This window comes from Pseudopipra pipra, chromosome 1, assembly GCF_036250125.1.
Source record: "Pseudopipra pipra isolate bDixPip1 chromosome 1, bDixPip1.hap1, whole genome shotgun sequence".
Lineage (NCBI taxonomy): Eukaryota > Metazoa > Chordata > Aves > Passeriformes > Pipridae > Pseudopipra > Pseudopipra pipra.
In genome coordinates, this window is record NC_087549.1 from 39211628 (window position 1) to 39350059 (window position 138432).

The 138432-nt window shown below is 39.9% G+C and overlaps 5 protein-coding genes and 1 non-coding gene across 12 annotated transcripts in view; 5 read left to right on the plus strand and 1 right to left on the minus strand.

Moving 5' to 3' along the window:
• PLAG1 (PLAG1 zinc finger) overlaps positions 1 to 5120 on the plus strand; it is an 11818-nt gene extending 6698 nt beyond the window's left edge. The window contains exons 4-5 of one of the 3 annotated variants that reach the window (XR_010430159.1): positions 4623 to 4731; positions 4844 to 5120. The gene's annotated coding sequence lies outside the window, so the exon portion shown is untranslated. Of the gene's footprint in view, positions 4408 to 4622 lie in introns of those variants that run through there. The other 2 variants (XR_010430158.1, XM_064652719.1) reach the window with 2 other exon arrangements.
• Positions 5121 to 8811: 3691 nt separating this feature from the next.
• MOS (MOS proto-oncogene, serine/threonine kinase) lies at positions 8812 to 14337 on the plus strand. The gene has a single exon (XM_064652740.1). The coding sequence runs from the start codon at positions 12795 to 12797 to the stop codon at positions 13842 to 13844; it is 1050 nt and encodes a 349-aa protein (XP_064508810.1). The 5' UTR covers positions 8812 to 12794; the 3' UTR covers positions 13845 to 14337.
• Positions 14338 to 28274: 13937 nt separating this feature from the next.
• Positions 28275 to 31311, plus strand: RPS20 (ribosomal protein S20). The gene is made up of 4 exons (XM_064652775.1): positions 28275 to 28430; positions 29763 to 29862; positions 30584 to 30657; positions 31088 to 31311. The coding sequence occupies exons 1-4, from the start codon at positions 28428 to 28430 to the stop codon at positions 31268 to 31270; spliced, it is 360 nt and encodes a 119-aa protein (XP_064508845.1). The 5' UTR covers positions 28275 to 28427; the 3' UTR covers positions 31271 to 31311.
• Positions 30443 to 30507, plus strand: LOC135406100 (small nucleolar RNA U54). The gene has a single exon (XR_010426135.1). It is a non-coding gene; the product is annotated as a small nucleolar RNA U54 (small nucleolar RNA).
• Positions 31312 to 33753: 2442 nt separating the features above from the next.
• LOC135413311 (kinesin-like protein KIF20A) lies at positions 33754 to 58880 on the plus strand. Of its 2 annotated transcripts, none has more exons than XM_064652870.1 (18): positions 33754 to 34165; positions 35381 to 35455; positions 38655 to 38774; positions 39645 to 39783; positions 39870 to 40054; positions 43399 to 43495; positions 43970 to 44155; positions 44250 to 44361; positions 45828 to 45899; positions 47867 to 48013; positions 48633 to 48798; positions 50467 to 50637; positions 51348 to 51487; positions 52945 to 53110; positions 54760 to 54877; positions 54960 to 55027; positions 56661 to 56780; positions 57979 to 58880. In XM_064652870.1, the coding sequence occupies exons 1-18, from the start codon at positions 34034 to 34036 to the stop codon at positions 58252 to 58254; spliced, it is 2490 nt and encodes an 829-aa protein (XP_064508940.1). In that variant the 5' UTR covers positions 33754 to 34033; the 3' UTR covers positions 58255 to 58880. The 2 variants fall into 2 exon arrangements, with proteins under 2 accessions (XP_064508940.1, XP_064508948.1); XM_064652878.1 differs by having other exon boundaries at positions 33755 to 34165; positions 43973 to 44155.
• Positions 58881 to 60184: 1304 nt separating this feature from the next.
• Positions 60185 to 111934, minus strand: LYN (LYN proto-oncogene, Src family tyrosine kinase). Of its 4 annotated transcripts, none has more exons than XM_064652914.1 (13): positions 111768 to 111934; positions 89866 to 90002; positions 88612 to 88660; positions 88414 to 88519; positions 87843 to 87941; positions 87634 to 87737; positions 86058 to 86207; positions 84623 to 84775; positions 77810 to 77992; positions 76823 to 76899; positions 68737 to 68890; positions 66849 to 66980; positions 60185 to 61817 (listed from the first exon to the last, which is right to left on the minus strand). In XM_064652914.1, exons 2-13 carry the CDS (start codon positions 89995 to 89997, stop codon positions 61615 to 61617), a joined length of 1542 nt encoding a protein of 513 aa, XP_064508984.1. In that variant the 5' UTR covers positions 89998 to 90002; positions 111768 to 111934; the 3' UTR covers positions 60185 to 61614. The 4 variants fall into 4 exon arrangements, with proteins under 4 accessions (XP_064508984.1, XP_064508968.1, XP_064508976.1 ...); XM_064652898.1 differs by having other exon boundaries at positions 89929 to 90002; positions 111768 to 111907; XM_064652906.1 differs by lacking the exon at positions 111768 to 111934 and adding an exon at positions 111558 to 111680.
• Positions 111935 to 138432: the final 26498 nt, after the last annotated feature.

A 138432-nucleotide genomic window follows, 5' to 3' on the forward strand; every position in this document is an offset into this window, starting at 1 on the left:
GATTTTTCTGAAAACTTGTGTGTGTATATATAGAAGTCCGTATATACACATGTACATTTATACAGCATTTTGACTTGTATCGAAGTCATTATAAAAGTTGTTAAGAATTTTGCCATTTTCTGGCTTAAATTTTTGTGGCCTGTTATGGATAACAGAAAAAAAAAATTTACTTCTCTAAAATTATGGCTGAATAGAATTTCAACAGAGAATCTCTGCTTGCCTAGTTGACAAATGTTTCAAGTTGAATTTGGAACTGTGTTGTTGTGCTTTTATGACTCTGGTATAAGGAAACAGGCAAAATTAATGGCTGATCTTGAAATATAAAAGTGTTGTAATGTAGTAATGCAGAATATTTTGTCGCAGTTTTTGTTTTAATTCTTAACTTGCTGTTTTTTCTCTTTAGTAGCATAGAAAGAGTACTGCATAGGAATCTTCCAGTAGTGTATTCACATTTGTAGGCATCAGTCTTCTCCCAGCTGCCACCACCAAAGGGTGGATCAAGTCCAGCCAGAAAGTGTGTATCTATTTTCAGTTCAAAACTAGTGTGCAGTCAGAGAGTGAATGTAAATTTGCAACTACCAGGTTTTTGTTTTGGATTTTTTTTTTTTTTATTGGAATGATCTTTTCAGTTGTGTTACATGGTGTGTTATGTCCTCCTAAGCAACAAGTTAGATGTTAATCACACTTTCTACACCTGGGTACTTGGTTAGGGACTTTTTGCCCGTTGCCAAGATTTAAAGACAGGACTCTTAGGAGTGAAGTAAAAGCATATTGCTTACACCACTTTTACCTAATGCAATATATTCTATTCCCCAACCCCTAATAACCAAAAGAGGAAAAAAAAAAACTAAAAAAACAACCAACCCTGTGATGCATAAGAGCAAACTAGATTTGCTGTAATTCAACAATAACATTATTTTCCTTGTCATTTTTGTACAAGGAATTAAAAAATAGAAATCAAGTACATTAATATCTCTCAAACAATAATGAAGATTCGTACAAGGTTTTAAGTGGTTAAACTAAATATACTTCACAGAAACAAAAGTTGCTCCCATTTAAGGAGCTCATGCTCCAGATGTTTTATCAGTAGCTCCTACTGTTTTTTTTAATTCTAGGAGCAATATGCAGGTGTAGTTTTACTATTTTATACATATGTGTATTTAAATTTTATTACCGAAAGATAACATTTTTATAAATGTGTTTGTGTTCCAAAGGCATTAAAATAAGGATGTATTAATAAGGAAAATACCTTTTGAAATTCTGCAAACTACTCCTAGATTTTGGGGTTAGGAGCATATTATCTCGGTGGGCTTTTAGCTCTGCTTCACAACTGCTTCCTCTGGTTTCTGTGAAACAGATTGCTCACTTACTTACATCTTTAGTTGAATGATTTGTTCAATATTGCTTTTTTTCCCTTCACCTTTCTAAAGGAAAGAAAAAAACAGATGAACAGAGCACAAAGTGAATGCAACCGAATGTAACTTTAGTCTAAATGAGCAACTATAATGCATCTAGAAAAAACTCGGGTTTATTCTCAATCTTTTTAATCAATCTGAGATGAAGATAAATGGACTTAATTCCTCCAGTGGGTTATGTCCCATGTGGAGCCAAGCATCTGCAACTCTCCCTGCAGCAGAGGAAAGCTGCAAGTGCTTATCATCCTGCAGCTGGCCCAGCAGTGTGACCAGGCAGCACTGCCCATCCTGGGTAGCCTCTGGCTCACAAATTTCCAATCTGTAGCCACTGTTTGTCTCAGTTGCCAAAAGACTTCTTTAGAAAACAAAACCCGACAGACACTTTGCCAACACCTGTTTCTTAGTGTGTAGCCAGAACCCTTATTACTACTTCATTTGTGCCTTAGCTTCCTGAAAAGGGATTGACATTTCCCTTTGGAGTTAGATGTACATTTCACTTGAGAAATAGGGACCTCAGACAAGATATTGAACCTCATTCAGTCAGGGTTTCAGTGGGTGGATGCACCCGGCATGTTTGCGGCTGAACTAGGATGTAGGGTAATGTGGAAGCAGACTGACCCTGTAAGAAATACCACCGCCACCGGAGTGCTTTTGAGCATCACTTAGGCAGAGTCAATATTGGCCACTACTAAACCATCAGTTTTTAAACTCCGTTTTTTTGATTTCAGATGGATTCTTGGTGGGAGGGGGGAGGGCTGGCTGATCATGCACCACTCTTTGTGCAACTTCTAAACTTCTAGTAAGGTTGTTTTGGTTTTTGTTTTTTTTTTTGGTTTTGTTTTTTTTTTTTTAAATATATATATTTTTGTGTACTTGTTGCTTGTGCTTTATTTAGTAGTAAATTGTGGAATAGAGTGATTTATTGTTAATTTGGCAGTAGCGGTTTTTAAAAACCATATACTGACTGAAACATGAGCCAGAGCTGATTGCTTTATTAAGCTAATAATGAATGTTAAGAGTACATATTTTCAGGATCATTTGCCTAGTGAGCTAAACTTGTATTATAGGCCAATATTTTTTAAAATAAAGCTTGGTCAACCTCTATGTTACACATATTACAAGATATAGCACTTTCAAAAAGAAAACCTAAACCTTTTAAGAAAATTTCTTACAGGTTATGCTTTTTATTATAAAACCTTTTATTATAATTTGTTTCAAGTGCCATTAGATTACATATATGTAGGCCTTTGGTATAATGCTTTGTGTACAAAATGGTAGACATTGTAATTTTAAACAGGTACATTTTTACAGTGTTTTCTTATCAATTTGCTATATTGCACAGAACCAGTGTGTCTTTCTTAAGGGTTTTACAATGGTTTTTACTAGGTTTACATGTTTCAAACTACACTGTCTTCTACTGCCATTTTGAATACCAGTCAAAAACAAATAGGAGTTTGTCCTCTCCGTTTGCAAACTGTGTCCTCTGGAGTTCTGGATGGTAAACTATGTCAAAAATGTTTAACATGCAGTATTTGATACAGATTTTTTTTATCATATCCTATCATTGCTATGCTGCTGTCTGAAGTTAACTTAGGGCCTGATCCTGCATCCGTAAACGTCAAGGGCAGCAGGATTGCATCCTTTGTTATGTCTGTCTCATACACTGGTTTAGCAGCTTCTCCTGTATTCTTCTCAGTCTATAGATAAGCCTCTGAAATATATGTACTTCTCTGGTATGTAGTAAACTGTATAGGCTTAGCTGCCCATCCTGCATCCTCCCAGTGTACAGTTAAAACCACAGCTTACTTAGCATCATGCTCAACTTACAAGTAATGCCACAGTAGTTCAAAATGTGTTTGGGTAGTCCCAAAGCTTTTATGCAATAAGGGTGTCTTACTTTTGTTGGAAGGCAGTGTCTTTTGATAACAGTTATCTAGCCCTGGAAGTGACACAGAACTATTGCTAATCATATGTAAACACTTTTCAGTATAAGCTTCAGTGGTACAGTTGAACCAGAGTGAATGTTTATCTCCTCAGAAACACTCCTGCAATATTGTTATATTGGATCATGCTGCTAATGTAACTTGGGATACAACTCCTCTCATGGTGCTACAAACCTCCCTGTCTCATTCAGATGTATTTTTACCCATAGAAAAAGAGGACTATACTAGACCTATAGTTGTATGATATATTTTTATACTGTGACTTAATTTGTCATTAATGAACTTTGTGCAACACCGCAATGTATTCATATGCACTTGCAAAAGTAAAATTTTGGACATGCAAATTTAAACGCTGACAAGCCTAGCTCTTGTTCACAAAAATAGGTGACTGCTAGTTAATGTTAAATGCGGGCTTTTTATATGGTGTGGAGTGAAGAACATGCTATATATTATTAAAAGCCTTTGGATTTAGACAAAAACTGGGAAAAGTATATTGGGGAATGATGACACACACCCTAACCTGAGTCGGATTGCTGAAATTATATTTTTAGCTAGTGGAAAAATTGTTTGGACTTGTTTGCTAAAATGTTTTTAATGATAAAAATTTTGAGTCAAAAAATAGAGAAAAAAAAAAAAGAACACAGAAAACCCTGCATTCCAGACTGAATTTGTATATGTTTCTTGCATTTAAAATTTGCTATCCTGTGATATGGGAAATTGAGTTGCTTATCATGTATATGTACTTTAAAATGTATTCACAAACTACTGTTGTATTTGTATAAAATATAGACAAAAAGATTGCATATATATTTTTGTGTATAAGCTCTGTAAAATAGCAATCACATTATGAAGCTGCAGCAGAACTTCATTTTAAACATTCACATCCAAAGAAACAGACTATTTATTGTCCACATACCCTGATTATAAAATATACCTTGCTGCTATTAAACAATAGTGCTGCAGCTTCTTGTGGCCTACAGTGTTATGTTTGCTGTACAAAAATATGTGAACTCCACAAAATATATCAATAAAATTACAGAATGGTTTTAGTTAATGAATAACTTATGCCTGGCATTTCAATAGTTAATCTTGATCTGCGTGTTTGGGATTACAGTAAGTAATTACAGAATACATCCAGTTTTGCTGGGTGTAGTTATTCTAAGTTTGCAAAAGCATAACTGTCTTTCCAATTTATGACTGGTAAAATGTCAGTTTTTCAGAAAATATTAAAGCACAAATATCCATGTTTCATGATTTCACCAAGGAACAAATGGGATGATGCTACTGTGTCTGTGACAAGACAGATCTGAACTGAAGGAAGCAATTGAACTTGCCATCAAATTGCACTTTGAAATGCTGTGAGACACTGGAAGGTGAGTGTGGGGTTTCTGTAGTGGGACCACTCATTTGGGAGACATAGGTGAGTGATTCTCTTATCGTTTCAGATTAATGCAAATCATTTACATCAATTGTTATGGTTTACAGGACAGACTTTAAGGGTGTGGCATGTGCTAAGCATGCCAGGGGGTTTCTCTCTGCAGTATTTCCAGGAGAAACTCCATTGCTTTGATCCCATAGTTCTCCCATCTGCCCATGACAGTGCCGAAGAAGTCAGACTGTAATGCGTGGGGGAAGAGGTGCCTCACAGCCAGACAAGCAGCCTGCACACAACTGCAGAAGGTTGCCTCTGCTCATTCCGTGCAGTTGTTCCCTACCGTAGACTGTCTGACAGGAAAGTAAAAGACTAGCATTTCACATTTCATTGCTTTTTGGAACATATTTTGTTAACATCTTCAGCATTGTCTGTGTTTCCCTGCTTTTGAGTTCCCCTCTTTTTTAAGTCTTGACTTTTTAGATTTGTTGCTGTAACCCAGTATGAGAGAAATGATTGTAGAGAGAGTTGTTGGCTTTTACCTTCTCCATATGCAGACATCTTTCCTTTCTTGTAATCCCTACCTACCCCTTTCCTCTGAGCTGACTTATCACTTCTGTACCACAGGTTTCTAACTTGTTTGAGAGGGTTGGCCTTGTTATATTGAGGGTCAAGAGCTCTACAGATGCTCTATGATAATAAATGCTCTGCAAAACCATTTATAGCCACCCACAAACACACACACCCTCGCCCACAACCCCTCGAGAGAAAACCATCCCATCATAGCTGGTCTCACCCACCGTTACTATTTAACCTGTCCTCCTTCCAAATGGACAGCCTCTGGAAACCCTCTAGAAACTCTGTCAGCCCCTGTAGTAAGTGGAGTGTGATTGCACAGATGATATCTGTGTTATATCCAGAGATCTCTTGCTGCAGTCTTTCCAGAGTTTCTTTGTTAAATTCAGAGCCACAGGCGTCTTCCCTTCTCTCTTTTGTGTAACCTCCCCTTTCCAAAACTTGCATAAGAAAGTACAGAACAATAGTCCTTCAGTATCCTCTATACCTGTCTCACTGTCCTTCAGGAGTGGAAGAGTAAGACTATGCTAGTTTTCCCCTTCACCCTCCCTCACTTTTCATGCCTTCTTTTCCTTCCCACAGATAAGCATGCCCTAGGATAAAGACTGTTTTTTGACAGAGAAATCAAAAACTGTGATGCAGAGCTACTGCTGAACTAGCAAGAACTAAGCAGCTACATGCTGTTGGTCTCCCCGCTTTGCAAATCAAAACATTGTATTAAATCGGATAGAAAGTAAGTTTTACAGAGTGGCAGCTGCCGTAGCTGGCACAACAAGGGTTGGTGATCACAAACAGGCAGCAAGTAGCACAGCAAGATAAGCTCTATTGCAAAATTTAGTCTGAACTTAATAGTTTGAGAAATGTATTGAAAGATTAACTGCTGCATGAGGTTTCAAGTTCCTGCTTATGTGCTATATCCCAGGTAATTCAGTATAAACTTTCTCTACTCCCAATAAAGGTGTAACATCTTGCCTGGTATTTTTATCTTTATATAATTCTCTTTATTTGTTGTAATGACCTGTGTGTCCTTAGGAAATTAACATATTCAGAGGAGTAAGTATTTGTAAAAAATACAATGAGCGGTTCTTCAGTGTCATCATTGCACAACCTTGTCTTGTTCGGATATACTTGTATCATGAAACCTTCAGCTATAAAGCTAGTTTGCCTCAGATAGAGCTGAAGAGACATCAGCTATTGGCTGAGCAGTCTGAAAACAGGACTGTGGTAATGCAGTCTATGGCTGAGCTGGAAATCATTTGAATTGATCCCTTGATAGTTTACCCGTGGGACTGATTCTTACTGTTGCACCGAAGTGCAATGTAAAGAGAAGAATAACTTAGTGTAATTTTCATATAAATCAGTCAGATCTCTGCTTGATGTGTGTTAAGTAATGCAGAGAACCTGAATAGTCATAGCCTCTCAAAATCAGTACACTGCTTCAACTTTTGCGTATGTATATATATATATATCTCTACATTTGTGTGTACATGTAGATATGTATGTATGTATGCATGGGAAAGTATCAATGTAAGATGAAAAACTTGATAAATTATTTCATTTTGGTTTACTTCAAAATGTTTAAAGTGTTTGTGTTTTACAAGTCCAAAGTGAATCCTGCTGTTTGTTTAAGTATCCCCTAGTTAACACAGTGTGTGGTTTCCCATGCAAGCTGGAAGAGTTTCTTCCAAATACTTGATTAATCTATGAGAGACAGCAATTTATCTAAGGGGTGCACAGACTCCCGCGAGGAAGGTGTTTGTCAGCTGTCCTTGTGTAGTACTAGATACAATTTCAGCAGAAAAGTTCTGTAGGCTGTGCCTCTGAAATTAAACTCAACTGGCTTACTGGCTTTTGTATTAAACTGTTTCACACATGGTCATGGATAAATCCTTAAGTTCCCTCACAAGTACTTACATTGAAAATAAAAATAAAATACAGGCTCTGTATGATTAAGGGGCATGCCATAAGTGAGCAGTGTCTGAGATGTAACATAGGAATATCAAATATCAAACATTCATGACAAATAAATACAGACTAAACTCGCAAACTTTCTGAAGTCTGTCCTCGCCTGAAAATTGTCTCCTCTTATTTCGTCACTGTCTGGCTCTTTATGCCAATAAAGTATTACAGGGTTGTCCCATAGTTTATGTGCTCTCTTCTCTTCAGCTTAGGCATATTTTTCTTCAGCAGTATTTTTACAAGAAGCTTCTGCTTACTCACTGATGAAAATTTATGAATTGCAACAATGTACTTGAACTGTATAACCCATTTTAATCAGTCAGGTTTAAAACCCTTTAACTTACAGCAGCCTCTGAGAATTTGCTATGGCCCACCAGAGTAGCCAGGCCATCATTTCAGAGCCACCAAATTTGGCTGATCCTCTTGCCCTTTCCCCTCTACAACTCTGCAAAGAGGTGGTATTTGCAGGAAGCCACCACATTTGCTATGGCAGTGTATTTAATATACAGTCACAGGGCTGAGCATGATCTGTGTTAATGGGATTGTGCAAGCTACTGGGAGAGACTGACCCCTTTATGCATCAGTCCTAGACATCAGCATTAGATCTATGTACCTGGGAAGGCAGCAGCCTCCCAGCACTAGACTAGCACTAACGTTACCTCCTTGGGCCCTTTGCTGTATGTGATTAATTTTTCTCATTAAGCACTGAAGCTGTTTTCTAGTCCTTAAGCTACAAGTCCCATATTCTACCACTATATTTGGCATCTCCCTGTGACCCGGTGAAGTCAGCTTTGCTCCAGGGGCAAGACTGCAAAACCCATCTTGGACCATTTGGCTGAAAATACTGAAATTGCCTGCCACATGACAACAGACAACTTGCCAGGATTGGTGTCTGTCTTTGCATGGCCAGAAAATATTGCTATGGGTGAGAGCCTGTATGTCACATTTCATTGTCTTTATCCCTAAGTTTAGATTCTCTTAGCTTCTTGCAAGGTACTCTTTTGAAACTGTGATATTAATCTAGAGCAGCAGATCCCAGATTGTTATCCCTGATCCACCTTGGTCACTGAGGCCCCAGTAAATCATCTCTGAAACCTCACCTGCCTTGCCAGTGTCTCCAGTTAAAACCTGTGTGTTCAGGTAAGGAGAGCCTTTGCTTCATGTTCTTGAATGCATGGAGTAACCTTTCTGTGAAGGAAAAAAAGCATCAAGCAGCTGTTTGGCAATGTGTGTTTGAAACTTGATCTTATTATTTATAAACCAGGGTTTAACCTTTTAAAATATTTATTATTATTATGTCTCAGCAGTAAAATAACATCACAGTTCTTGCAGATGTATTTTTTCTTTGCATTTGGGTTTACCTCTCACTGCTTTAAAGAAAACCTGCTTATATTTGCTGTTCCAAGGTGTCATTTGTCTCACCAAAACAGCCAAACTCTGAAACACGAACTCGATTTTTTCCTGGTTTGTGCTTTTAGTGTTAAAAAAAAAAAAAAAAAAGTAGTTAATCAGTGGCCTATCTTCAGAGAAAGCCTTGTAGGGACTGGCTTCAGTAGGACTGAAAGCCTTGTAGGACTGTATCACTTACACCTGTGCAATTGATAATATCAGAACTCCTTTCAGGCAACTCTGAATATCATTTGAGATCTATGAGTTGTGACTGGAAACAAGGCTTGGACCATGAAACACTATGTGTGTAAGGAGAATGTAGGTTCATCATCAAATCCCAAACTGAGATCACAGGGACTGACAGTAAATGGAGGAAAAAGAAAACTTTTATTTGAAACAGAGAAGAAAACCTCTCAGAAGTCATGAAGGAACAGGCAAAGGAACTGTCTTGCTTTGAGTAGGACTGTAGTTTAAGTCCTGAAGAGCTACATTTGGCTCCTTTAGCAAGATTACAAAGTACCTTATTAGAAACACAATGTATTGTAAAGCAGGTCTTAGGAGCCTCTGGACAGCCAAGCCTTCAAGGGTTTGTTATATGGTACACCAACCAAATGTACAAAGAAATAAAGTAATGATTATGGAGAAGGATATATACTCTTAAACTCTCTGAAAACAGTTCCAATTCCCAGGTCTCTCCTTCGCCTGTTTTAGACAAAACTTTGGCTGTTAACCACAAGAGTAATGCACCTCGATCAAAATGAAACTCTGATTTTTGGTATGTGTCCTGTGTTACATCCATATCAGCCCTTTAAAAAGGGCCCTTGGTGTTGGGCCTGACTTCTCCCGTCCAATGACCAGACAAACAGCAGTAGTAACTAACGACAGCAAACAAAGAGTTTCTATATTCCTGATAAACAAGTGAAATATAAATGGAGGAACTGAGCTAGACTGATTCTGTATACCTTCCCAGCCAGAAGCACAGATTAGGCTGGGCAGCTATTGCAACACTGGATGCACAGGTATGTTTTACTTGCAGAAATACACAAGCTTGGAACAAAATCATTGCTGCTGCAGGTTGTTGTAGCTGCGACATATTGCAGGCCACAGGACACAGACTGTGTGTTTCCCTCTTGTCACTTGTAAAAGTTCCTGTTGCATTTTCTGCTGATGACTTCCAGTTCCTACAGCTTCCTTTTTCCTTGTGGAAATAGGTGCAGTGGGAACGGTGTGGTTGGAGGTTGCTGTGGGTTCCCTGGGGAAGAGCAGCTGGTAGGGAAGGGGCAGCTTGTCCCCAGCAGCTGGTCCCTAGGCCTCGCTGTGTTTCCCTACTCCAGCCTGTGGTAATGCTGGAGCTAAACGAGGCTGTGAAGTATGGCAAGGATGTCATACAGCAGTTGTGTCTCCTGTGATGTCACTAGGCCAAGTCATTAATGGATTAGAAGAAAATAATTTTTATTCTTAATAAAAGCCTCCTTGCATTTTAATCTGATTTGTGTTCACATTGAAAGACACTGGATGTTCCCTTGCTTTGGTCCACAGCAATAAGTCTGAGACAAGACAGTAAGTTACATTAAGACAGTTCCTGTTCAAAAATTCAGTGTATTCCCCGAGAACAATACAACATGTCTGCCATGACAGGGGCAAAACAGAAAGGTTTCTAGCAGAAAAGGGTAACAGGAAAATTATCAACAAAGGGACAACTGAAAGAAGTGGACATAAAGTTTGGAAATAGTAATATGGAAGGTCTAGTATACCCTTCTGAATGACATTTCAATCAAAGAAATTTGGAAACAACCCTAATTCTAACCCTCTGTTTTATGAACATAGATTTTACTGCTGTGTTCTGTAGCATTCTGAATCATCAGATATGCTGCTATAGTTGTCAGCTTAACAGGTCTTTTCATCCATGCATCCTTCTACCTGTGCCTCTCCCACAACCAACTTGCCCTTTGAACTTCACTGCCAGCTTAACCTCATGAAAACAGGCTTAAGTTCTTGGAGAATTCAGAGCAGAAATGTCTTTCTGGTGCTTTTATATGCTATTTGGCAGAGAAGCCCATTGAAGAATTGGAGCCCTAATAGTACTCAGAAAACAGGCATAAAAATCTTTCCTGTCTTCCATATAGTTTCATCAGCTTTCTGCAGCTTTATGTTTCCATCACAGCTCACCTGCATAGAAAACATTCTCTGCAAAGATTGGAAGTGAAGACTTTTATTTACAAGTATAACATCACAGTGCTGCTCAGAAAAGGAAAGTAAATACACTAAAGATCCTCTGGTCCTCCCCCCACCCCCAAACAACCCTGTGTAACTGATGTTGAGCAGTGCTTCAAACCAGAGAGCTGCTCCAAGGAGCAGGCAGCAACAGGGTATTACCTGACTGGCTTGTACTGTACAAAGAAAGCTCACAGGGTTTGATAGCACCTGAGGGGTCCAGGGGCCTCTTGAACTGTTAGAGTCTCTTCTGGGAGGGACCAGGAAAGAAGAGCCTTGTGCTGTCAACCAGTCTCATCTGCAGGAACTGTCATACCCAGGGCCACTGAGAGGCCTTTTGCCATGCTTAAGTCTTTGCACTCTCCCTTGGTAACAACTCCTGTTAGCACCTGTTTATAAGTTCTTTCACTGCCTGTCTGTCTCACACACTGCCAGGTGATAACCCAAATTTCCCATTTACACTCATCTCTGTTCCAAGCTTGCTTCCCTGTGAATTGCTGTGACAAATTTCTCCTGATAGTCTCAGTACTGGGGAAGATCTCCATCACTGATTTACTACAGAATGAATTCACCCTCTAGAGTTCAAGTAGGATCAGAAGATGCCTTTTGGACATCAGGTTTGCCTGTTGAGGTGAGCAACTGAATCCATCTCAAAGTGGAGAACACTCCAGTTCTGCTTGAACATGTTCTGAGTACCCCTGAAACCTCCCGAGGTGACCTGTGCTGCATCTTATCCAGAGAAGCAAAAGAAAGAGAACAGAAAATACCAGAAAGACTCTGCAGGAACTGCCTGCAGAGCCAGTACTGCCCAGAGGTAAACTCTGGAGAAACAGGCACTGCTAATCTTTGAGATCCCATGGCATGATCCACACCAACAAAGCTGACATCCAGAGGAAGGTTCTGAAGGGTGAGGAGGTGGGAAATGAGGCCCAATCTTTCCAAGATGCTTGTCAACATGTACAGAAAGTTACTTACTGGAATATTCAAAAGCCCTTAGCTGTATAGGTTCCATAAGTGTGCTCTGATACCTAGGCAGTACAGCAGGTACTGAACACTATGGCAGTTAGAATGACCACTGTGAATATGTGAAAGCAGGGTCAAAATTCCAAAAGCCCCTGTGAAGAAACACCAAGGCGAAATTACATTTTTTTTTTTTTATTTCTGCCAGAACAGCTCTGTAAATTCAGCAGTAAGTTTTCAAAGGAGGATCCAGAAATAAAATACACTCCTCTAGTAACTGCATGGAGTGTGATGGGAAGATTACCAAGTACTTATATATAATTCTAGTTACTATATCCAAAGGATGATATGGAGCAATCATTTGTATTTATGCTGCTATTAAGGTTGCTGTCCTGCATGGGCAGAACTGAGCAGCCAAAGCAGTCCCTTTGTCCCAGTCATGTTGAAGTGGTAGGTTTCTACAAACGCACTTTTATATTTAGTTATGCCTGCTGTAGCCTCATCAAACGTTAGCACTCACCATTTCAGTTACTTCCACTGATGAAGACTTTGAGCTGTTTAATGCACCTGATGCTGATCATTACTGCCTGGAGTCATGGTGAAATGCATTCACTAGTCACTGCTTTATTAACTCCTGAGGCATTTTACTAGAGGCATTCAATGGGCAGAACATCTTTCTTTTTGAGATTAGAAATGATGTGAAATACTTACGAGTTATTAACTTTTTAGCTTTAAATCCGTTTGCTTTGACTTTCTAGAGATTTGCTTCAGGGTTGGAGAAGAATGTTTCCAGGTGAGACTGATTTGGTTCAGCTAGTTGAGACAGATGCAGCTCATTTGGGGGTGGGAGGGAGAATGGTGAAGGGAGGATAAAAGGCTTTGGAAGGCACTGTAGAGTCCTTTCTGTTGGGGAAATTTTTCTAGTCTTCTGTCTTATTAACTGCCTCTGGTTTTCTCCATCTTATTATGCCATCACCTATTCCTCTTAATTGTTTCCTTTCTTTTGAGTATTCCCCATCTGCAGATTTGCGCCCCTGCAGCAGCCCTTTAGTTATCCCTGGCAAAGACAGCAAAAGCTTTTTGGGGGGAACTCCTTCAGTCAGGACTCGCCGCTTGCCTCCACGCCTGGCCTGGTGCTCCATTGACTGGGAGCAACTCTGCCTCCTGCAGCCCATAGGCTCTGGGGGCTTTGGTTCTGTCTACAAAGCTACCTACCATGGTACAACCGTGGCTGTAAAGCAGGTGAAGAAAAGCAGCAAAAACCGGCTGGCATCGCGACAGAGCTTCTGGGCTGAGCTGAACGTAGCCTGGCTACAGCATGATAATGTGGTACGTGTGGTGGCTGCCAGCACATGTGCCCCAGCCAGTGAGAACAGCCTGGGCACCATCATTATGGAGTATGTGGGCAGCATCACCCTGCACCATGTGATTTATGGCAGTGGTGATACGTGGAGACAGGGTGATGATGATGAAGGAGGATGTGGAAGGAAGGCCCTGAGCATGGAAGAGACTGTGTGCTATTCTTGTGACATCATGACTGGCTTAGCCTTTCTCCACTCACAGGACATTGTGCACTTGGACCTGAAGCCTGCAAACGTCTTTATCACTGAGCAGGGAGTGTGCAAGATTGGAGACTTTGGGTGCTCCCAGAAACTGGAGGAGGGCTTGTCCCACAGCCCCCATGTTTGCCAGCAAGGGGGCACATACACACACCGTGCCCCTGAGCTCCTCAAGGGGGAGAGGGTCACTGCCAAAGCAGACATCTACTCGTTTGCCATCACGCTCTGGCAAATTGTCATGCGGGAGCAGCCCTACCTGGGAGAGCGGCAGCACGTGCTCTATGCTGTGGTAGCCTACAACTTACGCCCTTCACTGGCTGCTGCTATTTTCCACGAGTCACCACTGGGCCAGAAACTCCAAAGTATTATTAGCTGCTGCTGGAAGGCCAATGTAGAGGAGCGCCTGAGTGCAGCCCAGCTGCTTCCCAGCCTCAGGGCCCTCAAACAGAGTCTCTAGGAAAACTCAGGACACTGTAAATTTATTTTGTCAACTTTTCCTTAACCCTTTCTCTGAACATAATTAATTTAGCCCCTGTGTGTTCTAAAGGTTTTGTTGCTGGTTTTTTGTACTAAAAAAAAAAACTACCAAACTGTTTTGATATTAGAAGACTATAAATAAAGAGATTTAATAAAACTGTTGGCTCTTACCTTGGGAGGGAATAGACACAAGGATCAAGACACTGGCAGATACAACTTCTGCAGGCTGATCTGTTGTGTGCTGTCTTGCTCAGGGAGAAACTGGGGAATGTGATGTGCAAAAAAAATAGTTGGTTTTAAGTAAGTGAAGTACAAAAAAAGGGGCTAAGGAGCTGCTTTTGGAAGGTTCTTTATACCTAATACCTTTCAGTATTTTCAAAATGTCAGATAAGAGTAGTTCTTCACTAGCTTAGGTTGTGCATTTGAGCTTTTCCTCTCCATTTACCAAGGAATGAGTATGTATCGCAAATCAGTGAATGCAGAAAAATAAATACAGAGTGTCAGTGGGGTTTTTTTCCCTTGTTCTTGGATGTACTTAATTCCAGTAAGTATGCTGCTTTTGATATGGAAAATGGGAACTGATGATATACATCTTGAAATAAGGAAACTTTTTGCCAGTCTAAGGCTATTAAGAGTAAGAAGATACGTTAACAACCTGTACTTTTATAAGACCTCCCTGCTACGAGGGAGGTGTTAGTTGCAACTTGCTAGCTGGAACACTGCAAACTTTAATATCTGAAGCATTATAAGAGCATCTTGTGCAGAGCAGAAAGTTACCAAGTTTTTGAGGTACAGGGTAAGTTAGAAAAATAAAAAAATCAGGGAAAAAATTATTGGTAAAAGGAGGATTATTTGTGCTTCATAATGCATGGGTCAGTATTAGACAAGATACTGGAAATACTGTAAAGAAAGTTTGCTTAAAGCAGTAATAATGATACTCTGCTGGTATTCAAAGTGTTTGCCATTGAACTATCCTCTGCACTGCTTATGTCTTATCTACTATCTTTCCTAATCTGGCTGTAATGTGTCTGGGAAAGGAAGTGCTGTAGGCAATGCAGATGACAAAGAGCTCTGATCCATGATTTATCAGAACTGATAATTGTACATCTGAGCCCTTATCAGAGGCCAACTGCTGTAGCTGATATTGCCATTCTGCTCAAAGACTCTGCTTCTTTTTAAGACAGGAGAAAGAGTGATGTTTCAGTCAAATTGTTTTTCTTCTTTACCCTTCCTCCCCCTTGCTTCCATTCTGGAAAAAAAAAATCCCCAAGGAACTGAGCCAGTTTCCTGATTTCTGACACACATCTGTTCTTAGCCCCGTGAAATCCTGGAAATGAGCAACTATGTGAATTTGAGATGATTCTGTAGGTCTTTATGGTATTTGGGTTGGTAATTGAAATTAATGGTTTATAAAGCATATCTAAGCTTAACTATTTCTTGGTCTTCCGTCCCCCTTAAGCGGAACTGTAAAATGCTGGCTGGAATCAAAAAACCTAAGGTGAATCCTGGAAAATATTTTCCATGTTTTCTCTGTCAAAATAATTATACTATAGAACCAGAATTTTTTTCTGTGTGTAGCATAACTTACTTTAATAAAGAAGATATCTTAAAGAAGTTATTATGATAAGTCAGTTACCTTTTGAAATGATTAGCTGAGGGCATCTAAGATAAAATATTAGATAAAGCCAATTGACATGCCTTATCTTAACATCAAGCCTTAAATAAAAGTGCTTCTCCAGTTTTCAAAAGTATATAATAAAAAATGGAATTGAAGTTTGTTAGTAGTTCCTAGATGCTTATGCGTTGTATTTATTTTGCCAATCTAGGTAGCTGGTTGCTTATACTGCTAGAAAACTGCTATTTTTTTCCTTAATGATCCTTCAGCATCAACAAGTGCTACTTGAGTCTCTGTGAAAAATCAAGCACCCTTCAAATTCTCTGTTGTACTTGACAGAATGATACTGGATGGCCAAGACCTACTCTTGAAGTATAATCAGCTCTGCAGATGTCTGTCAATTTTTCAGGGTTCTCTTTTGATAGCGAGTGAGAGAGAACTCTGCACAGCATTCAAGATGTAGGCACATCATACTCTGCTGTAATAATGATGGTCTCTAGTTTTTAGTAACTTCTAAGGTTTGATTTGTTTTGAGGGTTTTTTGATTGCTATTGAGCTCTGAGTTAATACCAATCAAGAAACATCTCAACCCTAATAGCTCAGAATCCCTGGTTCTATGTGATGAGGATAATTTTGCCTGCTTGCTTCACTTTATATGCATATACCTTGAATTTCTTTCTGCCAGTTTGTAGTTGGCCCTTGTAATTAACATCCAAAATAACTCCACCATCAACAAATTTGTTTATCTTATGGGTCACTCTCTTGCACTTCATTTATGGATGTGCTGTGCAGCACAGGATCCCCTGAAACACCAGTGGACACTTTCTCTAGCTGAGAGAACTGACACTTTACTTTTTACCCTTGTGCCTATCTTTTGACTTATCCAGTGCAGGATTTTCTCTCCTAAATGTGGCTGCTTAAATACCTTTCAAAAGTTTGCAGTGAAGGATTTTTCAAATACCTTTGGAAACCCTAAGGGAACATATCAATCAGTGCTTTATCTGCATGCTGTCAGCGCTCCTAAAGAATTCTAATACAATCCTACACAATTGTGAAGTGCAACTCCTTCCAGCCAAAGCAATATTGGCTCCTTCTAAACAAATCAAGTCTATGTGTCTGTTATTTCCTTTAATATAGGATCTGCTAATGTATCTTATACAGATGTCAATCATGTAATCAGAAAACTTATTTTTTAAAGACTTCTTTGGGATATGATCCTGAAGAGGAGGGGCCAAGGACAGCTGGTTGGTTTTAAAAGATTGCCTTTTACAAACTCAAGATTCAGTCCTCATAAACAGGAAATCAGGCAAAGGTGGCAGGATGCCCCCAGGGATAAAAAAGGAGCTCCTGATTAAACTCAAATGTAAATAATAAATATGCAAGAGTTGAGAGACCAGTGGGGAGTCTGAAGCAAGGAAGACTTACTGTTGGTAAAGAAGGATGAGGTTAGGGAACATTTAAACAAGACTTACAGAAGTTCAGAGGACCTGATGGGATGCACTCACAAATGCTGACAGAGCTTGCCAGTGTCACTGTGGGGCAACTCTTTGACTACCTTTGAAAGGTCATGTGGTCAGGAGAGATTCCTGAGGTCTGGAAGAAAACAAATCTAACTCATGTCTGCAAGATGGCCAAAAAGGAGGATGTAGAAAATTACAAGCCAGTCAGCCTCACCTAAATCCCTGGGAAACTGGTGGAATGCACCATTCTGGAAATCATTGCCAAATAAATGAAGGACAAAACGGTGTTTGGGGGATCATAGGGGATTTGTCAAGAGGAAATCATGTTTGATCAACTTAGGAGCCTTCTGCAGTGAGATTACTGGCTGCTGGAGAGCAGTGGTTGTTGCTTATCTTGACTTCAGTGGTGGTTTTGATGCTGTTTCCCATTACATTCTCATAAAGAAACTGATGAAGCACTGACTACATAGTGGAAAGTGAAAATTAGCTGAGCCGCTGGGCTCAGAGTGTTGTGATCAATGGCATGAAGTCCAGTGGGAGACCAGTCACTAGTGGTGTATCCCAGAGATCAATACTGGACACAGTGCAGGTTAACACCTCCATTAAAGCCTTGGATGATGGGCTGGTGCACCCTCTGCAAGTTTGCAGTTGATACAGAATTGGATGGAGCAGTCAATACCTTGGATGGTTGTGCTGGTGTTCAGAGAGCTCTTACCAAGCTGGAGAAATCAGCTGATGGGAACCGATGCAGGGGGCTGGGGGCCAACTGCTTGGAAAGAAGCTTTGCAGGGACCTGGAGCTGCTGGCAGACACCAGGTTGAACATGAGCAAGCAATGCGCCCTTGTGGCAAAGGCGGCCAACAGCATCTGTGGTGCATTCCAAAGGGTGGTGCCAGCTCTTCTGGAGCGCTGCTACAAGAGGTTATTCCCCGCTGTTCACTCAGCCCTGGTGAGACACGTGGAGCTCTCTGGTCAGCTCAGGACTCTGCCAGAACAAGAAAGTCATGGCTGTACTGGACCAGGAGTGCAGCAAAGGGCCATTAAGTTGATTACAGGAATTTTATCTTCTGTCTTAATCTTCATGCTCTTACTTAAGGTTTAGTGTCTTTGGTTCCCAAATAGAAATATCAACAGACATTTCAAAATAGGTTTTGAAAAAAGAAGCATAAGCTACTTTTGATGCTTCTGATAGCTACTCTCTTTATTTGGAGGTGGGGTGGAGTATTGCAGGTAAACATATTTGATAATTAAGTGGGGAACCTTTATCTGTTTCTCTTTTACAGAGCTTCTGGCTTCCCATCAACCAGAAGCTTCTGTAACCCTGGTCCTGGCTTGTTCTGTTGTTTGTTCCTCTTTCCTTGGAGGCTTCTTTTTTTTTTTTTTTTTCAGTATTAAGCTTTATCTCAACCCAGAAAGCAAGCAGTAACAACATCACTATCTTCAAATAATAAAAATACTATATGACTTGGAGGTGAGCAGGTCCTGAATACAGAATTAGGACGGGAAGCACAAAAACATAAGTGTGAAGATGTATGGGTTGCCTCCGTATTCTGTGGTAAGATATACTGCAGCAAAGAAAACAAAGACTGTTTTACACAATATAACACAAATATTTGTAAATGCAATGGGAGTCACGTGGATGCTTATTATTTGACTTGTATATCAACTTTTGCAGCATTAGCATTTGTGTTCATGAATTCATCCACTAGAACAAAGATGAAAACAGGGACAGAAAATGAATGGTTATTTTTAAAATTAACTGTATGTGGAAAATTTTATGTATTGTTTATTTTAGCCATTTATCTGCTGCAAATACCTTCATAAAGCACTCAAAGAGCCTCTTTCTATGCTTCAGTTAACCCAGCTGCCAAATATTTGTCTGCCTGTCAAATGAAAAGCCTTAAAACCAGTTAAAGAAGGAAAATGGAACAAAAAAGTCTACTGGCATCTATCCCAGTCTGCCATCAGCTAAGGATGCCATAGGACAGTTTGGCAGTAGAGGAACCACCATCCGCCCCTGGACTTCTCCAAGCGTGAGGCTGAGTTTTGCTCTCAACCCAGCCTGAAGTTCAATAGCTCAAGTGTTCAGCAGAGCAGGGAGGTGATTGCATTTGCCTTTGCAGGGCACCTGGGATAATAGGGTAATTCATAACTTAATAAATATTCTACTGCACATGTGCCAGGCTACAAAGAGCAAAGTAGGCTGCAAATTGGAAACGTAAATGTCTAGCTCTTTTCAAGTTACTCCCCCCACAAGGGAGGAAGGAAAATCAGTTTTATTTTCAAGCCATGTATTTTTCTCAACCACTTACTATGAAAATGGGGAAAGGATTTTGATTCAGATATGGCACAAATGAAGCTGGTCCCAGAGACAAGTAAAGAAAGTTGCACCTGAACAGAGATTGTAAAAAAGATAAATGTAAATAAGGGAACTGATAGGCTGGGGAAGCTGTTTTTTTTTTTTTTTTAATAACAGTTAATTCTATACATGATATAATACAAGAAGTTTAGGGAGATATATACTTTTTCCACATCCTTGTTTTTCTCTTATCTAACAGTTCTAATAAAATGTTTTACGGATAACACAAAAGCCACATGCAAAACTTTTGAAGGAATGTATTGTTGCACTGACATGCCAGTAGATGAATGTCACCCAGATTTCTCTTTGTTAAGGAAGTGACAGAACTCCAGACTTCCCTTAAAGTTATCAATCCTTGTATAGCTTTTGAGACTGAAATGATTGCTAGTAGATGTTTTCTGATTTAAAGGGGAAGAAAGGATATTCTTAAAGTTTAATTAATCTTTTTTGCCAAAAGCTGACTTTCAGAGGAAATAAATGTTAGTTTTTTTAAAAAATGTTTTCATGCTTGCAGAGTTTGTTTAAAAAGTTGTATACTGAATTGCAAACAGCATTTGAAAAAGTGTCCTGATCATAAAAATTAGCATTACCTGACCAATCATAGAAAAAGGGCCATTTGCACAGGGCAACAAGGGAGGTGGCTGGACAAGGAAAGGAGTCAAGCCAGAAACAGGGAGAGGGGAGACACCCCAAATCCCAAACCTGTTTGCTACAAGCCTGTGAATCAGTGAAGCTCTCACTGAAAAATAAATTTATTCTGGCACATGACTTTGTGTGATGTATGCTAGAGATACCTGCCCACTGGGCTGTCAGAACCCTGTATGACTTAAACTAAGGTCTTGAACTAGTGCTTAAAATTAGCTGAGGCCACTGATTCAGTTCAGAGTGGTCACCCATTACCACCAGGTCATAGTAGTCCCATTTAGTTAAAAGAAGCATAACCTTCCACTCTTAGCCCCAGCCCTCCCAAAACCCAAGTGCTCTTGAAAAACTGTCTAAATTAAATGTTCTGCAAACCATTACCTGTCCCCAAACCGCCTGAGAGTGCTACACTTTAATAGCACCAATGACTTAGCAAAGTAGATTTCTTCGCTGGAAAAGAAATTTCCTTTATATACAGAAGATTTTAAGAGTAAAAAGCTACACTTCCTTTATCAAAGGTGTATTGTTGGTTTGGTTTGGTTTGTTTGTGTTTAGGAAAGATGAGAATCAATCCCTAGGTATTAGCATAAGCATTTGTGACTGCCAGAACAAAGTTATTGGCTCTACCTTACACCAGGAACAAGAGTGTATGAGAATCAGTTGTTCCTCTGAATACATAAGGGAATCTCAAAAAGGAAATATACCTGCTCTGATGTGGTAAGGGGTTATTGATAGGATGAAGTACCTGCTGGGTGCTCTCAGAAACATCTTTGAACAGTCATTCACATAATGAAAGAATATTTTTTTAACATGTGTGTTTTGTATTTAAAAGAAAAACATGAGGCCATAATACTGAAAAAAATTACAAGTATTGATATTTCTGGAATTTTTTCAAAAGGCATGGCTACCATACTCAAACCTACATTCTGTGTATACCACGATACTTATTTTTATTTGCCTAAAAACTGAATGCTTGAACATAACCCTCTTAAATGCTAATACTATTTTTTCCTTGGTTTTAAGCCTGTGGACAATACTGCTTCCCTTGGTCTGTATCTGGAAAACCTGTTGCTAGGGTTTTCACTGTGCACAGAGGTAGGAGTGTTAGAAGTGCAATTGTGTGCATTTACATATAATTGCTGTTACATCATTTAAGTGACTGTGGCAAGGGAAAAAGACTTCTGTTTTATATAATTTCCAAAACCTATTCCCCATTTACAATGATAGTCTGGTGTGATAGGACATGTACGAGCCCAGTTTTCATTACCAGTAGGAACTTCTGACATATATTTAGGTGAAAGACAAGTTTAATAGACTTGCTGTACTCTCCTAGTAAGTTGTTCTCTTAAATAAAACTTCTGGGTCTTCCATGAGATGACATTACAGACTCTAGTGTTGTTGCTCCTGCCTCCCTACCACAACCTCAGAACTCCTATGTAGTAAGCCACAGCTGCCACTTTGCCATGTTAGCCTTTTAGAGAAGTTAGCAAACCCTTTGAAACCAAAACTTCTTCATATTTGATGCCTCTTGGATCATTTTCATGTTACAGTGTGGATCTGACCAGCTGTTCTGAGCAATCACAGTGTAACAATTTCCTCAGTGGCTAACTCCTGTTTCTAAAGCACATCTTTAACACCACAGTATCTCCTTTAGTTCCAGGTCCTAAGTTCTATGTTGTTATTCCTGTTTCTGTCAGGCTTTGAGTAATTTAACTTGCCTGGGTCATAGAGGGTCAGATCACAACAGAAGCATTACTGAATTGGCTTTAATCTTTCTTTACTGATGCCAGGGTTGGGAAGGGCACCTTTTCACAAGTCCCACAGAAGTCCAACACCTGGATGTAATCTAGATAAAATTGTGACTTGCAACTAATATCTTGCTCTAATTGTACTGTAACATGAAGATGGTGATCAACTCTTGCTTTAAGTCTCATCACCATCTGTGGCAAGCATTTGCTAACTTTTGTGCTTGCAAACTTTCATCATCTGAAAACCAGTTGGATCAGGAAATGGACACTAATCTTAAAAAGATGAGGAAAAACTTCTCAGGAACAAAAAACCTACACATGATGCAGTGATGCATTCCACATCAAGAGAAATTTTTCCTCTAGTCATAAGGCAGTGTGAGGTTAGGACCATTCCTCAAATTATCCCTGCTCCGTGATAGAGAAGCAGCACAAGCACCATGAAACAATTCCCTACTACTCTGTCTCGCCAAAGAATTAGATTATATTAAACTGGTCTTTGGATGCAAAAAGCATGATCAGTGACTTCATGACTGGGCTCTACAACAGCAGACAGAGGGCACGGGCAAACATATATGTGGGCTACATATACTGGTAAACAGAATTGCTGTAAAGTTAAACAACATTTTCTTCCTCAAGGACAAACATCCAAACATGCTAATATCCAGCTGCTGGCAGCTTCCCACAAAGTCTTTGCAGTAGGCAGACATAAGGAAAAAAGACAACTCCAAAGTTTTTATTGGCACAGTGCTGTGAGAGTTTGTATGCACCAGCATACACCACTAGTTCCTAAACACTGCGAATACAAAGCATCTATAAAGAAGCCAATGAGGTAAGAATAGCTAACAAACCTGTGTCCTGGAAGCCATTTCCAATTCTGTTGTTAACACAGCTTGCTATGTTCAACAAGTCTCATGGATATTATCTGAGTAGCAGCAAGTCTTCAACATATTCTACAGACTATTGCAGTTTTCCTGAACTGTCTGTTTTTTCAAAGTAAAAGAGATTACAACAAACAGTGCCAAGCAGTGCTGCCTCAAGTGGACAAATCTGGAGAGAATTGTGTAGTTTAGAGTTCATTTTTTATACTTGATTAACCTTTCCACACATGAAGTCTGCTGAATTGATTTCCAAAATGAAAACTGGATGCAAAAACACAGTTCTATTTGCATGTCCACTGGTTTTGCTTTCGCTGGGCTGATGCTGGGGCTTTTTTGTACTGGAATTGCATGCCCCCTTTTGGTAACCTGGCCTGGATAACAACAGATGACATGGTAGGAATGCAAGTGTAAACAGTGTGTGTGAACAGAGTACCCAAAATTGGCATGTCTTGAGAGGATGTTTGCCCAAAATCCGATAACACTGAGGAAATTAGCAGTAACAAAGCTTGCTTAAGACAATGAGCACCCAGATTAAACAGTAACCAGAGAATTAGATAACTGAGAGCCTTTTGAGAGAAAAAAAAAAAAAAAAGGAAAAGTTAGCTTGAAAAGCAGCACAAGAATCTGTGGTTAGTGGCAGAAACCTTGGGGTGGGAGAGCAGTACCAGAGCAGCAGGTGTGAACACTTCTAAGATCCTCCCCATTGGACACGGTATCTGCCATGCCACTCCCAGTACAGGCTGGGGGGCTGACAGGATGAGGCAGAGCAGTGGGGACCCACCTTTCAGGAGTGCATATGGAAACTCATAGAGTATGCTTTTGCTGCCATGTGGAGTAGCTGCACAGGCTCCCCAGAGTGGGAGTGTGCATTTGTAACCCACACTTCTTGCATGGAAGTGCATATAGAAATGTGTGCATATGTAAGTGGGGTCAGTTGTAGGAGGATAGGTAAGAAATTTGTAGGTGTTTACTAATAGTTTGTAAGCCTCTAGTAATGTGATTTCTGTTGCATTGCTGATACTGATCCACCATGCATAGTTCACTGATTACCAGCAAATTACATGTTGCTAATCAATAAACGACCTTGGTTGCTGTCAAGACTACGTGAGTTGCACAGTGATTCTCTGCAAAAAGATTTTTCATTATTACAAATTTGACAGAAGCATCACATCTGCAGAGCAAGGAGTGGAGAGGAAACAAACATTCTTCCAGACAAGGAGAGAAGACATAAATCATCAATTTGAAAAAAAAAATAAAAATCTTAAGACTGAACCAGAGCAAGACAAATTCAAAAAATTTCCTCCTGGAAGCAGCACAGATGGACAATCCTGTTTCAGTCTCAAGGGTTTGAAGACATATTGTAGTGATGTATCACAGATTTGGTGACACTAGAATGCTGTAGCATATCAGCAGCTATGTATGTTTGCCACTCTGATTTGTGTCAGAAGAACAAGGCAAAACAGGCTGACAAAGGAGAAGTTTTGCTCTAACCACATCAATGATATTAGAAGCCACATGTATTATCTGTCAGGCATAAAGTACATATTTAGAAGGAAAGAGCTTGTGATTATAACTATGAAGTTCAAGTTGGCCACTTGAAAAAAAAGACTCCTAATGATCTATATTTTCAGCAACATTTGTCAACAGTAAAGAACTCCATCAAAGCACAATTGCTCTTTTTCCAAGTCATGGTCCTAGTTCATGTTTTCCATGCTTACATGGGAAACTTTTAAGGTAAAGAGAGCCTAGTATTTCAAGGGCGGGCTGCATTTTTATATGCTGAGCTTTATGCCAGAATTGGCATGAAAATTTAGAAAATGTAAAATGGACAGGCTAAGTGCAATATGAGAACTCCAGCTGCAGACTGGTGCTCATGCACTGTGCACTCCATCCACCTGCTACCTGCAAAGACTACTGCCAATTAGCAACCCATCTACACAAATCAGTCTTTTAAAAGGGAGTATTTTTAGTTCAGTGGGTTTTATGAAGTTCCAATAGGCTTTATCTATAGATAAAGCTAACTGCTCAGCAAAGAACTTGGAGCAGAGTTCTGTGACATGATACAACTGAATAACTTAACACAAGATAATCAGCAGATACCTACAATTGAGACCAAGCAAATACTGTAGCCTTTTTTAAAAGGTTTGAAAATAGCTTTCATTGGATTTCTCCTGACTGGTTTAGACACTGCACCATCTACTGATGATTTCCTGAGAAGCCTCAGGTATGGTATTACTTCACAGGTGTTTTATGACCAGAAGCTCAAACAGAACCCTTAAAAGTGTGTTCAGATCCCCAAAACCTTGGAAAAGCAAGTGATTTACAAGTAAATAGGAATACTTGGCAATATGTTAATCACTACTGGAAGCTAAGACTAGAGGTATTAAACTGGCATAACAAAGACAGCTTCCAGGGAGCTGCCCACATCAGATAACCACTATGAAAAACGACAAAGCAGATTTAAGGAAGCTAATGTGAGCCCCACCAAAACCATTCACGGGCTACCTATTTGAAATAAGTACAATAAATCTACTCAAAAGAATAAATGGTGTTCACAACCCAAGTGGCAAAGCCTGAGGAATACACCTGTCCTTTGACCCAGCCAAAGATGCATCAGTTCAACATTCACCAGAAGACAACACAAGCCTTCATGTCACTAAGTTATTACAATACTTTAGAAGATGCTGAGTGACAATAGGCACATGTTCCCTCAGGTAACTCTTCTGTCACATAGATAGGTTCATCCCAGGATCTGGTCTTCTGAAGGACAAACTAGTCAAAAGAAGGGAGAAAAAAAGCCCCAGTAATCTGTAGAACCCAAAATAAAAGTCAGAATGTATAATGAATGCACATGGAACGATAATCTGCATGATAAAATTAAATTAGGTATTAAATTGTTTCTCCTACAGACTACTAAATCATGTTAAAAGCATGTCTTGCTTCTTAATCTTTTATCCTCTTAATTACTTGACACGAGGGAAACACTCCTGGAAGCTTCATCTAAAAAGCACAGGCCAACAGGATAAGTCACAGAATCACAATCTCATTACTAAAGTTATCATTGGCTGGGGAGAAAACCCGACATTAAAACCAGAATGTAACCAAGGGAAAACCAGGCATAATACAAAATATGAATCAGAAGCTAAGAATGGCAAAATACTCAGAAGATAAGCAAAAAGTTGTATTTAGAATGGCTATTTACTCATGTGAATAGCATGAAGGAGCACATATTTCAGAGAAAACAGGATGTTCAGATAAATTTCTGTTCTACATTTGTGGAGAAAAACAACATATATCAGAAAAGTCTAACAATAGCCATGGAAAGCCTTAAACACAGGAATAGAAGTAAGGCGGTTTTTAAATCAGCAGCTCTATATAGCTTGCATCCAAGAATTTTAAGAGCTGGCAAAGGAGACTTGTGTGCTGTTAATGTGGATTTTCCATAAGCTCTGAGAAATCTGGGGAAGCTCAGGAAAAAAGAAAAATCTCAAAGCAAGCTGAGGTTGTGCCAATACTAGAAAAATAAGTAAGAAAGGAACAAATTCAGGAACTTACGGTCAACCTCGCCTTAATTCCAGAAAAAAAAATTCCAAACAATAAACCAACTTCTTGATCCAGGAACAAGAAATAAATGAGCAAATTTTACTTAAATTACACAGCTTAAATGTATGGAAAATGTATCTTTTTGGCATGATTTTTTTGTCCTCATGCAATTACAGCATACATTTGGTAAATAACAGAAAAGTGTTGATGTAACACATTTGCACATTGACTTGTTCAGTAGAACACAGGGAAACTAGCACAGTTGTGGACATATAGCTTGTAGTAAGCAAATTAAAACTAAAGTTACAGGTCTGTGTCACCAGTGAGGACACAGTCAGACATATTTCTAATTGAATCCCACAGGAATTAGTTCTTGGCAGCAACCTACTCAGTATTTTATCTGGAAATAAAGTTTACTAAGAACATTCATAAAAGCTCTAAGTAAATAGTGTAGCAAGACTGCTGGTTGGGAACCATCTAGATTGCTGGAAAATTAAGTGTTTCAGCATGATCAGTGTGAGGTCGTGTATTTAAGAGTGATGGATATAAAACACTTATAGATGGAAAACTTCCTCAGGAAGTAGCTGGAATGGCTGGTAACAGAGTAAACATGGGTTCCTTATGCATGAGTTCAAAAATAGTATATACATTATTGTTAAATGGCTCAGAAAACAAACCACCAGAACCAAATGCTGTTTTCATTGTGGGGAGGAAGAGACTAAAGAAACGTGACTATCATCAAAACATTTTTCAAGTACCGATCTCCATTGGCAAAAGATATCGCTCCATTTCAGAAAGCAGCAACAGGATGACAACTTCTGTATCCATGTTTATTGGAACTGCTTTATCAGAATATAGCCTCTAGTCCTTTCAAAGAAGCTATTAGTTAACTAGAGATTTCAAAGAGCAAGTACAAACAATCCAAGTGCAAGCAAGCCTAAAAATTGAGCATCACAATGGAATAGCTGGCATATAAAAGTTAACTCCATCACCTGAGGTTTAAGGACAATATGAAGACCTATAATGCATTTGCTAGGGGAAAAATATATATTAAGAACAGTGTGATCACTGAAAGTAAGTTCATATTAAAACACCAGCAAGTTTTTTTGAATAACTCTAGTAATCACTGAGCTTCCAGAGGTGGCAGTAGTTTTGCTTACATTACCCATGTCTATGATTCCTGGACTAAATCCCAAACTAGAATTAAAGTATTAATTTTAAAAGATAATCACAGTGACCACTGACCTTACTATAGGCCATAATTTCATAATATCTGTTTCTCCGGTTCACCAGTGATGTAACTAGAAAGAGACATATTATCAGCAAAACACTTGGTTTGGGACTGACAGTTACCACTGTCCAGGCCAAATCAGTGACTCTGCTCAGTAAAAAAACGTCCCTCCAACGCCCAATCTCAATAAATAATGGAACTTTCATAAATAAATTTATTTAAGTCCTTAAATGTAAGCATGAATAAAACCATCACTTTTACTTAAAGCTTCTGTTCTCACAGCTCCACTTTACCGAGTCACTGAATCATAGAATCAACTGGATTGGAAAACGCCTCCAAGATCACTGACTCCAACCTATGACCAAACACCATCATGTCAACTAGACCATGGCACTGAGTGCCACGTCCAGTCTCTTCTTAAATACCTCCAGGGACGGTGATTCTACCACCTCCCAGGGCAGTCCATTCCAATGTCTAGTCATCCTTTCTATGAAGAAATTCCTGCTGTCTAACCTAAACCTCCCCTGGCGCTGCTTAAGACTGTGTCCTCTCGTGCTGTCGCTCTCAGTAATGAACGAAAATAACGAGACCCAAAGGCTCAGACGGGAGCGTGCTCGCTCTCCCCGGAAGCGATAAGGCCTCGCTTGTGCGTCAACTCCCGGTGCTCCCCCCAGCAGAACGCCGAGATCCACTGTAAAAGGCAGGAGCGCAAGATGCTCACGGGGCCCGAGCGGGGAGGGCGCTGTGCCCCGCTGGGCGCGGCCGAGCCCAGTGTGGGGGGCACTGCAGCCGCCGGGCCCCTCTCCCTCTCGACGCGCCATCAGCCGAGACCACGGCGCGACCATCGGCGCAGGAAGCCGAGCCATTCCAGTCTCCCCGCCCCGGCGCTTCCGTGCCCAGCGGGCGGGTGAAAGGTCCCGCGGCGCCCGGATGGAGGCGGCGCCGCTCCGCTATATAAGCGCCCGCCGCCGCAGCGCCCGCCTCTCACCGCGCCGCCCGCCGCCGCCTCCTGGCTCACCGCTGTTCGCTGGGCCCCGCGCCGCCCCGAGCCCGGGAATAAGTCGGTCAGGAAGGCTCCGCTGCCGCCATGGTGAGGCGGAGGAGCGTCGGGGACAGGGGGAAGGAGAAGGAGAGGAAGAGGGGCCGCCGCTCCGGCAGCGCCGCGCGGCCGCCGCGCCCGCCCGGGCCGTGCCGGCCCTCGGGCCGGGGAAAGAGCTGCGCGTCGCGGCGCTGCGCCTGAAGGGCCCCGGCTGCTGGGGCGGCTCCCGGAGCCCACCCCACGCCGGCATGCAGGGAGGGCGGCCTGAGAGCCCGAGAGTGCCTTTCGCTTCGGGAGCTGCCACGTGAACTCCTGTCGGGAGCGGCACCCCGGGGAGGCGGCGGGAGCGGAGCTGACACGGCCTCGTGTCTGTGCCCTCAGAGTCAGCTCATGTTTAAGGGGGTGTGCGTCAGTAATGCGGCAGGTCGTGCCTCTTCATCGGTGTGTGACATCCATATTTCAGACTCGGTCAGGTTGGAAGGGACCACAGTGGGACATCAGGTCCAACCTTCCTGCTTAAGCAGGGTCGTCCTAGAGCACATTGTACAGGTTTGCATCCTGACGGGTGTTGAGTATCTCCAGTGAGGGAGTCTCCGCAACCTCTCTGGGCAGTCTGTTCCAGTGCACGGTCACCCGCACAGTAAAGTTTCTTCCTCATATTCAGATGGAACTTCCTATGCATCAGTTTCTGCCCGTTGTCTCTTATTGGTTGGCACCACCGAGAAGAGCCAGACTCCATCTCTGGGCAACCCCCCTTTAGCTATTCATATTTGTAGTTTTACATATATTTATCTGTATATCATCCGTGTTTTTTCAAGATCTTTCTTCCTCCATATTTTTATTTCTATTTTCATCAGCTCACTTAGCCTGCATTAATGCCCAGTTATTTGCAAGCGCTTAATTGCATAAGCTTCCCAAATCAGTTTCCTGAGTGGCTGAATTAGTCTTTCTGGCCAGGTGCCCCTTTTTGTTCTTGCAGTGTGAGTTGCAGTTTTGTTGATCAAGTCTTTGCTACTTAATTCGTGGTGAGGTTAAATGGTAAGATACATGAAGCCTCAAATGTATTTTTGAGGACAAGGAGTGTTTGTGCTAGCTGTATATAGGCAAACCAGGGAGGGATTTGCTTGCAGCTTCCTACCGTGAGATGCAGTTAGTCACTAAAAAATAGCTTTTCCTTAGAGTTACAACTTTGCTCTTTCGTTCTCTTCCCACCACCATTCTTCTTCCATGCCACCGTACCCTTCAGATATCTCTTCTACTGAGTAGAACAATGTAGTCCCATAGCAAAATTGTTCTTTACACTCTTGAAGTCTGTTTTTAAGAGGCTGTAGATAGTGTTGGTGTTCACTGTAGTGTCTGATATTTGTAACTTCAATGTTTTAGGCGTTTAAAGATACTGGCAAAGCACCTGTGGAACAAGAGGTAGCAATTCATCGTATTAGAATTACTTTGACAAGTCGCAATGTAAAATCACTGGAGAAGGGTGAGTAGTACTTTTTTTGTTTACTTGGGTGGCTTGTCAAGTAATGAATATGTCACATAACGCATTGCAAAATAAATGTATTGAAAACAGTTGTAATTAAAGACGTTAGCATTTGCCTGCTTGGCTCACTGAGTCAACCCAGAGCGCTTACTGACAAGTAAATTCGGATTTAATTATTAATGAAAGCTAGTGTTTTGGGGGGTTTTATCCTGCTGAAAACTTATGTCATAATGACTAATGTTAGAGAGTGCAGCTTCTTTGCTTTAGTTCTCATGGGGGATTTTCAAATAGTTGTTATTCTTTGAATTTATAAGAACTGAAAGGCACCAGTTTCTCGATATTTTGTCACTCATGTTATGAAGAGTTTAGTATAACATTCTTTTAAGAAATTATTTATTCTTGTTTAGGAACTGGCTTTGCCAATGTTTAATCATATAATGTAAATGTTGTAGAATCACTGTTTGCAGGATCTTCAGGCTGATAACAGCTTAAATACAGTTTAAACTTGTAGTAATGGCTTTTGCCTACTGTTGTAACCTGATTTTGCTCACCCAGGCATAACACTTCCACGTGTATGTGTTGGCTATGAGGATAATGCTTAAAATGAATGGCAGTGATCACTTAATACGCTATTCTGAGCCAGCATCTTGTTTGAAATACTCACTTAAGGAAACAAGCAAGTAAAATAGTCACAAACCTGAGCTATTTTGTCTTTTTTCAGTCTGTGCTGACTTGATCAGAGGTGCTAAGGAAAAAAACCTTAAGGTGAAGGGACCTGTTCGCATGCCCACCAAGGTACTTAACATTTTTCTTGTGTTAAAAGTTGGGTTTTTTCCTGCAACTATGCAGAAACATCTTTTTCCAAAAAAAAAAAAAAAAGGTGAGATGAAAAGCAGTACTACTAAACTGAGTGTTGACCCAGTGTGAACAGGTAGCGATTTCACAAGTTGCTTTGATGCTTAAGGGTGACTGCTTAGTGCAAAACATGTTTAATGTGGAAGGGGCTTTTCTGTTCAATTTATTTTCATCATGAATTTTTTTTTTAAATGAAATTATATACGTGGGGAAGGAGTGCTAACATCAGGTAACTATAACTTAAGAGGTAACTTTCTAAAGTCATAGATACCATACAGTATTTTTAGATGATTCAGGTGATCGTATTTTATGTGATTCTAGATTACTCCTCTCTCTGCATCAGCTCAATACCTCATGTTTGACTTTTCAGACCCTGCGGATCACTACCAGGAAGACACCTTGTGGTGAAGGTTCCAAGACCTGGGATCGTTTCCAAATGCGCATCCATAAGCGGCTCATTGATTTACACAGCCCTTCTGAGATCGTGAAGCAGATCACTTCCATCAGCATTGAACCAGGTGTAGAAGTTGAAGTTACTATCGCCGATGCCTAAATGATCATCGTTGTTGAATAAAATTGATTTACAAATTTTCATCAGTGTTTGCTTTCATATGTGTGTAGAAAAGTAGCTCTGGGATTTTCACGAAGGATAACAGAGATCATAATCAAAATGCTGTGTGATATTTAAAGAAGAATATGGTATCTGTAAACATCAGGAAAATGAAACATGGGCATCATGGTTTCATGGAGGTTGGTGACTGTATGGTCATGCAGCACATTAAAAATATATTTTTCATGAAGGGTTTAACTTTGGCTGAAATCTAAGTCTATACCCAAACAAGCCAGTAGCATTAAAATTGATGTTTAGGTAAATTACTAAGTTTTCAATTCTTGGTTCTTGCTGTGCAAGACAGAACTAACACTAAGCTTACTTGGCTTTGTTTTTTTCCAAGCATGTCACAGTTGAAGGATCCTGAGGACACTACTCATAAAACTTCATCATTTATGGTGAATACATTGAATTTAGCAAGTTCATTCTTTAGACTTGCATGTAGAGTCACAAAACTAAGCTGTGAAACTCTCTAGTTGTCTTTTCAGGTTTAGATTTCCATAGGTATGATTATTAATGTTACAGGTAAGGTTTATATGTAAAGCAGCAAAACAGCCATTTTCAGTGCTGCTGCCTAGGGCTCTCAAGTAAAGGAAGTATGATTAATTCTTAAACCAACAAGGCAAAGAAATCCCAGAGTCGAATAAAAGAGAACAGTTTCATTTAATCCATTTAAGATATGATTGCTGTTTCTGCTTCCAAGCATAGGAAAGAATTTGAATTCAAGTGAATTTAGTGGAAATGTGTAGTTTCAGCTCCTATTTACATTTTCTAAGACCTAAAACAGTGGCCAAAGCTTGAACTTCCTTACTCAAGGGATTCAGGTCCTTCGATTTCATTAAATGTAAAGCCTCGGAAAGATTCTAACTATCTAGTTAGCAGGCTTGAGAGCTTTGGTAGTAGGAAGAGGTGAGAAACTGAGTTAATGTGTACAGATTACATCAAGCCTGCTTCCTTGGGAAACATCCTGAAGAACTGCATGAGCAGAGGGGAAAAAAAAAAAATCCAAACCACCTGTGTTTTCCTAGAAGTCCATTTCTGGTAATACACTACAAATACGAGTTTCCTGACAAATACTTCTAGCTGTAGTTTTAAAGTTATCCGTGTTTATATGGAGTCCTCTATGGGGATAAATGAGCAAACAAGTAGCAGATGAGAAGTGTTACTGCTGAAGTCCACTGACCTTTGTGTACAATTAGCTGCTAACTTTCACCTAAGTAGTCTTCCCTCTGCTTAACTTGAGCCCTCTGAAGGCACTTCAGTGGATCTAGGGAGAGCTGGCAGGCTTTAACATCAGTTCTGTCTTTGGTCTTTCCCGTTGGTCAAAACCTTTTGTATGAAATAGCTTTCTATTGGGTTACAGCCCGCTGTACCTCTGACTTGGGTGGTGCCTCTTAAACATACCTAAATGACCTAAAGCCCCATCTATGTTCTTTGAGCAGCTATGGCACTTCAAAGACCACAGTTTTCTGCGTATCTTTCTTTTCACCTGTCTCCAACTTAAACACAAATGCAACTTCACCTTTGCATCTGGGGCTTGTGCCGTGCAGAGGTACTGCTGCCTGCCTACTGTATGAAGGGACAGGCTTTCCACGGGTTACCGGGAAAGCAGACCGCTTGCCTGTGGAAGGTGATGGTTCCTTCAGCGGGGAGCAGGTCCCGTCCCGGAGCGCGGCTCATCTCTCGCTCCCTGCGGCACGCAGTTCCTGACCTGTCCCACTTACGGCTTCTGCGTGACCCGAACGCTTCGGGATTTATTTGTTTTCTGCTTGACTTACGACAACACCGCGGGAGTGTCGAAACGTTTTACGTAACACCCACAATAAGTTTATGTAACTCGTTTGGATGGAAACATTTTGGTACCCGCGTCTCCCCCCTCAACCCTCGGCACGGTTTTGTCGGGCAGTACAATCCCCGTTCCTCGCTGGAACGGCCGCTGTCCGTTCAAACCTCTTCTTTACCGCGCTGCCTCATTAAGGACGATATACAAACGCCGCATCACGAGCACGAGCAGCTCCGTCCCGCTCCGCTCCGTCCCCGCCCTCCCTCCCGGGCCGGCGGCAGCTCCCACAGCTCCCACAGCTCCCACAGCTCCCACAGCTCCCACAGCTCCCACAGCTCCGGCCGCGCCGTGGCCCTTGCGCTGTGAAGCAGCGCCCCCTGCCGGGCAGAGGGGGTGGTGCCCGTGCCCGCGCGCGGCCTGTCCGTCACCGCCCGCCCCGCCCCCCCCGCTTGCGCTCGGCCAATCAGCGCCCGCCTCCCCCAGCCCAAAACGCTCCCCCTGCGCGCGCTGGGCTCGCGGGTTCCCGCGCGCGCCAAGGTAGCGGCGCTGCCCGGGCGCTCCCTGAGGAGGGGCCCGGGAGCCTCGGGGAGTGGGGATGGGTCGGACCCTGGGGAGTGGGGAGTGCTGAGCCTTGCGGGATGGGGGTGGCAACACTTCCCGCTGGATGAGAGCAGTGCCCAGTGAGGCTGTTAGCTTGTTTGCCCTTGTGTGCTTCTTTCCTATGATAACCTGCCAGTTGTTTTTTTAAGGTTCCTTCATACTCCCAAACTTCTCCAGGTGGCCTTATCTTCCTCAGAAGTGCTTGTTTATATACAAGCTGCCCTCATCTTTGTTTTGTTCCGCCTGTATTTTTGTCTGTTCTCTGAGAAAATGATGGGTTTTTTTTTCTCTTTTTTTCCTTGCAAGTTCCTTTACGCGGAACAATGGATGATGAGGGGGAAAACTATGTTTCTGCAGAAGTATCTGATGTGTTGGAATCAATTTCTTTTCTGAATGTTGAGGGTAAACCTTCACCCTTGGAGTCAACAGTATTGCCTAATATGGAGGAACAGCAGGTGTGGATTGGTTTTACGAGATGTCTTCTGGTGATGCTGGGGGTTTTTTTGTTTGTCTGGGGTTTTGTTTTGGGGTTTTGTGTATTTTTTTTGTTATTGTTTGGTTGTTGTTTTTTTTTTAAAAAAAGCTTTAGTTCTGACAAATATTTCTTTCATAAGAACTGCTCTGCTTCTCTACCCCTAAGATGTGTTTGACTCTTCTGCTTATTTCTCATTGCTTACACACAGGTCATAGCCAGTATCAAATACACGTGGTCAATGCTATGTCATGTGCTAAGCTTTTGAAAAAAAAAAATAAGGGACTTCAGTAATTACACTTTGAATGTAATGAGACTGTGCTGTTCTTTTTAGTAAGACAAAAAAGCATACGAACCTGTGTTTAAAACTTGTTAGGTGCTTGGAAATAAAATCTGTAATGCTGTGCTCTGCACTTGAGGTGAAGATAGTATAGCAATCTCTCCTTTTTGGAGTGGTAAGTTTCCTGGCTGACTTTTCCTCAGGTGATCTAATTTTGGATGATTAGTGGAGTGCTGGTCATGGGACAGCTGGAGTAAATCCATCTGCTGAATGAAAAGTTGCCTAAGTAAAGACTTTGAAGCTCTGTGAGAAAGGAAGAAATGCTAGAATCCCTCTGAAAAGCTCCCTACTATTATTGCTTTACCTGTGTGGGGAGACCATTGTATAACGGTTGGGGGATGGAAAAGCCCTTCTTAGCAGCTGAGAACTGTTTCATGGGTGTTTCTGTGAGGAAGATGAGTGGCTGGTGCCTGGATGATGGTAAGGAAGTGGTTTCTTGAGGCTAAGCATGTGTCAATCTATTAATTGAACATGCTCCATACAAAATGGAAGTGCAGTACTGTTTAGCAGGTGTTAGAAAACACAGCTTGAATTCAATACAGAGGGAGACCAGAAGGTGGAAGCAGTGCAGTTTATGCCTGGGATAGTGTGCTCTTTTAAAATCAAAGTACTAGCTTTGTCATGAAAGAATGCTAAGAAGGGGTGGCACACAAAAAAGGTGTTACTTAAGGACAGTAAAAGATAAAGAAGCAAATGGAAGGTTAGAGTCTGAACTTCACAGAGAAGGAAAAAGTGAGGCATTAAGATCAAATAGGAAATACTGCATCAGATATGTATGCTGATATGAGTGATTTGGGGCTGTTCTGCTTTAAAAGTGGCAATTGTAACTGTGTTTTGTGCCTTTTTTTAATTGAATAGGTATACCAACCTCTGAAAGTCTTCTTGAGAGTGAGGCCCTTTTCTATAGCAGACCTTGAAAGCCATGAATCTCAGGTTAGTTTTGTAGAATTAAGAAATAAGTTTTTCTTCTCTCCCAAAGAACATGCACTATTGTAAGGTGGAACTTTTTTACATATGCCAGGTACTGCTTTCAAATAGAATTACTGGACACCTAGATAAATGTGTTTTTTGTTTTTTGGGGTTTTTTTTGTTTTGTTTTGGTTTTTTTTTGTTTTGTTTTGTTTTGTTTTTTTTTTTTGTTTTGTTTTGTTTTTTAATTTTTTTAAACCACAGTTTTTAATGATTTGTGGGGTACAGACATGCACACCTGTAGCTCTGCAAAGTTCCACTGGGTATGCTGTTTAAAAATTGGTGTGACTCTTAACTCTGTACAGTGCTCAAGAAACAAAGGGATTTCATAAGAAGAGATTATGCAATTCTAGGAGTAATTTGGATATCTGACCCTCGAGCTTCTTTGAAATGCTTGAGTAGTTTCCTACCTCATCCTGGTTACCTACTGCTCATCCTGTCAAAATGTTCTATAACCTGTACCATTTATACTGTCAGATTCAGATGTTTCTGTGTTTTACACACAAGTGCACACACAAACATGCAGAAATACTCCCCTCCATCGTGATCACTGATGCAAAGAATTCCTTTAGCTGTCTTTGGAGGACAAGGTCCCTGCAGTGTATCTCTCAGCCCTTGTCTTTGCAGGGTCTCTGATAGACCTCTAGTTCCTGACTTGTTCAAAGGATTTAATATTAGTTCTGATCTATGTTTTTTAAATTGGTTTTAAAAAATGCATTCTTGCCTTTGATCTACAAGAGCTGGAACCCTTTGTATTGTTTTTATTTGGATTATCCTCACACACCAGCCCCCTCCTTGCCCTCAACTTCCATTCACCTTTCCTTAGGCAGCTCTTATTGAATAGTGTGTACTGCCCCCGTGCTTCCAATATGGTAAATTCCACAGTCTGAACTGGCTCTAAGTGTAAATTCATTTGCAAAATCAGACTGGTTTATGAGTTGTTTGTCTCATTGCTCTTTGGGGTTTGACATTTCTGACCTCCTGACCATTAGAGAAACTATTTATTCTTAGAAACAGGGAGGAAAAGTGATCATTGAAGTTCGTACTAGATTTTTCTAAAGCTCTTGTCTTCATGTAGTTCATGCTAAAATAGTTGAACTTCCAACATATTAGCTGTATAACCTGTTTTGCATGGGATTAAGACTTTTTTTTCTCAGTGTCCAAAAATGGAGTGATTGAAAGATCTTCAACATCTTCAGTGTTTTCTATTTTCTTTACTATCACCTGAATCCAAGAGGAGAATGCTTGGTGACAAATGAAAAAAAACCACCCCACAAAACAATCAAGTAATCCCCCCTTCCTACCTCTTTAATCAATCAGATTAATTTTATTTTTACCTCTTTTTTTTTTCCTCCCTGCCATGCATAATTTTCAGGAAAGCATCTTTGTTCCAAATATGTGGCAAGAAAAGACAGAAGTAGAACCCAAAACCTATTTTTTATAGCTGCAGGCTGATGCTTTAAAAAGACAATCAACAGATTAACTCATCTGTTGTTGCTTATAGCGACAACAGATTTCTGAAAGTAAAGCTTAACACCTCTGGAAGAAATGCTGTACTCTTGATACAATCAGTGATTCTCCAGAGTCACTTGCAGGAGAGCAGGAAGTTTTGGGGTTTGGATATAAACAATGTGCATAGTGCCAGAAGTGGCCTAGCTCCTGCCACTTTAGCTGTGGGATTAGCTGGAGGTGACAAGCAGAGTGACATGCTACCAACTGGCTTCTGTATTTGCAGATCTGACTACTTCAGGGCCTCTATTCACAAATTTCTATGAGGCCAGTGGCAGCTGATGGCACATGCTGCAGATATTGGATTATTCGGTAGCTCCCTAGGGTTTGGTACATCTGACCTGCATTCCTGTTCCCGGTGGTGTGGAAAGAATGTTAAAGACTATGTTTAGAGCCTGGCACAGTGAGCAAGTGGTTGATCAAAGTTCAGAAAGCAGCTTCTTAGATCTTCTCAGAATCAGAATATTCTCAGTTAGAAGGGACTGACAAGGCTCGTCAAAATCCAGCTCCTGGCCCTGCGCAGAACAACCCCAAGAGTCACACCACGTGCCTGAGAGCATTGTCCAAATGCTTCTTGAACTCTGACAGGCTTGGTGCTCTGACCACTTCCCTGGGAGGACAACCTGGGAGGCACAACCACCCTCTGAGCGAAGACCCTTTTTGTAATATCCAACCTAAACCTCCCTTGATACAGCTTCCTGCCATTCCCTCAGGTCCTGTCAGTGGTCACCTGAGAGAAAAGATCGGTGCCTGCCCCTCTTCCCCAATGAGCAAGTTGTAGACAGCTATGAGGTCTATAGCAGCTAATAAACATACTTGTTGATTGAGGCTCCTAGGAAGAGCAGTACTTCCTATGTACATGCTACATATGGGTTATTAGTCTTAACAGCTCTGGCCAGTGTCTGAATATAAATGTCAGATTTAGCTACAATCAATCCTTGCAGCTGATGCATCAAGACATTGTTAAGATATACTGGTAGTTCAGTTTGCATTTTTGGTAGCCAGTCTGGTGTAAAATAAATTTTCCTTTGACACTGCATCCTACATTTATCTAGTTAGTGAGTTCTGGGTAATTGTATTTCATCTTTATTTAATTGAGAAATGGCAATCAAATTACTTGAAACTAATTCAATTTCCTTCATTACTGGTAAGACCATCTATCAATCAAAGGATAATGATTTAGACTTATTTTACTTTATTAATATGCTCATAGTCTGTTTCACATTGAATATGATTGATGTGGAAAACCAGTAGATTTCAGTATAGCTTTGTTTCTGTAAGTCACTGTCAAAAAATACCAGCCTTTAGAAAGTGTTTCCAAGAAAAAAAAATGTTGCTGGAAGAAACACTAGAAAAAGTTTTTACCTCTTAGAAAACCCCAGAGGATCACCTTAACTTTTTCTACACTCTGGCTCTCATGTGAAGTGGATATCTTTTGTAGTTATGTGCCTCAAGATGATATATGCAAATTGGGCAACTCTTTATAGGCCTAGTAAATAGGTGAAGCCAATAGGCTTTTTGGCTATTTGTTTGGGATTTTTTGGGGGGGGGTGTTGAGTTTGTTGTTTGGTTTTTGTTTTGTTCAGATAACTTTGTTCCTGAATAATTTTGTGTGGTGTTTTGGTTTACCTTGTCTTATTGTTTTTTTTTTTAGGGTTGTGTAACTATTGAAGATTCCCAGACAGTAATTCTTAATGCACCCAAAGAGTCTTCTGCAATGAAAAACAGTGAAAGAGGGATTGGTCATGCTGTGCACAGGTTCACATTTTCTCAGGTAGGCAAACTTGTTTCAAATTTTTGGTTTTGTTTTTTTTTCACTGTAATGAAAGCTGTATTTTGTACCATATCATGCAGTTTAATTTTTCTTTTAATTACATGTGGTGCTACTTGCCTTTAAAAAAAAGACTGCTTGTTAATTACTAATAAGCTGTCAAGAAAGCTGTGTTACAGTGGAGATGCCTATTAGATGAGACAAGGAAGCTTCTTTGGCAGTTCTGTGGTTTTCTTTGATTAGATGCTACAGAAGCTTCTTGTAGGCACAAACTTACGCTGCTGTTCCTGCACATGCTCTCATCTGGGAAGTGGTACAGGAAATCTTAAGTTTGTAAGCATGTATTTATGAACTTACTTTTGAAAGAATAGCAGCCTGACTATTTAAGGCTTCTATACTGAAGGTAAATTTCTTAACTCTGCCTACTGCAAGAAATCCTATTCTTACCGTATCAAAAGATAAACAGCTCCAGGGATTGAATCATTTAGACTGTTGTAATGCTGATTTTTCTCATCAGTTGTGGGTAACTGGCGCTGAGTGAGAAGGGAGCTTTACATCACCAGCAGAGCTCTTGAAAATATCCACAGCATGTGCTCAGTAGCATTCTGAGCAGTTTATATTAGGAGTAGGAAAATATTCAAAAATGAGTGCAAGCCTGAGTGCCTCTCAGAATTAAGCAGGCATCCTGTGAGAACCCAACAGAAAACGTTGAATCAGAAGAGGTTCAGGCAAGACAGAAAACTAAGCTGGTATCTCCTACCCAGCTTGCTCTGAAAAACTAGTCACTGTTAATGAACACTCAATATTTTGATTTATTAAACTTCTTTGTGCCATTTGTCACTCCTTTTTTTCCTTTCTCCCCTTCTCTCCAAGGTTTTTGGACCAGAAACTACTCAGAGTGAATTTTTTGAAAGCTCAATGAAAGAAATAGTAAGAGCATATGTTAATGGAGTGAATGGACTCGTGTTTACTTATGGGGTTACAAATGCAGGCAAGACATTCACTATCCAAGGTATAAAATATTTGCATGTAGAAAAGTACACCTATAAAAACCAAGCTTATATGAATGTCTACACTTAATCTTTTAATATTTTTAAGGGACTTCAAAAGATCTTGGTATTTTACCTCGCTCACTTGATGTGATTTTTAACCACATAAAGGAAAGACAATATCTGAAGATGAACTTCAAACCATATTTGAGCAATGATGTTAAGAAACTAGAAGATGCACAAGTTAAACAAGAAGAAGCCTTAAAAACTGCTATTCTTGCATCACTGAAAGAGGTCAGTGACCAAATACTTCCTTGTTACTGAATGAAGCTCCCTAAAGCTGTTCTGTAAGACAGGAAGTTTTTAAAATTTCTATTCCACTATTGATTCTTTAGATTTATATAAATCTACAGTATGGATACTTGTTGAACCTTTGTATAAGAGAACTGGCTGTTTTTGGAGCTCAGGGTAAACTGGAAGAATTTCTGCAGCACACAGTTCAGACCAAAAACCATTGCAAAGCCAAATCTGAATTTCTATAGAAAAAGTTTCCTCTATAGAAGAGCAGTTCTGACACTGTGGTGACACTTGCCCGTGAAAAGTCTGAGAGTTATAGGACCTACCTAAAACCTGCTTTTTGTTAAGTGATTTTTCTTGTAGGTCAGGTTCCCAGGCTGGACCTTGGTGCAGTCATTCAAGTGACATTACTAGCTCAGGAGAGATGATGGCAAGAAGAATCCCTTTTGGTGGAAGACAGTCTTAAGGCAGATTAAAAAGTTTATAAACCTGTGTTTTATGTACCTTCATTATAAAAGTTTCTGATTCAGCAAGATTCCAGTCTGCTTTAAGGGATAGTATGTTGTCTTTTAACTTTGGTCTTTGAAGATTGTAGGTAGAATAGAGAAGTCTTTATTGTAGCAGCCTCCTGTTCTTATTATATAGTAATTTCTGTTTCCAGTGTAAGAAACCAGTCTCAGCAGAAAATGGGCATCCTCGTGTGGCTATTCTACACTTCTAAGCCCAGTTGCAACTTGTCACAAGATGTCTGGCTTGTTTCCTTTTGTTCAGAACATTTTTAACCTGAACTGTGATTTTGTGAATTTAATCCCAGAAAACTCAGCTGATTAATGTTCAAGGCAGCTCTGAATGAATTCTGGGAATTATAGAAGTAATGACTGACTGGATTTTCTTTTTTCTGTGGTCTTTAATACTAACATTGTTAAAGTACTCCAGTTAACCCTGAAAGAATATCCTTCTATGAATCAAATTCATATGTAAAGTTCCACTCTAAATTCTGTTGCTTAATTTAAGCTCTGCAAACCAAAACTTTGTTTAGTCTGAGTCTGGTTAACTCTTAAGGAAATAGCTTGGACAAAAAACCTAAAAGATGCTAAAGATTGCATATTTATTTTGAAAGTGTCTGTATGTGCATGTACAGGGATGAGGATCTTAAAGAAAAATTGACATGATCAGGAGGATAGTAGGTAAATATCTTTCAAAACTTTATGGAAACTACAGCTTTGGAAAAAGGAAGAAGCAGGAGCTCAACGTCTGGAACAGGAAGTCAAATATCTTATTTTGAAGATTACTCTGTACAAATATTCCCTTCTGTTAAATCAGTCTGACTTATTAATGGCTTAGTTACTGAATGTTGCAGTAGGTGATCTAGATGCTGATGCAAGCAACCCTCCACTCTCAGGAAGGAAAGGTAAAAATGCATCAGGAAGCTATTACGTGGCAAGACCTTGTTTGTGTGGTACAGTGCTTCGTAGTTGATAACTCAGCAATCCCCAGTTCTGAAGCTGTGCTTCTTGATAGTTTGTGAATGAATAGCATCACTGTTTGGATGCTCACTCAAGCTTGTAATCTGAGAAGAGATATGGTTTAGTGGGCTTGGTTTTAGTTTACATGGATTTCTGTAGGCTCATTTCCCAGGCTCAGTTTACACGTCATGCAGAAAGAGCTTGCTGTTCCTTTCATTCTCTGTTTTAACTGCCTGGAGTTACTGCAGTGCTTACTGGTCTGCTGTTTGTGTTCCATATACAGTACTGTTGCAAAAGCTCTTGCTTAGCATGGTTCACACCCTCTCTTTCCTTCCCTTTCTTGGTTCCATTCATGGGATTAAATACTGTTTTTTACTGGATTAAAAGTCATTTGTGTTCCTATTCCCACCTGTCCTTGTATTTTCTATTAATGTCATCTTCTCTCGTTAGCAATGTCAGTTCCTGTTCCCACTTGTTTTCAGGCATTTTCGTACTCTTTTCTGCATTTGGTGTTATGATTTGAAGAACAGTATAGCAGTGTAGCTAATTCACTCACTTTTGTTGCAATACCTTTAAAAGATCTTACCATGCACACAAGCACTGTGGTCACTGAGTTTCCTACTGTTACATTTTTGACATGCATAGATGGGATACCATCTGTATCAGTCCCATACCCTGCTTTAGAGTTCTGCTTTGTACTTCACAAACAATGAATAGAATCCATGCTGCGCTTATAATTCTAACTACTCAAGAAACACAATCATATAGACAGTACAGTCTGCAAAATGATCACTTGTATGATTTTGTTGTAATTTATTTTATGCTATTTATCTTTAAAATAGAAGATCTGACAGTATGGCTTCATGCTTCTCTGTTTGTAAGAAATCTAGTTTGGACATGCCAAGTGGGTAACGCTGGTGTCAGTAGTCAATCCATAACCAACTTAGTGCTGCATTTGAATAGCTAAGACATAAAGGTTTGCTTCTCTCAATCTGTTCCCTTCTACTGTAGGATGACCCTCTATCAGTAGTGCGTTTTGGGAAATTAGAGTGAATGTCCTGAATTATGTGGGGCTATAAAATACAGGGAGGTAGTATGTAAAGATGTTGGAATCTCTAAATAGTGGGAGTTGCTACTTTGATACACTAGTTTTTCCAGAGGTAATTTGAAGCCTGTGCTTTAGTGAATCTGCGCAGGTTCTAAATAACTTTGCTCATGTGAAGAAATTTAGCAAATGTGTGTGCTTAAAGAAACTATGCTTTTATCTATTTTTAATGGTCTTTTAATTCAATCTGAATTAAACCAACCTAGACTGTTGGTTTTTCAGATCTTTAAGTCCTTTAGGAAGCTATTATTCCACTCTTAAAGTAAGTTTGACTCATACTTTCACAGACCTGGCACAAGCCACTGATTTGCAACAAGCAGACAAATTAGTAATCTCTGTTTTGGTTTGTCCATTGTCTACCACCCTGTCAATTACTCCTAGGGGAAACCTACTTCTCCAGTTCTTTTGGTTGACTGAAGCACTGTTCAGATTTGTCCAGTAGGTCATAAAGGCAGTCTGGGCTGCTGCAGTCTGACAGAATCTTGTTTCTCTCAGGACTGGGAAGTTAAGTCTCTGATGTTAGCAGCAACTGGCCACCAAAACAGGTTGCTGGAACTAGCAGTGAGCAATAATTCTTGTGAAGGAAAGAGTGTTTATTGATGATAGTTCATTGTTGTTAAAAATATTTCACCTGAAGCCAGGTAAGGGTGGTATAGCACTTAAAACTACTTCAATATTTAAATCTTAAATACTGGAATTACTATAATTTTTAACTTCTGCTGTCCTCATAGTCTGTCCATGTGGATATAATGGTCTCTTATTTTCTCAAGGAGACAGAGAACATCTTAAATACTATGACAAATATCTGTGATGTGAAGTCAGAGCCTTCCAGCTGTACTTCAAACAGTCATCCTTCTAATTCACTAGGTAAAGCGGAAAACTTTTGTGTGTGGGGAAAGAATAATAGAAACTAAGAAATATAAGAGGGGAACTATTGGTGGATTAAAAAAATCTCTATATTATACTACAAAGTAGATATATATACTTTTTGACCAAATTTTAATGTCTCAGCTCTGAAGAAGAAGCAACTGTAAAAATATTTCAATAGTTTTGGTCCTTTTGGGGAAGAGGCAGACTTAGTTCTGCAAAGATAATGTATAAACTGCTGGAAGCTTGTGGTAAAGTGGGGGCAATAGCTTAGAACTTTGGGCATATTCTGGGTACAAATGACTACTGAGAAGTTTGAACATTCTTGGGTAAAGTCCAAGTTACACAGTGCTGTTTATGTAATTGTATAACACAGGTGTATCCAAGCCTTCTCCTCTTAGAAGGTTCTATATACTGAATGAAGATTTATTAATGAGTTGGATGGTCTTTGAACTTTTTTCTGTTTTGGGTTAGCAGAGAAGAACTTTGTTCCACTTGACATTCATATGCACCAAAGAACACAAGCATCTGTGTGGATTTCCTTTTGTGAAATTTATAATGAATATGTGTATGACCTATTAAATGTGTTATCTACGAAGTCTCAAAGGCGCAGAGTTTTAAGAATTTGTGAGGATCAAGAAGGAAATTCTTATATTAAAGGTAATAATGCTGTTTTATGACCTAGGCAGTTTCACAGAATTTCTCTAATGATCAGAAGTGTATGTAAAAGGTCTCTTTTTTTTTTTCCCCACAGATTTAAAGTGGATTAATGTTCAGAGCACTGAAGAAGCCTGCAAAATACTAAAAATAGGAAACAAGAACCGAAGCTTTGCTTGTACTAGAATGAATGAGCAATCAAGTAGAAGGTTTGTTCCTCTAATTATAAGCATATTCTAAAGGAGGAGGGGAAAGAGGGGACTTTAGAATATGTTTGAAATGAACCACCCTCCAATAGTAGTTTAATATTTTCCTTGACTATTATAGTTTTGTTATGAAATTCTCTCTGAAAGAAAACTAGGAGAGACTCTGACTTTATTAATAGCTGGACTTGGTTTGCTATTTGTATCTTTGTACAACCAAAAATATCAAATCACACTAATTTTTGAGTGCCAACAGGGTATACATCTTGGCAAATGCTAATGGGTGCTGAGTGAGAATGGCTGTGTGAGGATGTTGAAGGAAAAGCTGATTAATTCTTCATTACTAGCAGTATAATTCTTGTAAACCTTGAGCCTGTCACTAGGGGATGTAGGAAGGAGCAAGTCATGCAGTATCTTGCAGTGCTGCTAGATTATCTAGATGCTTTTAGATTGCTGTGTTCAGGATGAGCTTACTTGCTACCTTAAGAACTGAACTCCTCGCTTTTACCCAGCTCTGGAGAGGGACCAGGGAGAGCCTGGCTTTTGATGGAGTGGGAGAAAATAGAGAAGGTGGAATAATTTCTATTGAAAATGTTGCCTTTCTTGATTTTAATGACCTCTTACTAATTTGTCCTTTAAATGTGGAAGGGCCATCTTGTATTTTTAGCTTATATAGTCATAGTGTTAGTAAGCCTGCTTTTTCTTGGCTAAAAAGCAAGAGTTATATTATTTTGTATTAGCCAAAGACAGTTGCTGTTAAATTTCATGCTTTTCTGAAAGAGTTTTGTGTTTAGAATGCCTGCTGCTTTAGGCATATACTGGAGAAGTTTGTCTTTTGTGTTTCCTGACTTATCAGATAAACTGGGAACAGGGCACTTCTGCTTCTGTGACTTTTCTGTTTGGTTTCAGACAGCACGTCCACTGCTTTTCTAGCTTGATGACAAAATGAGAGTAACTGCATTTTGAGTGTTACAAATTCAACCTTTCTAGAAAACAGAATTATTTCAAAACTGAAGAAATAACTGTGCATATTGAAGTAGGCAAAATTATAGAACTGTTTAACTTTAACTTAGTCCCTTCCCTCCACCATTTATTTTTAAGTTGATTCCTCAGATATACTGAGTTTAGATACTGCCTAAAATTCCTATACAAAGTGGCTACCTGAGTACTCTTCTTTTGAAGAGCAGACTTAAGTGAAATGCCTTGTTTTTTCTCCAAGACAGTTTGTAGGCTTCATGTGATATTTTTCCTTTTCCTGTATGTAAAGAAATAGAAAGTCACAAAATACAGCTTTTGTTGCTGCTTTTTGCTACTGAATGAATGCATTGCAGAGGTAACTAATGTAAAGTAATTAATTAATTCTTGCTCTTTCTTGAGCACTGAGCCTTCTGTAGCACACAAATTTTACTTTGCTTCAGTGACTGCTTAATTTTCATAACTGTGATTATTAAAAGGACTTTGTTCCATTCCAGTCACAGTATATTTTCCATCAGGCTGCTAAAGCTGACTGACGAGCAACAGCCCCGTGTTCTTGGAGTTTCAGAGTAAGTGAATGCTTCACATGATTACCAGAATGTAAATATTTTTGAAAAGTTGATAAGGTGTAAGCATGGTAAACTGGTGAACTTTCTGTTAATAAATAAATTCTCTGAGAGCTGAGACAGAAATCAGGACTGGCCACATAAAACTTACTGGAAGCTCAAAGGGGACAGGTGTAGAAGTGTCTTCCTGTCTCTTATTCTGTTAAGGTTTGGCTGGAGGTAACCTGTTAAAACTGTCAGTAGTACATAAATTGAGGGAAATATGGATATTGTCTTACATAATGGGGAGGTGGTGACAGAGTAGTACTATATAACACACCACTATATGTTCTGGTAAGCAGAATTCAGGTGGCTGGCTGATAGAAGCTGATCTCTAAAGCTGGGGTGCAGCAGTTAGTGCTGAAGACCCAAGGTGCAAACTATGCCAGTATATAATCTTTCTACTTTGGGACCAGATTAAAGTTTATCAGTTGAACGTTTGTGGCAACATATTTGATGTGTTCCTAGAATTCAAATTAAAGTCTATCATCCAAAAAGAATGCAGGTGACATGCTCTGAGACTGCTCCACGGCCCACTCTACAGTAGGAGGGGAATCATCAAGTGATTTACTTAAACCATTCTTCTAATCTAAAATGCTAATGTAGGTGCACACTGAGAGCAGTGTTAAGTCCTTATGCTTAAGTCTGTTTTTTTGTGATTTAGAGGAAGCAGACTAATCTTTTGTCTTGAAGCCATTAAGAGAGCTTTTTTTGGGTGGTGTTTTTTTTTTTCCTTCTGATTAATTGTCCATTTAACTTTATATGGAAACATGAAGACAGGCTGTACCAGAATGTTTTAGTTCAGTCCTAGATCCTACTGATTTCTCTCTTTTTCTCTGCTAAGCAGAGATGGTAATAAATATACCTCACTGTGAGTTAACACCTTCTAATGTCAGATGCTACAGTGATGAATACTCTTAAGAAAAGATAACTTGAGAAAATGACTGCATCTGTGCTTTTTGCTGTATTACCTTGGCAAAGCTTGTAGCAGCTGTTAGGTGAATGACAGAGTTTGTATATTGCTTAAGGAAGAAAAAAATCTTTTCATCTTATACTGAAACAGGTAAAGAACATAAGACCATACCCTTTCACACAGTTGAAATATGTGCCTTAATAATATATACAGAACTCACTTCAGCTGTGTGAAAGGTTATGGTCTTTACAGAGGCATTATTTTATTTAAATAGATTTATGGATAAGTGAGTAATGGTTTGGTCACATAAATTATACAACTTCCAGAGCTTCCTGTATTTCAAGGACTGTCCTAATATGAAGTAAAGTTGATTAAATTCCTTGGCTATCAGAGACAGTTCAGCGGTCTGAATTTAGTAGCACACATTGCTATAGCCAAGCAAACCAGCTCTAAGGTGAGCTGGGAAGGACTTCTGGCCTGTTTGCAAAAGGGAACAGGTGGTTCTGTATCCAAAACAGGCAGACTGCAGTGCACTGAAGCTCACTACTATCCTGCAGTCCTCTCAGCACATGAATTGGTTAAGGTGATTGCTAAAGAGCCTCACTGTGCAAAACTGTTTCAGAAATTCATCTCATCCTGTCTGAGAGTACTTACTTTAGAATTACAACAAAATATGGGCTTCTAAACTGAATTCTGTGTTAGAATGCCTACCAAGTTTTAGATGAATGCTACAAGCAGACTACTTTGTGCTTAGTAGACTATCCTTAGGATCAGCAATTTTGTTTAAGGATCTTTATATACAATGGGAAGATAGATAAGTTAGTGCTGAATACTGTGTGTAGTGCCTTCTGGACAACAGCTCGACATTGAAGTACAACTAATTCTGTGATCTAGGCAGGCTGAAAAAAAATCACTCATTTGTGCTTCAGACTCACTAAAAAATAAGAAGTTGTGATGTTCTATTTTCATACTACTTAGAAATAAGTTCATATGCATGTTCTGGATAACTTTTGTGCAGGTTGTCTTTCTGTGACTTGGCTGGATCAGAGAGGTGTAATAAAACACATGTCTTTGGAGATAGACTAAAAGAAGCAGGAAATATTAACAATTCTCTTCATATCCTTGGAAAATGCATTGCAGCATTGAAGCAAAATCAAAATCCAAAGTAAGTGTCAAGTTGTTTACAACATGCCAAGTTTTAGGTTGAAACCCTAAGTATCCCTTTACGTTTCTGCAAGTAGTTTGCAGAGTCAGAAAAATGGAAATCTAGAAAATTTTGTAAGCCTTCTTTATTACAGATGTCACTGGAGCACCTGAAAAGAACATTCTTGCCCTAAAACTGTTGTTTGTGGAGAACTAAAAAAGGCAATTTGCAGAGAACTACTATGATTTTTTTGTGTGTGTTTGTGTGTATAAACAATGTACTTTGTGTACGGAACTCTCATTTTGTCCTCTTCCCTTCCACCTCCAACTTATACAGGTAGATTCATCAGGCAGCTGACAGATGTCCTGTATTTAGCTTTTGGCTTGTTCCACTATCTGCTTTGTAACAGTAGGGAACTGCAATGCAGACACTAGATTACTTTTAAATAGTTCAGCTTGTTGGAGAGCTTATGAGATCCAGCAAAGACCTTGCTCTTTGATGTGAAATAGCTTAGGCTTAAATATGAGCATGCTACAGGATCTCTTTCCTGAGAGAGAGAAACAGAACTGAGGTAAGCTACAATATCCCACAGTTTTAAAAATTTCGTTTCACAATTTTATTTTTTTTTTTTCTCCATGAGGATGAAACCAAGCTATATTCCATTCAGAGAAAGCAAACTGACTCGTCTGTTTCAGCCATTTTTTTGTGGGAAAGGCAAAGCTTGTATGATTGTAAACATCAATCAGCATGCTTCCACATATGATGAAACATTACAAGTAATGAAATTTTCAGCTATAGCCAGACAGGTAAGAGTGCATCTACTTTCTCTGCTATACTGCATTTTTTTAATCACTACTGGTTTGTGAAATGATCAAGTTGTATGGATTTGAGTGTGATTCTGACTTCTGATGCATCATATCAATTCTTCTGCATGTGGCTCCCCTCTAAAAGGCTTCTAGTAGTCTTGCCCATCCTCAAAACTATTTTGGTGGTAAGAAATTAAAGTAACTGTAGTTGGATGGCTGTTCAGTTTTATACCACCCATGTTCTGTGTTAAAAAAAAAAAGTAGGCAGGGCACTTTCAGATATGACTGATTATACTATATATCTGAACAGATTCAAGCTTTCAGTTCAAACTTTTGATGAATTATTTAACTTGTGTGCAGTTAAACATCTGTTGCACAAGATGACAGTTATTCACAACTTCTTGGACAGTTGGTAGTAAAAGGAGTAACTGCTTTCTTATCTGCTGCCTGAGATCTTTTGCACTTGCACTTCTCCTGTTTAGCTAAGTGCATGTAATTAATAACAAAGCAGCTTAACAAGCCCTTCCTCCAGGTCCCTGGGTGCCCTTGAGTGGATCCCATCTGGCCCCACAGACTTGCATGTGTCTAAGTGTTGTAGCAGGTCACTGACCATTTCCTCCTGGTTTATGGGGGCTTCATTCTGCTCCCTGTCTCTGTCTTCCAGCTCAGAGGGCTGAGTACCCAGAGGACAACTATTAAAGACTGAGGCAAAGAAGCCATTAAGTACCTCAGCCTTTTTGTCGTCCTTTGTCACTATATATTTCCATCTGCATCCAATAAAGGATGGTGATTATTCTTAGCCCTCCTTTTATTGCTGATGTGTTTGTAAAAAACGTTTTTTGTTGTCTTTCATGACAGGAGCCAGATTTAATTCTAGTTGGGTTTATATTCCATTTTTTTCCTGCTTAACCTCATGATATCCTTGTCCTCTTGACTTGCCTGCCCTCTTTTTTTCTGCTACCTCTGTTTGTCAATCTCCCATTAAATTCAGGACTTGGCGTTGATGTTTGGCCTTAATTTCATTCAGGTTCCCTGGAAGCTGCTCTTTGCAGGGAGTGGGCCTCTATGGATAGTGGGCTATGCTGTATTTCATGACAGAAATAATAATTTTCTAGTCTGAGGCCATTGATTAGTTCTGACATGTTACAAGTCTGTAATAGCATGTCTAATATGATCTCAGAGAGGATGATTTTTCTAATTTTCTTCAGCTGCAACTTTCATCATGAGTGTGCACTGTAGAGACAAACTTCTCTGGTATGTTGTCCTAAAACATAGATGGTTAAAATCTTCATGTAACTACCATGAGTTGCTGAATTCTGGTCATGGTATTTCAGGAAGAGCAAATGTTTTACGGATTTGCTGCTTTTCATTACCTTTGCAGGAAACTATACTAAAACCCTTTTATTTTAGAGGGAGAGAAACTGCCTTTCTAGACAAGCATACTAAGTTTACTGGTAGATGATCTTTCCATTTTTCTTTTTTTTTTTTTGAGTATTAAAGTCTTATATTCATATTGATTTATTTTTTTTCTGTTAAAAGACATATAAAAATTCATTAATGTTCTTGTAATCATTAAATATTGTGTAAATAAAACAATGCACTCGTGCCACTTCTTCCTGGTATTCTGCAATACCAACAGCATCGATAAATCAACTCTGGATTTTCCAGGTTATCCAGACAATCCTACCCAAAAGTTTTGGTTATTTTTCACCCGAGCTCGTTGAAGGTGATGGCAAACCTATCATGCACTTTGATGCTAACACATCTGTAGATGACTTTCCTGACAGTACTGAAACCTCTGCAGAAGAGGAAGTGGACATCACCATTCTGAGTCATGAGGTAGATATACATCTACTTAAAACTGAACCCAAGAAAGCAATTGCTATTAGTTATAATATCTAATATAATCTATATTAGATAATTATCTAATTATCTAATTATCTAATTAGATAATTATCTAATATAATCTTTTACCATAGGATTTGTGCTGGGAGCTGCATCAAATGGGAAGTTTAAGCTTATGCTTAGTGTCAGACAGACCTAGACTTCAAAGTGGCCTAGTTCAGTGTAGTTGTGGAAGGATGCCTGTGGCTTTCTAGTTAGATCAAGTGCTAAATTTGGAATTCAACCGATTGCTCAACGAGAAGAGTAAGGAAGCAGCATGTATGTTTAAAATAACATTATTTAGTTGCTTGTGCTTTCTTGGAGACAGCAGGAATGAGTTAAGATGCAACATTTTAAAAGCAAAGCAACACAATCTAATAGTAATAAACTGTAAAACTCAAGTGGGCTTTATGCTAAACCGTTGTAGAAATTAGTACTTAAATTCCAAAACAGCAGTGAAGCTTTTGATAGCAGAAACCATGAAGAAGGACAAAGGTTGTCTTTGCAGTAGAAATTCATGTTTGAAAATACTTAACCTTTGGTGCAGTCACCTTGAAAACACACACTTGTAAACGTACCCTCTGTGGCCTGTATGAATATTTTGTTTGACATGCATATCAATGTGTTTCTAGCTTGTTTTCTGAACTGAAATATGTTAAATTTAGGACCTCTTGAAAACTACAGAGAACTTAAAGGAGAAGCTAGTTGCAGAAAGGCAAAGTAAGCTCCTTCTGGAGGTGAAGATACGTAAAGAGATGGCAGAAGCAATGTTTCGACAGCTGTTGGAAACAGAAGAAGCCTGGAGGCAAGTCGTGTTTCAGTCTTCTCTGAGACTGAAAGGATTCCACATATGTAAATGCATGCATATTTACGTATATACATATATATGTATATGCATACTCACGTTACTTAGAGAAGTTAGGGCTGGACAGTTTCAAAATCTCTGATGGAAAGGGAAGAAAGAATATTAAACTTGTACAGATCAGACTCTTCCCATGTACAATGAAAAAGTAATGGCTGCGTTCTGTTGAACTTTTCTCTGTTTCATTTGTAATTACTGGAGCTTGTCCTGACATGTTATTACTATTTAGCAGATGTGCAGGATTTTTACAGGTACCCCACTGAGGCTTATGATTGTGCCAAAACATACACATGCATGCATGTGTAGCTTGAATTGTATCTCTCTTGTGAACTCTTCTGCATGACTTACGAGCCACTGTTAGTTTACTATCTTATAAATTACATGCCTGCCTACACTGATGTTACTAACTTGGGAATTTTTCATAAGTGTGTCCAGATTGCTCAAACTGAATTCACTTCCTCTTAACTCTTCTTTAAATCAGTTTCCTGCTGTTTGAGTTGTTAACAGAGAATAACACCAAGTTGCTAGCTGAGCACACTATGGTTTAACACCTGCACTGACTTTAGAATTGTTTGGTTGCCTTTGGCCAAACACATGAAACAGCATTGATGTTTTTCCTCTGAGGTGATGTTCTGTGTCACTGATGGGGCATGTTTTTAAATTGTGTCAGGAGTAATGTGTAATGTATTGAAATAATAGATGGAGAGGGACTCTTCACAAAAGCATGTAGTAACAGGACAAGGGGGAGTGGATTCAAACTGAAAGAATGCAGGTTTAATTTAGATATTAGGAAAAAATTCTTTACTGTGAGGCTGGTGAGGCACTGGACCAGGTTGCCCAGAGAAGCTATGGATGCCCCATTCCTGGAAGTGTTTAAGGACAGGTTGGATGGAGCTCTGAGCAACTTGGTCTAGTGAGAGGTGTCACTGCCCATCACAGGGAGGTTAGAACTAGATGATCTTTAAGGTCAGTTCCAATCCAGGCCATTCTATGATTCTATGAAAATGAATTTGGCATTTATCTTTAATGGAAAAAACCCACATCTGAAACCCAAAGTGAAAGATACCCCCTGGAAATATGCTTCAAATATCACGTCTAAATGGGCGTAATCATTTCTATTGCTCTATGTTGGTAGATTTTTTTTTAAAAAAACTTTTTGTTTGACAGACATTAAATATGTTCTTCTATAGCACTTTTTTTGGTATATGCCAAGTAGAAGTTATGCTTTGGGGCAAGTCCGTAGGATCATTGAATTAAATAGGAGAACAATACTTCTTGATCTCTTAACTTCACGATTTATGATTACACAAATAACTTTGATATTGCCAGTTGAATACAGGTAGCCAAATATAATAGCTGGAATGCAAAAATATTAAGTAAAACTAATATGTTCTCCTCAGCAACCGCTTGGAAGATATGAAAGACAGTTATGAAGAAAAACTGGAGAGCAAATTTGAAATGTATAAAGAGGCCATTAAGAAACATGCATATATGTGTGCAATGGAACAAATTGAAGACCATTATGTTCCCATAGAAGAATTTCTAGCTGAACAAGAGAAAGTTGAGGTATGACTTGACTGCCACTAAAAAACCGTGTACTAGTCTTTTAACTGTAAATTTTGCTTTTCTGTAACAGAATCATTCTGAATTTCTAAATATAATACTGAGCAGTCAGAATAACTAGCAGTTGTTCAGCCTTGCTCTTCTGGTGTTCAGCGCTAACCATAGATACAGATGTCGTCTGTCTGACACTATCTAGTGCATATCTAGTGCACTACCTAGTGCATATCTGTACTTCCTGAACTTTGAGGCCACAGTTCAGTTAAATCCAAGTCATCTTTATCTCTGCAGTGCAATGATTGGATCACCTAGAGGAATGGTGTATACAGCAGTCTGTCTTTCTGGAGATCTTTGGATGTAGAGTAAAATGCTAGTCTGAAAGGGCAGTGGGGAATTTGGTACAGGGTAGCTATTTTAATTATAATGGATCTCTTCTCTGAAGGTGACAGGGGGAGGATTGTGGGACAAACTAATCAGAAATCAAACTTTGTGCAGGAGAGAACTGAATCTCCTAGATGTATTTAAATGCAGAAATGCTCAGAGTTGGCATCAGTAAGTTGTAGTTCCTTTTGCAACTCAGCCACGTTAGCCTTGAGCAACTCGGTTTTCTAACCTCTGCATAGATGGTTAAGTGTATCCAGGCAGCAGATGAGACCTGTGGGTCTCGCTCTTTTCAGAAGATATGTAGTGGAAGAATAGAACTGTGGTGTACACCAGAGGGGCTTTCTCACTGCAGTCTCCTGTTCTGGAACTGGTAAGACATTGCATTCCATGAGTAGGCAGATTCCTTTCAGACATGAGAGAACTGGGTTTCTGTTGTAGATTGTGATATAAAAACACTTCTACTTTTACTGCTTTCCATTCGGGTGCTGACAAGCAACACTGTATTATGTAATGGCATCTCTTTTTCTAGCTCCTTCACATGTCTTTTTTACCTCACTTAGACTGTTCTTATGTTCATTTAAATGCTACCTATACACCATGTTGGGGTGGCAGAGAAGAGTTCAGTAGTTCAGTGGTGCTCTCTGTATTTATATCTGCATCTTACAGTGGCCAAAAGGCTGCATGAGGGAAGATTCAAAGAACAAGATGGATTTAGTAGCAAGTCAGATAAGAAACTAATGAAATCCCTAAGATGTAAAAGTGTTAGTTCACACAGGAGAGCATAATGTTAAATCTGAGCAGGCAGCTTCAGAGAACCAGAATCAGATGAATAACTTTTCTTTATGGTGGCACTTGTTTAATTTCTCACTCTGAGATACCATCCTAGCAATCTGACAGGTACTGAAAAAGAGATTGAGATTGAAATGTAGTTCTCTGAAGTATGTTCTTCCTTATTTAGCAAACTAATTGGCAAAAGTATTTAACACAGATGCACTAAAGTTTCCTTTCTGCCATATGATTACTTCTAGTACAGTTTGGAAATCTTCAGACTGGAAGAGTTGACTCCTGTGTAAAGTAACTTCTTCCTAGAAGGTCTTTTGATCTGAGTGTTATTCTTTACTGTGGTTTCCTAACCATAACCATTGCACCTTCTACCTGTGAAATTATTGAAAATTATATATACATGTGTGATGTAATTGAAGGATGTGCAGTAGTGCATCGGATAAAGTAGAAATATAGACAAATTCTACCATGTGCCCTTATTTTTTCAGGATAGAGAGAGGAAAATACTGCAATTGGAAAGGCAACTTGATGAACAGTCAGGGAAGCTATTGGCTCTGGGTAGTCTGAACTCAGATGTTCTGACTACTGAAAATAACATGGAACGAGGTAGGAATCTAATCTGGGTATTCAAAGTTCAATTTACTTTTGGTAATGAATATAAACAAGGAAATTTCTCTTTTGCCTATAGATCTTATGGACAGGACAATGAAGAGAGCCAATGAAGGATTACAGAAACAATGCGAAGAGAAGGACGAGGTAGCTCTTGCTTAGTATGTAACAAATTTGGGGATAACAGTTGTAAGCTCTGTCATGGTTCAATGCTTAAAAATCTGCACTGTAGACAAAAGCATGAAGATTCCTGCAAATGGGCATCAAGTTTACAAGAAAGCCCTTGCCCAATTGTGGATGACTTTTGCCAGAGCTTGTCTGTGTTCTGACTTGACTTTAGTTTGTAAAGGAATCTACTACTGTAACAAGTGTTGTGAACATGGAGTAAGTTGGAAGTGAGGAAGTATGTAGCCTTGTGTTGGAATTTATTGTAAACACTGCTGCCATGGCCTCAGTGTTTTCCTTCCTGAAATGCTGCCTGCTCCTGCACAGGGGAACAGTTACAGAATCTGGTAATAGTTTTGATCTAGAGCCAAAACAGTGCCTTAAATTAGTCCTTTCTGGAAGTACTAAACTCCACTATCCCCTTAAACTTAAGTGAAGAGTAATGCCTCTGTTCTTCAAACAAGATCCCTGTGTTCTGAATAGCATATAGAGGTGGGAATTATGAGCTTCAGGCTCTGTTATGGAAAACATTGCTTTTTTTTTTTCTTTAGGTATGCATTTTTAATGTATACCTTGAGTGATCTTCTTGTAAGGCTACAGTTAGTTTCCCATGTTTAAAGAGGGTGGGAAGGAGGGAAGAGACAAGCCTTGCTCCTTTCACTAATAACAAATAAGAGTAGGGACTGGAGAAATAGTTTCCAACTGGGTCTAATAAAACATGTAAATGGAAAGTGAACTTAAATCCCTTTCTATTGAGAAAGAGTACTCCAAAAATAAGTTTGGCCTTACCATTTTAATGTCTCATGTAATGGCCCTGGCATTCGTTTTCTACTCCTATTCTTGATGAAGGTGTAGCTCTCTACATGATTTTCCTATGTTATTTTTCAAATTGTGGTGAAAGTTTGGCTTTTACACTTGACATGGGTATACAGTTATTGGTTGTTTCATGTGGCTACAAAGTGTTAGAGTGGTGAGATTGCCTGGCAGTAACTGATGTGACAACAGTTTAAAACAGCTGGTTCCATCAGTGCCCTTCTGCTGCTTTGCCTCACATATTAGTGTATGTGTGATGAGTAATTCACCACTTTTTTCTTCCCATTCAGCCATTAAACGTGGGCAAAGGGTGTGGGGTTTTTTAGCAGTCTATATATTTTCCTTCCAACCTTGTAGAAGTAAATTAATTACAACCTTAATGTTTCTGCTTAAGAGTTTCTTTTGCCTCTTGGGACTTAATCCATTAATATTCTCATCAGAAAGGTGAGGTCTTCTGTGGTAACTGTGATCCAGTTCTTTATATAAATGGTGTTAATGAGACAAAAATGTTCTTTTAAATACCCTTACTGACATGGAGCAGGCTGTTCCAGAAGTAGCTTAGTTTGTGCTGCTGTTCTGTGATTGACAAGTCTGTGGAAATCTAGTAGCTTCAGCACAATAGCCTTTGAATGCTCCAACTGTATTTTATCACCCAAAACGATGAGTTGGGACGTTAGAGGTTGAGAGAAGCAGACTTCATCTTCGTTGTTTTGATCTTGCAGTTTGCACTGTTCTAGTCATAAACAAAATTAATGTAAAACATGCTGTCATGAACTTCAGCATGTATGGGCTTTCTTTTCAGCTTATAAAGTCTCTGAAGTTTAAAATACAGAAACTAAATGAAACCCTGCTAGAAACTAATGAAGGCTACAGAAAAATGGCAGAAGAAAACAGTCAACTGAAACACACAATCATGCTCAAGGTTTGTCAACAATTTTAAAAGCAACTTGAATATGGCTTGTATCTATAGTTGTACTGGATGCTTTTGCATCTTTATGCATTTCAGATTAGCAATTTGTTTTGATGTTAGCGCTTCTTTCTGCTCCTAACTTCCTGAATTGTGAATTCGAAGCCCTTGTGTTTTCACTCCTTGACTTTGAATCTTTTTTGACTCAATTTTCAGCTTAAGGCATAGACTTGATCAAGAGGGTAACTCTGCTGACAAATCTTGCTAATCTAAAGATGCCACAAATTATTGTCAAGCAAAGAAAATACTACTTAGAATTCTAGTTATGAAGTGTGTTGCTGAGGCAAGCAAGGTGTCAGTGCACAAATGTTAGTGCAGTTGAGGCCTAAGTATTTATGGCTTTAAAGCTACACTGACAGTCCTGCCGGGGTGGCCAAGCTGGATAAGAGATATGGGCAGGTAAACTGTTTAATACAGAAATAGAAATCTTTCCTTCGAAAGCAGGGACTTCCTAAAGTTTACAGCATCTGACCTCAGATACCAACTAGATTCCTAGAAAAAAAAAAATGAAAATTTTGAACTCTTGACATTTTTAGTCTATGACTCACTTGTAATCTGCAAGTGAAGCAAGGTGGCTATAATACTCATTAGTGATGATTTTCTTTGAGCATTAAATTACTTTCTGCATACTTTTTAGTCTGAGACTGAAAATTATTTGACTTGACCTTCTTAATTGGAAGTCATCTTCCTGTTCATTCTCAATAAGAAGGTGACTTTTTGTTAACTACAGAGATTAGAGAGCATATTTAATACTCTGTATTTTCCTCACTCAAAGCATTTATTCAGTCCTGGTTAGCAGATTTATGACATGATAAGAGTTTTGATTTGACCAATTTCGCTTTCAGATATTGCAAGACAGGAAAGCCACATTTATTTGGTTCCTAGAACAACATGAATTCTTTGCAAAGTGTGGCTAAGCATTTTAGCATCAGCTTTTTAGTCAGACTTTGTCTCTAATTAGATTTGGCAGCCCTATAGTTTGCTGGTTTTTTAATTACTTTAATGTAATTTAGAGGAAATGGGTACTGAATAGCCATTTGGCATAGTAATAAAGGGTGTTCATGGGTACAGTAGAATAATCTGAACCAGAAAATTAACTACATTAGAAAGACCTTGGAGTGTTCACTTACCTAACGCAGCCTTATCCTCATAGGATCAAGAAATAAGTAGTCTTCAGATCTGGGCTAAGTGTGTTTTCGAACTTGAAGAAACAGTGTCTTCCCTGCAAAAAGAACTTGAAGAACGGAAAAAACATTTCTTTGTAGAGAAGCCAAAAGAACAGAAACCCAGGAGAGGTTTGCTGGCCAGCCTGAAATCCCCAGTAGCAACCACTGCTTGTACACCTCTTGGTAAAGGCTGGGGGAAGTATGAAGAGGCTTCACCCTATTCAAGAAAGAAAGTACTGTTGCCTCATAAAGCAAAAGAATAATATTTGATAAATCAAAGTGTCCAATTTCTGGGCTTCTTTATCAGTATTAAACTGCTGATAGGTCTTTCTCACTCTTAGCTACCATCTTCACTGTCATGTTAACTGACAGCAAAATGTTTAATACAGAACTTTTTCAATTGAGTTGGGTTTGACTTTGGAGCTATGTAAGTTTAGGTCTAAACCTGTGCTTTTACTGTTGATATAGGGGTGTGATTTGACAAATATATATTTTAATTCTTGAGTAACTGCTATCATGGTCTTCTATACTGATAAATGTGTGGTTCATGCAAAGTGGGATGATTCTAATCTGCTGCTCAGTATGTTTTTAAATTATTTCATTGTTGATTTGTAGAAATCAGATGGCTCATAAACTTAACCTCAAGTAGCTAAAATAGCTTGATTCTTCAGTTAATATTCTGGCTTTGACCTGGAGATTGCCTTTCTGGGACCAAACTAAGCAAACTGCTAAAAGAGGCAATAAAATGAGACCTTATCTGGCTCCTTGCTATTTTTCAGCTAACTTGGCTTTGTAAAGAAACTTGTTTTAATATAATTTGAATTTCCACTAAGAATATACATTAAACTTTGAAAAATCTACTTAATAAAATTTTCTATTGCTAAATTAAGTTGCTGTTCATTTTATAAATCAGTAAAATCAAGATAAAGAAAGATAATAAAATTAGAGGCCAAAGGATCATAGTGATTGATATAGGATGATCTTGAGTTGGAAGAATCACAGCCCTGATTATATTACTTAGCTGTTATCTAGTAACTTGAGGTTGGAAGACTGGAATATGATAAAATTTGAAATAGACTTCTTAGAGCCTTTTCAGTCAGTGAGGGGGAGCTTTTTTCTAACTACTGTGAAAGTACCATGCCTGCAAGTGCTGGAGGCTTGCTGTAGAATCTATAAGTAAATTGGGTGGATCAGTCCCTGTAATGGTGTTTTTCATAGTGGAAAGGGGACCAAGTTCAGAGGAAGAACCTCACCCTCCCTGGGGAGACACTAGGTGGTGCAGCCTCCTTGTGTGATACTGAGGACAGTCCTTCTCTGGTATGACTGTTCTTGCCAGGTCTTTAGAGTTTTGGGTTGGTCTATGCAAATGCTGGTATCAGGAACCACTCTGACACCTCTTTAACCAGGCTGTAGATGTTGCACTTCAGCCACTACTTCTCTCATGTTTTGAACTGCTTCTGTTGAACAGGGTTATCTGGTTTCAGTAGTTGTAAAGGCCTATAATCCCTGCAAGGTAGAATTTATAAAATATTATTCTACTCCCACACAAACCATTCCAGCTATTAAAAAATATTTTGGTTTAGTTATACCAGACACTGACTGTTGATCCCCTGAGTAAGAAAGCTGTTATGTACAAATTGCTTTAGGAACAGCAATATTCAAACAGAAGTTAAAAAATCATCAGAACAGGCTAATACTGGCAACTTTTCATAATAGCATTTCAAACTATCTAGTGCTATACCTTGACTATATTCTTGTCTTAGAGTGTATGTTACCAACACTAACCTCTTGTTCCCAGAGCCACTGCTCTTATGCCTTTTTTTTTTGTCTTAAAATAAAATGAAGCCTGTATTGAAGTATTAGCCTGTACTTAACTGTAATGTTTTCCAGACAGTTGCTAAAGGACTGTGTTGCTATTAAATTAAAGGATTTTGAGAAGCTGTTTTAAAGGATACCTGAGGACTGGCTTCCTCTCTTCATGCCCTCCAGGTCAAAAAGAAACCACAAGAAGGATGCAAAAATGGTTAGCTTGGTCCTTTACAGCTTCTCAAGGCTGAATGGCTGTAAGGAAACCAGAATCCATTTATCTTGTTAGTGGTGATGAACAGATGTTTCCCTGTTCCACATGAAGCTACCACTGTGGATACAACATCAGCCATTTGTTTTATCTCAAATTACTACCACACAACTTGCTTCAGATTAAGTGTGTTTATTAAAATTAAAAATCACCATACAATAGAAACTATTTACATATTTAACTGATAGTCTGCTTAAACTGCACAGTTTGACTGAAGGAAGCCAATGGAAAAGAAAAGCTATGAATATTTCTGCTGCTGAACTTCAACTGCAGGCACACTGAAGCTTTATCAGAAAGGTTTTAAGCTTCTGCAAAGTACCATTTGCCTAAATAATCGGGCTGAAGGGTGGCAAAGATGGGTACTGGGTTTCAGTTGTAAGAACCAGTGTCACTTTGAAAAACAAAAAGTGGTTACATTGCAATTGCACTAGTTCATCTGTTTTGGTAAGTAATTTGATAGAACAATTCAATATACAGAGCTTAGCAAATTGCATTCACTCTAAGAATTAGATTTGCATACGGAGTAACAAACTACGGTGTCACTGCAATGTAACTTGATATCCTATTGCATATTTCCACAAGTTGGTTTTGATAGTGCTAGAGCTAGTTTTAGCTTTAAAACAGATTTGAGGTTAGTTGATTAAAGCAGCAAAAACATAAGAAATATTCATGAATAATCACAGAGGATTAAAAATGAAGATTAAAATATTTTCACTGGTAACAGTTTCAGCAACTGCAATGAAAGTGTTAACTTCCTTCACAATCCTGTGCTTTCCCATGGACTTCAGGTGATGACTTTGGCCTTATGGGAAGCTGAAAGTTGAACACAGAGCCAGGTGTGCTGCTGCTTCTGCCGTCACGGGTGTTCATCTTGTACTTCTGCATCTGTGATGCTTTGAAAATGATTTTAAACTTAGTATGAGTAATACAGCAGTAAAACAGAACTATTTTCTGTGTAAAGAATTATATACATAACTCTTCCTCAAAGGAAATCTGTTTAGAAAGTCTTACAAGAGGTGACAGTATGCCAGATACTAATGTGAAACAAGTATATAAAAATAATTTTCACAATATGCTGTATTTCAAAAAAGATTATTTAAGAACATTAGCATGTCTTAAATCTGTAAGTTCTTCTTCGTGACTTGTTCTTTTGAAAACAGCTGTTCCTGGATCCTCTCACCGCTTTATAAAGGTCTCCTTGTAACATATTTGCATGACTTAGAACCTAAGAAGGCATTGTCAAGCTGTACCAGGGCCTGATGGCTTTCCCTCCTTCTCCTTCCCTGCCCCAAAAAGCCTGTTTGCTTTAAGATGTTTCTACAGCTGCAAAACACAGAACATTTAAGGAGAAATTCAAGTTTTAGAGGAACTGGTTTAAACAAATAAAAACATTATTATTTCTCTGCAGAATTACTCTTTCCTTCAGTGTTTCAGCTTCCACACTCAGTTAAGACATCTGAACTCATGAAGTCATTGGTTTTGAGCAGTCTCTCCAAATGATAGTCTGTGCCAATGATCCATGTCCATAGAAAAAGTGTTCTTTATTCTATGGCTGTTGTTGATACTGCCCTTCTGTTGCTGTGTAGAAGTCATCAAGCACACTCTGTAGATAATCAAATGTTGGCCTCTCTTCTGCTTTGTCTTTCCAGCATGTTTTCATGATATCGTAAAGCTCAGCTGGACAGGTTTCCATGCGTGGCATTCGGTACCCACGCTGAAGAGCAACCATCACATCTGAATTGCTCATACCTTTAACAAAAAGAAAAAAAAAAAAAGAAAGATTTTATGAAATCATCTCCATTTTATTTACTTCACTTTAAAGACCTTCACCCAGTAATACAAGACTAGTGCTACTTTTAAAGAGTAGCTACTAGCATGAGTTCAATAAAAAAGGCTGAGGTGTGCACCACAATGAGGGACTTGCTCTGAAAATCCTGGGGAGAAGATTTCCATTTCTGCAGTTCGAGTGTTGCAACCTCTGTAGAGCCAAGTCTAACAAGATCATAATTCTTGTCTCCGGAACCATCTCTGTTCTGTTCTTCTGACCAGTTCTGCCACCATTTATTCTGCTTCCAGTGGCAGTGAGATTCACAGCAAAAGCCCACCCTGGCATCAGCCTTTGTCTCTAGCTGCTGTGCTACTAACCTGCTTGCTGTAGACCCCATCCATACTGAGATGGAGAGCAGCCTACCTGTGGGGCTCTGCTGCCAAGTCACTCTGCCCAATGTAGTAACACACTTTCAGATTTTCTTTTACATCAGCTTTTCTGTAAGTGCTGCTGTGATTGCAAGATACTAGACAGTCACTCATAAAATCCTTACTTGTAACAGGCAAGTTCCTCTGCCTTGTTCCTTGTCCTGTAACTGTCATGCAAAACCATCTTGCCATCTGTGCTGAGCTTTGCTTTGTTTCCCTGTTATGGTTTTCTTTTAGAGAGTATGAATTGTAACTATAAGAAGTGTGTCCTGAGTCTCACATGCCAACTAACATCACATGAGAGAGTCCTGCCCTAGACTCCATCATCTTCTTCCATACTTTTTTTATTTCCCATCACGCCTCCCACTTTATCAAACCCTTGAGAGACTGGTTCATAGAACAATTTCAACACCTTCTCTCAGAAGGTCAGCTATGCTCGGGCCAGCTTTTCCTTTTTTAGGCTTACCCAGAAACCTGCCTTTTGGCTTGTCACTTCCTATGCAAATCTAATGCAACCCAGTGGAGTAATGGTGCCAGGATTACCTTCTCCGGGACACAGACTCTAAGTTTTCTGTACTCAGTGAATGCTGTTTGTTCTGATGACTGGCCATACAAGAAGCACCCGCAGCCACTGGCCACTTCTCAGGCTGAATGTTCCACGTGGTGCAGCTCTGCCCAAGACTACAGTTTCTCGTGGTTTTCTCAGGCAATTCTGCCTCTGGTCAGGTCCATGTGTGACAGTCACTGCTGCTGCATAGACCAGCTCCCCAGAGGTGTGGGGAGAGCAGCTACACTTGGCTCAGAGGATGCAGGATGGGTCCTGCTCTGGGCAAGGTCAGCAGTGAGATTCAGATGTGGTGCTCCCACGAGTACTTGGTGGCTGTGCAGCTCTGTTGCTGCAGACTGTGCAGATCTTTGTATACATTATCTGACTACTATGGCTATGATTTAAGCCACTTGGCAGGTAAGGACATATTTGAATTACAACCAAATGACAACTTTATCCATATAACTACTTGGATTATTCAAGATAACTATAGTTCATATAGCTGACTTCAGCTCAAGCCTTTTGGCTTTAGCCTATTCCAGAAATACCATCAGCCGTGTAATCTGAGTCTCGATTAAAGTGCTTACTTTGGGCACATCTTTTGTATTTTCGGTTCCTCTTTGAAAAGAGAAGGGAAGTTTTCCTGAGCTAATACTACCCATGTGCAGAAAAGAAGTATTTTGAAGTAGTGGAACGGCATATTGTCACAGAAAAAGGAATTACTGCTATATAGAGACAAATTAAATACAGGAAGAAAGTCAATAAAGCATTTTATAGAGAACAGTGATCTGACTGCTTGAGCTTAAAGAAAGGGATTGTATATAATATGTGCAGTAAAACAGTTATTAATACTATGCAAAGTCTTAGTTAACTGTGTGCTGCTACATGAGGACTGCTGCTGTTGGGCAGAGTGGGACTGATTTTTTGGGTTTAAGTACTTTACAGGATTGTGCTTAGATCTAGTGTCTGCAGGACCGATTATTACATCCCAAATGCTAAAGACAAAGCATGTGTTTCATCTGCCCTGCAAGAAAACTATGTTAAATAACTACTGGAGCTCAGAAGCACAAAATTAAAATACTTTCATCAGTATCCCACAGTAAATACGTCATGTACGTACTTCCACATGTTTGGGGTTTTATTTAAAAGAAAAATGCTTACCCACAGTCCATGCAATATTCTCAAAATAGCTGCTTGTTTAACTTTTCCTTTTCTTTTTTTTTTTTTTTTTGTGCCTAGAGAATTGGCTGTCTCATCACTACATCCTAATTAGTAAAAGGAATCTATCCCACATGCATATTTATTACACTTACACCCTCTTGAATGCTAGTAAGGGACATTAGCTCTAAAGTTTTAGTACATGTCTGTTAATTTATGCTGCGGTACCTGTTAGGCTTCTCAAAGACATATTTGCTTACGTTAGAGCCTGGCAAATGTTGTGAACACAGTGGTACGAAGGAAGAGTCCCACTGTACAGAAAGGGTCATACCTTGTGAAGAGCAGCAGACACAACTGGAATGCAAGTGTGGATGCTGCCAGTATTTGACATACTATATAATCACACAGAAATTAGTTTTAAGAGAATCTTAAAACTTGTTTCATATTTCAGAGGTAGTTCCTGAACCTATAGTCCCACTAATTGCTTTGAGTTTCTTAGGAAGAGAAACAGCTTTTGGAATTTAAGAACAAAGATCACAAAAGCTCCAAGTTTCTTGATTAGTCAGGCTTCCTACAAAGTTGCTTACCTAGATTCTCCTCACAGGTATTAACTACTTGCCAGTTTCAACTCAAACCATTTCATATGCAGCTTTACGCTGAATACTCTCTGGTTGCTAGAGCTGGTTAATAATTGAAAATAATAATTTGAAGCATTCCAATTAGAAGTGAAAAATCAGTTTACTCATTCCAGTGGCTGCTGGTTACAACCTATCATCAGGTTACTATTGCCATGCTGGGGTGATTTGCCCAAATCTGTCATATTTCTTCATGTAAAGTAAATGGGTCACCCATTTATTTTCCTGTGATTCTGATTCTCAGTATCAACTTTCAGTCTAAGAGGCTATTTCAATTTATACTTCTATTTAAAATGGATATATATACCTCTTCCTTTTTAATGCAAGCAATACCTGCAAACTATTAAAATCTTCCAATATGCAGTCAAGAGCCTTCTACTTCTAATTGCTGGTTGACAAATGAATCCACAGTGCATGGACTATTTATGGTGCTCATAAAAATGATCCCAGGTTTAAAAAAAAATATTGCCCAGACTTGCCCTAGAAGAGATATTTTCCCACAGTACTACAGCTGTACAGTGTCTGCTGTACAGATTGACTGTGTTCCTAAAATAAAAATATGATATGGTTTATGGAGGTAAAGAGAAAGCAGACTTAGCTGCAGAATTAAGTATTCGGTTGGGTTTTGTATTTTTTAGTGCTGGTTTCCAGGTGAATGTGTAGGTTTGCTCAGGGAAGGACAATTTTCAAGGCATCCAGAAATAACCTTGTGAGCCTAGCTCAGCACAGACAACTGTCTGGATACATAGGCATGTGCTAACAGGGGAAAAAAAAGATAACTTGACTGTGGGAAGAAACGTTTGTTAACTTGGCTGCATACAACTCCTGTCTGATCCTTTCTGGGGACAGGAGCACTTTTTAGAGTAGCTTTGGGAGGACCTGCTATGTAATCACATATTTTATAGCCCTTACTTACAAACCAACCCAGAGCATATGTTTAAACACTTAGCTGTGCTAAGTGCAGTTCCTATCACCTCTTGAAGTTTAAGGGGACTAGTCCTGAGCTTAAGTGTTTTCCTGGACTAGAACCTTACAGTGCAATGAGAATGTCTGGTTTGGCTCTACCTCTTGTATGGAAGGTCGATATGTTCTTCCATAACATAGTGTAAAGTTGGCTGCCATCACCCCTTTCCTGCTGCCTGAGTCTCATGGGAGGTCCCATTTCCCTGTGGCCAGAGGTGTTCAGTCATTTCAGGGACATGGGTCTGCCTCTTAACATCTCTGGCAGTTCAGGATGCAGAATTCCAGCTGCTCATGAAGTGGTAGTGAAAATGTTTTCACTGTTTAAACAGCAAGAGCTGCAGCACTGGAAGCACCGGGAAAGTTTTGCTTGGATGAAGTATCTGTTCTCCCTTTCCCGTCAAGATCCCAAGGGTTCTTCTCAGAAGTTACTCCATCTTATGATATGTGCAGTACAGGTAAGCAAGGCTGTACTTTCCCCATTTGCCCACAAGAGAAGAGAATTTAGGTCAATTTTCCATAACCTCAGTAAGCTTAAATGAATGCAGTCTGTTGCTCAGAATTAATCATCTATGCCTGAGATGTCACCATTTCATGTGCATTAAAAAACCCCTTCATACAAGCAGTGTCTGTGTGCTGGAAACATTAATACATATTGTGTTTAACAATGAAAAATGAAACATGAAGCACATAACCTCACAGCTACCTAAATGCAGCTACAATTGATGTGTACACCTCTGCAGCCTCATACCTGAGCTATATGGAACAACAAATAGTAAATATTCCTAGCGGTAAATCAACACTGCCTTAGGGTTTGCTTTCATATTTGTTTAGATTAGCCAGCACTGACAAATTATTACAGCCTATTTGTTTGTGAAAACATGCTTTCTAAGTACTTTCACATATTACCCTATAAAAAAACCCAGCAGCTTACACAGCACTGTTAGAACTTGCAGCACTGCATCCTCACAATGGGACTGTGCTTCTGCTCATAAAGCAGAGATCTGTGACAATGCAGCATTTGCTGTAAATGTAACACCTTTGGAAAGTATAAAAACAGCTATGTGTTCATGGTGCCTTTAGTCTCCTAGCTAAAATTCACCCCAGTGAGGCATGTGGTTTACATGTACAGTGACTGTAAGTTCCCAAAGCAGTAAGATTACCTGTAAGATATTTTTCAAATCACTGGGGTCACTTACTGTCAGATGCCAGCTCTTTCTCTGCGTATTTTCTCTGCTTTTTAACACCAAAGTATAAATACAGAGTAAAAACCCAGGCCCATACCTGGATAAGGAATCTTTCCATATGTAACAATTTCATACAGGAGAATCCCAAATGACCACACATCAGATTTGATAGTGAAAGATCCATAGTTAATTGCCTCTGGTGCTGTCCATTTAATAGGGAATTTTGCACCTAAAAAAGAAGTACAGTCACAAACAGTCAAAGGCAAATTTAAACACTCAATATCAAGTCAGTAAAAGGTCATAAATGACTCGCCTTTGATACACCTAAGTTAGCAAAATTACCAAAATTCCTTCTATACAAGAGTTATCAGCAGAGATGTGCCGCAGGATGCACGTTGCCACACTGCATGTCCTGTGTCAGAGGGGCAAATAAGATGCTGGAAGTTACATAGCACCTTCTGATCCCTAGGTATGACTATAATTTTAGCAACAATTCACCACTGTTTTCCCTTCTGCCCAGTGGTCAGGCAACAATCTTACAATTCCCATCACCTGGAACTTCACAAGATTTTAACTAACTTTCCCTATTTTAAATAACGTCAGTCTGGCTTGAACATACACTTGAATTAATTTCACATTCAGCCATAGATGCAAAAGCAGTAGCAAGACATACCTTAAAAAAATCATATCTGATGTTACTGTCCTTCGTATATAACTAACTAACTGATTCCAGAAACTGCCAAATAAAAGCAAACTCCTTCCAGGTAAATGAAAAATGTTCAGGCAGCATTTGTTGGGAATACTACATTAGTTCTTTTGACAATGAGAAGCAATATAAGCAGATTGTCTCTAAGCCCTTTTTAGCCTGCTCTGTCATTCTTACACTAGAAAACTTTTCTGAATGGCAGAAAACACATCAAAGAAACTCAACATAAAAAATGTATAATGTGAAAAGTTAATTTAATCAATATACAACGTTCAGAGATAGCTAAAACACACACATATGGGTCTGTACCTCTGAAAACTGCTTAATCAGACCCTTTGCTCTGATATACTGAATTACTGTAATTCAGTGACTGCTGAATAGCTCATCTTCCTTTAATCTCAACTGTAGCGCATTGTTCTCTTTCTTCCTCATACCTTAGTTCTTCCCCCCTTGTCCTGCATTACCAGTTTCCATCCAGACTGTGTGAAAACCTGACATAGTGTCTTTGAAACGAGAAGGGGAAAGCCAGCCAACAAACTCACTCTGAAAAGTTACCCTTATGCAATCTGTGCATGGAAGCATAAATAAAGACTATTCACTACAACGAACTGGCTGTGCACTTCCTGAAAGGATCCTTGACAACATTAGCAAAACACACCTGGCAAACCCCAAACATGTATCTTTAACAGCATGTTTTTCCTCTTGCCATTCCTGACCTTGTTGCACTCTTAGCTTCCATCCATGTGCTGAACAGGGACATGACCCAGTCTTCCAGTGTCCCTACAAGTAGCAGCAATGCTGCTGAACATGCAAATTAATGTTGCAGCTCCCAAAGCAGCTTTAAAAGGGAACCAGTCCTGCTAAAGCTTTTCTTGTTACCAGCAACTACACCTGCTAGGGCTCCTTCCTTTCCCTATCTGAAATTAGGAATTAAGGATGTGAAGAGAATAAAAGATCATATTTTCTTGGCATTGATTCTGTGAGATGGAAGCTGTGGCTGTGTAATTAATTTCTTCATTTAAAAAAAAAACTGTGTGCAGTTAAGTACTCTCATTTTTCTCTGTTTTTCAAATCTATTTAAAATAAACTCATCAAAAAGCCCAGAGAGCTCAGAGAGGTTATTTGTTTCCTTATTCTTTTTAGAAGTTGTTGGCATTAGAATGCTGCTTCTAGGAAGTCTTTACAGGACTTTCTGCCCTTGGTGACCATGTTACTGTTAAATACAGCCTCACTGCCTCCCAGAGGCTGAAGTTTTAAAGACAAAAATGAAAAGACATACCTTCCCTTGCTGTGTATTCGTTGTCTTCAATGACTCTCGCTAGTCCAAAATCAGCAATTTTGCACATCAGTAAGTCTGAAACCAGAACATTCGCTGCTCTCAAATCTCGATGGATATAATTTTTTCTTTCTATGTATGCCATCCCTTCTGCAATCTGTAAGCAAAAGAACAGCTATTTTGATATTTTGACACCACACAACTCCATTAGCAGCTCTGACCTGTCTGTTTTTCCAAGGTATCAGCAAAGCCGCATCCATTTATTCATTATTGGTGTCTTTGGAGCATTTTTTACATGGAAGCAAGGAAAAGGGGGTTGCCATGGAAAACCTATGAGCAGATCCAGTCCTGTAAAACTATGCTTACAGTAGTAACAGCTCTGAAGGAATTGTTTGGGTGAATAACAACTAGCAGGATTAGACATGTATGAAAGACATTTCCTGAAACAAAATCTTAATTAAAATGTTCCTAAGATTTCTATTAAAATATTCTCTTTCCCAAACTACTAACTGGTTTATTGTCCAAGTACTAGGAAAATGGAAGGAATGAATAAGTTAAGATACAGATGTTCCATTTAAGGCCTGATGAAGCAACAGAGCAGAGTGTTAAAAAAACCACCAAAACCAACAGCTTTCTATTTACTCAGTAAAGGCCTGGGCAATCAGGAAACAATTACTAAGATAGGGCAAACAACTTTATTTTATTCTACAACAACATGTACCTGTTCATACACGAGGAGTGTTTAGCAACAGCCAGTTTTCAGATACTATCATAAGGAAATATAACTGTATTTCAGCAGCCCAAACTGATTTCTAAACCAAGTTAAAGAGGATTAATGTCCTCAAAATAGGCACTAGGGATGATTGTTTTAGTATTTGTCCAGATTGCCTTTTTTTTCCTAAAGAAAAACATTTTACTTTTCAAAAAAAAAAATCCAAACTGAAATAATAGTTTCTAAACTCAGAGAAATAAACTGATGTGTAGATTATTATGTCCAAAAGTTTAGGAGAAGCGAAGAAAAAAACAGAAGTAAAACCTGTTCTTGTGAGCTGTCAGATTTTATCTTTCTTGTGAGACTGCTGATGGGCCATTCCCAGGCAAGAGCCACAGTCCAACCTGTGCCACAAGTACCTCTCCGGGATGTCTGTGGGTGGGTGACAGACCACTCACTCTTGCCCACATGGTTTGAGGAACACACAAACTCTCAGATTTGCCAGTGAAGCAGCAGTAAAGCAGTAAGAGTCCTTTGCCAGTGCCAGCCCCCAGCGCCCTCCTCACAGGCTCTTTCCTCTCCACCTCAGGAGAAGACACATAGACAGATCCCTTCTCAGCACCAGAGGTGCTAATTTCTGCTGTGCAGTAAAGCAGGCAGAGCACTTGACCAAATTTTAAGAAAGCATTAACATCACTTCTGCTTATCCGTTTCTAAAAAGTCCCTGAGGGGTTCTGCAAAGGCACACACTTACAACACAAAACCACATGGTCTTTGTTCCTCTTTTTCGGTTTAAGCAATGGAAAAATAGAGCCACTTGCCCTCCCACCTCCTTCCACTGCAAACCTCTTCTTACAAACCAATATATTCTTCAGAGCAGTGTGATATTGCCCTTATACAATGCAGGGAGGGTTCTCACATCAAACCAGAAAGAAACTCCGACAATTAAGAGAATGAAGAACACCTGCATTTCACATTTTCTAGAAATAAGTAAGATGTTTTATAATGAAAGAAGCAGCTACTAGTGAATAATTGCCACAGAGAGTCTTACTAGACACTTACACAATAATTGCTTCAGAATAGAAGAGCAGTATTTAATTCAGAGCTTGCTCTGCCTCTCTCTCCTCCCCATGCCATTACTTGTGCTTGGGGAGAAGGAGAGATGAAAAGAAAGGTTTTGGTGTAAGATCAGTGCTGAGGCTGGACAAGCCAGCTTGGCAGATACACTCAAAATGCAGACACTAATATCACCAAAATATCACAGAGGAATCAACTTTTCTCCTTCTTCCCTGCACAAATTTAATATTTGGGCAAACTGCTGGCTAGGGAGTGAAGAACCACTTCACAAAAGAGACATTTGTGATGGTGATATTTAATTCCTAAGTCCAACCAAGAAAAGCCATTGGAAAGACCATTTTATTTTCTCTTATTTTTGCCAGATTCACCAAAGTCATCATCTGATTAGTCACAAATAAGAATGTGAAAACAAATTATTCATTACGTTTTCAGCAAATACAAACTATATTTCTGTAAAATTCCAGGACAATGGTTTTGACTGCATTGAATCAGAAAAATTCAAAGAAGCCATGCATATTCAAGTACTTGGGCATGCAAAAAATTCCAAAGTAGGAAAAGAATAATGAGCAAGGAATTTTGAATGGGAGGAGGGGAAACACAGCAACTGGACAACTGAATTCACATGTCTAGTCATGTTAAATCTTTGCTTGTGGGAAAAGAAGAAAGAAAAAAATTAAGATTTTTTTGATCAAGGGAATGGGTGCCAGAGCCCAAGTGATAACTTCTAATGATAATTGTTGGGTTTTCATTGCCAAATGATATGTTAATGGTAGAGAAATTCATGTGAACAAAAGAAAATTAAAGCCTTTTTCCCTGTCTTTTAATGATCATTGGTACCTGTCAAGACTGTTCAGTTACATGGAACTTCTATTCAGGAGGCAGGATGGGAAAGCTAATTTGAACTTCACAAATATGTTTTGTGGCCTTTAAGAGAGGATTCTGCCTACACTGCACAAGTGTTACTGCCAAGAAAGGAGCAGTTCCCCATCACCTTTAATGAACTACTGACACACTTTTAGAAATACCCAAATTAAATCCTTTTAAAAACAACCAACCAACAAATCCCTACATACTAGGAACTATGCACGCAGGGTAAGAATGGGAGAAAGGTCTTCTGGGAGAAATAAATCATTCCACAAGACAGCCTCTGTAACTGTAAAGCTTCAGCTAAAAGTCATGGCAGGTGTGGGACAGTGGCCTTAGAGCTGCTCTCAGCTGCCCACATGGGCTGCTCAGGCCCATAGCTGGTGGTGAATCAGAGCATCCCAAAAACCCGACTGAAAATGAGTGCCAAAGTCTTAGGTGGACACAAGCGTCTTGTTGGTGCATTTTAAGCAGAGGATACCCCGAGTTTCACATTCTCTTAATTTGGTAATTCTCTCAGTTCCTAGGGAGAAGCCTCACTAAAAGCAGCCTGCAGTTTTGAAAGGTTTGAAGCAGATGTGTTGTTCATCTGGACAGAGCTGTCTTTGGTCTAGGATTAACCTTTCAATAATGGTACCTTTCAGGTACCTTTCAATAATGTCCAAACGCATAATAAAATAAAACACACTTCTTGATCACAGAGTTTTCAAAAAGAGAGTTCATCCTCATGTGACTCTTTGTCTGTGAAGAACTATTGCAAAAGACACATATCTTCAAGTGATTTATCGGTGGAATAACAATTTTCAGTTTGCAGCAGTGCTTATCCTAAAGGTGAAGTCAGGAAAGGTTGCAAAATCATATTCCTCTTGATCCAGTCAAGCAGCTATGTAGTCAAAGCAGACCCACGGGGAAAAAAGGTATTATTAAAGTAATGTATATAATTATGCACTAGAACATTAGAGGGTATCATTAAAAATCAAAGAAGCTTGAAAAGGAATATGCAGTAGAAATGTCACAATGCCAAATAAGACTTAAAATTAATTGTAATCTAGGACTTTTCCCTATGACCTTAAAAGAGAGGGGCGGGAGGGATTAAAACACTACATTAAAAATCTCTACTAATTTTATTCTAAGTTTACTATTATTTCAATGACACTGTAGCCTTAGAAGGCAGAAAGTAGTTGCCAGTGAAGCTGTAGGTCATAGAAGAACTAATGAAAGTATCGGCACTGCATGGGAAAGAAAAAGACTGTTTTTAGGACAAAGCTTTGACCAGTTCAAAAGTTATACCATGAGTATGTTCAGTAAAAACAGATATCATTTTCCTAACCACAGCCACTATGCATGTGTGTGCTACAAGGAAGGTAATGGATTTGCATAAGAAGCAGGAAGAGTTTACACATACAAAAGGTTCTCTGAATTCCCATCATACGTTTTCAGCAGATCTCATCAAACAGAAGCAAGTACGAATTCAAGAACTGTGAAACAAAGAACCAGAGGCTCTTTGGGTAAATTTCCTCTAAGGCAAGACAGAAAACAACTAGTAAAATCCAGAGTTTGCCAGTTGCTTAAGTGCTGAAGGAGCCACGCTGTTGCCTGTAAATGACCAAGAGGAATTTGGGCAATGTCCATGTGGACCGCCTTGGCCCGCTGCATTAGCAAGATCTGGCAGTAGACCATGGACAAAGCAATGAAATTCGCTTACACTCCGACCTGCACCCAGGAATCAACAGCTAATGGCACCTTTGGATTCCCCGAGTCCGCTGGCTGAGCTGGCAGGCAGAGCCCAGCAAGGGGAACCACTGGGAACCACTCATCACCTGTGCCAGGTAATGCCTGCCAGATGCGAGGCAGCCGTGAGAGCAGCCAAAGACGTTGCCATGCTGCTGACCCATGCACAAACAGTGGCCATGCAGGCAGGGAGGCAGGCTCAGGTTTTGGTTTTTCCATATTCCTGGCTGTTTCTGGCATGTCCGACATACTGAGAATTGTCCAACATGCTGACTTCTACAGGAGATGCCACAGCTCTGCTCTGTACTAAAGCAGATAGTACGTGCCTGAAGATTTGTTTGCAAATCTCACCTTCCTTTAAAACCTGCTCATTTCAGAGACATCTAATGTTCATCTCCAGTGAATAAAATTGTCTTTGCCAGGGTGCAGCTAACACTAGATTCCCCCTGCCCCTGCTCATATGCACTAATTAAAACACAAGAGATACCTTCAGCTCTGTCAGAGGGCAGGTTGCTTTAGAATCTGAGCTGGACCACCTTCCTAGCAAGCATTTTTTTTGCCATCTTTTCTACAAGCTTAATTTCATAAATCATGACCATTAGTACAGAAAGAAAACCCTCAAAATCCAGAATCCGCAGCTGTAAGTTAAAGTAGGCACTAGATGTAAGTGTAACCAAGTAACAGCTATCTCTGTCAAAAATGGCCATCAGTGAGTGTGTTCATCTAACTAAACAGCAAAATCAGTTTAGCAGAGCAGGAGTATATTTGATTATATACTTGATTATATTGCTTGAAAAAGGCTTACTTTTTAAAAGGTGTTATTTCACCTAGGACAGCAGTCCTCATTTTCAAAATCAGAATGTTTCACCTCTTGTAAACATATTTTTTTTTCAAGACTGTTCAAGGCAAAGGCATAATAAGCTCAGCAAGTGGAGCACTAAAAGACAGCCTGGCAATGCAAACAACAACTCACAGCTGTTGTTGCTCTCCAATAACACTTGGAAAATCAGCTTCAGCTGAGGGTTCCTGTACATCTACCTGCACTATATTCTTCAGCCCTCTAATAGTACACAGACCACATCCTTCCCTCTCTTTCTCCCATTCTCAGTCCCTCCTGTGTCATGTAACATCACAGATGTATGAGGGGAAAAATAAGCTAATGCTCAGCTACAATTTCTTGCATTTCCAGTGTTGGTGAGAAGCTGGGACAGTCTGGCAAACTGCCTTGCCAGAACAGTGTGATTAGACAGTAATGACCGTGTGTCCACCAAGGAAAAAAAAACAACCTGATGTTAAGAACTTCACCACAAGCTTCCTTCCATATTATTTTTAACCTCTTCTGAAACATATCTCTCCAAATTTCATTCCCCTTAGCTCTACGGAGAGGTTAACATCATTGCTGTAAGACTAAATTAGTGCTCCATTTGTACAAACTAGAGGCATATCAAAAACGCTACATACATTTTGTGTTCTCCTTTATATATAGCCTACATTCTGGAAAAGTGTGATCCACAGGTCTGCAGTAAAATTGCCACTACCTTAGCAAAGGTCTGAAAATATTTTTGTCCCATCTTTTACCCTAAAGACCCATCAATTAACATTCAGACTGTCAGAGACAGAGAAGACCAGTGGGAACATCGGTGTTGGTCAGAGGGAAATCTCTAGTCTGGAACCACACACATGCAGCCTGCAAGTCTATTCTACACAGTCCTGTTATTACCCAATGGCATTAAGGGCTCTTTACAAATGTGCTCAAAAACTCTACAGATTCTTTCCACAAGAAAAATCCTGCTATCTCTGTTCCAAAGTTTTGTTTGGGCTGCAGCCAGAAACGCTCAGAGAGGCATTCCCGAAAACCCCTTCAGGATCACTCCAAGCCAATGCACAGCTCGCTCTCAGGAATTTCTTTTGAAAGAGGTGACAAGAGGGATTTCTCACATCACCTGTGCAGCACAAGGTCCTGGCCTCTGAGGCCAAGTGCAGGAATTGGCTCTGAGAGGTTGCTGTCAGATCACGGTGACAAGTGATGTTCATTTCAAGTGACCTGACCTTCAAAGTTTTGTAAATGACAATCTCTGACCCCTGTTATCTTGAAGCGATTTACCCAAGTTGTACACAGTTAGAGTTCTGCTCTAGTTCATTGCACTTTTTAAGCCTTAAATTTCTGTAAACACAATATTTAAAATGAACACAACATCCCTAACTCCACTGCTGTGAAACTACATGTGCTTTTCTCTTTACATCTCAGGTCTCCTTTCATATCACTGCTCACAGATGTTCTTCTCTCCCTTGAATTTTACACACTATTTTCAAAGCTCCCTTTTTTTTCTTCTTTTCTGCCCACTGTTATTCATCTCTTCAGGCCATGACCTGGGATCCAGCAGGTTTTCTACATCTACAAAGCTTTTATCCCACTAAATTCTCAAGGACAAATTACTCAAAGAATTCTTAAAACTTAGAAAGCCTATAGCTACACGAAACCAATAATTATAACAAAAATTGCTCCTGCATTGGATAAATAAAAATCTGTATTTGATATATTGAACATCTACATAACAACACGTGATATGTAATATACTATAGGATAGAATAATTCTATTTGGAAAGGACCTCCAATGATCATCTGGTCCAACTGCTTGACCACTTCAGGCCATTTTAACCAAAAGTTAAAACATGTTATTAAGGCATGTCCAAATGCCTCTTAAACAATGACAGGTTTGGGGCACTGATTGCCTCTCTAGGAAACCTATTTTACTGTTTGACAACCCTCTGGGCAAAGAAATATTTCTAATCTTATATTTATCTGTATATCAATGGTTATATAAAATGTTTATATAATATTCTTATTGTGAATTTTTGGTATAAATCCTGAATGTTTTGCCATACCTTTTAGAGTTTTCCCATCTTTCTTCGTGAGTTACAACAAGTTACTGTAATAGGGTACAAATATCTGTAAACTCCAATGCATAATAAAAACCCTAAAAGATTGATTAGCAATAACCTAACAGAAATGCCTTCATTACCTATTAGTAACATGAACTACAACTCACAAAACCACAATTATTACTCTATTTTTGTTACATGCCTCCCTGGACATCTAGTGCTGGTAACTGTCGAAGACAAAAAATTGGGCTCTGGGCACCTCTGATGCAGGCTGTGAAACACAAATCACTCTGGGGTCTCTCTCTCCAGGTTTCATTTATGACATGGGATTACTTGTATATTTTGAAACAATCATCCTGGTTCATGAATCATATACTAGTATACTGAAACATCATTTCATAATAACTTACATAAGAATTTGAAACCAAGTAGAGTCAATTGAGGTTAAAAGACGTTTGACCAATTAACCTAACTTAAGAAGTAAAAAAATGACACATTTATTAACATTCAAGGAATCTCCTAAGCACAAAATCACAAACTTGTACTTACACTTTCAACACATAGCTGCTCAAATTGAAAGCAGCCTTTCCACAAAGGAAAGCAGATGTGTACTGCTGCCATCTAATCAGGGTTTCACTGACATCTAGTTAAGTTACCAGCAGTGACCTCACACATTCCCTTTGAAACCTCTTTTATGTATTTCCTCCTTTCAAATGACCTTATTTACTCAAAAACCCCTGAAGACAAAGCTGCCCAGCATGAGTTTCAGACTCTGAGAAAAATAAAACCCCACTAATTTTGAGCATATTTCCTAAACTTTACCTGAGCAGAGAAGTCAATTAGCTTTGGAAGCAACAATTTACTTCCTTCATCACTCTTCAGGAAATCCAGCAAACTTCCTGTTACAACAGAGAAAGATTAAGTCAGTGCAGCTTATTACCAAAAGAAAGGTCACACCAGTCCCCAGTGTTATGGATCACAAAATTGATGCAGTGAAGTGTTTTGATGTATTTTCAAGTTGACCATAATAAGACAGTCTCTTTGCATGATTTAGCAACTGTAACATCCAAGTCTGCATGTCAGATATCTGAGTTTAGCCATTTTCCTGGGTGTAGAAAACTCCCATCAGACCATATCTCAGTTTAGTGGTGTTGAGTTTGGTAAGCATGCTAGTCTACGGACCATCAGGAACTGTCTAGTAGAAGTACTCACATCAGTCCTTTCCAAGTCATGAAGAACAAATACCTCAACACAAAATGGCTTGAGAACAGAACAAAGCAAGAAAAACTATCACCCAAGACAATCTGAGAAGGAAACCTTGCATATTTTTTGCAGTAATGCTCTATAAAGGTTGTCCTTTTCTAGTAGTGCAGCCATCCTTGCAAGACCACACCTCATTCACCTTATTACACACACCTTTATCAATTCAAGGGCCACATAAGGCAATTTCTAAGGTATATTTTAATTGCCTTGCTATGATACCAGAAACAAAAGTTAGGTAGGGAGTCAGTTAGGTAGTTAGTCCAGTTAGTTAGGTAGGAACCAGGGCTATTTTGGGGTTATCCTCTGATTCAGAAACAATTAAAAATGCCGCATTTAAGAAAACTGTAAATTCAGATTCACAAATGCAGCAATAGATCACAAAATTAAAGCCTCAGCCCATCTTAAGGATAGGTTCTTCTTCAATTAATACCTGAGCACTCAAAAAATAACTCTATCATTCCTTCCTTTTTAAAGAAAGGGGACTAATTTAGGAGAAGCAGAAGAGTTCACCTAAAACACTGCTTGCAGATCCAATGTTTTTCTCACCTTTTGCCATGAATTCTGTTATAATATAAATAGGCTCTTCTTTGGTCACTACAGCATAAAGCCTAACGAGCTTATCATGCTGAAGTGTTTTCATAAGATTGGCTTCTTCCAGGAAGGCTTGCACAGACATTGTTCCAGGCTTCAAGGTCTTCACAGCTACTTTCGTACTATTGTGATAGTAACCTACAAAGAGAGAATACAATCAGTGCACTTGAAGTCACTCTGCACCACACAGCACCCCGACTAGCAGGAATTTGTAAAGCAGGTGATGTTAGATTCCAGGAATAGCTAAGAGTCTGAAAGCAAGTGCCAGATGTAGCACAAATGCTAGAATTCCTTTTTATTTTGCAACTGATACAACATTGCAGTGAAAAATGATCCATTCCTTATATTTAGAAATCAGTTATCTCAAAAAAAAAAAAAAATTAAAGCAAGCAAGTGATCTGACTTCATACCAAGTTTTCATTCACAAGTAGCGCATAAAAACTTGTCAAGACATGTTTTAATGAGAGTCCACTTAAATTTTCTCAGAATCCAATAGCGTCCAAGGACTGACTGCAAGATTCTGGAGTATCTTTAAATCCCATGACTTTTTGCTATTTTATGCATGCCAGTCTCATGCTTCTAATCCTTTCCGTAACCCTCAGTGCTCAAAATGGAGCATTACGGGAAAGTGCAATCAAACAAGTGTTCTTGTGACCAACAAGGATACGCTGCCAGGACTGCAATCCTGCAGTGTTCAGCACAAGATTTAAAATGTGATAACTTCTTATCACATAGCTCACGCCAAAAGTGGAGGAGACTGTGGCTGTGGTTCATTTCTTTGTTTATCAAACCTTCTAATGTAATAGTCTAGTTACAAAAAAAGTAGAGAGAATAATTTTCTGATTTTCCCAAACATTAAATAAATGTTAAAATAGTATTAAAAATAGAGTAGCAAGCACTGATACTAAAGTTTATCTCATGAAGTCATTTAATTTGAAAAATAAAAGAAATAGAGAGAAAGAAAGAGATAGGGATATAAATGTAACTTTTGTACCCCATCATACCCATTGCAACACTGCAGAAATATTTCTCAGAAGAGGTAAAACTTTCATGACTCAATGATATAGACTCATTGCCTTATGCAGCAACAATGCAGACTACCTCCACCTCCAAACTGGAATCTACCGCTTCCTTATACTATCATCCTAACAAAAGAAATCAGTGGCAAAGCAAGGACCTAGTTCCCAGATCTTAAGTGATTGCTCTAACCACTGCATCTTCTTTTTTTGAAGAAGAATCATCACCTGAGAAAAGCCACTATGTCAATCACAAAATATTCACCTGCGCAATTATTAAATCCATTTTTCCAAACATGGTCAGGTCAAAGCATAACATAGACATTTCTCTAAATTACCTAACAGTAAAAAATTACAGCTACAGGTCAAATCTGCTGTTAAAGCTCAGGCATATATTTATATCTATTAGAGAAAAAGATATAAAATATATTTCTTTCTGCTTAAGAATCAGAAAGTTTATTTCTATCATTTCTACTATTCCATCCCATACTCTAAAACAGAGCATGATTTCCACTCCCAATTTGTTGAAGTCTCTACTGAACATACTAATCAATATCATTATTTCTGTGAAGCAATTATGAGCAACACACCATTAGCTATGTAACAATATTTTACATTCACTACAGAAATCTATCAAACTAGGGTCTTAAAGAAACTTGGCTTTACTGCAATGCCTCAGTGACACTGAGGTTTTCTGCTGTAAAAAAGTCTACTCTGACCCTCTGGTCATAATATACGAAGCAAGTAGCTGGTGGGAGCACTAGCGATAATTGATCTTGATTACTTCTATGTTTGTTTATTAAATCAGGTATTGGCAGGGATGGGACACCAAAACCCTGAGGAAAGGCGGTCATGAACTCTATGAGCACACACAAAAAAGTGGACGTTAAGAGCTTGGCAAAACTGGAATTTGTCACCTTTCCCACTCACATTATCAGCAAAACCAGTGTTAGCTTTGTTTGGGCTGGACCTGGAGCAGGCAGCATCTTTTTAGTATGCATCTGTACCACCCCAGCCCAACAAAGTCCTAGTCCTCATGCCAGGTCACCTATCACTGCTATGAGAACATCTGTGGTAGTGCCCCAAAAGATAATCTGCTTTGCAGGCAGACTCTTACTGTTCAGGTAAGGAACTGCAGCCTTTGTTCAGGTGGAGAGAAAACTGATGACCTCAAAGAGCTTTAGTGACAGCAAATTTAAGGTTTAATCTGCATCACAGAAGGATTCTGTGCCAGGAGCTGTGGGAAGGGGTGACTATGGCATCATCCCCCAGCTTCCTACAGTGCCTGGGGCTCTAAACTATTCACTAACACCTGCCTTGGCTGAACTGAGCCCGACTCTGGGTGTAGACCCAGTGCTTGCTGTGTCACAGTATTGCTTGCCATATCATATGAATGAACTATGGTCTGCTGAATGAACTTAGGACTGCTACCTAAAAGTGAATTCAAGAAGATAGATAAGCAATGAAATTCTTGCTTAGATCTAGAACATCTGACATAAAATTCAGATTTTTTGCAACTAACATTCAGCTCATCTATGTGTTGTCAAATTTCTTTTCTAATACTAATGAGATGTACCAGTAAGTTTTCTTGGTTCATTTTAGATGTCTTTTATTGTAACAAAAGGATTTCTGTAATACGATTTACTCTGTTTTTTTCTAACAGCTGCAAAAGAAAATACACCTTCAAAACAAATATTACTAATATTCTAATTCAGAGGTTATTGAATAAGAGAATCTTTTACACCTGAAATGCAAGCAAGATGTGCCTCATTAATAAAATACACTATAATGGCTGCATTTGCCTTGTTAACTTTCCTCTTAGCCCTGCTTGAGAATTCTCTTCATGGATTATTGATGCCACAGAGCATCATGATTCATTTCATATCAGTGCACACTAGGAACAAAAATGCATAAAACATAGACCCTGCTCTTGCAGTGCTGCTCTGTTTCGTCACATCACCAAAGTAGCTGCCCAGATGCACTGAACTCCATGGTCTAAAAACCTTTCATACCATGGCAGGAAGTGAGTTTCTCTGCAGTTTCAGCTTCTGTTAAAAATCAAATGTGAAGCAAGCAGTAGCAATGTTCTTCTCTACATCTTAGAATAGAATCCTCAAAAAAATTTAGTGTTTCAGGTATCTATCTTGGAGCTGATTACTATTATTTTAACAGAGAAGTATCTTGGACACCCAGGTTGTCCTCAGATTCTTGCACAAGATTAATCAGGCCAAGCTGTGATATGAACTTACAACAGACAATAACGAAGTTGAGCCTACCATTTCTGACCAGATCTCTAGGTCTAAAGATGAACAACTTTTTGAACAAGCCTACAACATGCAGTTTTCTCCTTCCTCTGCTTTTGCAGTAATTCCCTGCAGCATATACTGGAAACAACTTGTTTGGGCTACAGAAGTATGACACTATTAAAAGAAAGATTATATCTCAGGCGGTTACTGTTGCAGGGGAGACCCAGGAAGAGACTGAGAACAGCAGTAGCTCCATCTCTTGCTCATCTCCATACAGCCCATTAAATAGGAAGGCATAGAGTGGAGGCTGAAGCTTTCTAACCACTTCCATGGTGCAGTGCATAAAATGTGAGCACAATTCTGCCATGTTGTTTTCATCTATTGTGTCAGCACAGCTGATGCCCAAACTGCACACTTAAACACTAACTTGATAGCCTAAAAAGAGAAAGTCTTTATAAAATGCATAAAATTGCACATAACTGTAATGAAGAAATTGCACTTGCAGTGATAAACAATATGAGAAATTGGTAGCAAGTTTTCTCAGTGTAAAAGGAACTCTTCAGAACTGGAGGAGATTCAGCTGCCCACTCCATAGGTGACAAAGATTCTCTGCACGGGTCATATAGGAACACAGCCAAGTGCTTCGGGCTTGTTTTTTGTTCCTAGAGTTTTCTTAGTCATCCCACAGTATCAGCTCCAAAATGTTCACGAAGAAGATATCAACGTGGAAGCCCAGAAAGTACTTACGGACATACTAAAAAGAAAATACTATAAAAGATACGCTTTCCTATCTTCACATTGCAGTAACAGTATTATCTCTATATTCCCATGTCTCACAGAATCACAGAAGGGTTCAGGTTGGAAGGGGCCTCTGGAAGGTACCAGGGCCTAACACACCCAATCAAGCTGGTTGTCCAGGACTGTGTCAAGTTGGCTTTTGATTCTCTTCAAGGATGGAGACACCACAGCCTCTCTGGGCAACCTATGCCAGTGCTTGGTCACTCAATGAAAAAGGGTTTCCTGATGTTCAAAGGGAGCCTCCTGTGTTTCAGTTTGTGCCCTTTGCTTCTGGTCTTGTCACTGGGCACCACTGAGAAGAGCCTGGCTCCATCCTCTCTGCATACCTCCTTCAGCTATTTACATACATTGATAAGATCCCCAAGCCTTTTCAAGGCTGAATAGTCTCAGGTCTCTCAGCCTTTCCTCAAGAGAGAGGTGCTCCAGTCCTTTCATAATCTTTGTGACCCTTTGCCACAAAGGTCTAGTAGCTCTACATCTTTCTTTACGAGGAAGCACAGTTCCTCTGAGTAGGACACTGTTCCCTCTGAAACCACAATTCTAAGTACCCCTTATCAAGAAGAAATTTATTTAGTAATTAAACCATGGGATAGTATTGCTCTTTAATTCACACTACAGCTGAAAAATAATTTTGCTGTATGTGAGGTGGTAGCATAACAACCAGCTCTCTAGTCAGGACAGCGTAACAACTAGGCTGTTTCTCAGTACCTTTACATACCTCCCAATGTCCCTGGTTGATCATTACAATACACAGTGTTTGCTGACACCCTGCACGACACAGCTGACCTAATATTCGCTTTCCAGTTTGAACTTCCTTGGTTCTAGTATTAACCATGCTCCTGATTTGAGTAGACTTGTGCCATGCAAATCATCTTCTTTTGCTTCAGAAAGGAAGCAGAGAAGAGGAAACACAGTGATCGCTTTTACAGTACATTAATTTTTCTCACAGTGCAGCATTTCAGACACAGGGGTTAGGCCCAATTTAGATGTTAAAATAATGACACAAACAAGAGGAAACATCTTGAACCAGAAACACCCTTTTAAAGTTTTATTCCTTTGTGCAGAATTAGTCACTTCCCAAAATGATCTATGTCTTCAAGTAGTTGATTACCTCCTACCAAAAAGTCTTCCACAGTATTTCAGTGTCAGTTGAACATTTCTGGTCCTGATTTATTAAACAGAAATAACTGCACAATGACTGACACTTGTCCTGACTAATATCTAAACTGTCATTCATGTATATCATAGCTAGAGGGTTTCTTAAGCCTTTTCTCATGAAGGCAGATAAAAGCCTGAATTCGGCTATATTATTCTATAGTGATGTGTTGCCTGCATTTTTATATGATTTATACCAAAAGATTACACCTATGACTGAACTAGAGCTTTCTGAATGACGTTGTAGTTGTGTGTATAATTTGCTACTCAAACAGCACCAATCTGTGCTTTGCTTTTCTAAATGAGAGCATCTCTTCAAAGCAGTGACATTCCTGCCAGACTGACCCACTCTTATGGGTCATCAGAGACCCTTTCATAGCTTTGTGTCTTCTAGCAAGCTTTGGGATACACTCTTAAGTTGCTCAGAAATACCTTACCTATAGAATCTTACACCTTAATAATAATCATTATCACCTCCATCTGATCTATTACTATTATAACTGTAACAATTTTATTCCAATTTAAATATAACATCCAAAAAAGAGATTCAAGGAAAGGTTAATGACTGAGAATGGTTTGGCCTTAAAAAACATCCTAATGAAGACTTAGGGAGGAAGGTATAGTTTACCCCAAACAAGAAGGTAACTGGTAAAAAGGGTGTAAGTAATGAATAGCACACAGAACATGCAATACAGAAGCCAAAAGAATACTCAGATGTCAGAAGAGGCAGCATTTCAAAAGCAAGATGATTAAACCATTTTCACTATGCCCATGTGACACTGGACATAGGCCCTTGCCAAAGGAAGTCATCAAGGCTGAGAAAACATTGCTTGTAAGCCAACAAAGATAATTATTTAGGTGATAATAATTAATGCTATCATTTTTTGCTGTGTATATATTAACATTTACAACTTGTAAGTCTTATGACAGTTTTATTATTGGGAACTTGCATGATAATTCAAGGTAGAGGGTGTTCAATCTCTAGTCTTCTTACTATGTAAGTCACCTACTTTCTAAGCAGACACTGGCAGACAATACGCTTGGGTCAAGTCTGCTCTCTTTTTTCACCCAGTCTGGCAGCCCCATGCACTACATTACAGCATCCTCTTTATGAAGATACAATGAAATCTCAATAGGCAATTCACTAAAAGACATTGTTTCTTTTTATTTCATGTTCTTTAACACTTTATGATTTGAAGCAAAGTTCTGAGAGACCCATCAATTTTGAGACTTGGGAGCCACATCTTACTATAACCTTCTATTTCCCCCACAAAACCCTACCAAAAAAACCTTATTGTCTTTAACCTTCTAAATTACAGTGCTCACTCACTAGTTTTTCCCTTTAAAAGACTCCAAAAGGATTTATTCCACTTATTTGTCAGGTATCTACCCTCTTTTACAAACCCTCTCTCCTCACAAGAAGACATATTCTGGACCTAATTTGGCTGGTTTACAAGTAAATCGGACCAGGTTCATGTCCACTACATTTTTGAATGACTCCGAAATGACACTTCTTTCAGAGTTTAATACTTATTTCAAAAGAATAAACTTACCCATCCAGACTTCTCCAAACTGACCAGCTCCAAGTTTCTTCACTAATTTAATCGATTCCCGTGGAATTTCCCACGCATCTTTATCCCATGGTTTTTGAGGCTTGGGACTAATACAAGCTTTTTCCAGCTTTCTACATAAACCATCTGATTGCTCTGGTTTTCAAAGAAAAAAAAAAAGAAAATACAAAATACGTTACACTTCTGTGAGTCATGACTTGAGACAAACATCTCTTAATTATAGGTGTGCACTACCTCAAATAATGCCAAAATAATTGGATGCTGTGATTAGAATGTAGCCTTCCTGGTGCTTTCACATAATTTTAAGTGCCTCTGATCTGAAATTTGGTTTTCAGAGACAAATTTAATAAAGAAATATCACATGCATCTGGTTACTGGCAGATTATTAAGGGGTTTTAGTACAATTGGTACCAAATAAATGCAATATCAGATCTGATTACTAACAGTATGTTGATTAAGATCCACACTGGAGTCAGGCTTGGGACCTGTATTCTGAATTTGTCATTAAATTTTCTTGCAACATGGTTTCAGACAGATGTGCATGCAAGCCTAAGTAGGTCAACCTTATTTTTTCTCCAGACACTGACCAGCTATAACTTTTATATAAATGTTGAATAATTCTCAGGTTTTCCAACTGAGCCAAAGAACTAGCACACATATCTAACAACTCTGAAAAATTTCATGGCCAAGTCCTCAGAATGGTTTTGAAAAATAACTATGTAATTTTATGTCCTATTTTTTTTTCTTTTCTGTCTCTCCAATTACAAGACCAAAAAAACCTGTATTTTGGAGCTATCCACTAGGAGATCATGCAGAATTAAAAGCCAGTTTTGCAGTAAAACATAGGTAGAAACTTGTCCCTCTCCTCTCCCCCCTCTTTTTTTAAATAAATGTATACATTCTGTGTGGGTGTAATTTTCTTTCTTTGAAGTCTATGGAATTTTACTTCCTTCAAAATGTCATTAAAAATGATTAAAAAAATACATTTATAGGAAAAATAAAAACGATTTCACACTCAACACTAGGTACAAAATGACATTCACAAGTCTATATGTATTTCTGCTAATTCTCAATAAGAATTTACTCTTAAATATAGAATTAATTTACTTAAATTGAAGGCAATTCTTACTACAGCTTCACATCATTATAACTTTGATGAGATGTTTTATAAAGCTAGTCTTTATTTCACAATGGTATGCCACAGGACAAACAGCATTAGGTCTGATTATGATAACAACATTACTTGGGTTCCAATCAGTTTTACTTTATCTTCGATAACATGCATGCCTGAGTTATTTAGGAAAAATAAAAAAAAAAAGATGAAAAGCTTTGAAACAAAAGAAGAAAGCATTTATTTTCCATCCCAGGAAATAATGGCTGCATTCTATTGAGTAATTCATTAATTGTTTTAACTTACTTTGATAATGTTTGATCATATCATTGATGCTGGGAAAAGTTATTCTTGGAGAGATGTAAAATCCTCCATTGTCTAGACTCCTGATTTTGTAGTGCTTAATAACATCACCATGCTGTGGATCATAGTCTCTTATGGAGAGAGAATAGCTGCCTGGGGATAAAGAAGAAATTATCATTAACAGATAGAAAAGTCTACAGTGCCTACACATATACAATTGAGCTTAACAAAATCACCATTTTGTCTGTTTTCCTTTTTACTCCCTTATTTCCTCAAAAAGCATTTTGCAATCAACAGGAGGAGGTTAGCCCATAGCCGGTCCTGAACCGGTCACCAAAATGCTTACAGTGACACTTTCTTTTTCAATCTTACTCAACAAACTCAGGAGTTCCATATTCCAGGCAGCTCCACATTCAATGCCCAGTTTTGCGGAAAGTCCCCCAGCTTGGCTGGGAAATCAAGACCGGGGCTGTCACACTACTCAGACAGAAGCTGAAAATCAGAGATCAGCATTTCAAAAAAGGAACACCCTGGTTGTTGTGGGCCAACTAACAAAAGGATAGTTCGGAGATGGCTTGAGGCATACAGGAGGAAGAGCATTATTTGTTAGTCCTAGGGAGTCTAACATCAGCTGGGATTTAAGCTGGGGCAGGAGAGCATCTACCCTTAGCTACAGCGCTCTTCCTTTCTTCTACTCGCACAATTCTTGTTCATTTTCAAAGGATAAGAAACCACTTCACCCCCTTATCTCTCCTCACACACAGATCCAGTGACAGTGTGGGTACTTTGCCTCACTCTAAGTAGAATTTAGGAGTCTTCCTTTGAAAACTTCATTTAGGAGTCTTCATCTGAAAGCAAAGAAACAATGATATAGGCCCATTACAGAGCTACACCTAATCAAGAACCTGCAGTATGGGGGCCAAAAAAGCTGCCCTGTGGAGTGGACAGACACATGATCTGCTGAAGGGCTTCATGCATCTTTCTCTGGAGGATGCAGTGTTACAGCATTCAGTTGGAACATCCAGTCAGACTGCTGTGAGAGTCCAGAGGCTGTGTTCTTTCCAAAGTCCCAGCTGAAGAGCCTGGAAAATTCACTAAGCTTTGCAGCACAAAGCGCTCTGCCTACACCACAAAACTTTACCTAAAAGCTTTTTGGACAGAATCACACTACACCGTAGAAGTGAAAACCCTCATTATGCAGTAACTATAATTTAAACTTGCAGCAGTGGATGCAGACTGGAAGACTATAGAATGCAGCAACCACTATTACAGTAAAGTCTTTCAATAAAGGAGTTATAAACATTAAGTCAAGAAAAGATGACACTTCATCCATTCCTGCTTCTTGTCACTGTAATCACACTTTTTTTTCCCCCTATCTCAGCTTTGGGTGTTATTCTCTTCTCTATTTTCCTGGTGATTTTCTCATCCTTCTCACTACTACAGAACTGCAGAAAATTCACACAATAGGACACACTGTGACTTCTCCACATCCAGCGCCACTTGATGCCATTTTTTGTGAAGACTGACTGTGTGTTTTTAACTCTATATCAATTCCAAAGTAACCCACCCCAAAGCCTACCTTTTAATGTTTCACTTTCTCTGATAAGGAAAGCTCCAGGACCATTTCCAGGAGCCAGGAGTAATCTTTCAGCATCTTTTCGGGTTATGTCTTTGAAGAACCATCTGAAAAGTATTTCAAAGAGTTACAACCGTTTCTCTCCCCATCCACAAAGGATACACCACCAGGGTGAAGAAGTTAGCCAGTATTTAGAGCCTGGGAGAACTTACTCTTCTGTTTCCAGGGTGTTTACTTTAGCCACATAGTTACTGGGAATGAAGCCTTCTTTCCTTGTCGTGAGAGATTTTGCTCTCCACCATTCTCCCAGCCTGAAAAACAGAAACAGTAGTAGTATTCACAATGAAAAATAAGATATTTTGTTATTTAGGTTATAGTGTGTTGAGAGCTCTGCCCGTGCTGGAGAGAGAAGCATAATCTTTCCTGTAAACTCAAGCTGTCTGAGAAGCCATTGGCTCCACTGGATCAGTGTTGGTCGCTGTTACTGTGGGCAGCTGTCAAGTCAGAGAACTACAGACCCATAGAACAGTCTGGGATGGAGGGGACCTTTAAGATCCTCTGGTTGCAACTCCCCTGAAATGGGCAGGGACACCTTCCACTACAGCAGGTTGCTCAAAGTCCCATTCAACTTGGCACAACTCCACATGCATTTGTATTATCATATATAAGGAAGCTCACTTACCATTCATAGACCTATGTTATGAGTAGGATAGCAAGACATTATAGAGGGAATTAGGTAAACCCAAAGAAAATCTACAATACAACCAGTACTGTCACACTTACTCCTCAATAACTTTCAATTTTTCTCCTTTTTTGAAGGACAAGTCCTCTTCATGAATGCCATCATAGGGATACAAAGCTACTACAATGACTCCATGCTCCTCTGTGTCTAGAAAAGTAGAAAGACAAAGGAACGTTCACATCATTTTGCAGGCTGACATGGGCATAGCATGCAGTTGTAAGATTTCTATAAAAACGTACCTTCACTGACAAACCTCTGTCCCGGTAATAGATGTGCTTCTGGATTTGCCTACAACAAAATATGTCTTTAATTAAGCAGTTTTAGATCTTTATGATGATCTTAAATTAAATAGTATTCACTTACTTTGGTATCGATACATGTCTTACATTAAGAGGAAATGCTCCAGTATTTCCCCACCATTCTTCAAAAGCAAATTACAATATAAAAGTATAGTAAGTCACCACTAGATTTTAAATTGAGCAGCTCAGACCTCATGAAGATGGGCCACAAGCTGTGGGGATGAAGTTCACAGCTTTGAGACTTCTGCTGAAGAGGCTTTAGGTAGGGCACTTTAACAAGACAGTTATTACCACGTAGCTGTCATGCTAGAGAACTACAAGCATGGTTATGTCACTGGAAGTGTGCAAGAAAAAAAAAGGGTAATCAAAAAAAAAATAATGGTAGTTTGTATTGTGTGTACATTGACTGAGAGCATGCTGAGTTCACTGTGTCAGCTGGTGAGAGAGGAGAGAAGGGTGCCATTCACACCTGAAGAGACTATGGTCCCTTAACAAGGGCAGTCTGGAGACACAGTTTCCTCAGCACGGTAGAGAAGGTGGGGAAAAATAGGTACCAGTCAATCTGAAAATTAGCAAACCCACTTGGTATCCAGTGGTATTCCCCATCCCAGCACCCTTCTTTTCCAATACCAGCACACATGAAGGTACCCTTATCCTGTTCCTCCCACAGCACAGCTCTGCTCCCTTCACTACTGCACCCTCTCCTCCCATCCTTACCTACACACCTCACGCAGGGTCAAGTAGTGGCCTCCAGCGAGTAAAAGGAAAGTTAACCAGAGGTGGTAAAGAATTGCCCTTGATTACTTCAGCCTCTAAGTATAATAATCAGCACCTGGATCGCACAGCTATTAAAATCCCAGCACTGATGCTTAAAATGGTTCTAAACTACTACAGTTTTTTTACATTCATCTAGCAGTCTTCTACAGTCATAGTTATATCTATATCAAACATTGCCAAGGATTACTGTTTTCATGCAGAAAATACGACAAACATAAAGTAGCAAATCATCAAGTTTTAATTTTTATTTCCCTAAGTACTTATTCATCGAGGGTGAACTGCACAACTCCAAAAGCCCAATTGTGGATTAATGATCATTTGAATTTTTCCATGTACATGTTTTGGATTGAAATTTAAGTTATGCCAGTCATGCTTTGATCTTGCTACAGGAATTCTCCCCTGAGACTATCTACTTACTGGCCTTTGCTGTTTATTGGACGTTGGATCCCTCACATAAATAGTTCGTTCAGTTTTACGTACTGGTTGATTCTTCAAATCTAGCCCATCTCCATGCAGATTCTCTTTCCTTTTTGATTTTATACATCCCATATTTCCTGTTGGAATAAAAAAGGTATTAAACAAAATCATTATGCCATAAACCAAGCCCTTTCCCATGAAATCATTTGGGCTACATAGCAAAAATATGCTTCCTTCTCATACACAATAGTTCATGGGAAGAACAACTGAAGGTTAGGCACACATGCTGAAAGCTCTTTTCAGTTGCAAAGAAAAGCAATTACTTCTTGTCTCAATCCACATATGAAGTAAATAGTTATTTACCATTTCCGCATTTTCAATTTTATTGTATTTTCTCTCCAATCTACCCTCCCCTGACAAAACCCATTGTATCTTTCTGATACTTCTCTGAGCTCTGGAATAGATATAACAAAAACGCAATTACTGTAGTGGCAACTTTTATCAGTATGTTTTAAAGAAAAGACTGCTTTGGAAAACATAGGAAGAAATTCCAATCCAAATTATGAACACTGCAGCTGGATCTAGCAATGCTTGTATCTCCCCTCTTCATTTTGCAGATGCCAGTCTAGCAGGGAGCTCTGTTTGTTTCAAATCCCCACTCTCACATGAAGCTGATGACTTGTGCAGTCCCAGCTCCATGGCAGACAAACTGATATTGTGACGTTGAGTAATGAATCTCCTTGTTCACACGCGCCAGTTACAGCAGTCTGAAATAGTCGATGTGTATATCAGTGATGGCAAATCACAAGTATTTCTTTTCCAATACAATTTAGAAGGATAATCCTTCTCTCAGGATCTGCATCCATGCTAAATCAGACGAGATACAGCTGTTAGCATCTGCATGACTGGAAACCGATTCCTGATCCCATGATGTAATTACATAGTACTTCAGCAAGCATATATACAACATTATTTCTACATTCCTCCCTTAGAGGAGAGTAATTATACTTACTCTTCAAAGAATCCACTACGAATGCTTTTCAAACCTCTTCTTCCTTCCTCTCTCCCTCCTTTCAGGTCACTGCTCTAATGCTAGGTTCACAGTCACATTTTCCCTTGCAGGCACACAGTCATACTCCCCCTTGCCCTAATTAATCTTTAAAGCCAGTTCTTTGAAGAACAACATAAAACTTAAAATAAGAGCTCAGTGCAAATATGGGCTCAAGTAAACAAACAGTGACTAAAACACAGCTGGAGAAGCTAAAGCAGATTGTAACACCCTATACTTCATCTCACTTTTACCTTCATCTCTCAGATAAAAATACAGAAAAACAGGTAAAGTACTAGTATAGGTACCCACTTGCAGATACAACTGTTTCAATGGGATGGTGCCTTACACATCCTTCAAGTAGGAACATTAACCAGATAGGTGTGAGTTCTTATTAAGACTTGTGCTTTTGTAACAATATTGATGATAATCACAATCCTAACTGACTATACCAATAAACCAAGGCAACAAGCAGTCCCACATGGCAAGTCTCAACTTCCCATATCACCTTTATTCAATCTCCCATCCTTCAATTGAGGAAGCACCATATAATGATAGATGCACTGACATATCCACAGAATGTTTTCTTCTAAACATGAGAGGAAGGTACTTCCTTTCCTACCATTTCTGCAAATTATCTGTCACCTATTGCCCACAAACCCTGGATTTGGTGGATAAGGTTTCAGCAGTGATACAGTGAACTGTGATATTGATTTAAAAGCACCATTAGAACCCACTGCGCCCCTTCTCGTCTTCACTTGAAATAAAAATAAAAGGAATCCTACAGAAAATCAATAGGCACTGACCAGGCAGAGAATACAGTTTCCTCTTCTTGACTGTAGCATTTCAGTGTTACCATACTTATCTAAAGACACTGAGGGGCATCTTCAGCCAGAATCTTCCCTTAGAAGCAAGTATCTTTAATGCTTAATTTTAGTTTGTGAAAACACCCATTGGGAGAGTTTTCCAAATTCTCAGCTCCACATGGGTTGTTTTGAAATACTGAGAAGGATTTTTTATTTATTTATAACTGTAAGTATATTGATGACTCTTGTTCTGTTGTTAATGGTTCATAGGAAATTTCTGTACACCCAGAGGCAGACTGGTGTTTGCAAACTCACCCTAGACATCAGGAAGCCCAGTGTTTAATTACCTGCTGTATCTGCAAGATCAGGTATTTATCCACCTAAAGGCTAACCTTTTTGCTCTTGAATAGTTCTGCTTCTACAGAGCAAACAGCTAAAGCAGAGGACATAAGGTAATTTGATCTAAGCTGTCAGCCAAAAAGCCCTTTCCCTATTCCTGTAAGAAAGCTGAACATATCTTTAAAGACTGCATTGTGCTCAGTGCTGGTGTAGACCCAGAGAGGAGCATTTTTACTCACATTTTTTTTCTGCAGCTTAAAGCACACAAACTTAAGACTGCTGTGAGGCTGTGCTGATAAGCTCAAGGTTATCATTTGTTCATGAGAGTAACAACAACAGATCTGTCATGCCTATGTGCAGGTGCTTCATAAGCACACAGAAGTCTACTTGATGTCACGTGAAATCACGCAAATACATTATGTGAGATAACATGTGTGATGGCTTCCAACAAAGAGAGGATCCTGAGCCTCATCATGAAGCACTGTTTTTAATGGCTTCTTTTCCTCATAGAGATGAAACTCCACAGTCCTCAGAGAATTCAGCTAGTTCTTCATTAGCAAACAGCCCCAACAGTTAATGCTGAAGCCCATAGCTGGTTCAATGGGGCCTACTGTACCCTTTACTATAGTACAGTCCCAAGGACTGAACATTAAGTAGGAGTGAGTTGATATCAAGGGTTTACCTAAAGGTAACCTCCTAAAGCAGTCCTGTTCTAAACAAGTATAGGCAGGCAATGGAGACAAAGCACAAACAAGAGTTGAAAAATAGTTTCTAAGCAGTCAAAACTGGATCAATGAGGACACGTTCTTTTGATAGTGTGAAACGGAACACTTTTGAACTCTTCAAAGGCCACAGGATTTTATATTTCTGTACGTGCTAGACCTTTGTAAAGCTATGCGCACCGGGTTCCAGACTGCACATCCAAAATTCTGTTAGATTAGTCCTACACCCAAAGCAAATGTAACTGTAATGGTTTCAAAAGCTTCTGTTCAGTGATTGCCCAGTTCACCTGCAGTGACAGATGTATTTGTTTCCAGCACAGTATGATACATTTTTATACTGAAATCTGATCTGGGCCTTTTCCAGGTTTTTGAGAGTGGTATCAATGTAAAGATTCACAGGGCTACTATGAAGAGCAGACACTGATGGGAGAGTTTCAGTCAACACCCACTGTAACTATTCAAAATTCAGAATATTATATCATTGCCAAAGTTATCTTTCTAAACATTCTACCCTAGCAAATTACCCATACAAAAAAAGAAACCCTGAAATATAAAATCTGTTTGCAGTGTACATCTATCTTAGCTTATACAGTAGTCATAAGAAAAATCTGAAGGGGGGGAGTACATTCATGCATAAATAAAATATTTCACTTGGTGTAAAATGTTCATTTGCATAGCGCTCTGTTGCCATATCACAAGGAGCATCAAGGAAGTGTTTTGTGCAGATATATAAAGAGACAGACAATACAGTAAGCAAAGAGCAATACAGACAGCACAGCATCATCATAAATGAAAGTACGTTATTGTTCGTCAGAGACAAAAATAATTTAGACAACAGAGAAAACGCTGTCAGTCCCTACTCAGACGTTTCCCATTCCAACACTTTTGCAATACAGGAGACACTACTTTTCATCCCTGCTTTTCATTTATTGCCCTGTCCACACAACTAGACATGAAAGATAACCACTGAATTAAAAGAAACTCTACTTAACACAGCTGCTAATCTTTATAAACAGATATCTAAAAAAGTAACAGCTTCTCTTCTAACAAAGAGCATACTGTGTTTCATGGCTAAAAGGTAAAGACAAGTACTTGGGTCAACAGCTGCAGCATGGCAACAAGTATCTAAGTTGAGGTACACTTCAAAAAGCCCCAGGGGTATCCATAAGCACCATCATACAGAGCCTCTGCAGCAGGTTGTTCCACAGACATCGATTTTGATGTCTATGAGACATTTACCTTGAATTTTCCCTCTGAATGCCCTATTTCATCTTGCTACAGCTACACACGAGTCATATTTCCAAAATGGATCACAGGGAGCAGAAGTCAGAAGTGAAACATTTTTCCAGGGTTAAAAGCTGCTGTCTGTCTCCAGAATATTATTGTTTTACCAGCCTTTTTCTACATTAGCACCATGTAATGTGTCTAAAGCCACAATACTTTCTACTGCAAGTGGTCAAGGTTCATGTGACCATCCCCTGTCCATCCACCATCAGCAGCATTTGAGGTTTCATTTCCTCCAGGCAGTTACCCTTTACATCATCTACAAAGGTGATCTCATTTTTTGTTTTGTTTATGGTCACAATCATTCTCTTCCTTGTGATTCTGTTACATATATAGTATATGTGTTGTACATTAGAAATAATTTCCCAAAAATCCACCTGACATGTCTGGCCTTTTCCTGATTGAAATCATGTCTTCATTAAAATGATTCTCAAATCCTCACAGATTATACTTCGGCTTTTCCAATAATAAGGTAACTTTTAAAATAATTAGAACTACAACACTGAGTATACAAGGAACTCTATTTATCAAATAAACATCTGTTCAAAAGGTGAATAATCATGTATCTAAACATGAATTCTCTGCATGGCTTAGGCTTTTATCGGCTATATACATGTGTATTTTAACAGGTACATAGATTTGTATTCAACTGAATATGAAGACTAAACTCTTCATTTAAACCACAAATTTCTTATGCACAAGAACAAGAAAAAAATTAATCAAGACCCCCAACTTACTCTGAGTCTTGAATGTTGCTCTATATTTAAACTTCTGAACCAAAGAACAGGAAGCAATCGTTTACACCTATATATATAAAAAACTGTTAACACACATGGAGCTTTAAAGCAGTTTAGAGAGCAAAGGTGTAAATAGTTTTATTTTTAACACTTTTTTCAAAAATTGAAAATTATATATGTGCTCTCCTTTGTTTTAGGTGTTTCATTCTGTCCTTTAATGCCAGTTAGTTTTCTGCTACTTCACAAGTTATAAAGTCAGAGGTAACATAGTGATGCCTTCATCAGATCTAAAAAACTGAGCATATGAAACTGAGCATATGAAACTTCTCTGCATTTCCCTCAAGGTCAAAGCAGAAGTGTCTCAAAGTCAGAGTGATCAACTTAGATTAAAACTGCTTGGGAGGAAGAATCATAAGCCCACTTTGCTCAGGGACACAAAAACCCGCTTTCTCAGAAGCCCATCCAACTTTCTACATCACTTAATCAACTGCTCAAGTTTACTATTCCATGAAAAAAATGGGAAAAATCTTAAATTTAAAGAATTCATTTATCTTCCCTGTTACTGCTGACCTCCACTTTATATTGATCTTCTTCCACACCATCTGTGGCACCCAAGTGTTGCACGATCTTCTATACCTCTGTTACTGGACTATGAGAAGGACTATCTCTGAGTGGCCTGTGAAACCTGGGTTCATTTTTGACCTATCATCACATGGCAAAGCAACTGCCAAGTTGCCAACAGAGGAGTTTAACTTGAGGTGGTAGAGCTCAGAAAAGGCTGATCAGTACTGCTCTACACATATTTGCGCCAGTGAAGATTTGGTACTAGACCAGAGTGAGAATAAGAGCGACAAAAATAAATTATCTGTGGTTGGCAGTAAAGTGAAAGAACCAAAATGGAGAGTAACTGAACTGAAGTAGATTCCTATTCCTATTGCATGTCTCAAAAATTATTAGTTTTGCCTCTGTTCAGTTTTATTCTTTTACCTGCAATTCACCACATATATATATATAAAATATGTGTGTATATATATATTTATTTAATAATACAATACAGTATTATCTATAGGTACACATTTAAATTTTACTGTAAGACCTGATTGTCTGGTAACTTTCATCTAACTAGACTCATGCAAATACAGAAATCCCGGGTCAGCTTTCATTTTGGGCTTGTTTCACTTCCCACATCTTGTTTTGGCACTTGAGACCAGCTAGGGGAACTTAAGCAGTTTGTTCTTCCCTTGCCTTTCTGCTAAATGGTTATCTGCGTCTCATTCAATCCTTGCCTTGTGTATTTTAATATCTTTTTAAATTTAGCTAATTTTCTATAGGTCTGGATCATATCATCTCTATGTCTCCCAAAGAGAATTTAGCCCTTACATGATACACATGGCATACACAGACACACACACACAGAGACATGGGCACAAATCACCATGTGCTCCCTGCAATGCATATAAAAAGGAGCATGGATAACCTGAATCTACTCAGTGTTTAACTAGGACAGACTTGTCCTGTGTGGACTGTCATTGCTCCTGTGATGTGAGGAGCACTAGCCCAGGTGACAGCATTTTTAAAAAAGGAATAATAATGAGGAATTCTTTTAACTGCTTCAATCTTTTTTTGTGGAAAAGGTGAGACAAAGCTAAAATAATATTTTGACATACATATCTATATAAACAGGCAAATAAGAGAAATAAATAGTGTAACCAACACTACTGTAGTGGAAAAGTCTGCAACAAGCATGTTACTGTAGAATTTCCTCAAACTTAGTCTCATTTAAGTCAAACACTGCAAAGGTGCATATCTATCAGAGCACGATCACATAGCTATCTAGTTTATGACCCATGATCAGAGCAAAGGGCCAAAAATTACTTTCTGGGAAAGGCAGACCTGTTCTGAGCAATGCAATCACATCATACAAGCTCAGAAGCGAGTTTACCACGCTCCGTTTTTACTGAGGTTAATGGGTGATGGTGCAGAAGAACAAAATATTATTGCTGAAAGGTTTCAGAACCTCATTCCACTTGGCTTAGAAGCTGTCTCATCATTCCCAGTCTTAAGCACATTTTGGGGACAACAACGGCATTTAGCCCTTCATCCTCTTGGGAGATTGAGAAGAAGTCACATCTTTTTCAGCCTCTTCTCTAGGCTTTAAAGACCAAACCCTCTCAGTCTTTTCCACTTCCACTGATTATTCTAGCAGCCCTTCTCTACATCTGTTCCACTTTGAACTCATTCCTCTAAGAACAAGAGGCTGGAGTTGGCCAGGTGTTCCAAGATGACTTTCAGCAATGCCTTGAAGCAAATAGTATTATTACTTCTTCCACCTACAGAAATACATTACCAAGATGCATATATATTCCAGAAATTACTTTATTATTTTCACACTTTCATCACACTAGCCTTTTATAAACATTTCGTGATCCAATAAGACATCCAGGTTTGTCTCATTTTTCATAATGGCGAACTGTTGTCACAGCAGACTTTCATATCTCCAGTGGCATTACCTTACACTCTTGATATTAAATTTCTCCCCATTATTTTGCCAGACTATTTGTTCTGCATAATATTCTCAGCCATCTGTGTGTTTCTAATGCCTCTTAATATCACAAGGGGACCCTTATTTTTTCATTGCAAATGAAAGTATTTTAGAAAAGTCTCAGTGTAATGCTAATGTAACAGGCAACAGACAGTGGTCCTGCCAAGAGTTTGGGGAAGTGCAGCAGACAGGAACCACAACCCTGTTGAGCTCCTTTCACAATTTCTTCCTTAGCAATTGTGACCAAGACAAATTCTACTTTGGCCATGCTATCTCAGATTAATTTTTATGCTTTCCTATAGCAGTCACAGAAAGTATCATCCTATCACCTTCATGCTCCCAAACACTCGCACTCCTACTACAGTTATAAATCCATCACATTTCTACTTCCTCTGCAACACTCAGTTTTAAGCCCTGCACCAGTATTTCTTCTTCTCCTCTTCAGAGCCCTGATTCACATTAATGCACAAATATCTCAGTCCAATTAAACCAATCTGGGTTAGCAGACATCTTTCTTGAATCAATTACCAAGCTGACTACTGTTCTCATTGAAATTCTCATCACCACGTCCTCCACCCTTCAGTGACCTGTTTTCCTTTCCAACATTTGCCTTCATATTGAAATCCGGGGTTAGGACTCTGCAACATTCATAATTCAAGTCCATTTCCTAATTTAAATACTTCTAAAATAAGAATTCAAGTTACAACAGGGCAAAAAGGTGTGCTGCCATACAACGATAGTGGAAGTGGACTGTGCATTAGAATCATAGAATGGTTTGGGTTGGAAAGGACCTTAAAGATCATCTAGTTCCAAGCCCCCTGCTGTAAGCAAGGATACCTTCCACAAGACCAGGTTACTTGGAGCCCTGTCCAACCTGGACTAGAACACTTCCAGGGATGGGGCATCCACAGCTTCACTGGGCAACCCGGTCCAGTGCCTCACCACTCTCACAGTAAAGAATTTCTTCCTAATATCTAATCTAAACCTACTCTCTTTCAGTTTGAATCCATTTCCCCTTGTCCTGTTACTACATGCTCTTGTAAAAAGTCCCTCTCCAGCTCTCTTGCAGGCTCCCTTTAGATAATGGAAGGCTGCTCCAAGGTCTCCCCGGAGCCTTCTCTTCTCTAGGCTGAACAACCCCACCTCAGCCTGTCTTCACAGGAGAGGTCATTCAGCAGAAATCCCCCAACAGTTGACATAAGAACAGTTGACAGAAGAACATAAGGAAACTTTTGGTCAGATAAGATATCTGGATTTGCAGTACTCATGCTGTATTGATGTGTTTCTGGGATAGGCAGAGCCATTCTGAGCAGCACAATTGGATCACAATGAAAATCTTTTCTCCTATACTGTACCTTTTTGTTTTATTTTGTTTTTACTTACTAGACCAGGTTCTTTAGTGATGCAAGAACCAACATTAATTGGCATATTACTATACTAAACTGCAAATAACTGACTTAAGTTATCATATCTCAAACTTTGAAGTGTGAAGTGATCCAATACAGCTCTATAGAAATGAGGTGTGGTCAGGGGAGGTTTACAGATTACGTACTTCTCTGCACAGCCTTTGTAACAGGAGTGCTTTGGTAAAACTTACTGTATCAGTCAAAGTAAACATTTTTCTGTATTCAAGTGACACTAATCCACTTTCCAACCTTTGCCTGTCTTGCCTTCAAGTGTCCAGGGAGAGGATAAGTTTATTCTGTGCTCAGATAAATGATACACAATATTTGTTGGAACTCATAAATGATAGCATAACACATATAATAAATATCAACATAGTTGATGACACGAAAGGTAGCTCTAACAGGGATGGGGAGTTTGACCAAGAAAGCAGCATCCTCTACTTTCTGAAAATCCATTACAGTTTTGTCTAGATTAGTTAAAAGCTTGGTTTCATGAAGGAATAATGGCAGTGGTTAAAAAAAAAAAGGTATAATAATGTGAAAATGCTTTCAGAAGGATGAAAACAAAATTCTGAAACAAAACACTACACTGACATGAAACCAAATTTGTACAAATTACTGATTCTTGTTTATTCGATTTAAGAAAAAAAAAACCAAAACACAAGAAAGTTAGTTCACACAAGACTGTAATTTTGTTAACATTGTATAATAGACTTTATATATTATAAAAATGTTTCAGATTCATGTAGTCAGTATTTTTGGCATTAATTTTAAAACAAGACTTACATTAAACTAACATCTGTTTTCTGACCTTATAATACTCTCTTCATTTTATTACAATCATTTGCCTCAACTGCATCCTCCAGAATTTTGAATCAATATCAACAATGAATTAATTCACTTTGCCAGCCCTCAGGCAACCACATCTTCCATTTCCTCAGCTTTTTTCCACTGCACTATATCTTTTGAAGATAGGGGAAAAGGTCAAATAACATCTTAGTTTGACCTAACAGAATAAATACCTCTATCAAATTCTTGGAAAGGATCATATGACATGGAACAGAAAAACTGTACCAATATGTTAACCAACTTAAAGTGAAGGTTCCCAAAATACTTTAAAGACTTAAAAGTGTCATGCAAACTATAAGTAAAAATGTCATTTTCTTGACTCGTAAAAGCACTCAGTAATGACAAACAGCAGCTCCATATAATCAAATATGCATTTCCAAAAGAGAATTTGGCCAAACCACTACACTGAAGAGGATCAACATTTTTCCTAACTATTAGGAAGTGTGTCACTCCAGCTAGCAAACCCCAAGGACTATGTCTACATTCCAAGCCGAGTGTATCTATGACTCACATAAATTTTTTTTCAGATTTAAAATGATCATTTTGGCCAATAATGGCAGTGTGCTAAAGTTGCAGTAGTCTAGTATTTGCCCTGAGCTTTACGTATGTTCATGTCTACCACTAGGATGAGGATCCTTCTCCCTTTTTAACAACTAGAGCAGTAACTGTGGCATAGGAAAACGAGAAACTACCCTTAAATCAACAGGGGGTTGGAGTGAGGTCCAGGAGTAGCCCAAAGGTCTTCATTCTCATAACAAATGATGTGACAGAAGGATAGGACAAGCTTCACGCTGTTTCTTTGGAGAATGCAGATCTCGGAACTATCCTTCTTCACTCCCAGCGGTACTTACCTAGTTCTCTGCCCTCCCCTTCTTCACACACAAACACTTTGCCTCCCAAAACAAGGTGTAGTTGAGAGGAGTGCAACAAGGGCTTCTACATCAGTCCAAAAGGCCTGGTTCATTACCCATGGTGGGTTTACTCAGGTGTTGATTTCAGTACACTGATCAATGTACTTGAAACCAAAGGCACAGCCACACAAACAAAGTACCCTAAGGAACAAGTGGTCCTGCATGTGCAGTACCCCATGTCTGCATTTACCACGTGACATATGAAAGAGAAACAAGAGCTTCTCCTTGTTTACACTGGGACTCAGAAGACAACAAGGGACAAAGCGAGCAACTTGCTAACGTACAGTGAGTTTGGGGAATCATCACCAGGCTGTTCTACAACTAGCTCTTCAGCTGAAATTTGTTACTCTGTCTGCCCTCTCCAGAAGGTGCAAAGGAAGGTATATTTGCAGGTAGCAGCTGATACTTGAAACCTTTGTCTCATTCAAGCAAGGGAGCATAATGCTCAACATCCACATGTCTGGACAAATGTACTGACAGGACATTTGTTGAGTGAATATTAATAGCTACTATGACTAAAGGGAGAGGATGGTTATTTATGAATGCGGCCTTCAACTAGTTAAAGATGCTGCTGGCAATAAAGAGTATTTTGCAGATGTGTTCTCTTGCTTTGAGGTATGCCTGTAATTCAAACCCACTGCTATACTGTAAACAGAATGCAAAGATCATGAAGACCTTGAAATTATCACAACATAGAATCATAGAACTGTTAAGGTTGGAAAAGACCTCTGACATCATTGAGTCCAAACCATGTCCCCAAGTGCCACATTTAGAGGTATTTTGAATGCCTCCAGGGATGGAGAGTCTAACATTGCCCTAGGCAGCCTGTTCTAACACCTGACTACTTTTTCAGTTAGGAAATTTTTCCTAATATCCAATCTAAGTCTCCCCTGGCACAACTTGAGCCAATTTCCTCTTGTTGTTTGGAAGAAGAGACCCACTCCTACTTCATACAACCTCCTTTTCAGTAGTTACAGAGAGTGATAAGGTCTCCCCTGAGCCTCCTTTCTCCAGACTAAACAACCCCAGCTCCCTATGCCACTCTTCATCAGATTTATGCTCCAATCCCTTCACCAGCTTTGTTGCCCTTCTCTGGACACACTCCAGCACCTCAATGTCTTTCCTGTAAGTGAGGGGCCCAGAACTGAACACAGGACTTGAGGTGCAGCCTCACTGGTGTCATGTACAGTGGGATGATCACTTCTCTGGTCCTGCTGGCCACACTGTTTCGGATACAAGTCAGGATGCCATTGGCCTTCTTAGTCACGTGAGCACAGTGCTGGCTCACGGTCAGCAGTTGTCGCCCAGCAGCCCCAGGTCCTTTTCTGCCAGACAGTGCTCCAGCCACATTGCCCCCACCCTGTAGTGCTGCGTGGGGTTGTTGTGACCCAAGGGCAGCACCCGGCATTTGGTCTTGTTGAATCTCATACAACTGGCCTCAACCCATCGATCCAGTCTGTCCAAATCCCTCAACTAGCCAATGAAAACATGATGGATGGCAGCAAATGCACAGCCAGCAAGCCCTGATGAAGGTTTTGAGGGTGGCCTCATAGAAAGTATAACACTTCTCCTTTGGTTTCATCTTCTGTTTTCAGTGTGTTTAATAAAAGAGAGAAATGGGGACCAGAACATTAATGTATTTTAGGTTTTGGGTTTTTTTTCAAATTCCGGTAACTAGGTAACCAGGGAATAAATCAATTATTATAAACCTACCTGGTTTTATGCATTCTACAATTTGCTTTCAATATGGATTACGTCAGTTATGACTAAATCAGTGCAGAATGACTTCTGTGTCAATGGATCCTACCTATGGCTCCTAATAGCCTAGTCCTTTTGTAACTCATATTACTTTGCACCGTGCTGCATTTATCATCCCGCTCCATCGGTCAGAGAGCTTCTTCAGCTGCTGTCACCTCCATTTTTGAATGCTGATATCTACTCATGACCAAACTTGCAAATAAAACATAGCATTCATTATGTCTTGAGCATGTCTAAAGCACTGACATTCACAAAAGAAAAAAAGAATTTTTTTTCACTATTTTAAACACCAATATACACTTACTTCTCCAGTAGACTGTATTGTATTTCATTAGCCATACAGCACTAGATATACACAGAAGAACCCTCCTGAAACACAGGACATTATACTGGGGTATGTAACACGGACTCAAGAATGAATTCCATGCTCAGATGAAAATTTGGGGTTAAATCCTTCATGCTGACATGAGCTAACACTCAGAGCTCACTTCCTCCTGGAAGTTGGCAAACCTAGGACAAGTTTTCTTAAGTCACAAGAGGAAGTTGCCACAGTTCTTGAAAAAAAAAATAAATCAGACAGTGTCAAATCTGGTGCCAGTAAATTACACTAGTAGAAATGAAATTCTGTGCCATTTAATCTTTACAGGGATACTAGAACAACATTCAGCACTAACTGTGTAAGTATCCTTGGGAGGAATCACCTTGTCTTATTCTCACTGATCTTAAGTAGCAGAACCTCCCTTAACTTCAAGGGTGCAAGAACATCCTCCAGGTTCTGGCTCTTCACAAAAGTCTATTCCTAACTTGTTTATTTTACTTAATTTTAAATTCTGTGTTAATTATATTCCTTCCTAAACCAGGAATGTACCAGTTGATTTCTGGCCCAGCTTAGCAAACTGTTTCAAGCAACTGTTGCAATTTGGTATACATGCAGAGGCACCAAAGGATATCATCTGAACCAACAGTTTGCTGCAAACATGATAAATAGAACTAAACAAGTATATAATAAGCAATTTTTGAATGTTTTTAGTTGAAGCCCTTCACATTGTTTTTTTTTTTAAACAGATACAGGTACACTTCACTTAAGTCTACCAAACATATCCAAAGGGACAGCAAAATTTCATCAATTCAGGTCTGAAAGTCACAATCATACTCTAACTAAAGTCTGGTAAACTACATGTTCAAGCTGGGGTGACAGTAAGAGTGTAAAAAGAAATATGTCATTGCAGGAAATATGTCACTGAATGAACATGAATAAGAATTCACATCCAATTTTCTAAGCATGTTTTTCACATTTGTTGCACATTTGAGCACGAATAAGAAGTTTCTCTAAAGTTAACCAAAATTTAAAATATTTTACATTCTTTCCGTTTTCACAGAGGAGTGAGAGTGAGAATCTGGGAACTCTCTTTGAGGAAGGGTTGTGAATAGCTGGTCTGATAATTCAGTTGACTGTTCCAGCTTCAAACTTTATAAGGAAGACCTGGAGACCCTTGATTTTAAACACATGTATGTTTTTGCAGATGATCTCCCTCAAGGGCAAGAATGAACATAGTTCACCAAATTACCAGGACAATAGCCGTACAAGTATATTACTTGATTGAAGTTCTTTTACATTTGGGAGAAGTTATTCTATACTAAATAGAAGATCTCAATAGAGAACTGACTTGAAGAAGCATGTTGCATATTCTCAACACGTTAATTTATTGCATTTTCAAAAACGGACTAATACCTTGACCTCTGCTACTATTTTGATTTTGCCTGGACATTTCTTGTTTTCACCCTCTAAAAACAACAAACCTTTCTGTATTCATGATATATCATTACTGGATTGCACAGGATTTAGTATTTTCTGCTGCTTCTAGTCCTGCTGAATGGCCAAGAGCCTTGCACTTGATAGCAGATGAAGACCTAGCAGTTACAACCATAGCCAGTTCCACTGAACCAGGCTCTGATCCTGTAAGTGGCAGCACACGGCTTGCATGACCTCTACAGACTTCGAGAGACTCACATCAGGACTGTCTGCACAAAGGGCAGGACATGGACCTTAAAGAGTAGGCCAGCACGCATGATAATTTTGGCAGATTTAAACTCACGGTAAACCGGAGGTCCACATTCATACTGCAGACTGGAAGAATTTCACAGCACTATTATTACAGCCATACTGGCTGCTCATTAAAGTTTATAACCTCTGTAACTTCACGTATCAGATATATAGCTCATAGGCAGAACATGTGGTTATACTGTACTTTAAAAAACTATCTTCGATTGTGCACAAGCCCAAATGTTTATTTGTGACTTCAGCACTCACAGTCCACACAGCTAACTTTCAAAGCAAGAACTAAGAACAAATCAGTGTTCACAATGGTTATCCAATTTTGTTTCAGGAGGACAGTAATGAGTCCACAACTTACACTTGAATTCCACAGTATTAAGCATTGTGCAAAGAAAATGCTTGAAAAAAACCAATAAGACTCCTTCACTGTTTGGACACGCACAGGAAGTTCTCAGGACAACACAAAACATATAATAAAAGGTGCAGGAGAGGAGGCCAAAATCCCTAAGAAGTCAGAATTGGGCTTAATGATGAGAAATAAATGAAGCAGGAAGACTGCAGAAGCAGAGAGATAAAATGAGAAAAAACAATCAAATGCAAAGGATGATAACTAATAAGGAGAGAATATACCCTAGGAAAGCATATATTCTCAGTCAGTATGACAAGATATAGAACCCGTAATAAACAATACAGTCACATCACTGAAATTGTATTCTGTGCTCAAGGGAGAAATTTCTTTCCTGTGTCGTACCATACCAACCATCTTGATATTTTTGTTTATTGCAGGAGTAAGGAAAAGGACCTTTCACCCATCTAAACCTAGTCAAATGCATTACAGAAGAGAATACTGTTCTGATCTCTGATTTTAATCAACCGCTCAAATGCTGAGCTTTCCATTTTTTTACACTCGTATCCAATGCCCTCAACCCTGCTTAAATGCTCCATCAAGAGCAGAAGTATCTCACCTGAAGCGTATTCCTCCCACTTGTTCACTCCACCAGCCAAACCTCTTTTCTGCTAGTGCAACTTGCACTGCCTTCTCAAAGCTAAGTTTCTTAAGTTTCACTTTCTGTGAGTTCAGTGTTCAGCACACCAACACCAAGGAGAACAGCAAGATCCTGGAGCAAGAGCTGTTGTCTTAGCACCACACTCCCACAACACCAAGCCTTGGTTTCTTCTTCAGGCCAGCACACATGCTGGTAAATCCACGCTCTGCTTCACTGAACCAGACGTGTTCACATGGAGAGTCAACGCTGGCTCAGAAACCTTTTCCATGTGCCACTACACAGCACAGAAAAACCTGCATGCTACAGAAATGAAACTTGACCAGAGAAGGTCAAACAACATTACAGAAGGGCAGACAAAGAGGCACTGACCATTTTCATAGTAGAAACTAACCCATTTCAAGTCAGGTTGAGGTCACTGTTTTAAATCAGACATGGCAAACAGCAGTAGTCTCTAAGAACAGATTGCACCTACACATAAACTGTACTCTAGATAGAAGTTGGTCAACTCTTGTTGACCATCTACAGAAGTACAAAACTGCCCTTTACGGAGGCACAGCCTTCTTAAAACACTTTGAAGACCATGTCAGTAGTGCCAGGTTGGTACTCCACCAGACTTCTTCATGAAGCTGAGGTTATATATTTCTGGGCACATATTCCCTAATAAGGTATTTGTAATCCTAATGGATTACAAATGATAATTGGATTATGAAAGGATCTGAGGCTTACTCTACTAGAAGGGGAAATGAAAATTTCCTACAGACATCTAAACCGAGAGATGAAACATACAGTTTACACCACTGACAGTCCTGAAGACAAAGCTGGAGAGAAAGAAACAGCAAAATTATGTTGGTAAAATAAAAGAATGATGGGAGAAGCAATAAAGGAAACAGCAGCAGGGAGTACTGCTACAGCGGGGTAAAGACTGAAACATGGGTTTTTCAGGGAAACTGGGGAGAAAAAAGCCCCAAACAAACAGCACATTATTACTGATGAAGGCATTTGAAGCAGTATGGGTCTAGGACCTTTTCAGAAACACTGGCAAGCATTGCGGCAGAGGGATGGGAACTGCTTCCAAGGAAATTTAGCAGGGGATTTTCAGAAGAGACAAGTTCTACTGGTCAGGCTTAGTGGAAATAGTGCTATCTACTGCGTGCCTAGCAGAAACTATCAATCAGACCATCTACATCCCAAGAGAAATAGGCTTAGTGTTCACCTCAGTATGGCTTGGTGCTCCTCCACTGGTGTCAGGACAGTGGCTGCAATCTCTCTTGAAGCCAATCCAAATACAGCCGGACAGAAAAAGGAAGACAAAGTGCCACACCAGCAATACAGCAGAAGAATTGCTTAAAAGGCAAGTTTTCCTACATCCCTCATGGTCTGTTATGCTTCTCTCTAGCCTTTGCACAGTTTAGCAGATCTTTTGCAATGGTAGGTCTGAAGTTACAAAAATGTACTTTCAATCCCATTTGCACATTCTGCTACTCCACAACAGCACATTCAAATGACTCTTGCAATGTATTTTGAACAAGTTGCACATAAAACATCCAATATAGGATTTCCTCTTTCTCCTGCCCATCCCCTTCCTGTGTGTTTACCAAAAACTTTCACTTCCTCAGTGACACTGACATCAGCTCTGGCAACCACTTAACACTGGTTCTCCAGCTCTTGTCCACCCAGACCTGAATCACAGATACCCCAGGGCATTTAGCACTTACTGAAGGGTTTTAAAAATCCCATCAAAACACCTGGTAAGGCTGGGGCTGCCCTGGAGAAAACCATTTTGTCTCCACTACACCTAATGAATGTAAGCCTCACAATGCTGGCAATGGATACTCAAGCAAGCAATTTCAATACATTCAATAGATGTGGTACTATCCAGACCTTTCCCTACTCAGTTGATACCACCAGGAAATATTTTCTTTGTCTGAATAGAGTGAAACCTAGTCACAGGTCAGACCTACTGATTTATAAATGTGTTATCATTACACAGGAATTCACTCAGACATATTCTTTAGCTTTTGATATTAATTTTGTTCTAAGCCCCTAGTACAGTCATATGTGGAAAGAACAAACCTGCTTAGCAGACAAATATACTTCTGCACTAACACCTGAGATAAAAACTGAGTTATTAATTAAAAAAAATTATTGAACAGGTTTGTATACACCTATATACAAACTAATGAAGGAAACATGAAAGGCAAAGCAATATATTGTAGATGCCACATCAAAAAGTTGACTTAACAGATTGTTTTTGTTGATGAACTTCCTGAAACAGCTTTCTGTTAAACCAACAAAGGAATAGTTAAAAACACATCTCAGAGGGAATCCATTCCCTCCAAACTTTTATCATTTCCATACTTAGAGCAGCCCGCTAAAACAGAGAAAACTACAAAAATTGCCATTCCAGAAGAGTAGCTGCATCCCATACTTCAGCCCCTGTGGTGAGCTATCACATTTTCCAGTCTAAGACTGCACTATTTCCTATCACAGCTGGCCTTTGCAAATTAAAGTAGCAATTTCTACAACATATCAGCCACAGGAAGAAGTAGCCTCATGCCTCATGCAGCAGAGACCATAGAGGAAGAAGGACACTTTGTTCAGACTGTTTATCATTTGAGTCCTTCGAACTGAAGAAGTAAGATAGGACACTGTGCAAACACAGGAACCAATTGTAGATACTTAAGATGCCAGCAGTTTGAAAAAGATAGGTGACACTGACCTAAGGGAGAGCAATTGCTGGCCTGAATGGTACTAATCTACCCTCTTTTCCCTTCAGAGAAATGTGATCTAACCACTACCCCCTCCACCCTTCCCTGGTCTTGTCCTTCTCTCCCAGCAAAGTGTTACTACCAAAATACCCTCTCTCTTCTGATGTTTGGCTAACAAAAATAACTGATCTATTTACCTCTATGAGTATTTCTTTAGGGCATACAACAAATACAAGTATCTCATAAATATTTGGAGGAAATGCGTCCAGGACAAGAATAATCCTGTCTTAGCATTTTGTTCCATGAACCCACATTTTTCAGGAAAGATGCTGAACACAAATGTGAGTGATTCAGTCTCGGAAATTACAGCATTTAATGACAATGTCAACAGGAAATGTATTTGAATCAGGCAAAAATAAATATGAAAGCACAGACCTTTCCATCCTTCCCTGAAGGACAATAAAGTTTAAACTAGGAACAGTCACACTAAGGACAGTTTTATTGCATTTGTCTTTTATCAGTAGATGCTAATTTCTTTGAGAATGTACCATTACTGCTTATAGGGCAGCAGTCTCCTTCTCCCTATATATGCGTCACTAAAGACTGTTTTCATACGAATGTAATTTTACATTTTTTATCTACATAGTTTCCTGTGGTATGGCTTAGCAAGTCTCTAAGCCTTTCTCTCTATACCATCTGTAGCACTCCTGCATTCTCATGAAAGACGGGAGAGAAATAAATGGGGAAAAAGGGAAGTAGGAATATGATCTGCAGGAGAAAAATCCCAATTCTCAACTGAGCAACTGCTGCTTCTACAGAATAAAGCTGTTCTTCTGATGGAAATCCTAAAGGGGTAAAATTATAATAAATACTACTTAACAGAGCCACATGGTTTGGTGTAATTATTTACACACTCGGCTCCATAGCTTCAAAAGGAAGTATCACCCCCCACATACAAAGCTCACACAATCCTCAGGATCCCCGGCCCACGGATTCTCCTCCTATCCCTTGCATTAGCACATGATAGCTCACATCCTTCAGGGATCACTATTGCTGCAGAGGTATACCTCTGTGTACAGCCATGCTACTACAGCAGAATGCTAGAAATCCTAGTCTACATCTAATGCCCACCCCGTGCCTTTATTTATTTATTCATTCATGCCCTACCTACTTGTCTTCTGCATTCATTCAGTTTTGCAAAGGGCTCCCTAAACCCCAACAGTGAAGAAATAAAGTCGCTCAGTGCCTCAGAATATGCACATATGGAAAGGAGGAGAGATCTCATCCCCTCCCCAGATCACCTAGCCCTTTAACAAAAATAAAAATTGGTTCATGGTCAACATGTGTTCATCCCAAAACCTCAAAGACTCCCATTAAGATTCCAAGTAACATATAGGCACACAAACATCTCCTTTATGTGACAGAAATAGAATCACATCTGAGATTAAAGAAAGCAATTCAAACTTTCCCAAATAACTACGTGGAGGTCAAATGTTGCTCCCTGATGTGCACCACAAGAAGGGCCAGATGTAGTGTCTCTGGTCTTTTGAGATACCCACTGAAGATCAGGTACTAAGCTGATCTTAACCGAAGTCCAAGTCCAGGAGGACTTTGGACTTTTTTCCATTGCCTGTTTTAGGAATTGCTTTCCGCAACACTTGCTGTTCTATGATGCCATTAAGCTTACAGGAGTCGATAAGGCCATAGGAAGATAGGTTACTTCAAGTACACAGATAAATCGGAAGGAGGAAGTATTATGAAATAGTTACTTGCACATACATAAATACTTATATATTCATAAATACATGCAAGGAATAATTTCACATTTATAGAAACTCTCTTGAAAGGGTAACATTAAATCCCAGAATACTAAACATTTTAAAGGGAACAGGGTTTAACTTTGTACTGGAAAGTTTCACAATTCATTGCCTTGTCAGAAAGAGTCATTGCACAACTCCACTGGTCAAGGGACTTATAAGAAAAGGCCTAAACTTTACCTTGTCCTCTGTATATTTATTTAGGAAAAACCCCTTATTTACTCAAAAATAGAGAAAAGACTAGCTTCAAATCGGCCAGCTACTGTACAAAGATGATCATTCTATATCATCACGGTTAAAAAAATAATATATCTCAACAACACAATTAAAATAGATTTTTATGTTATTAAATCAAGGATTCTTTTCTAACTACTCTGTAGCTCACAAAGCTGAAATGGAGAAAGAAAAATGCTATAAATCTCAGAAGAGATCCTTAGAATGAGAAATCTGTTGATCTCAGAGTTCATTAATTTCAATCATTGCCCAAGATTTCATAACATCCTATTAACAGAATCTAACTGATTTTTAGCCTGTTGCTACTTTTTCAGAGAAAACTACTAATTTTTTCTCATCCATACTTTGAGTGTTGTTGATAGTACCTATTAAAAAGATAAAAAGTCTCGACACATAAAAGATAAGTAACACGTACTCTGCCCTCAATGCTGAGTGGGAAACAATTCACACAAACACAATTTGACTCTCCTGTTGGTAAAACTGAGCTACATTTCCCCAACATAGTTTTGTAATTTCTCAACAAAAATCTTCCGCTTTTTGGTTTAGCAACTCTACAATGATATTATGATGAGTGCAGACTTAGCAACGTGGCACTTGTACTTTACAGATACTTGCAACTAACATTAATATTTCTAAATTACAAAAGTATTACAGTAACTTTATGTGATCAAGCTAAAAAAATGTAATTTCCAATTTGTATTACAATGTGCTAAAATACATTAAGATCAATCAGACTGTTTCTCTTTTTTCAAAGGTGGGAACTAAAGGCAGGGGATGGTATATTGATTAGGAGTTTCAGATGAAACCAGCTTTGTGCTCCCTATGTATACCCACAGGAATATGATCTGGTTAAACAAGTTTTAAATGTTAATCCCTTTGGTCTTTAGTGCCAACAGAAGGGAGCAAGGCAACAGAAGGAGTTCTTGCTAAGGCATTCACTGCAAACACTAGAAAGATGCAATTTCAACAGCAACTCTTTACTGCTTTACTGAAGGTATGACATCAGTTCCTAAACTAAAATTGCTAGGAGAAAACTCCTCTAGATCATTCCTTAGGCACACAGTACCATTACAATAGTACTCTGCAAGAAACACCAAGCACCAAACATCACAGTACCATTTTCTCATCTGTGCTTTAATTCGAAGCACATTTGAACGTACAGTTAAGAGGAAGCAGCTTTAGCTTGGAAGACACACCAGGAATTACTCTCCTAGAAAAAAGCAGTGTAACAAGGGATACCCAGGAACCACCTCACCTCAGCCAAGGCTATCGCTTTGGCTTGAAACGCCGACTGCAGACTATGATCAGCTAATTTCACACGCCTCCCGGCACGAAACAGCCCGAAAGCTCCCGAGCTCTCCAGACCACAGCAGAAGACAGGCAAAGGGGTATGAGATAAACCATGCTTCTGAGAATGATTATTTTATCCCAAATGCAGTATTTCCCTTAAGACCCCATCCAGTCCTACCGGGAAGGTCGGGCGGCAGCGGCACCTCCTCGCGGGGGCAGGAGCGAGGGTAACCCTCCCGGAAAGCGCCTGGTACTCCCGTACCGTGCCGGGGCGGGGGCACGGAGGCAGTGGGGCGGGCACCCCCCGCTCCTGCCCGCAGCACCCCGCGGGTGAGGCGGGGAGAGCCGGCACCGCTGCCCCTCGCCGCTCCCGGGGGAAGGCACTTACTTTCCCTGGTGCGCAAGTTGAGCGGCAGCGAGCGAACTCCGCGGTGAGCGCCGGGGCGCGGAGCGGGGGGTCCCGGCGCGCTGCTCTGGGCGTGCGGGCGGGGCGCGGCGCTGCTGCCCCGCCGGCCGGGAGAGGGGAACGGCCGGGCAGGAGCCTCGCCCGGCCCGCGGTTGGCTCACGGCCCGCCGGGTGACTTCCTGCTGCCGCGGCACATTTGCATGCGGGGCTGCGAGGGGAGAGCGCGGAGAGGGGCAGAGCGGGGGGCGGCCCCGGCCCGGGCTCGGCGGCTCCGGGCGGGGAGGCAGGCGCAGCTCCTCCGGCTGGAGAAGGGAGCGCCGCGCGGAGGGGGGGCTGTGATGGGGACGAGGTGGGGCAAGGGATGCGGGCTATGCCCCCGCCGCGCTGCCGCAGGGGAGCGAGCGCCTGTGTGCCCCAGAGCGAACTTCGTGAGGGAAGCGACCCTCCACTAAAAGTTACAGCTAACTAAAACGGCGTTAGTCTGAGAGACAAAACAGAAAAGGCTGTCTTGTTCAACCAGCAGTCTGAAAAACATCTTGAACTCCAAAATTCCACTGCAAGGAACTTTTAAGGTCCCTTGGAGGCTGGGTTGGGAGAAGCGAAGAACAAGTAAGCTTATCTTTCAAATTTTCTTTTCTTTTAAGAATGATTTATTAGCCTGATGAAAAGTGAAATAAAAATTTCACAGGTCAGCAAAACAGGAAATATGAATGCGTGGACGTAACAGCCAGAGGATGCAGCTGAAAAGCTTTACAAGAACTGGAGTCAAGGTGTCATATATATGCTGCCAGACCACATGGGCAAGTTCAGGTTACGGAGATTTCAAAGGCAAAATATCAAAAGAAAAGCATTTAAGCTTTCCACATAAAGTGTTGACAATAGCGGATGCTGCTTGAGGAACAGTCAAAGCGGTACGAAATGCTGGATGTTCAAAGGTACCTCTGTGCACTTTCCTGAGGTCCACCAATACAGTCTAGTTTTAAGTTGAAGTTGACTGGGGAGCTGATGGGGGTTTGTAAGGGGGCATATAAATAGCTGAAAATAGCTCAATGCAGCTCACACTCTGCTGAGTTTTGGAGAAGAACTTGAATCATGCCAATAGGACTTAAAGATCTTTAGTGCTGATATAAAGACCTGCCACTCATGGTGATGTGCAATTGGCACAATCCTTTCTCTCTAGTGCGTGCTGCAGTCCTGTCTTGGTCTGTGACTCCAGCACACAGGCTTGATGATCCTGTGGAAGAGACAGTCTGTAGAAGCAGTGAGACCATGATCTGTCACATTTCTTAATCAGTCCCAGATATCCCTTAGCATCTCTGAAACGCAGTGGGCAATAGTTTATGGTATTCTTTTAATTGCATCATCAGTTATTAAAATAAACTCATGTAGATACTCGGTATAACTATTATAAGGTGAGACAGTACGGAATTCCTCAATAATTAATAAAAAGTTGGTATTAATAAAAGGTTGGTAAATGTTTTCTCCCTTCCCCCAATTTATGTAAAGGTGTATAATAATAACAACAACAACAACAACAACAAACAATAGAACAAAAAAAACTCAACAGCCACATAGCAACCTTTTTACATATGACAAGTTTATACAAAAAGGAAAGATCTAACTAAATATACATCAGCTTGGGTTTGGAGATTTATGTTTTTTTGGTAGGAGATTTGGATTCCAAAGGTTTATGTAAAATGAGCTATTTCTGTTTGGAAGTTCACTGTTAGTGCCTCATGTTTCCATTTTCTCTATCAGGTAAGTACCTTGATATTGTATCTTTCTTCTTGAAGAAATAGGGTACAGATCCCACATCTATCTTGTTCTCCCTCCTTTCCTCCTCGTTTCTTCATTTCATTATCAAGTATTCCACTAAGTTTAACACTCACCTTCTCCTATCAAAGCATTAGTGAAAATAAAATTTAGTTTTATAAGTGCATAATAGAGTCTAGAAGTCTAGTAGAATACACACTTGCCTATAATGTGAATAATTTGGAAAAATAAAAGAGATGCTGAATTACCCTAATAGGCTGCCGTGCATTAGTAGATTGAGGAGGCATAGCACAAACTCATCAGTTCTGCCCTGAAAGAAGTAATATAAAAAAGGGTTAGAGAGGAATAAATACACTGTGCTTCATAAGAAATAAAAACAAAGACAAATTGTTAGTATAATGTGAAGTAAGTTGTGGTTTTGTGTATCCTTGTTGCCATTGCTTAGAGGAATATGTACAAAATCTACTTTAGAAAGCATAAGCAGAAAAGTAATTCTCTCTCGCATTATATATTCATCAAAAGGGAAAAAGAGCTGATTCCAACCTCCCTTACATCTGTAGATCAGCTGTTCTTCATGTGTTTTAAATGTCTTTGTGTATAGATCAAGAAAGTTGGGGGGTGGTATAAAACAGGGTAAGAACTGAACTTCAAGCTTGTTACTGAAGTGGAAGTCCTTGTAGGAAGGACTGTCAGTCACGTTAGCCAGCCAGTGTTCACGCTCAGCAATTGATTTTCTGCTTTGGGAAGTTTTGAATCCCAGGCAATGTCTCTACTGCTGAATTAAGCAAGGCTGCAAGGCAATGCTCCAGTATGGAGACCAACTGGCGATGTAGGAGTCCATGTCTGTGCTCTTGGCACCCAGAACATGAGGACCATACCAAACTGGCCCATGTATCCTGGTTTCTGCTGGGATAGAGTTCATTTTCTTCTTATTAGCTGGTGCAGTGTGATGTTTTGGATTTAGTATGAGAATAATGCTGATAACACTCTGCAGTTTAGTTGTTGCTCAGTAGTGCTTACCCTAAGTCAAGGTTCCCGTGGTTCCTGTGGTCTACCAGCAGGCAGGTGGACAACAAGCTGGGAGGGAGCACAGCCAGGGCAGCTGATCTGAACTAGCCGAAGGGATATTCCATACCTCGAAATGTTGTGCTCAGTATATAAACTGAGGGGAGTTTCCCAGGAAGAGGCCAGTAATGGCTCAGGAATGGGCTAGGCATCAAGCAGTGAGTGGTGAGCAACTGTATTGGGAACCACTTGTATTTTCTTGGGGTTTATTCCTCTCTTTCTCTCTCTCCTTTACATTACAGTTGTTGTTGTTATTAATAATAATAATATTGTTGTTATCATGATCATAATTACTTGTATTATATTTTATTTTGTTTCAATTATTAAACTGTTCTTTTCTCAACCCTTGAGTTTTTACTTTTTTCTTATTCTCCTCCCCATCCCACTGGGGAGGGACAGTGAGCGAGCAGTTGCGTGGTATTGGGGTAACCCCATTGCCAGCTGGGGTTAAACCATAACACCATGTTCCCTTCCAGCTCACCTCAGGAATTTTTTTGAGTGGTAAGTGGCCTGGGCCAGGGATCAGTCCAGAAATTTGTCAGTAGACTCAGAGCCCTGTACATCGCCCTGTAGGGTCCAGACCAATCCAGCTTCATACCCGTGTATGGTAGCTGCTGATCACTGTTTGGATTGTGTCCGGGAGCGTGAAGTTGCACAAACTGTGGGGAACAGTGGCTCTCAGCAGTAAATCAAACTTTGTCATGGACAATGAAAGCAGACAGCAAACTTCACTATATTTTATATAGTCCTTAATCTCATTGTTGCTGAGTACTTTCTATGGGATGCTTGAATGCATAGCCTGAGTTTAGCTCAGTTGGTCAGAGCATGGTGCTAATAACACCAAGGTCGTGGGTTTGATCCCTGAATGGGCCATTCACTTAAGATTGGACTCGATGATCCTTGTGGGTCCCTCACAACTCAGAATATAATAAAAGAATTTAAAATAATATAAAAGAAGCAGTAATAGAAAAATAATAGACACTCATTAAAGCATAAGTGGCACAGACAGGACAGCAATTTGAAAGAGAGTCCAAGGAACACCTGAGTTCATTCAATGACAAAAACACAGGGAAAAGTTCACTGTATAAAATTAGGTTTACAAGGATTTACATTCTTCATAGAAGAAGAGGTAAAGATAAAGCAAAGACATATGTAAAACTGAAACACTGAGGCGTGTATGAGCCAGAGTTTTGGAAACTCATTCTCAATTTGGTAACAGGGTAGAATGTCTTTTCTCTAGAAATTCCAGCATTTACCTGGTCACCACTTGCATTGGTTTTCTGTATATTATTTCTTCCTCAAGGCATTATCATTAAGTACTTAAAATCCAAATTGTCAACCTACTTTATAATAATGTAGCAATTTTAAAACAAGCAATGAAGAGTGGATTACAAAAAATGCAATCCAAGTCAGACATTCTTCACCCAATATTGTCACAGAGAAAAACCCCAAATCCCCAGAAAAAAAAAAAGCAGTATGTTTTGACATTCATTTTTTTCATCATTTCCTTTCTTATTGTAGTGTATTCTTATTTCCTACTATTTTAGAGAAAGTCATGTTGACCAATGTAATAAGAATATTTACAAATTTGATTCTAAGAAATGTGCTCTTCATGTGATAAAGATGGGTTGCTTTTATTTGTTCAAGGAAAAATAATGTAGGAAATAAATTTTACTTTCAAGTATGAGGCAATAAGTTGCACTTTGATGTGTGGATATTCATCAGTTCCTGTTCTTGTTTCCAGTTTGGAGCCTGGGAAAACAAGTTTTGCAACACTTAAGAGAAATGAAAACAAACAAAGAAAAACATTCTTAATTTCTAATGGTAGTTCCACTGTATTTATTTGAAATGTATCACACAATAATTTACAATCTTGACTAAATTTATTACTGAAATTTTGGAAAATATTTAAAAATACTTTGAGGAATAATACACAGGTCCCTCTACTGACCTGTTGTTCAGACTAACACTACACATACTCAATAGGCTAAAGCTGGGAAAGCTGGCATCTTTTCTGTAGACAGTGGTCCACCTTATGCATAGCCACTTACATTTTATTACACTTATATTTTCTGACCATAAATCTTAAATTCAGCCTTTTTTGTCTCATCTTGTTACTTCCAATTCCGATGAACAACTCAAAATATTACAGCACATAGAAAAAGTGCTTGTCTTGAGGTACTCTAATTCTGAAAGTTAATAAATGCTGCTTCTTCTGTCTTCGCTGATTTTAAATATTTTATTCATCTGCTATTACCTGTTTTTATACATAGGAATCTTTTCCATTTTGTTCCCATTTCTTTCATGACTCTGAGCAGAAAAATTGCTATTTAGTGAATCAAAATGCATCCAACACTGGAAACCAATTTGAGAACAATCTGGAATGAACTAGGTTGTGTTGGTGGGACAGTATCCTGAGTAACCTGATGGAGGCTGCAAATGGTCTACGTGGACTTTATAGAATATCCCAATTGCCCTTCTGTAGAAATGGCAGCTCAAATAAAGAATTGTTGTGTTTCTCATGAATATCATCTTACAGAGCCAAGAAAAGCAGCTGGACTGATGGTTCTTCACAACTCATTTGGATAAGCAATGAGAAGGGTGAGCTGGAAACAAGCTGTGACAGGAGCCCTCTGCTTTCAAAGATTTGTGGCCATTTGCAAGATACCCTTATTGGTCTGAAGAGGCTACTAAAGAATGTGTTTAATTGATGATTAATTTAGTACACAGTTGTGTGATCACTAATATTGAATTACCTGAAAAAACATATTTGAGCCAATTCAGAAGCAGGTGTGTGATCATTTCAAATTAGCAAGATCACACAGTGGTGATATTTTGGTCTACTTGTTTGTTTTCTGCCTTATACTCAGGGCATTACACCTAGTATCGCTTGCCTGGATGGGCATCCAGCCTGCATCTTGCCTGTCCTGTACCACACGAATTGTTAGTTCAGAAACAACATGGTACTTCTGGAGGCAGCTTCCACAGTGGTCTGCTGTGGGAGAGTAGCTTTCCTTTTCCAGGATTCGGCATTTGCTACAGAAAATTTCCTCGTGGAAAGGCACTGGATCATCGTTAGCATTGCTGCTGTGCTCAAGTTGCTCTTTAACAGCTGCAGTAGCAGTAGGCAGGTAGTCCCATTCCTGGACACAGACACACAGCAGTATGAAGCATCCATGTAGCACATGCAGCTTTTATTTTCCTCTGGGAGAAGAACATCAGGCAACATACGTTGATGTTGAGTTAATGAAGTCAAAGCTGGCAGCACTGAGGGAAAAAAATTGATACCAGTTAAAGTTACCAAACCCCTCCCCTCGTTGCACAGAGTTTTTAAGAAGTAGCTCTTTTCTGGGACAGAAAATAGTTATCACTGGAGCAACTCTGGGCATCAAGAAGAAGATTGCCTTGATGTGGTGGTTTGAAAAACCTTTTCTCTGAGGTAGTAATGGTTTGCCCCACTGATAACACTGGACCAATCAATAGTCCACGTGTGCCCTATGGAAATTACATGCCCACAGAAATGGAAGAGAAGGTAGTAAAGATAGTTTAGAAGGGTGGTAGCCGTGATCTGAGCCACGAGGAGGCAGGGGGCCAGTGAGCCCCCAAGGGCCCCCAGACCCCAGCTGAGGCTACGGGAGACCCGGTATAGTGTCAAAGCTGGACTGGGTCCCGTAATCAAGAGCTGGAAAAGTTTCCTTACTGTCAGCAGCAGCAGAAGACACTGAAAGCGGCAGCAGAGCAGTCCTGAACAGAGACAGCAATGGCTAAAAGCCAAAAGACAGCCAGTAGCAGCGAGATAACGTGAAGCCGGCTGAAAAGACGCAGAGATGTTTCTGCAGGAGGGAGAGCTGGCAACAAAACAGAGGTAAACTCAACAGAGCTGGTTTGGGGTAAGACTGTATTATTTTCCCAAAAACCAGAGACTCTCTGAAGAGGAGGGGTGGAGGACTTCCAAACCCTTAGGGAGTCCCGAAATGCAACAGCAGCTAGAGAGAGGGAGAAAGGAGCTGAAAATCCAGAGTTGTCCTGAGAGCTGAGCCAGGACAGAATGCGGAGGAGGTGGCCGTGTCCTCTGCTGCTGCTGTTGCTGTTTCTATCAAGCTGTCGAGCTTAGACAGAGCAAAAGAGCGCTGGTAAGACTGAACCGAAAGCTGCCTTCAATGTTCTAACCCAAGAGGAGTGAAGATCTACAAGGAAATCCCCCGAAGGCTCAGGCTCAGGGTTGAAATTTCCACAAAGTAAGAATAAAAATCCTGACTGCCATACTTAAATCTGCTGCCTCAGGAAAATGAAGGACACTAACCAGTGCCACAAAAAACTGAAATGAAGGAACTGTGGCTTGAGGAGTGACAGAAAGACTTTTCTCTTTTCTTCTTCGACTTTTATTGAAGAAAAGGAGAAATTTAATTTAATGTAAATATATATGTGGGTGTAATAAACCTTTGTAAATATTTCCCCTTCCCCCCAATAATGAATGGTTGTGTTTTGTCTGAAAACTCTCCATATGAGGTGAAAAAGATATCAAGTCCATACCATCACTAAACCCTCTCACAGAGGCAAACTGTAAGTTTAAGTTCAAGGGGGGCTTGAACTTAAAAATTAGATTCTTGGGAGTTTCAAACCACCGCACTTGGTTATGTAAAACCTGGAAACATCTAACTTTTGCTGGTACATTACCCATCAGCCTGGGCTTAGGAATATGACAACTCCCTGTGTAGGTTAGGAGGTGACACCTGCAACCCATAAAGTTCTCACCCTGCATCCTCTGTGGACAGGGAGGATGTATTAGGCGGCTACGCTACCTGTAATGGCAACATGTCTTTATTCCCTGTCTCCTGGCCTGGCACATCATCAGGAATGTTGAGAGGAGCCATCTTGGATCATTTTTACAGATACTTTACTGTTGTCAGCTCAGGCTGGCTGGTCTGGCAAGGCATATGGCACTCAAGTCTTTCATATCTCCTGCCCGTCTGATGCTGTGCAGCCTTGCCAAGCCTACTGCTGAGCCCATTTGGAGCAATGGAGTTGCTGAATCGCCCTCATACTGGATGAGCCTGCTTATCTCTTCTTGCACTTAGCAGCAACTTAGCTGTTGCTAGAATCTCTTTTTTACCAGCTCAGGGTGAGGCTTCAAAATGTCTGTCCAGCATGTCTAAAAGGATGCTGGAGGGCTACTGAACTTCCCTTCCGAACCAGGCTTCGTTTGCATGCTGCGTCCTTCACAAAAACCCAGAAAGCCAAAAGAGCAGATGGTGCCGGGGTAGGAGTGTAACAAGTGGAACTACAGCCAGTCCCTCCACCAGCTGTAACTTGGTCATTTCCTGTGAAATTTGGGTGGGTCACATTGTCAGGGACAACCTGACTAATCATTTTCTGTTGAATGGTTGACAGCTGTTTGCTGTAACTTGAAATCGTGCGTATGTTGGACGAGCAGTAAATCAACTTTTCTCTGACTTTCCTGTTTCCAGTTGTTGTTTTACCCTGAAGCCCTTTGTATCCTGTTCTTGGAGCCAGGCCCTGCTGACTTTGGAATCCCAGCTGTGCTGTCCCATCCATTGCAGCTCTGCAATGGTCTTTGCCCCAGGCTTTGAAATGTTTGAAATTTCAACCCTGAACACCTTTGATGCCACCCAGCCCTGCTGTGAGACCCCCCAGATAATGATCTCAGCTGGAAACAAATTAAAAGTAGGAAGTAATTGAAAAACGAAGACAAAAAGAAAATCAAATCCTGAACAAAATTGGAAACAGAAGCTATTTTCACACACACTTGGAGTGTGGAAGATGGGCATTACCAGAGTTCTTGTCCTGGATCAGCTTGTAGCAAATATCTCATACGGTGTCTCCTGTGGGCAGTGCCTGCTCTAGTAGGAGTTGTTCCTTAGCAGCCACTGAGCCTCGACTAAGTTATCTGGCGTGGAAGCGTTTAGGATAGGATATGAAGGGGTCAGGAAGGCTAAGTCTGAGGTAGCAGGAGATTCTGAGGAAGTAGGAGTTACTAATGTTAATGATGGTGTAACCAACCTATTCTGAGTCTATATTAGCACATGTGATCTCACCAGAGGATGTATTTGTCACCCGGCTCCACTCTTTGGATGTTCTAGGTTATTTTGTTTAGTCCAGGATGAAGGCTGTTCTTTCTTGTCATCACATCTTTATTGCATCCACAGATTTGCTGCCACAGAACTGTTGAGCTTACTGGCTACCATGCATACCCTGTGCTTGCTGTTCTTTTTTTGCCACAGTTAGCAGAATTGGTTTAGTAAGTAAATAAAAGTAATCTTTCTTCTTTCCTTATCTAAACAATCCATTAAAGTTTCCAAAGGTTATTTGAAAGTGTACACCAGCAGCTCCTGCCCTGCCTGGATCGGCTCAGCTGTTGGCAGCTTCTGTGAGCATATTCTTTGGATAGATGGGTCCTTAGCTGTGGAGGGTTGCGGGTTGGAGTGAGGGATGACAAACCTATGTTGGTGTTTTGGGGAAAATGAGACCTCCTAGGATGAGTGGAAGCATATACATTTCTGAAGGATGCATGGCATGATCTACTGCCTTGGAGCCAGAAATAAGTGTGGACTTGCAACAAGGTGGATGGCAGCAAAGGCAGATTGCTTCACTGGTGACACCTCTTCTACTTTACAGACAAGACTAACTCTTGAAAATGTGGTAAGTAGCACTTTCCAAGGGAGGGGTCTTCTGGGGACTAGAGAGCAATACTGGGACACACTGCAATCACAGACCTAGAAGGTTTGCAGAAATATGACATGCAATTCAACCTGACACACACTATGGTGGTGTGGGGGTCAGGGTAGTAATGGGGAGGTACCATAGAGCACAAGCCTGGGACAAACCAAAGCAGAAGCCTCTGGCATAGAGTTAGGGGCATGCAAGAGTTAGGGAGCAGCATTCCTTGTGTGCTAGTTTGTTGGTATAGTACTTGGGACCAGAGTGAATGCCTAAAAACTGCTAAAATAACCCAGGAAAAGAGAAAAAAATAAAGCCTTCTTGGAGCACTTGTGAATAGATTGGGCTTTTGGCTACCGAGACTGTTTAATTTCTCCTTGACTGTCTTTTCCATGTGGGCAGGTTTTGTGCTCAGATTTGTCCTCTACCTTAAAGTGAGTGGTATACTTAAGTATAACAACAGAATACCTATATTCTATGACATGGAATCCCTTTTCTTCTCTGAAAGTATGTGTACGTCCCTGCTTAGGATATGGTCCATAATGACACCATAAAGCTGTCAGCACCCATCCTTTCCTTTCCACTGTTGCCCCTAAGCACCTTGCAGATTTTTTCAGAGGTGTGTCTTCTGCCCTGAACTTTCCCAAGTCCCTTTGATGTCCCCACTGAAGCATCTGTGGGAAATGAACTGTATCTTGCTATATACTGCCTACAAAGGTCTGCAGTGTGGTGCAGCCTAAGGGGTGGTTTCTGAGGAACACCAGCTATATTTATGGCTTGCACAGATTTATGGCTTGACTTTAGCTAGCTTGGCTCTGAGTCAATGACAATGATGTATTAGCAGACTGTCTGTGAGAATGCTGAGGCAAAGAGAAGGGTTAAGGAAAAGAACTGATGAAGAGATGTGAGACAAGGCAGGAATCTAGGGTAAGATCTATGAAAATGAAATCTGACTGGTGAGTGTCCAGTAGAGACAGCCGTGCATGTAAGATGAGATGTTTGCAGGTTACATCCAAGGATAGTTATCTTTGAACAGAGTGGAGGCAAGAGGGCATTGGAGCAGACTCTTGGAGTGGTGCTAGCTGTGAGAGAGCCACTGAATTTATACTACAGCAAAGCCAGCTTAAAATTAATTGATACAAATTTAATCCATAAAAATATTCTACTGTATGTATCAGGGCAGTGTTTTGTATTAGATAGCCACTGTAGTGATGATCCACTATTATTTAAAGTGAGGTTTACTGTTGTGTTGAACAACAGCCTTGGAGGCAAGGGTGGCACTATAAATACAACTCAAATGTCAAAATCAATTTCAGACTGAGCTCTGGAGGGATTAGGCTATTATTGTAGATGTCATGCCTGTTAAGAGATGTCAGATTAGCTAAGTTAATTTTCATATGAAGTAACATTCGTATGAAGTAAATTGAAAAGCATATGGACAAATTTTTTTCTGCGGTCCATACTGTAACATTAAATTTTATTTAACAACTTCCATTAACAAATAAAGCAGTTCACGCTACCAAAGCAAGGTTATCAGTGCAACCTGCAATTAGGTCCCATACATGTGCACTCGCTGCTGTCACTGAGGCAGCCCTCTTGCTCACAAAGGATTAAATTTAGGCACTCTGGTACTCGGCAGTAAATAAACCTTGCTCGAAAAAGGAAATGCACTGTGTACTCCCCAAACCAACAGAGAGGCATACATTGCATTAGGCATGCAAATTGCTTAATGATAAGTATGGCTAATTTGCTATTTGTGTGTCTATAACAGCATTTCCTCAGGTGCAGCTGTGAGGGGGCTTTTGAAATGTGCAAGCCCAGGGATAAACTGAATGAACCCAATCTTTACCATTCTTAACTATGTGATACAGAGTAGATTCTAATCTGATTCTAATGTACTTTGTAAATTACTGTAGCAACAGTTTTTCCAGCCTTTACAACTTACGTTAAATAAAGCTGTTGAAAGTAAATAGGAAAAAAAAAACCCTTATTTCGGACCTGAAAAATCAGAAGGATAATATGTCTTTTCCAAGTCTTTTTTTCTCCCAGGAAGACCACCAAATAGGGAACTACAAGTAGAGTGTTGGCCATCAGAACCATCCAGAAGATGTGTAGCTGCTAAGGGTCTCCCAGCATCTTGGATATTGTCACTAAAAGAGCTCACTTGGATTCATAGAATCATAGAATGGTTTGGGTTGGAAAGGACCTTAAAGATCATCTAGTTCCAAGCCCCTGCCATGGGCAGGGACACCTATTACTAGACCAGGTTTCTCAGAGCTCCATCCAGCTTCGCCTTGAACACTGCCAGGGATAGGGCATCCACAACTTCTCTGGGCAACCTGTGGCAGGGCCTTACCACCCTCACAGTAAAGAATTTCTTCCTAATATCTAACCTAAACCTACTGTCCTTCAGTTTGAATCCATTCTCCCTTGTCCTGTTACTATGTGCTCTCATAAAAAGTCCCTCTCCATCTTTCTTCAAGGCTACCTTCAGGTACTAGAAGGTCATAGGTAGGTCACCCTCAAGTCTTTTCTTTTCCAGACTGAACCAACCCAATGCTTTCAGCCTTTCCTCGTAGGAGAGGTGCTCCATCCCTTTAATCATCTTGGTGACACTCTTTTGGACTTGCTCCAGCAGGTCAATGTCCTTCCTGTGTTGGGGGGACCCCAGAGCACTCTATGTGGGGTCTCACCAGAGTGGAGTAGAGGGGCAGAGTCACCTCCCTTGACCTGCTGACCACACTGCTTGTGATGCAGCCCAGGATACCATTGGCTTTGTGGATGCGAGCACATATTGCCGGCTCACATCCAGCCTCTCATCCACCAGCACCCCAAATCCTTCTTGGCAGGGCTGCTCTCAATCTGTTCATCTACCAGCCTATGTTGATACAGGAGGTTTCCCCAACCCAGGTAGAGCACCTTGCACTTGGTGTTGTTAAACCTCATGAGATTCCCATGGGTCCATTCTCGAGCGTTTCCAGGTCCCTCTGGATGGCATCCTGTCCTTCAGGTGGGTCAACTGCACCACTCAGCTTGGTGTAATCTGCAGATTTGCTGAGGGTCCACTCGATTCCTTGATCTATGTCATTAATGAAGGTAGGAAATACAGATCCCTGAGGTGCACCACTTGTCACTGATGTACACTGAGAGTCTGAGCCATTGACCACTACCCTTGAATGCAACACTCCCATCAATTTCTTATCCATCTAACAGTCCACTCATTAAATCCACTTCTCTCCAATTAAGAGAGAAGGATGTTGTGGGAGACTGTGTCAAAGGTTTTACAGCGGTCCACATAGACGATATCTGTAACCATTCCCTTGTCCACTGATGTAGTCACTCAATCATAGAAGACCACTAGGTTGGACAGACAGGACTTGCTCTTTGTGAAATTGCATCATTTTCAGGCTCTTAAATGGGCTAAAATGGGACACAGATGACCATATCTGACACTGCGTGTTCTCCTCCTTCTCTGACTTTTGATTTCCTCTTCAATTTGGCATTTAGACTTAATAAGAGTATATAGAGGAACTATGAAGATTTCATATCTTTCTGTAAATTTTCAAATGCTCTTTATCAATAACATTATTATTGCAGAACAGGTCACAGTTTGGATAACTATTGACATCTACCTAGATGCTTAATGAGATTGATTAGTCATAGAAATATTTTTAAAAATGGAAAAAAACCACTCACAGCAGACGTAGATACTTCTTAATTTGCAGATGTTGCTGAAAATGTAAAATATCTCTTGATTGAGTAATACACTAAATGATTTCTCTAGAAACAGAAATGTGCACACATTTTAACCACGGTAGCTGCTGTCCCATTGCTTGGTAACATTACTCAAAATGTTGCTCTGCTTTGCCATCACCTCTGCATGAGTGTAGTGCATTGTCAGGGACTGACATTACCCGGCCTCCAAAGTACCTGCGTGCTCTGATGTGTCAAATCCATGTCTGCCAGTTACAGTGACAGGGTCACTGAGCAACAGCCAGTTGATCCATCAAGCTCATCATCAGAGGAATGGTTCACAGAAGTCCTGAATAAGTAGAGGAACTTGCTACTAGTGATAGCCACAGCCCTGATGACCATTTTTAGCAAAAACTGTCAAGTGACTCTTATGAGAGTGGATTCCAGAAGATGAGTATGTTGCAAAACAGATGGGAATGTGACTGCACAGCAAGTGAGTGGACATGCCTTTTATGTTAAAGAATATTAAGGAATCGGAGCCTGGGCATCACTATCTGCTACCCCTACATCTGTGTCTCAGAGTTGTCTGTCTTAGACATCTGTGTCTGTGAGAGAATAAACCTAGTGCAAAACCTGGAATCACTCACTTTTCTGGATGATTGTCTTATGTGAGTAACCTTCCATTTCATACTCTCCATAATTTATGCACACCACTGCAAAATTAATTAGATTTTTAGTAAGCCATTTTTGAGAGAAACCCACATCAACACTAACCTTTGATATGAATCAGTGGAACAACAGCTCTCTCTGATAAAAGCTTTTTGGAACAAATTCTTAAGATGCTCTAGCCAAAGAGCTACTACAGAGTACAGCTGGAACTATATGGCCACTTTTCTCATACTATTTTTTTGCCTTCCTACCTTCCATTTTCTTTTGCATGCAGCATCCTAATTGCTCTGGGTTTTGGTTTTTGAAGGTTTCCCTCCTTGTTCTCTTTATTCTTCTGCATTTTCTCCTATCCTATTATCTTTCAACTCTTGTCATCAGGGATCAATTTGCAAACTGGAGCTGGTTCAGCAGAGGCCCATCCAGACTGCATCCTGATGCTGTATCCAGTGAGTGCATAGGACAGCACTTCCTTACACTGTGCACAGCTGTTTCCCTGCTTGATGTTTAAAAACCAGATTTAGAAATACAGCTTTTAACGTCCAATTTACTAATGACAAGAATAGAAAAATCCTGATGAAAAAACATAAAAACATAACAGAGATATTGAGACATATTTGTTCCAAGTTTATCACTGAGGCAAAGTGTATAAAAAAAGCCTAATATTTAATTAAATATAAACAAAAATCAAAGTAGCAAATGCCTGAGAACTGCATGGTAGCAGCAGTCAGTAGTATATTATTTCTTGGAAGGCAAGTTATGAATACCAGTTTTGGCAAGAGTCTAGTTCTGATTACCAACAATGGTATTAACTTTTCATCATGGCATGCAGAGCAAAGTTAAGGCTGCTCACTCGTCGTAAACACACAAAGAAACCTAGCTCACTGAAGTTTCTTAAAAAAATTAGTGCAGAACACAAACTGCTTAGAATGATAAAATTATTTAATTTAATTTTTAATTAAATTAAAATTAATTTAATTTTAATTAATATTTAATTAATTTAACAATTTAATTAATTATTTAATTAATTAATATTTAATTAATTTTTAATTTTAGCACTTAAAAATGTCATTGACATGACAGATCCCCCAGGCACAGCAGATAAAATCTTCAAGGACTAAGCAGCCCATTTACTTTTGATCTTGTGGCTTCCCCCTCAACTGCACAGTGGAGAACACAAATGAAGATAAACAGGAACTGGCATGAGCCACTTCTTTAAAAAGAGAAACAGCAAAAATCTCTGTGAAGGAGTCCCATGGAACTCCCACTGCTCAAAGAAACTGTCAGGTTGAATGACACAGATGGAGGAAAGAGGGACTCGGTAGTGTAGAGGACTTCTCCACTGAGCAGCCACACTTTGCTGGCATGTGCCAGGAAGGAGCTGACAAGGAGATCCCAAAACTGTGTGGACCCTCAGATAGTGAGTGTGTGAATGCAACAAGGTCTGGTGGGAACCAGATCCCCCAGCTATGGGGGTGAGCTTCAGCCAGGATCCCAGGACAGCTTTCCTGGGTGTCACATTTGTGAGTAGGAATATGTCTGCCACACTGTACTGGGGCAGGACATGAAGGCAAAGAGAGGCAGAAGCAGAAGTTTGTGAGCCACAAAGACATCTGTAGGACAGTCTTATGGTTCTTGTTCATCTGGCTGTGTGGGTGAAGGGAAGGCTATGCAGAGTAGGGGTGTTCAATCCAGCCTCAGCTCCAAGACAGTCAGGAAGCACCTGCCCAAGACCACCACACTGCACACCTACCTCTGACTGCAGCTGTGTCCTCCGAGGCTGAGTGCATCAGCTAGGATCAAACTCCTGTGCAGAGGAGTCATGCAGCATTTAGCAGAGCCTCATGCAACTGCAGGCACAGGTCATGGCTTCTGGGAAGTAACACCGTATTCCCTTCCCTGGACACCACTGCCTTCAGCTGCAGGCTCCGTCACCCAGCCTGTCCAGCCCCAGGAGACTGGGGCAAAGCCAAGCCATGAAAGGGCAGTTTCCTTTGTTCCCTTATCATTCTCCTGCATTGCCTGCAAACAACAACATGAACCCTGAGGATGGTTTGTGCTGTACTAAAGGAAAGGGACAGTGGTGACCTCCATATGAGCCATACAGCAGTCCTTTGACAGAGAAGTATTTTGGCCAGATGAAGCAGGCTAGATACGGACAGTGGGCAGAGAATTACCTCATGTGAAAACAAGCACGTTGCTTCTTAACACGCTGCTGCATATGCTTTGTGAGTGTTATGCTTCTTGACATTATCCAGTATGTAGGTTATGTTGAAACAGGCTTTACAAAAATAAATACACACAATGACGAATGTAAAGATCTAACAGCAGCATAACAAAAACTCTCTTTCCCTTCCCACCTTCACTGTTTATTTTCTGTGACAATTTAAACAAAACCTTTCAATTAACTACTCAGAAAAGTCTATTTTTGTGAACTGACTGAACGTGTCAGTCATCAAAGATAAAGGAAATAAGAACAACTCTAAACTGGTAAACTGGTGTGTTAGTTGTACTCTGAAGTACAAAGAGCAGTAAAGGATTGCAGTGATTACACCAGACTAGGTGATAAGAGCATAAAAGAAAAGGGATACCACAATCAACAACAACAAACACTGAAAGCAGGTTAGTGGGTAAATTGTAAAGTGTTCTCAGTTATTACAGAAATAAAAATACCACCTAGAACAAAGCAACACTTCCTTTCCTGTGGCATTTTTTCATAGCATATATTACTAAGCCAACTAAATAAAAAATTTTAGAAAACAATAGTGTAAGAACGACTAGGAGAGGTAGATATGATTTAGGTAGTATTTGAAAAAAAGCAGGGAAAGCCCAAATTATTCAAGAAGGCAATATAAAAGGGGAGAAAAGGAAAGGCTCTGTATTACTATTGTCAAAAAGCCTGAAGCTGGATGAAAGAAGAGCTCAAGGGTTAGGAGGGCAATGAAGAAGTGGATAGTAACCTTTGCCTTTTGGTTAAGGCCAGAAAAGAGTGTTTACAGTGGTTCCTGGAATTAATAGACTAAAGCTTTTTCACCCACACCAATATTAGTTACTCTAACAGGACTCTGAGGTTTGGGGCTGGGGCTTTTTGAGAATAAGTAAACATACATACATGCTAGCCTAGAGACAGTCCCTGTCCCACAGACTTCCCAGTCTTGACTTTAGGCATGAATCTGATGTGAAGAGCAGATGGGGAGTGGAAGATGCTTTGTTGACAAAACCTGTTGTGAATCTTCCACTTGAAGAGGACAGGAGAATCAGTGATTGAAAAATGGGAAAAAAGATTTGCCAATACAAAAGCTAAAATGGCTCCTGCCAACGTACCTGTGATCAGATCAGGAAAAGACTCAAAGAATGAGGGAGTGGGAGAAGTGCAGATGAGATGTGTTCAAAAGAACTATTGGGAACTTCTCACCCTGAAGAAAATGCTGATGTAAGTAACTAATGAAACCAAGGAGCCTCATCTTTATTGTTCTGTCTGCTGAGGCTGTGTGCATATGGGAGAGAGGGGAAGAACAGTGCCACAATTAAACACATATGATAGCAGCTGGACATTGACTTCCCTGTTTCACTGTCAGATCATGAAGTTATGAGACTTATTATTGACAGAATTGTCTCCTGGTACTTATTAATGAGGTTACTTGAAACCATTTCCACAACCGAAGCCCACTGTGCTATGTACTTTGTAAACACAGAAAGGCATTTACTGACATGAAGTAAAGGGAATATATAAGAACTGACAATGAAAAATGAAAGAAAATCCTCTGTAATACATGACCATTCCAGTTTCATCAGCTTTTAAGTGTCATAGTAGGGAAAAGTCTTGAAAAGGGATTTTGAGGATGGAGATGAGTTTCAGGAGATTCCAGCTATTTCATGTGAAGTCATGCCTCCAAAGTTCTGTCAAGAATTATTGCTGAAAGTTTTGCTTTATTAGTTTGCTATCTCTCCACTAATTCCCTTTCACTTGATCTGTCAACATAAAGTTGTCTGTTTAATTTTTGGTGATTATATATGTATACTCACACATATGCAAACTGTTTCTCAGGCTTGCTCTAAGATTTCCAACTAGATATATATCTTCCACAGATCAGATTTTTTTTTCCAAAGCCTTTGGGTAAGATCAGATTGGCTTTTGATAGGTCTAAGTTTCAAAGCTTTGTTTGTACTTGCAGATGGAGTAGAAAGAAGAAAGTATATTTTATTTTGCCAGGTTTTCAACTTTTCCTTCTGTCTCTGTTACCTTTAAATATGTCAAGTCTATGACCAGAATTTTGGTCTTCTGATTTATTTCTTTCTTGTTTTGGAAGCAGCATTTGCTTGACTTCAGTTATATCACTCTTATTGGTATTCTGATCAACTGTATCCTTTTATCAGCATCCAAAAGAAAGAAGAGAAATCTCTTAGAAATTCTACTGGCATACAAGAGCTAAAAAATGACTGGGGGAGATTAGTCTCAAGACTGTGGGTGAGAGAAGGGACTGGTGGCACAGAAATCCTCCTTCCAGGTCTTTTCCAGGAAAGCTCCAGTGAAGACTCATAGCTATGCTCTCCCTCTGATGGCAGAAACTCCTCCACAAGGCAAAATGCTCAGGAAAATAACATCAGCTTCTCATAACTCCCTCAGGAGGCTTTGCCTTTGAATTCCCTGCTGCCGGCTGGGAGCAAACCACAATACATCTGTACATCCATGTACCAAGGTAGGTAGTACCACCAGAGGTGACTGACTTCCCTCTACTGATTCTTTCCCCCTCTACTGGGAAAGAATCCAAGCAAAGGGGAGTGTCTGGACAGGACTCCACCACCACTGTCTTCCCTACTTCACTATTTATGTTGTAGGGATAAAAAAGGAGAAGTTAAAGAAACTGCCCAACGGTTACAGGATGTCCTGTTGCATTTATCTGGCGATGCAGGCGAATGACTCACCCAAAATATTTGATGATCGGAAACTATTATGTTTTTCTTTCTTTCTCACATTTCTTCCTGAAAATATTGAGCATTCAAACTGTGATACATGGCTAAAGGCAATATCTTAAAGCTATATGAATTCAAGGAAAGAATAAGGAAACTTAGTCTACCTTTGAAGCTTGTCATAGTCCAGAAAAAAGTCACGTGACAAAAACCTGCCTGCCCATCTCTGAAAGCTATGCAACAAGAAAGCAAACAGTATCATCCCAATCACTGGGAAAAGTCCTGCTCAGGGCATATTCTTTGACATGGATTAAAGACTGAACCTGATTTTTTTTTTGTAATTTAAAAATGCCCATGGATGGTTAGTCATGCTCACCCCAATTCACAGTAGCATTAACAACCTTAAACTCTTCTGATTTGTGTTTTATGGAACCCAGTGCAAGGTTGCTCACCTCTGAGTGTCCAGGCTGTGGATCACTGGCACATGGCCTGTGCACAGCTGTGGGGAAGTTTGATCTGCTTCCTCCCTTTGTCACATCTCCTCTGGCCCAGCCTGACAGGGGGGAAAGTTGAATCCCAGTCCCTGCTTCAAAGAACATATAAAGTAAACAGAGATTGATTATAAAGTAAACAGAGATTAATTATAAAGCCTGGCTGGGTACTGCCCTGTACATACCTGTGTTAAGAAACGATCTGTCCCAAACAGATTAGGGACAGAAATACAATTTTCCTCATTTCATATGGAAAAAATAATGGAACTGTTACGATGGCTTTCCCAAAGTCATGTGGGAAGTCTGTGAGAATGGAAACTATTTCCAATGAGTATTAGCCTGAGCATACAGCATTTTAGGAAGAAAAAGACCACATGAGGCCCTTTGTTAAAGCTACAGCAAGAACAAGCCATGTGTGAGTTGTGAGAATATCCAACATATACTGGTGTGGGCTGATTGTCAGCACACACTTTTGGACCAGTGAAGGAGAAAAAAAAAAATCATAAAGATGGCTGACTTGGAGTGAATGCAAAGACTGTTACAGGATATTTCATGATGACCTAATGTTTTGTGTGGCCCTGTCTAAGAAGCAGCTTAGAAACATTAGGCATGTTAAGAGAGAAAGAGTGAAAAAAAGGGTCAGGATGACCATCAGGTGATTTTATTTACCTTTGAAATTTAAGACTGCCTTCATATTTTCTCAACAACCACAAAGTGAGAAATTTACATGTGACTTTTTTCATAGTGTTAATGAAATCAAGGTTATCATGTGGTTCCTCGATTACCATCAGCCGGGGAATTAAGAAAACATCAGATCCCATGACATCCACAAGACTGTGAGAGTTGATAGGACTGGCGTTAAGCACACAGAATTATCTCTTCATGCTATGCTTATTTTTGGTACTGAACACTCAGTTATTTCTGGGTAAACTTTCTACCTCTCTCTTTGCTTATACTAAGGAATTTTTCAGTGGTCTGCAATAGAGGTACAGATAGGAAGTGGCAGTTCCTGTCCCAGGGACAGGCAGAAAAAAAAGGTAGGAGGCAGAAAAAGAAGAATTTAAGCATCTCACTGGCTTGGCAAGACACCAAGCTCTGTTCTGACTTTCAACTCAGAGCTTGGGATCGCAGCACCATTTACATAGAAGTTCTTGTTTTATAAAAGTCTGCTGTGTTGTGCAAAGCAAGGCATAACTAAAGGCAATCTAAGAGTATCACACTTAAGACTCAAAAAGTCCATGTCTTAAAAAGTCCTTTTATGGGCCTTTTCCAAAATAATAGCTCCCTCAGGCTCAAATGTCTCATACCCAAGTAAAGATTTTGCTTAATTCATAACGAGGTTGATTTGTCTGCTAGATTGTTTCCCATGGATCAGTCTGTTCACAAACACAAAACATACCGGCATCCAGCTGGGTGTTACTGGTGCCAATTTCAAGACAATAAATGGTTCAGTACAGAGCAAAATTCAAAACTTTTATTCCACAGAGCAATAAAAGCAGTAGACATTGCCTACTGACACACTGCCAGAATAAATATTACCTACTGTACAAGTTTCCATTCAGAGCTTTCATCAGGTCAAAGTACAATCACAGACATTATCAAGCTTTATTCTGCATTAAAAGAGTTTCCATTAATGATCAAAAAACTTTTTAATTACATTCTCAAACGTATTACTCACTGCATCTTAACGAGCTACAATCTTCCTCAACAGCAGTGAATAATGGGTTGGCACTGTTCTCCTGAAGGCAGGGGTTTATTCTGGGATGCAGCCTTCAAGGAAGAGTTAAACAGCTTCTATGGTATTTCTGGCACCCCAAGACATGTCCCCAGCACGTCAAAAACAAGGGAAAGCATCTGAGTTCATCACATCTACAATGTGTCCCCTGGCAGAAGACAAGCCAGGAGCAGTGTTTTGAGCTCATTTTTATGGTTTGGTTGTTGTTTGCTTTATTAATACAACTAATTACCACAGTAAGGAAGATGTATTGGTTTAATGCAGTAAGTGGACCATTGGTTGGTTAGGTTGGGAAGCTGTCTCCTAGTGTTGATGGAAACGTGCTACAAATAGACCTGCTAGAAATCAAATCAATATCCTATAAATAGGAGCATTTGTATATTTTTTTCTTAAAATAAACACAATATCTTCTAATCCTGGCATTTTTAAGCAAAGAGTCACTTTGATTCTTTTTGCACCTTTAGTAAAGCCACATATCAGTTCACAGCTGTTGGATGGTGGCTGTAGTGAAGTGTCCTGTGTGCCAACACACCCAGGCAGCCATCAACAGACCTGCTTCTATCCTTAGCTCCAAGATGGCCATGTCATCTCTCTCCATGTCGGCAGTTCAATGGAATGGGCGTCTGCTGTGTGAGCCATTCAAGCTACTGCATAAATAGAAAACCCGGTATCAGTGATGAGAAAAGGAGCAGGTTTGTAGTGGGCCTGGAAAGTGAAGGGACTTGTTTGATGGCAAACCTAAGGTGTGAAGTGAGCTTCATAGCTGATATCTACCAGCAGCTGCTTTATGTTCATATTGTAAGAAAATGAGCTGAGATGCTTCATCTGGCGACAGGAGACCAACAAACCTCTGGATGAGAAGGTAAGTAGGCAAGTGAGTGATATGCAAATATAGACCAGTGAGGAGAAAAACAGTTTACCTAGTTAAATAGATTTGGTTGTGCCACAGTTTCAGGGCTCTAGGTGTCTCCCAATCATTAAAAAGGCATATTTTGATTTTCACTGAGAAAATTATATTCTTCAGACAGGAGGTGGACCATAAAATGCATACACCTAAGAAGGCTTTAAAAAAAAATTCAGTCACTTCTATTAGATAACCCTTTCTCTTTTCCTCAGTTTAATGCAAGTCCTTGTGGATCGTCTTCCAAGGTTTCCTATAGTCTGGATTTTTTTTTGTTTCTTTGGTTTCTTCTTCCTTTGAAATGCCCCTTTAGAGATTTCTCCAGTGAAATACCATAAGATTTTCAGGAAAGCATTTTTTTCTGGTATGATAACCTACCTTAAGCCTCATTGCATCCAGCAGTGCCGCACTATTGAATCCTCTCCTCTCTTTGCTCTGATTACTTACTCTTCTACTTTGCTTCTCTTTAGGCCAGATTCAGATATTTTTTTTAAGGCAGCTTTTAAAAGCAGGATTTTCTCTGCTCTACTCACTGCTCATCAGCTTTGTTTTCAGCTAGATGGGCACACACAGCATTTTCAGGCTACTCCAGGCTGTAGCCTGGCAATGGTCAGAAGTGTACCCTTGCAGGGCTGGGGAATACATGCAAAATTGGGAGGAAACATAAGAGCAGCCTAGGAGAGGCTAATATGGAAGCTGTTCACTAGGGACACTTCAAATAAATGTGCTCTACAACAACATGCTATGGAATGGGTATTGCTTAGGGATTGCATTTTTATTTTGGTCAAAAAGATTAATTCTTTTGCAAGATACATCAGCGGGTGGGACAGAATCTCTAAAGAAGTAACAGGAATGAGCCACGGAAAAGCCAGAGGAAGGAATAATCATCTTTGGGACATTAAGAGTTAAAACTGTGAGGTTGTAATTTATTTATGGAAAAGAGCTAAGAGCTTTGTGTGTGTGGTAACCAGTCCCAGCTCTTGGAGCCAGTGAGGTGGCAGAATCAAACTCAGAACACTAATTAGTGTAACTGAAGAATGAGTATACTTATTATCTGATATAAAGCAATTTTAGAAACACCCACAGTTTTAAAATAATAGTAATAACAGTAATTGAAAACATGAACTGACAAGTCACTAACAACCCATTATATCACAGCAGCATGGAAGAGCCTTGTACCTTTACAAAGCACCTTTCCGTAGATCCTTGACACATATACACACCCCAACGTAGTCTCAAGGGATGCTGCACAGAAGATGTTAAAATATATCACAGATCAACACCCAAATTATCGTGTTTCTGCTAGGTCTTTTTGTTTCTGGAGTAAAGCATAACTCAGAAGAACTTATCAGGAAGACTTATCAGTACCTGGCTTCAAAACACATACCAGTTTGTCTAAACAGGTTTGTCCTTTGGTGTAAATCAAATCAACTATTCCAAGCTATCTGTTTTCATTTGGATTGAGATAGATATCTTAGGCTTCTCTTATTTGGGATAAGAATAAAACTAAAGGACACATGAAGCAAAAAGACTAGCCCTATTTGTCATTCATATAGAGGAGTGATTCAGAAAGTGTGTTGCACAGTCAGTTGCCTAAGTCAGAAGTCTCAGGTAAGCACCCTCTCCCCATCTTTGCCTGCCTGTGTCTTGAGTTGAGGCAGACGAGGCAAGGAGGAGGACACAGGCACAAGTTCCATGTTGCTTTCTGTTTTGTCAGCCTGCCTTGAAAGGGAAAACAGACAAAAAATTTTGCAAAGAAGGAAGTAAGTTAGTCAAATACAGACAGAATTCTGTAGGGGGAAAAAAGAAACAAACTTTCTTTTCTTCCAGCAATTCTTGTCTTCATTTAATGGAATTCAATTTTGGAAATAGTAGCATGATTCAACTAAGAAAACAGCTACATAAAAATTCCCCCTCCCTATTCCACATTGGCATTCAGGAGTTCTAGGATACCTTACCCTGTGGCTGCCCAGGAAGAGTGACAAGCAAAGGAAGCCAGAGGAGGAAAAAGGAACATTATTTGCATTCCTTGTACTTTCTGATTTTGAAATATTCTGTCTACTCCATAGACAGGTTTATAAACAGAAATATGTCTGTAGATTATAATCCAGACTCTAATTAGTCCCGGAGCTAATGAGCTGTCAGTCAGTTTGTCTTTCTAAAGTCCCTCTGTGCACCCTGCACCAAGAGTAGCTCAGCCACATCCAGGCTTGCCATTTCTTCCAGATTTGTGCAGCCTTAGAAGATGAGATTGATCTGGATCTTGTCCTGGTTTTTCAGTTTCTCAGAGGAGTCTGGGGAGTTGAGGTCTGACTTTGCCAGCGTTTTCCCATGAGCTCACCCAAGGGCTGGGATTTGCAAATTTCCATGTGTGGACAGACCCAGTGTGCTTACTGCCATGCACAATGCAGTTACACTTTGCTCCCTCCTTGTGTCTTTCCGGATGTCTGCCATCTGGCAGACTCTGCTCACATTTACAGTACTCTCCAAAGAGGGTGACGGATTTTCTTGCCACCAGCCACACAAACACACACATTGTACGGGGCTGGCTGTGTGCCTCACTTCTCCCAGCTATAGTGTAGCCCACCCACTCTGTACATCTCAACCTGGATGCATAACCAGCTTAGTATGCAATAATAATTAATTCTCATTTCAAAACAATCTTGCCCTACTTGCTACTACTTCATTAATTTCTAAGAGTTGCATCATTTCTTTTCTGAGTTACACCCAGCAGATCCACTTCTGCATTGCAGCTCTGAACCTATGGGCATAAGGATGGCCAGCAGCTGTGTGCATTTGGGGCATCACATGATGGAGAGAAATGGGAAAGAGGTGGAGGCAGGGTGTGAGATAACCTATCTAGATAACTGTGGTGTTTACATAGCAGCATCTGGTATTTTAAGAAAACCCATGGTAGACACATAATTAACAGAATAATATTTATTTGTAAATTAATCTCTGAGCCAATACCTGTAAGGGTGGGTAGCATATCTGCAGCTCTCACATGAGATGACACATAGTTTTAGTCCTTAGAGAATGCCATGGAAAGGAAAGAATTATAATTTTGGAGAGGAAGCCAGGATCTGGGGGTTCCCTTTCCTGGGCTATGCCAGTGCTACTCCAGTTCCTGGCTGCCTTTTGCTCCTTCAAACTAGCCTTCATGGCTTGGATGCAGGCTCTGCATCCACAGGGACCTTGCTGGCAGCTGGTGGGCCCTGCTTGCACAGTCCCATCTGGGACTGCTCTTCCCTAGAGACTGAGATAGTGGTCGTTAGCCAGCCAGCCTGACATCACCCACCTCAAAATGAAACAAATTTTAAGTGAAAGCAGATTGAAATTATTTTGAAAAGTATAAGCATTCAGTTGCTGTCTGTAGAGACAGACGCACACAGAAATATGGAGAAGGACAGATGCCAGCAGTGATTCTCTCTTTTTTATCAGATACAATTGGTCCTCCAGTTCTCCCAGTTAGAGAGTGTTGGGATGCTGAGCTGGATGGGGTTTAGTCACCCACAAGGTGCTGAATTAAGGCACTGGGTAAGGCACTAGTTATCTCTAGGTATTTCCAGGCTGGTAGTTTAATTTGGATCATGGACACATTTTTAGAATTAATTTTGTGGCTGCTCCCTTTCTTGTGGCTCACATCGCCTGGAGTGTGCAATCTGGATTCCTGCCAGAGGAAACTTAATCGGATCACTCCAACCACCAATGCACATGTGACCCACAGGACTGAGTGAGAGTTAGTCTGTGATAAAATCACAGTGATGTGTGTTGCATGGACCTCTGCTCTGGCTGTTCCTCTGTAGCTCCCTTCCCAGGGTGTTGCATGACTTGATTATGCAGACTTAGCTGTAGTAACTTCTCCGGCATGTTTTGATACCGATTTTGGGATTGGAATCTGGGTTGCCCTAGTAGGAATGACAGAAAGAAGACTGGGAATCTCTCTTCAGCTACAAGAAAGGGATTTGGGGTTCATGCCACCTGTGGTACCAAGTAAACATTCACCTGGAATAACCAGGCATCAGCTAGAAGTCATGACTTCAGAACTTCTACTGTATGCTCTTACTCATATTGTGTACTCACAGCTCTTTGTATTAACCCAATAATTAACCCCCAATGGTCTTAGCAAATACATTTTATAGTGCAAGCAGCAAACTGCAGCATTGCTATTTTTTCTTAAGATCAGAAAGCTAACAGTTATCACACCCCAGCAGGTGTCACTGCGTTAGGACACTGACTCATTTTGACCTGTTTTTAATGAAGATCTAACCAGGAAAGGACAGTGTAGGTGCCACCCTGCCTAGATGGGGGTTGACCACTGGTTGCACTGCCTCCTTCCCCTGGTTTTCCTCAGAGACCCATGGGGAGCTTGAAGAGTTTCAGATGCTGTGAAGAAGGTACCTGGTATCACCCTGCTGCCTGTTCGGGTCACACTGGCCAGTTATTCTTTACTCCCAGCATGGCTCCCAGGCCTACCAGTTGAAACATCTGTGGTATTTTTCTTGAAAATGCAGTTTGCGGGGTGTGCTACAGAGATTGAGAGTCCCGCTGTGGCCAGCATGGAGCAACCTGTGTGTTTACTTCCTCTGCAATAAGCTGTGGAAATTGATAGTGCTGGTGGGGATCCTAGCGTTGCTGCTCAGCATGTGGTCTCAAAAACACGACTTGACACCTGTCACCAAGGTTGCCTGATTGTTTTTCTTGAGTAAATGAAAAGTAAAGATCCCTGCATGG

Bases quoted from the DNA above. Each gene is read 5' to 3' on its own strand.
- MOS (XM_064652740.1), top strand. From the start codon at position 12,795: ATGCCATCACCTATTCCTCTTAATTGTTTCCTTTCTTTTGAGTATTCC.
- RPS20 (XM_064652775.1), top strand. The intron at 29,863-30,583 runs GTGAGTAGTACT...GTCTTTTTTCAG, and splicing joins TGTAAAATCACTGGAGAAGG to TCTGTGCTGACTTGATCAGA. The intron at 30,658-31,087 runs GTACTTAACATT...TTGACTTTTCAG, and splicing joins CTGTTCGCATGCCCACCAAG to ACCCTGCGGATCACTACCAG.
- LOC135413311 (XM_064652870.1), top strand. From the start codon at position 34,034: ATGGATGATGAGGGGGAAAACTATGTTTCTGCAGAAGTATCTGATGTG. The intron at 40,055-43,398 runs GTCAGTGACCAA...TATTTTCTCAAG, and splicing joins TTCTTGCATCACTGAAAGAG to GAGACAGAGAACATCTTAAA. The intron at 43,496-43,969 runs GTAAAGCGGAAA...GTTTTGGGTTAG, and splicing joins TCATCCTTCTAATTCACTAG to CAGAGAAGAACTTTGTTCCA.
- LYN (XM_064652914.1), bottom strand. From the start codon at position 89,997: ATGGGATGTATAAAATCAAAAAGGAAAGAGAATCTGCATGGAGATGGG. The intron at 86,208-87,633 runs GTAGGCTTTGGG...CTTTATCCCCAG, and splicing joins AGAAAGTGAAACATTAAAAG to GCAGCTATTCTCTCTCCATA. The intron at 77,993-84,622 runs GTAAGTTTATTC...CTCTCTTTGTAG, and splicing joins GTTTGGAGAAGTCTGGATGG to GTTACTATCACAATAGTACG.